This window comes from Nylanderia fulva, unplaced genomic scaffold, assembly GCF_048542155.1.
Source record: "Nylanderia fulva isolate GAGA-0341 unplaced genomic scaffold, ASM4854215v1 Scaffold170, whole genome shotgun sequence".
NCBI lineage: Eukaryota > Metazoa > Arthropoda > Insecta > Hymenoptera > Formicidae > Nylanderia > Nylanderia fulva.
The window spans coordinates 144,180-253,472 of record NW_028189946.1 but is presented as its reverse complement, the minus strand read 5'-3'; the positions used below and the strand labels follow the sequence as shown (position 1 = coordinate 253,472).

The following is a 109,293-nucleotide window of genomic DNA, read 5'->3' as shown; positions in this document are numbered from 1 at the left end:
CATAGGCGGAACACCTATCGGAATAAATTGCGGAGTCTGCAACTTCCGACTTACCCTCACGCGAATCGGTGATTTGTGCGAGCTTTGTCAGTTTACGTACGAAGATTACTTACGCAACCCCAACGACGTTTCGCATAGAGCAATCGACGAAGCTATCTTTATTACAGTAGAGTCACAGGTAGGTCCCTCGCAATAATCCGATCACCTCAGTTCCAGCGCGAATAACCTCAGATCGCGGGTATCCCCGGGGAGAATCGCATAGATTCGCGTACCCGTAATAGCGATCGTGTCTCGTGGAAAAAGCCGAGCTCTGCATTCAAATTTTCGCAGCCGCGACCCCACGAGACGTAACACGAGCAACTCTTCTCAACTCCTCAGCGATATCGCTAGCGCAGATCACGGCCTAGTTTGCGATAAAATGCTTCAAACAGATGACCATCTTAAAATTCTCGGCATCCGGTGGAATCCGTCCTCTGACGCCTTTCAATTTAACGTTACACTTCCGCATTCCGAGCAGACTACCAAACGGTCGATCCTTTCAACTATCGCGAGATTGTTCGATCCGTTGGGGTGGAGTACTCCGGTTACTGTTGTCGCGAAGATTTTCCTTCAGAAACTCTGGCTGCTCAAAATCGGATGGGACGACGTGCTTTCCGCTGACATTCTCGATCGCTGGGACTCCATTCGCTCATCTCTTGCCGCTCTGCACGGTCTTCAATTGGACCGCTGGATCCAACGCGGTGCAGATAGCGTCAGATGCGACTTACACGGTTTCGCAGACGCATCTTCGCACGCTTACGCTGCCGCCGTGTATATTCGAATAGTTTCGTTATCCGATGAAATAACAGTACGATTGTTAATCGGAAAATCAAAAGTCGCGCCGATAAAAACATTAAGTATTCCACAGCTGGAACTCGCCGCTGCCGTGTTACTCGCGAAACTAATCGATTTTGTCAAATCATCCCTGCATCTCCCTGCAGATTCTTGCCACTGTTAGATCGATTCCACGGTAGTTCTCGCGTGGGTGGCGCAACATCCATCAAAGTGGAAGACGTTCGTCGCGAATCGCGTCTCTGAAATACAATCTAGACTCCCAAACGCGCAATGGAGACACGTCCCCACTGATCACAATGCCGCGGATTGCGCGTCACGCGGTATACCCGGTGAGAATTTTACCTCTCACACACTCTGGTGGCGGGGACCTGCATGGTTACATTTTTCTGAATCCGAATGGCCGGCGCCATTCGATTCGTCTCTTTCGACGACCACGATGGAGCGAAAAGAAAACGCGGCGTCTCATCTCGTGTCGCGACGAAAACCATGGGACCTTGCCGCACGGTACTCTTCGTGGCCGCGTTTAATTCGTGTCACCGCCTACATCATGAGATTCATCTCAAAGCTTAAAAGGCACTTGGTGCCGCGCGACACATGCGACGAAGGCTCCCGGTCAATTTCCGCGCTCGAATGTAGAAAAGCACGAGACTTTTGGTTGTCGCAAATTCAATCAGATTTATTCGCGCGGGAAAAGGAATCTTTGTTGCAGCAACGTTCGATTCCAGCGAAGAGTGCATTGTTGTCTTTAACGCCATTTCTCGGCGAAGACAAACTAATCCGTGTTGGCGGGCGGCTGTCGCGTGCCCCCATGCGGTTCTCCGAAAAACATCCTATAATCTTAGCTGCACATCCTCTTGTGAACCTCCTCGTGCAGCACGTGCATTTAAGATCTCTTCACGCGGGGCCTCAATTAACTCTAGCTACTCTTCGTCGAGAGTACTGGATATTGCGTGCTCGAAATATCGTCAAAGCTGTCGTTTTCCGCTGCGTAGTATGCACGCGTGAAAAGGCCGCTACTCCCAATCAATTGATGGGAAACTTGCTTTTGGTGCGCGTTTCTCCTCCTGCGCGCGCGTTTATTCATTGTGGTCTCGATTATGCTGGTCCCGTTTTAATCAGATCAATGTCGGGACGCGGTGTCGCTTCCCGCAAAGCCTACATCTCCATCTTCGTCTGTATGGCCACGCGAGCCATACATTTAGAATTAGTCGAGAGGTATTTCACTCCAGCCTTCTTAGGCGCTTTTTCAAGATTCTGCTCCCGACGTGGCCTGCCTGAATCAGTCTACTCTGATAATGGAACCACGTTTGTAGGCGCCGATCGCGAATTGGCCGCATCATTTCGAGCCGCGCTGCGCGATCCAAATTTTCAAAATAGTGCCGCTTCCGACGGGGTGTCATGGCATTTTATGCCTCCATCCGCGCCTCACTTCGGCGGACTATGGGAGGCCGGGGTTCGCAGTGTCAAGTATCACCTTCGCAGAATCGTCGGTTCGCACACTCTTACGTTCGAAGAGTTCACAACGATTCTCTGCAACATTGAGGCCTGCCTAAACTCGCGCCCTATCGCGCCTCTCACCGATTCCGTCGACGATTGCGATTCTCTGACGCCCAGTCATTTCTTGATCGGGTCCGCGATTACGATCGCGCCTGAACCCTCTGTACTGCACCTAGCTGAGAACCGCTTGACGCGCTGGCAACTTGTTCGCCAGCTCACAGAACGTTTCTGGAAAATCTGGCAGCAGGACTACGTCAATACCTTGCAACAACGCGTCAAATGGAAGCAAGTTTCGAAAAACGGAATTCGCGTCGGGTCGCTGGTCCTGTTACGCAATTCTCTTCTTCCGTCTTGTAAATGGGACTTAGCTCGCGTCATCCGATGTCGCCCGGGTCCAGACGGTTTGATTCGCGTCGCGACGGTGAAAACCGCGACTTCCGAATATACTCGGCCTATTGTCAAATTATGCTTACTTCCGATAGATGTCGAAAGCCTGGACAACTTTACGTAATTAAGTTCAGACTCCAGATATCGCTTCTAACTCATTCTGTAAAACGACATACCGAACGCTTCACCAATCGCCTTTTTTTTTTGTTGTTCAATTCATTTCGAAACGATGGTTTCGAGGCGGGCGGTATGTTTAGGCACGACTAAAAACAATAATTAGAAGGTTATCGATCAGCTTGTTAAACCTTCAAATTTAAAAATACCAAGGAGCTTATGTCAATGTTTTCGCTCCTCGGTTCGCATTCACCGATGTTTGCGTCCATTTAGACACGTGTCATTCGGCTGATGCGTGATTTTGGTTCCCCTTCTCAGTCGAGAAAATCAGGAAGTTTCGCCGTACGTGGCGATTCTCGCATTATTCTGTAAGGAGCTGTTGAGCGAGAACATGCTCTCAAGTAATATAATATTTTTCAAAAGTTAAACGAGTCACAGTTACTCCGCCTTCAGTATCTCCTCGCCACTGCTTCCTTGGTTCCTACCTCGCGCTCTTTCGGAGCGGTCCCGGCTATTCATTAACGTTCACATTAAAACTATAATAAGTTAAAAAAAAAAAAAAAAGAGAAGAAAAAACCTTCGAAGTGTGAACAGTGCCTTTTGCAAGTTATTCCACATCTGCGAATAGATTTGACTTAACTAGTAGCTTTATCACAGAACAAGAATAGTTATTCGAATCGCAAACAGCTATAATGCATCGATAACAGTGCCACTCAATAGATGTTCGTATAGTTTCCGCTTAAAATCTACTTTTAATTCTGTTTCTCGTATTTCCGGTGTCAGACTATTCCATAATTTAGAAGCAATTGAGGTAAAAAAGCGCGCCCAGATCTCCGTCCTGCACTTAGGCCGCAAAAGAAGTCCATCCGGAGCTCTTTGTTGCTCTCGATGCTGTAGCCGACTTAAAAGTGAATCTATTATATAGCAGATTGAGCAAGTGCTTGAGATAGTAACACCCAGATATTTAACACAGGTGGAAAGTTGTATTGCAGCTCCATCAATACTTATGTCAGGTAGTTGGTCATATTCGATTGCATTAATGTATTTGGCGATACCAAAAATGATGGCTTGTGTTTTTGCAGAGTTTAAAATCAGTCCGTTTTGATGCGCCCATTGTGCGATGGATTCAATATCCTCAATGACTTCTCGGATGCCATTTCGCAGATTTGCTGGTTCACAGTGCAAATATATCTGTAGATTATCTGCATAGAAATTATATTTACAATGATGCAGAGCTTTGCAGATATTGGACACATACAATGTAAACAACAACGGACCCAAAACAGAATCCTGCGGAATTTCATTCCTGATGTACGTCAAAGATGAAGCAGTGCTTTCAGACCAATCATAAACTGTTTGGGTTCTATCTTGTAGATACGATGCCGTCCATCACAGTACAGCATTAGAGTACCAAATTTTGCAGTTTTCCTATAAGAACATCAGATGTACTCTGTCAAAGACCTTAAAAAAATCAAAGAAAATTAAAACAGTCACCTTTCTGCAATCCGCAGCACACCGCAAATCATCGAGCAATCTGATCAAGCAGGTTTAAGTTGACGAATTCCGCCTGTAAGCAAACTGACACGTATCCAACAAGTCACCTTCTGTCAAATATTCAATTAATTGATCTGACACGATTCTCTCCAACACCTTAGAAAGAAATGGCAGAATCGAGATCGGCCTGTAGTGCTGCGCTTCCATCGGTTGTCTGATCTTAGGGATTGGTGTAATCATTGCTAATTTCCAGATGATTGGCACAGTTCCATGTATGAGCGAATAATTGTATATATTTTCAATGACAGGCATAATGTACGGCAACGTCATATTTATGAGCTTAGATGAGATCTTGTACGCCAATGGTATTTGACTTTATTTTCGCAAGAGACTTCCACACTACATCCGGGGTGACATATTTAAAAAAGAATTTTCTGTTATCAAAATTTTTACACAACGTATGTGAAGTGCCAACTCTACTAGCGTCTCTTCAGCAGATGATATGCCTGTCTTTGCAAAAAATTTGTTTAATTTATCCGCAGAACAAGCTAGCTTTCTGTTCTGATCCTTCGCCTTTATTAAGCCTAGGTGTCTTAATTTATTTCAAGTTGTTGATGGTTTGATGGACTAAAGATGGTTAGATAGTAGTTACTTTTAGCAGTTCGAATTTGCCTCTGCACGTTGTTTTTTAGAGTCTTGAATCTGTCGTAACTTGCAATATTCCTGTTCCTCCTTCAGATTCTCCTTATAACATTTCTTTCGCGTATACTGCTTCGTATTTCATTTGTGAACCACGGAGCTGGAAGATTAGTAAAATAAATTTATTTTAAAGGAGCATTTCTATTCAGACAGTCCAGAAGTCTATCATTTAATATTTGAACTTTGTGTTCTATGCATTTAGATGTCATTAGTTCAGTCCAGTCACTCTCAGATATCTCTGCAAAAAAGTCATGCTTCTGGAAGTTTCTGAAATCTCTACACAGGACCAATCTCTTAGAACGTCGTTCAACTTTGATGTTGTAGATTACATTGATTTGATCATGCGCAGATAGAAACGGTACAGCCATTTTATTGTAATTAATAAGTTTGTCCGCATCATCAATTATGCACAGATCCAAGAAGGTACTTGAGTTTTTCAGATGGTATGTGGATCTGTATGGTACCAAGTACATGCCCGCAGAGGTTACGAAATTTGAATTTGTGCACTGTCGTGTGTATCTATGTTCATATCCGCGGTAAAATTACCAAAGATTAATGCCTATATTTTGTCTGTAGATCCAGGAAGGCATCCAAGAATTCATTTAGGTACCCGCAGTTAGGTGGCCGGTAGACCACGGTTATAAGTAAACTGCATGCATTTTGAAAAGTAATCTCTGCCATTAAGAATTCAGGTTTTCAGAGTTGTGTATCTACGGTGACTGTTTTAATACAATCATCCTGATCGAGTTTAGAATATAAAAAGCCACACCACCCTGCCTTCCAACTCTGTCATTCCTTACCAGATAGTACTCAGATAGATAGTCTGCTGTCAGGAATTTTCGTATTGAGCCAGGTCTCCGACAAACATATGACGTGGTATTCCGAATTAATGAAATGCAAACAAAATTCATCAAAATGCGCCATTAACGATTGACGAGTTAACATGACATACTTTTAACCTGTCATATCCTGAAATTGTGCTAACCATAATTTACATTCTTGATTTTATCCTTGAGAATAGGGCATCTTGTAGTGTCCGGAGCAAAAGTGGGCTCTGTCATTGGGATGTCCCCTGGAAAACCGAGTGCAATTGCAGCAGAGCAATTGCTGTCCTCCTTTGTTGCAATCCTTCATCTCATGTGGCCCCGAACAAAGACCACAAATCACAGACAATTTACAGTCTCTTGCTATATGCCTAAATATCATGCACCTGTAGCATTGCAGGACTCTGATGTAATCGGCAAAATTACACGCCAAATATCTCAAATAAGTTTGTCCGTTTTAAGCAGCCGTTTCCGCATTTCCGGCGTCACCACGATAATACAGCTGGTGTATCGCTTGCTGTTTTTTGCTTGATAGAAATCTATTATTTTCAGATGATTTTTGTTGCAATTATTTAAATTTTGTGCAATTAAATCTTTTTTTTATTTCTTCTATAGTCATATCTGCCGGCACCCCGTGTACAATCAATCTTGGACTGACCTTAGCACTTTCCATGACTTTAAGTTCCGCACGTATGAGGTCCGGATGTGCGCTGATCTTTCCAAGATCCGATGAAACAGCCTCTATTCTAATGCCACTGTTCCGTGCATTAGTAATCTTATCTACCTTTAAGACACAGTCGGAAGGTCTCAGCAATCTGCATACAGTCTCTTTGGTGGCTTGTGACGACGCAAATTTTCTTATATTATCCTTATCAGGCACTATTACAAAAGACGTGGCTGCAAAGATATCATACGTAGATTTGCGTAATATATGGACTCTCGACACATCACTTACCACTGAGCTCATTAGAGCATTGTCCTGCGCTTTCTATGACTTTCGCATTTATATTTCGAAATTACCTAAAACATCTCTAAAAGCATTTTTGATTACATCGGTTCTTTCAGCCGCTCTCTCTTCCAGTAAGTTAGTAAGCATTCCGGTAACTTCAAAGAATGCTTCCTTACAGTAGCAAAAAGCAGATTTAATCTGGTTTCTTTTTTCAGCTGTCTCATTGCATGTCAGTAAAATTTTTACGATTGCATCATTATGCTCATTTATTAAAATTTTTAAGGCATTAATTTTAGACAACTGTAAATTTCCTTTTGATACGCTCCTGTCACTTCCACCCGACAAAGACAACTGTGAAGGTCGCTTACTCATTACACGTCCCCCCGCACCGTCAACAGACGAAACGCTATTCTGCCGTTTGTTATTGTTGTCATTTTGCTTTGACATGACAAGAGTCTAAATGTCATCATCAATGTAAAAATAACCGTTAACAGCTCGGCGTATGCCTCCGTTAATATTCACAAAAGTGCAGTTTTCTCAGTTCACCACGTTACAGTCAGTCATACAACAGTCTCACCGCATTCCCGACTCTCGCCACTCGCGAGGAACGTATAACTTAGCGCAAGAACTACGATTATTTAAGTAAATATTACATTATACAGAGGAGCGATCTATACGTCTCATGAGCATCTCTAGAAGAGAGAGAGAGAGATAGAGAGAGAGAGAGAGATGTGAAAGATGCATTACAGATGCATCAACGCCGCGTTGCGATTGTATAGCACGCAATAATTTGCTCGAATTTGGCGCCGTAATTCGCGTTAAACCGACGTGCGCAAATCGTGCATAAGCGCGCTCCCGCCACTTAGCGCTTGAGAGCACCGCGCGCGTGAAATTTGCTGCCGCTTGTAAGCGTACAGATTATCGTTCCGCTGACAAATAAATCGATGATAACAAACGGTTTCGTCCTCCGACTTTCAAGAGGGTTCTATATCTTTACGTAACGAAATCACAAATACGGTGATTTTATTTCGGAACCTTCTCGAAGGTCGGCATGATAAAACCGTTTGTTCAGCGCCAAAACTACCACTCGTCTTGTCGACATTTGCGCGCACAGGCCGAGACCCTTTTTTGCTTTTATCAGAATTTTTGCATTGTCCATACTTTACATGCACAATTGATTCCTTGTTCTTGCTTCTTGAAACCGCTGCACTGATAGTTGTCGCACTAGAATTGCATTGCGCATGCAATTTGTATATACTGCACATTTCTTGTAAATACAGTGACGTTTGTGGTGTGTAAATCTTCTGTTTTTGTGTCGTGGTCTTGCCTCCTTGTCACACGCGTCCACGCATTGCAACCTCGCTCCCCGTAGCCGCGAGATTGCACATTAAACTTATATAAAAAATAGATTTTAAAAATAAATTAAACCAATATAACAATAACAAATTTAAACTTGATGTATATTTTAACAATGTTATATAATAAGGAGAAGAGTTTGTAGTACGAGTAGTAATAGTAAAAACTTTATTGTCCCTTTAGGGTTACAATTTAAAACAATACAATTATACACATACAAAACAATCTTCCACAATGTTTTATCCTTAATCTATTTATCCTTAACCTAACTTATCACTAACTTAATATTATCTTAATCTAACTATTCTAGGAGGTTGAACTTCCGCTCCAGGTTGTCCGTTGTCCAGGCCCTCACTCCTTGGCTTTCGCCCAACCTCATACACACACACACACACACACACACACACACACACACACACACACACGTCTTAAGATTTCCGTTTTTCTTGCTCTTTTCTTCTGCATATTATCTCTTCCCTCCTTTTTCCCTCAAGCCATTTACTCCCTTATTCTTCCTTATCCTTACTTTAATCTACTTCTTCCCTCTCCTCTCCTCTTCTTTCTCTTCTCTTCTACCTCTCTCATCCATCCTTCCGCTTCTCCTTTTTCTCCCAATATCTCCCTCACAACCTCCTGCCAACTCTCTCTTCCCTCACTCTTCCTCCCACATTTCTCCCACACATGTTCCCACGACTTTTCCTCTTCCCACCACATACCTGCATTTTCTCTTCTCCTCTTCCTCCCAATATCTACTTTCTAACATCTCGTTTCCTAGTCTAAATCTCGCTACTCTTCTCCATCTACTCACCCTCCAATCCTTTTTTAAATATTCTGGCACTCTTTTCCCTCTAACCTGTTTATACCATTTATTATATACTGACCTTCCTATTCTCTCCTCCCTCTCCTTTCTCTGTTCCTTCCAATCCTTCTTTAATAATTCCCCAAACCATCCCTCTTCCTCCCCTCTCTTCTCTTCTACTTCCTCTATTCTCTTTCTTCTTTTTTTGAAGTATTCTTCTCTTTCCCTTTTTTATTCTGATCTCACCTTCCCTTCCTTTGCCCTTTCTCTCATTTTCTCCCAACATCTTGTCAATTTACTTCTTCTTCCTTCCTCTATTCTTTTCACAAAATTCCACGCTCTCTTCCCTGCTCTTATCCTCAATTTCTCTCTTTGCAGCTCTTCTCTTACCATATATCCCAGAGTCCTTTCACCCCCAATGTCCACCTCAAGTATCTTTCCTCCAACCTTTCTATTCCTTTTCTTTCTTTCTACCCCCATATCTCCACCCCATAGCTCATCACCGTTTATACCAACTTGTCAAATAACTATAATCTTCTCCCCCAATCTTTTCCAAACCTTCTTTTCTCTATTCCCCATCCATACCTGTCCCATAATCGCTGCCGCTCTCCTCATCCTTTCTTTCACCTGTCCTTCTTGTCTTCCATTCCTCTGCAGTCTAGATACGTATCCTAAATACGTAAATTCCTTCATCTCCTCCATTTTCCCCCTTCCATCTACACTGCCTTTTCTTCCACCTTTCTCTCCCTTTCCTAAACCTCATTATCTTCGTCATCTTTGCATTCAGTTCTAGCCTATTTTGATCCAAATATTCCTCCAATCTTTTTATCATACTTCTCAGTTCTTTTTCCTGCTCTGCCAATAAAACCATATCATCCGCGTACGCTAATGTATATATTCTCTCCTTGCCTATCCTTACTCCGCCTTTCCTCATCTTCCCCATTCTTTCCTCCAAATCTGCTATCAAAATATTGAACAAAATCGGACTCAATGGGCAGCCCTGCCTCACTCCTTTTTTAATCAAAAATTTCTTTTTTATTTCCTCCCTTACCTTTATCCTACAACTCGTCTCCTTCAGCACTTCCTTTACCTTTCTTCTTAGTCCTTTCTTTATCTCCCTCCCTCTCTTTCTTTCTCTCTCTTTGCGCATTTACTCGCTAAACAGGTCAACTTGCAATCTTGAGTACCCATGAGGCGATGCCTCTAGTTCCTCTCTGACATGCTTTGCTAGTTCTCATCTTCGGTATTCTTTAATACCGGCCTATTTGTTTAACTATACTCTCCGGTATTTATATGTAAGCATTGTTCAATGATTTTGCATTTTGTCAAGACTAATGTTAATGCTATACACTATCTTAGAGTCTGTTAATTTTTTAGGCATTGCATATGTTGCTACTGTATGATAATTGTTATTGCTTTGTTTTATAATTTTTTACTGATTTATTTGAAATATCTTATGTTAACTGTCTATCTGCTCTGTACTGATTCTTTAACGCTTGAGGGGATTTATCCCAGAGCGTATAATAAATAACGCTTCTCTCTCTCTCTCTCTCTCTCTCTCTCTTGCTCTGTCTCTCTCTCTCTCATTGCTTCCATTAATTTCCCCATATCCACCGAATTAAATGCTGTCTTCAGATTCACGAACATAGCTGTCATCCTTCATTTTTTTCTCTCCAGATGTCTATTAATCACGTAATTCAATATGTAAATATTGTCCATACTTTCTTCCTTAACCTTTCTGCTAGTACCATCGTATATAGTTTATACATCGTCGGCATCAGCGTCACTCCTCTGTAGTCCTCCACCTTCTTTCCTCTCCTTTTCTTCACTATCGGTACTATTACTCTTTCCTTCCATCTCTCCGGCCATTTCTCACCTCTCCAAATCTTGTTGCAAAACTCCAGCGTCTACTCCTCCAAGTTTCTTTCTCCATACTTTCATATCTCATACGGAATCTCATCTGTCCTTGCCGCTTTTCCTTCTTTCAGTTTCTTTTTTGCTTCTTTCAGTTCCTCTCTCTCTATTTCTTCCTTCTCTTCTTCTATTTTCCTTCCTTCCTCCTCTCTCTCTTTCCTTATCACCTTCTCCTCAACCCCTTCTAATAGCTTCGTAAAATATCTCCTCCACTCTCTCATCTCAATCTTCTTATTTATTCTTTTCTTTCCTCTCCTCTCTCTATTTACTATTTCCCACACTTCCGCTTCTCTTTTCACTTCCGCTGCCTTCTCATCTCTCATTTTCTTCTTTTTTCTTTTTTTCACACATCTTGTATTTTCCTCTTTTTTTCTGTATTCCTTACCTTCTTCTCCTTCCCTTCTCTATCTTCTTAGTTCTCTCCTTTCCGCCCTTTTCTTCTCTCTACATTCCTTATCCCACCATCCTCTCTTCTCTTCCTTCCTTTCCTTAACTCCTTTTCCGTTGTTCTCATTACTTCCTTTAGTTTTTCCTCTACTCTCTCCCATTCTTTTTCTGTCTCTTCTTCTTTTACTCCCATCTCTCCTACTTTTGCCTCAAATATCCTGCGTTCTTCTTTATTTCATATTCCCCTTCTTATCCCTCCCTATTGCTTTCTCCTCTTTCCCCCTCCCTCCTTCTTTTTATCTCTACCTTTACTAAATGATGATCTGAGTCCACTTTATCCCCTATCTTTAATCCTCTCACCTTTTCTCCGCTGTCCTCGTTACCTAATACATAGTCTATTACCGTGTTCCCTCTTCCTCCTGTAAACGTCCATTCTCCCTCTTCGTCTTTTTTTGTACCTATTGTAACGGTACGGATTTTGGTTAGCCTTGGACGGCTTGCCGGAACCAGGATTCGGGAGCGGAAGGCCAAATTTGCGTACACGGTTTTAACGTTACAAATGGTTTATTCAATTACTATTTACACTATGTACATACTTAACCTAGAAGACGGGCACACTGTTATTCACACGGACTTATTACTAACGCGCGGATGGACAAACAACCCTTCGGTCGCGAAGCCGCGGGCGGCGGCGCGGTGCGCTGCGGGAGAGCCGAATGCCGGGTACCCCCAGGCAGCGAAAGGGTCAAACCCACCTCCGTCGGCCGGACACAGGAAACTGAATGCCGGGCATTCCTAGGCAGCGAAGGGGTTAAACCCGCCTCCGTCGGTCGTAACAAAAGGAAACCGAACGCCGGGCACTCCCAGGCAGCGAAGGGGTTAAACCCGCCTCCGTCGGTCGTAGCAGAAGGAAACCGAACGCCGGGCACTTCCAGGCAGCGAAGGGGTTAAACCCGCCTTCGTCGGTCGTAGCAAAAAGAAACCGAACGCCGGGCACTCCCAAGCAGCAAAGGGGTTAAACCCGCCTTCGTCGGTCGTACACAGGAACGTCGAACGCCGGGAACTCCCAGGCAGCAAAGAGGGTACTTCCGTCTCCGTCGACTGTCGTAGGATCAGGTCTGGGAGCCTCGGGAACATTCAGAGGCCTGGTGCCAGGGTTAGGATCTGGGACAAGACTGGTGCCGGCTCTTCGGACGAGCCGGCTTATATACCGGTGCTGTTCCCCCCACGCGTTTTCTTGCGTGCGGCGGGCATCCCTCCGGAGGGGATGGATCACGCGCTCGGCGAATGGTCGGCTCGGCGCGTCGGGCGACTGTCAGGCCCGGCGCAATTAGTGACGATCCCTAATGGGTCGTCACACTATTTAATATACTCCAACCTCATTCTCCTATAAATTCTAGTAGTTTTCCTTTACCTGTCTTCCCTCTTAGCTTTTTTTCTTTTCCTCCCCTCTGCGTTAATTACACTGTTCTTCGACCTTCTTCTATTTTCTCATGCCTCCTCCTCTTCTAGTTTCTCTTTTCCTGTCATTCTTCTCCCTTCTTTTTCTGTCCTCGCGTTACAATCCCCTTCTATTATCGCGTATACGCCTTCCTTCTTTTCCATCTACTGCTCCATCTTCTTACTCGCTTTCTCCATCCCTTCTCTTATATAAACTCCTACTATCTTCCACCTCTTCCCCCCCTACCTTTACTCTTCCTATCATAAAACCCTCCTTATCCGTCTCCATCTCTTTTTCCTCCCTTTTCTGCTATTTCCTTCCTTATACCCATAATCATGCTTCCCATCGCTCTTCCTCTCTTGTTCTTCCTACTCGCCCCTTGTACTCCCCATCTATATCCTTTTGACAGAATTGCTTTAACCTTCTTCCAATCTTTCTCCTCCACCCATGTCTCTGACATCACTATCACATCTCACTCCTTTAATCTTTTCCAAAACTCCTTATTCTTGTTCCCTAACCTTGCTACATTCCAAAGAACCTCTTTCTATCCTCTATTTTTCTTCTCTCTCTTTCTCACTCTTTCTTCCTCTATATTCGTTGTTTTCTTCCTTCTCTCTTCTTTACCTGTCTCCTTTTTTCTTATTGTGACGACCCATTAGGGGTCGCCACTAATTGCGCCGGGCCTGACATCCGTCCGACGCGCCGAGCCGACCATCCGCCGGGCGCGTGATCCATCCCCTCCGGAGGGATGCCCGCCGCACGCGGGGAAACGCGTGGGGGGAACAGCACCGGTATATAAGCCGGCTCGTCCGAAGAGCCGGCACCAGTCCTGTCCCAGATCCTAACCCTAGCACCAGGCCTCTGGGTGTTCCCGAGGCTTCCTAGACCAGATCCTGCGACAGTCGACGGAGACGGGAGTACCCTCTTCGCTGCCTGGGAGTTCCCAGCGTTCGACGTTCCTTCTACTTCGACCGACGGAGGTGGGTTTAACCCCTTCGCTGCCTGGGAGTGCCCGGCGTTCGGTTTCCTTCCGCTTCGACCGACGGAGGTGGGTTTAACCCCTTCGCTGCCTGGGAGTGCCCGGCGTTCGGTTTCCTTCCGCTTCGACCAACGGAGGTGGGTTTAACCCCTTCGCTGCCTGGGAGTGCCCGGCGTTCAGTTTCCTTCCGCTTCGACCGACGGAGGTGGGTTTAACCCCTTCGCTGCCTGGGAGTGCCCGGCGTTCGGTCTCCTGTGTCCGGCCGACGGGGGTGGGTTTGACCCCTCCGCTGCCTGGGGGTACCCGGCATTCGGCTCTTTCGCAGCGCACCGCGCCGCCGCCGCGGCTTCGCGACCGAAGGTTTGTCCGTCCGCGCGTTAGTAATAAGTCCGTGTAAATAACAGGGTGTCCGTCTTCTAGGTTAAGTATGTACATAGTGTAAATAGTGATTGAATAAACGAGTTGTGACTTTGAAACCGTGTACGCAAGTTTGGCCTTCCGATTCCGAATCCTGGTTCCGACGAGCCGTCCGAGGCTAACCGAAATCCGTACCGTTACATTTCCTCTTATATTTCCTCTTTCGTCTTTTAGTGCCTCCTTTTCCTCATCCCAACATCATCATTTTTTTCCAATTTTTATCCTGCCATTTCCTATCCATGTCCTTTCTCTTCTTCTCTCCTCTCTCTTTGCTATCTCTCTTAGTTTCCTTCTCGTCTCCCTTTCTCTCCACGTTAGATCCATGTCAATCTTCTTCTTTCTATCTCTTAGCTTTTTTTTCTTTTCCATTACCTCCCATTTTTGCTCCTCTTTCTCCAGCTCTACCACTACCATCTCTCTTTCCTCTTTTCTACCCTCTTCTATTTTAAAATTAAGATTTAGAAAGACAGGGCCAACTATAACGAGCATATTAAATTAGTGAGAGATGTAATGTCTACACATAATTGATTTATTTCTTAGTAGATACAATGATAATAAAAATATAAAACGTTTCGGCTGTTACCTCAGCCTTCTTCAGTAAATATAAAAACAATAAAAATTCTTTTAAGAAAAATTATGACATATTACGCATTAGAGTCTATTTTTTAATGAACATTTTGGTTTAATAAGTCAATGAATTTAAATTGGGTTACGCTTATAACATTTATTAAATTAGATATTTTTTCTAATCAGCTAACCATTTTTTAGTTAAGATGGTAAACTTTTTGATTATGTCAAAAAACATGTAAACGAGTTCCCTGTTGTTAGTAGAACAGGTTGACGGCCCATTCCATGTCATCAATTCTTTTGAACATTAGTTAAAATTATCGTCAGAACCGCTTGATATGAGAATTGAAAACAATTAAATGTTATCCAGCATCAAAAAGTTAGTCCCCATTATCAAAGATATTTCCGAGTAAGTTCGTCATTGCAGTATATTTCACCGTGATTGTCTAAGTATATTTTTATTTTTTTAGTATATTAATTTATATTAATAAGTTATTTTTTTATGTGAAAGATCTTAATTGTGTTTAGAATTGCTTACTTAAATTGATGAGTAGTCAAGATTCCGCCAAGTTGATGTGTTCACTATACAAAGTCACAGTATGATGTGTCGAGTTCAAACTGTGACTCCTATTATTATTATTATTTATTTATTAGATAATTCTTCTAGAATGTCAAAATATGACTCGTCAAGCATATCGGTATCTTTTTTTAAGTTTAGACCGTTTTTTTGTTCCTTTATATGGATCATTTCAGAAACATTTCTCTTCTGGAAATTAGATTCGGAATCTAAATCTCTTCTATTTTCCTTATTTTTACTATCTTAACCTTTGCTTCTATCTCCATCATCAATTTCTCAACCCCCTCTCTTCTTTTTTTTTACTTCCAATTCTTTTATAACTATATTCTTTCTCTTTTCCTCTTTTCCCTTATCTCCCATTTCCTTTCTATCTCCCCAACTCTTCACCATATTTCTCTCTATCGTGCTTCCCTCCTCTCTCTTCCCTTTTCTCCCTTTCTCCCTCTTCTTCAGCTCCTCCACCCTCTTCTTCAGTCCTTCTATGTTCTCTCTTAGCTCCCTTTTCTCCTTTCTCCATCTTTCCATCTGCTCTCTGTAGTCTCTTCGTAATTCTTTTATCTCCTTTCTTATCCTCTCTCTTTGTTTCTTTATTTCCTTCTTTACATTTCTTATCATTTCTTTCATCTCTTTCACTTCCTGCCACATATTCCTAATCATTTTCTTTATTTCCTCTCTCCCCTTCCTCATCCCCTTCTTTCTCCGGAGACCTCATTATTATATTGCTTCTCTTGAATGCCTCTATTCTCTCCTCACCTCCTTTTTCCTCTAGATCCCTTTTCTTCTTTTTTAGTAACTCCTCTATATTTCCTAAGCTACCGCTTTTTTCCTTTCCTTTCTTATTCTTCGCCCCTACTCCCTCACCTTCTATACTTCCATCTTTCTTTTCACTAAACATCTTTCTAAATTCTTATCTTTTTCCTTATCTATAAATCTCTTACTTCTCTGTTTTCCCTTCTCTCTCCTGATTCCTCTCTATATTCTTCCTACTTTTTGTTTCTGCGCGCCACTAGCTTCTCCCTAGTGACTCTCTCTAGTGACTCTTTCCTAACGTCTACCTCTCTCTGTATCTTCTATATTCCCTGCCCAAACTATCTGCTGACACCCGTCTCTCTAACTCTCTCTTCCTCTCTATTTATCTTTATCTGATTTCTCTCACTGCACTCTCACTTTCTTACTCTCTCTTCTCTCTCTCTCTCTCTCTCTCTCTCTCTCTCTCTCTCTCTCTCTCTTCACATTATCTTCTTCTCTCTCTCTTTACTCTAACCCTTCTAAATTTCCCTCAACTTACACACTTACTCTTCACGTGTACACTATAACGGCACCGGAAACGGAAGTCCTCGAGAAGAGTTTGTAGATATACGGTATATAAACTTTATACAAAATATGAGTATTGTATATATATCAAGAATATTTATGTTTAAATAGATGCTAAATCAAATGACTATCCCATCGGGTGGCTTGTAGATCTTTAACGAATATTCTGCTTTTTGTTTTAAATAAACCAAGCATTATTATAAAGGAATAAGCAAGTCTGAATCCCCCTCTTCCTCCCGAATCCTGGAACCGGCGAGCCGATCCGCGGCGTCGGGAAAGGTGAACCGTTACAAATTTTGGCAATACAAAACCTTCCGTAAACTATAGTAGGTCCCGCGCAATTTCCCCTGAGATCGATCACGCTGGCCGTCCTCCGCACGATGTCACAAAGATCGAAAGGATACTCGAGTAATCGTATACGCGAGAAAGAATACGCTATTTCTCATGCGTGACTATAGACAGTTTTATATTCTCAGATTGATAAACTCTAACAGACGAGAGACGACACAATAACTACGAGACGAGACTTTAATTCTAACATCGGTATAAAGAAATCGCGGTGACTGTCGGCGTATCCGCGGGAGAGAGAGCCTCTCTTAATATGCGCGCGGGAGAGAACACGCGGTCGGCCGGACGCCGGGACAAAATTCTACGCGTAATATTTCGGAATTTTCTCTCAATCTCTCAAAACGACGAAGACTACTAATGATTAACCGGCCGCGGGCGTGACACGAGTCTCTCCCGAACAACCGACGCGAAAGTTAGCGGCTTTACAAGAATAGGGCCGTTCGTCTCACAGGTAGCTGCGTGTTCTTCGATGCTTCGGCATCCGCAATCCGGGACTTCTGCTCTCGGCCACGTTCCGCCAGACAGTGACGAGCGAGAGGCCTTTTTTTTTTTACGACGGGAATGTGCTAAACACATATCCTCCACTTCGGGGGAAGCTTCGGATTATGTGGGGATGGTTAACGCCCAATGGCTGAAGGCCCTCTCCCGACCCACTAAACCCGTCGGTGATCTCTTTCTGGCATTGTTGTGGATACCCTGGGAATCGCTCTTCGCATGCACGGAGGGTACCCACCGCCCGGCACACCAATTCAAGGTGTGCCTCCTCCTTCGACCTGACCCTGAAGGGGCCAGATCGGGTAGAGAAGAGTGGGGATCACCACCACTCCTCTCCCCCTCCGTGGGGAGCCGCGTGCAATGAGTTCAAGGGCCCCCGCCCTTGAAACTCTGCAGCTCTTCCGACCCCCCGATCTGCCACTCCCTCCTTCACCCATGAGGGTTTAGGAATCGGTGGCAGACCCGAGGGCCTCCTCCCGGAGACCCCCTCCGAAGAGGGAGCCTCCTTAGCAGGAAGGGAGAGGATCTGGTTGTGCAACAACCGTTGTCCCCTCCGTCCCGCCTCCTCTGTGTTGCCTCGAGGGTTGAGCTCTCTCCGCTCCTGAGAGGGGTTTGGATTCGGCTGCAACCTCCGAGGCCCTCCTGCCAAGATGATCTCGCCCTAGAGCGAAGTCATCTTCCTCTTCGGTTGGGATGGAAGAAAAAACAGTCAGCAAGCTGATCTTTATTTTTCCTCCCACCCCATCCTTCTCCCATACTTCTCCCTCTATTCTGCCTCTCTCATTCCTGCATGCGAGCCGCATAGGCTCTGCGTCTGGCTCCTCCCCTTCTTCTCCTGCATGGATCCGCTTCAGGGTCGTTCTCTCTCGCCCTATCTGCTTCCTCCTTCCTGGTCAGCACCTCCTCGCAAAAGGAGGCTACTGCCCTCCATTTTTCCTTGGAGTCCAACATCTCTCCAATCATTGCCGGTAACGATAAATCCTGCCCGATCACGTCCCTAAGCTCCTTTCTCTGCTCTTCCCAAGCCGGACACCACTCCACAGTGTGCTGCGCAGTGTCCACTCTTTCAGTGCAGTGGTGACACGCTGTCGTCGCCTCCTTTCTCGCTCTGTGGTGCAGATACTCACCGAAACAACCGTGTCCGGTGAGCATCTGCACCACTCTGTATAATAGTCCTCCGTGTCTCCGATCCATCCATTCTTCTAGCACTGGCTGGACTGCTTCAACTGCTCTAAGGCCCGCTCTTGGGTGACGCAGCTTCTCTTTCCATTCCTGCACCGCTCTTTGCCGGGCCTTTCTTCTTTGTGCATCCTTTACCCTTGGTGTCATCACTAGACCTCTATCCCCTAGATCTCTTTTCTTTTCATAAAGCGTTTTATACGCTTTTGCCATGATTGTCCAAGGGATAGTTCCGGCCAGTGCACACGCTGCCTCGTCCGAAATGGTACGGTAGCCTCTTATTACTCTTATGGCCAGCCTCCTTTGCAGTCCAGCTAAGAGCTTTTCACTGCTAACCATAAGATCTCCACTCCACACTGGGGCCCCGTACAGTGCCATCGACCCCACTACTCCCACATACAGGCGGCGAATCCTCTCTCTGGGCCCTCCTATGTTCGGAAGCAGCCTCTCAATTGCATTAACTGCTTTCCTAATTCGCGGGGCCAGCCTGCAAAAATGTTCCCTCCAATTCCACCTACTGTCAAGCGTTAGGCCCAGATACTTCATACTGGACCCCAGCTCGATCCTAGTACCTTCCACCTCTATATGTGGTTGGGGCGGCTTGCCTTTTCTGGGTCCTGTAAAATATACAGCCTCTGTTTTATTCAGTGCCACCTTCAACCCTAACATTCTTATTCTGTTGATTGCTATAGCCACCCCAATCTTCGCTCTTCTCGCAGCCTCTTCCCAGGATTCTCCCCTGGCAATGACCAAGGTATCGTCCGCGTAACAGACTAGGTGTACACCAGTGACGAGAGCTCCTCGCAGCACCCAGTCGTATCCTAGGTTCCACAGGAGTGGTCCTAAGACCAACCCCTGTGGAACCCCCCGATTCACTTCTTCCCTGTATCTCTTGCGATATTTTCCTGTGTACACAATGCTTCTGTCTTTCAGATAGTCGTGTATTACTCCCTGCAAATATAAAGGTATCTGGTGATACTCTAGTGCCTCTTTAATACACTTCCAGGGTAGGGAGTTGAACGCGTTTGAGATGTCCAGACTCACCGCAATCACTACCCCACCCCGGGCCACCTCTTCCTGTACTCTCTGCTTGACTTCGCTGATCGCATCCACAGTGGATCTGGCTTCTCGGAAACCGTATTGGCATTCCGCCAAGTCCAGTCCCGTTTCCGCCAGATGTGTCTTGAGTCGGAAAGCCACTATCCTCTCGAATAGTTTTCCCGCCTCATCAAGGAGACAGATTGGGCGATATGACGACAGAGCGCCTTCTGGTTTACCTTCCTTTTTAATAAGGACCAGTCCGGCCTCCTTCCATGCAGTTGGGAATTTTTCCATCCTGAGGCAGTTCGTAAACAGCTTCGCCATCCTGCTACCCAGTTCCTTCAAGGCAATTGCCCATACCCTCCCTGGGATCCCGTCCGGGCCCGGCGCCGTGTTCTTCTCTTTCATCTTTTTAACGGCATCTGTCATTTCCCTAGGTGATACCTCCAGGTCCTCATTCCAGTCATTATTGTCCGGATTCTCCTGTAAGCCCTGAAGTCTTCTCCTCCTTACTCTTTCCTCTTTTGGAAAAAGGGTCTTAATTACGTCCTTCAGTGCTTGTGGCTGTAGCCCTTCGGTTATTGGTGCTCCTCCCGACCGCAGTTTGTTCCTAACTATGAGGTAAGGTCTTCCTCACGGATCTTTGTCGAGGTCTTTCAGGAGCTCCACCCAAGCCCCGCTCTTTGCTTTTCTTATAGCAAAACGCAGGGTTTTTCTGGCCTGCAGGTATTCATCCAACAGCCTGGTTTCGTTCTCCCTTCCAAGCTGTCTACGTCAACAATGTGTGTACTGGTGCCTCGCTCTCAGGCATGTCGCTCGGAGCTTGGCTAATTCTTGCGACCACCAGTACACTCCGCCCTTTCTTGGGGAAGCTGTGAGCCTCGGCATCGCCGCATCGCATACCTCCGTCATAGCTCCTCGGAACCATTCCGCTTCCTGGTTGGCATCCCACTCTTCTTCAGTGGGCTCATCCTCCCATGCTTTAGCCACTGCTGCTGCAGTGGCCGTGTCCGCATCCAGTTTCTTCAGTGCCCACCTGGGGACAGGTGGGTCATTTCCTCTTCTTGATTTCCTGGGATCATTATCTAGGGATGGATCAGAGACCTCCATTCTGATATAACGATGATCAGATAAAGTCTCCGATCCCACCATGACTCTCCACCCCTTAATTAATCTGGCTGCCCGTGTAGTGCCAAGAGTTACATCGACAATTGACCCCCCGTTGTGCCGCACGCAGGTGTACTCCGTACCCCTGTTTTGTATCAGGAGATCGTTCTCTTCACACCATTCCAGGAGCATGGCTCCCCTCGCATCCGTTGCCGGGGATCCCCAGTCTGTTGCCTTTGCGTTTAGGTCGCCCGCAACTATAATTGGGATTGGCCAGTGTTGATTGATGACTCTCGTAAGTTCATCTAAAAATCCCTCGAATTGATCTAGTGGTTTATTGGGGGAAAAGTATACCCCAACCACTATTAATTCGCCCCATCGGACCACAGCATATCCCTTTCCGCAGCTTATCGTAGAAAAGGGCATCGCGTCTCTCCCCCCTTTCCCTATGATTGCTACCAATCCGTCCACGTCACCCTTCCAGTCACTTCTATTAGAGGGGACGTAGTACGGCTCGGCAACTATCGCTAAATGTATGTCCCACTCCGCCATTGTTTGCTTTAGGAGGTCTTGAGCTCCGGCGGAGTGATTGACATTTGTTTGTAGAATTCTACATATATCCCGCTTCATGATTGGGCCTTGTTTCAGGCTCTTCCTGGCCCGTCTCCATTGCCTCTTCGCGCACCAAGGCCACTTTTTTTGGAGCAGCAGCCTTAGGGTCGAGTGCAGCTCTGCTGTTCCCCGCATCCTTGGGACGAGCGAGAGGCCTGCCGGGATCACGCCGATAAGAATTTGGGCATTTTCCACCCGTGGCGCTCCTTATCCCTATTCGCTCGATGCTAATTTCTCTCGCCGTTCCTCTGTTCTCCCGCCTCGAGTTCCGCTGTTCCTCTATACACCTCGTCGGGAAGAATCCTACGAGCGCGCCTCTTTGCTGTTCCTCCAAAAATCCGCCAGATCGATTTATTGATCGATTGCGAATTTTTGTATATCCGGATAGGTTAAGACTCGAGGTAGAGTATCTTCCGCGTCTTTTGTTTCCGGGGCTCTCTTGCCTCTCGCAAAAGAGTGGCCATCCCTGTCTCTTGCCGGAATCTCTGCGGAAGAAGGAGTATTTTATGGCGGTATCCAGGTTCTTAAAGAGAGGAGCAATTAAAAAAATCTGTGTGTGAACAATATTTACCGGGCGTGATCCGGACGTGGTGGCCTCTGCTCGGTCCAAAATTGTCCTCTCCGTCCTCTCACCCTCTCCCTCTTTTTTTACTTCTCTGGTTGAGACATGTACCCTATGTAAAGTCGCTCGCCAAAACGCAAAAATCGCTAAAAAAAATATAAATAAAAGTAATACGCAAGGCGCATCCTCCGACGCGGAAGAAAACGCAAAAATTATTTTTTAGGTGCTCTCTCTCTCTCTCAAAAGTTGGCGAGAGAGCAAAGGTTCCCGAATTTCCCGCCTTCCCGGCCGGGCCTTCGGCCCTTGTGACGAACAAAAAAAATGTCACGTCACAATGTATATATGTATATATGTATGTATATGTATATATGTATATGTATATATGTATATGTATATATGTATATGTTCGAGATTCGAACGTTTAAAAAACCTGCAGGATTAAGAGCATTAAAACATCATTGCGTTAAATTTCATGCAGCCGTTTCATCCCCTTGCAACATGCATCATGCATAATTTTAAATTAACATTATTTAAAATAACGCTCGGCCGCACTGGTGTACGTATACGTACCCCGCGCCTGCGAAAAGAAAGCGCTTACGTCGACTCATCGATAATTGTAAACACCGCGGTCGCGCGAGAGGAGATACATTTTAGTCCCGTTAACAACAAAAAAATTATTTTTTTAAAAGTAAATAATTACACAAAACGCTCTTTCGACCTCAGCCGAACGATAGAATAAAGAGAATTATTCTCGACTATTCTAGAAACACGGGCCTATAAAAACCTCCTCTCTCGTGATCGCCGCGCACTTTTCCGATTGTTCGTCGCGTCAAGAGTGTGTTTCTACTGTACAAAAAAGATCGCTTGTCTTTTTCGTTTTACCACGTTTAATTACCGTTGCTTGCGGAACATTTAATTATTAATTACCGACTCGGCTATTTCTTTTGGATTCTCCTAATCAGTTATCTTTTTGTAAATTCTGTGCGGTTTCAGTACTTGTATTTTTCTTTGTTTTAGTTTCAAATATAGTTATATTAAACGATACGTGTGTGTCGAATGTAGTGCCTCGCCGTCTTCTCGCTTCCGACATCCTTATCCTGCCTCCCGTCGCGCACATTATTTTTGGTCCTTCAAGCCGGATCCTCCAGAACCTCCTGTAAATCCGGTGCCACGGAAGCGTAGAGTTTTTCAGTGTAGGTGACCAGTGCATCTGAAAAATAAGACAGTGTCAGAGATGGCAGACACGGCAACTATAATTACCAACGCCACCGCGCAATATGGCAAGATCTCGCGCGCATACGATAACCTTCGGAAGCTCGGCGAGGCCAACATCACACTCGGCGCGGTGGAAGCCCGGCTTCTAAATTTCGACAAACTGTGGGAGAAGTTCGATGCGATAAATGATATCTTGGCTGAGCGTGTAGACGAAATAAAACATGACTATGCTAAACAGGACATACCTTCACTCGGCGAAGAGTCTTACCTAGTGAACAAGGGCCTGATGTTGGAGATGCGGCGTACTCTCCAGAAAAAGGAACGCGCCGCTGCTTCTGCTACTTCAGAGACATCAACATCGGCGCCTCGCACCACGCTACCTCGAATCCAGCTGCCGACCTTTACGGGAAGATACGAGGATTGGCCGGCCTTCCGAGACCTCTTCGTCTCCCTCATCGGCCAGGATAAGACGACGAAGCCTGTAGAAAAAATGCACTACTTGAAGAGCTGTGTCAAGGGCGAAGCAGATCTTCTCATCAGAGACCTCAGTTCTACCGAAGCCAATTATGAACGAGCCTGGCAAACTCTAAGCGACTACTACGAAAACAAGCGCTTACTAACCCGCTCTTATTTAACAAATTTTTTAAGCCTGCCAAAGATGAAGGGAGAATCCGCTGCTGAGCTTAGGAAGATATTCCACGGCATCAAGACTACGGTCAGCTCGCTGACGAGCATCGACCGGCCAGTAGGGAGTACTGAAGATCTTTTTGTGCACCTCGATAGTCGCTCTCGCCGCGAGTGGGAGACCTCCATCAGTGAAACGAACGAGCCTCCGCAATACGCTCTGCTAGAGCGTTTCCTTGAGCGACGTCTTCACACTCTGGAGTCGTTACCCTCGACAAAGATCGACGTCTCGCCCAACAAAGCCAGCGGGAGTCAGTCGAGGTCGACTCGTACCCACCATGCTCGTAAGCAGGACTTAAAGGAGCTCAAGGGAAACACCAAAGGACGCTGTTCAGCCTGCCAGGGTGACCACTTTGTGATGCTGTGCGACACCTATAAGAAAATGACGGCCTCAGAGCGCAAGCAGCACGTCGAAGGTAACGACTTGTGCGGAAACTGTCTTGGCCGACACAAGATCAAGGAGTGCGCCTCCAAGAAGAACTGCTCTGCGTGCAATGACCGGCATCATACCTCACTCCATGATGCCTACCGCTCATCGGAGACCGTCAAAACGTCGCACGTCAACAAGGGACCGGTTCCGACGCCTGTAGCGGTACTTTTGGCCACGGCGCGCGTTCGCGTATGCGATCGCTATGGTTCCTGGCAGTCAGTTCGCGCCCTCGTCGACCAAGGCTCGGAGTCCTCCATTGTATCGGAAAGGCTCACCCAACGCTTGAGGCTAGCGCGGAGCCCCGCTTCGGTTTCAGTTTATGGAGTCGGCGGGAAAAAAACAGGCGTCTCAAAGGGTAAAGTGGTACTCACCCTCCAGTCTCTTAGTGGCTGCCCTTCCATCCGTCAACGCTCTGGTGCTGCCAAAGCTGACCATCTACGCCGGCGGCTACAACGGCGGCGGGCAAAACTGGTCTCATCTTCAGGGTCTGGAACTCGCGGACCCTGATTACCGCTCAGCTGATCCGGTTGACATCCTTCTTGGCGCGGACGTTTACGGTTCAATTCTCTGTCAGGGCCTAAAAAAGGAAATCGACATGAACCAATAGCTCAACAAACTACGCTCGGCTGGATACTGTCAGGCGTTGTTGGTGAGACGACTACCGGACATCACGTTCACACTCACCAATGTCGAATTGAAGACGACGTTTCTATCTTGGTGCGTCGCATCTGGGAGCAGGAGGAGCTTCAACGGCCTTCACAACTCTTTTCCAAAGCTGACCAGGAGTGCGAGGATCACTTCCTGCGACATCACACTCGTACAGCCAACGGTCGATATGTGGTGAGACTGCCGACGATCGAACCTCTGCCTGACCTCTCAGCCACTCGACGCGCCGCCAGTCGGGCCCTGCAACACGTCAGCAAAAAACTAGAACGAGAAAGTACCTTCCGCAGCATGTACGTAGATTTCATGGAGCAATACTTGGACCTCAACCATATGAAGCCGGCTCCCCTGTCGACTACTGGATCTCTACAGCGAACCTGCTACCTTCCTCACCACGGGGTCCTGCGCGAAAGCAGTGCCTCTACTAAGTTGAGAGTGGTCTTCAACGGTTCGAGCTCCTTGGCCAACGGCGACTGCCTGAACCGATTTCTGATGACGGGACCCAACCTGCTTCCCGCCCTAGCTGACATCCTACTACGGTGGAGAAGGCACCGGTACGTCTTTGCTACCGACATTGAAAAAATGTACTGGCAAATCCTGGTGCATGCCGATGATCAGAGCCTGCAAAGAATATTATGGAGGAAGGACTCAGAGACCGAGATCAAAGAATATTGGCTGACTACTGTAACTTACGGCTTAGCCTGCGCCCCATATTTGGCCATCCGCACGCTGCACCAGCTCGCCGTGGACAAAGGCGATCGTCATCCTGAGGGAGCCGCGGTCCTCCGCTCCGACGTCTACATGGACGACATCCTGTCTGGAGCTTCTACCCTCCAGGAAGCCAAGGAAATCCTCCGACAGCTTGTTCTGGTCTGCAAGGCGGGAGGCTTCCCTCTGAAAAAATGGTCAGCTAATCACCCTCAGTTACTGTCGACATTACCTACCGAAGACTGCCTCCAGCAAGAGGCAAGATGGTGGTTGCCTGGGGAAAGTCATGCCACCCTGGGATTACGGTGGCAACCTTGCGACGACCTCTTCTCCTTCGCCACCAGCCAACCAACGCTGTCCACGATCACAAAGCGGTCAGTCTTATCGTTGACAGCGAAGCTGTTTGATCCGCTCGGTTGGCTGTCTCCTACGACTGTTCTCGCCAAGACTCTAATCCAGTCTACTTGGTTGCTCGGCATCGACTGGGACACTCCTCTTCCGGACGACTATGAGAAGGCCTGGTTACGCTTCCGAGCTCCCCCAACTGGAGAGACTGCACGTTCCTCGATGGCTGGGCGGAGGATCGACTGACTGCCGCCTGGAAGTCCACGGATTCGCTGACGCCTCAGTCCGTGCCTACGCCGCTGTGGTGTACCTAAAAACCGAGAAGAACGGGGAGTATGGAGTTACGCTGATTGCTGCCAAGACGAAAGTTGCTCCGCTGAAACAAATCTCCTTACCTCGGCTCAAATTATCAGCCGCAACTCTTCTGGTCCGCCTCGTTTAGCAAACGCTGCCTCTCATCGGAGCTGAAAAGGCGCCTCTTCACCTCTGGTCAGACTCCACGGTGGTTCTCGGCTGGATCCGTGGACATCCTTCTTCCTGGGTCACATTCGTTGCCAACCGGGTCAGCGAAATTCAGACGACGCTCCCCGACGCCCTTTGGCATCATGTCCTTGGACGCGAAAACCCAGCCGACTGCGCCTCTCGAGGCATCTTCCCTGGAGAGCTTGAGGCGCATCCGCTTTGGTGGCAGGGACCCTCTTGGCTGAAAACGGAGAGCGGCCCTTGGACTGTCTTCGGAGATGATCCCAGCAACGTCGAGCTACCCGAGCGTCGAGCCCGTTCGCACGCTGCCGTCTTGGACAAGCGAGGAGACGAACCGGAGCTGCTACTCCGATACTCTTCCCTGCAGCGACTCCTTTGCATCACCGCCTGGTGTCTCCGGTGGCTACGAAAACGCCGACGGCAGCCCATCCTTCTCAACCGCGACGGCGGGGTAGACGCTGAAGAACTTCATGACGCGCTGATCCACTGGATACGGGTCGTTCAAGCTGCAAATTTCAAGGATGAGTTAAAATCGTTGCGAGGACTGACATCACTGCCCAACCGAAGCTCACTCAATAAGCTCAGCCCGTTCGTGGACGATTCGGGCGTTATTCGCGTCGGAGGGCGTCTACGACATTCTCAAATGTCTTTTGAGGCTACCCATCCAATCATCCTACCGAGTTCGTCGCAAGTTACTCACCTCGTCATCGATGAACATCACCGACGATCGTTGCATGGGGGCACCCAGCTGACCCTGTGTTCCATCTGTCAAGAATTCTGGATTCCTCGTGGACGATCCCTCGTCAAAAACCACATTCACCGCTGCGTTAGATGCCTGCGATGGCGGTCGGCTACAGCACAGCCTCTCATGGGTGACTTGCCTGCACCCCGAGTGACACCAGGAAGACCGTTCCTCCATACTGGCGTCGACTACGCCGGACCCGTCTGGCTGCGAAGTTCCAAAGGCCGCGGGCAAAAATCTTCTAAAGCCTTCATTGTCGTCTTCATCTGTTTAGGTTCCAGGGCCGTCCATCTTGATGTCGCCTCGGACTACTCGGCCGACGCTTTCCTGGCATCCTTGCGTTGATTCATCGCTCCGCGAGGTGTATGTCACACGCTATACAGCGACTGTGGGACCACCTTCATAGGCGCCGACACTCAACTCCGAGACTTATTCTCCGCTACAAACCCTGAAGGACGTCGCGTCGCCTCCTTCGCTGCCCAGGAGCAAATCCAGTGGCGGTTCAACCCGCTGGCTGCGCCCAACTTCGGTGGTATCTGGGAAGCGGCAGTCAAGTCAATGAAGCACCATCTTCGCAGAGTGATAGGAGAAGCCACACTCACCTACGAGGAGATGGCCACTCTCCTCTCCCAGGTCGAGGCTTGCCTCAACTCTCGGCCGCTGCAACCGCTGACCGACGACCCGGAGGACTTCAGTGCGCTGACACCCGGGCATTTCCTCATCGGCTCCGCGCTCTCCGCCGTCCCCGAACCGTCGCTGACCGAGGAATCGTCGTCGCGCCTCTCCCGGTGGCAGCTTCTACAACAGATGAAAGATCATTTCTGGTCCCGATGGTCTCGCGAATATCTACACACGCTGGCTCATCGGCCGAAATGGTTCAAGATAAACCGGGAAGCTCGCGTCGGTCGACTCTGTTTAATACGTCACGAAATGACCGCGCCAACGAGGTGGTCTCTAGCACGCATCACCAAATTGCACTCCGGAGCCGACGGACACGTTCGCGTCGTCGAGGTCCGCACCGCCACCACTGTCTTGACGCGACCCGTTAGCAAACTCGTTTTTCTTCCCGACGCTGACGATCTGTCACCTAAAACCACAAGCGATTAGTAAACTCATCAACACTGCAATTGCACCGTTCCAAACTACCTCACTTCAATCATAACTACCTTCTACTCACTACTCCACTCATTTCATCGCTGCAATCTTATTATCACTTAACTATTCGTTTCAGTATGTAATCACGGTTAATATCACAATCGAAATTGTCGCGTATTCCTCAATGCGTTCACCGATATACGTCTATCCTCGGCGCTCGAAAATAAACAGCTGTTCGATTCAGCATTTCTTGAGCGAAATCCGTCAGAGCACGTGCGCTCCACGTGCCCGTCACTCGCGAGAGCGTGAATAGGCTCGCGCCCCCACTTCCACGCTATTATTATTGCAGGTATACTCCTGCAAGGCGGCCGGAATGTTCGAGATTCGAACATTTAAAAAACCTGCAGGATTAAGAGCATTAAAACATCATTGCGTTAAATTTCATGCAGCCGTTTCATCCCCATGCAACATGCATCATGCATAATTTTAAATTAACGTTATTTAAAATAGCGCTCGGCCGCACTGGTATACGTATACGTACCCCGCGCCTGCGAAAAGAAAGCGCTTACGTCGACTCATCGATAATTGTAAACACCGCGGTCGCGCGAGAGGAGATACATTTTAGTCCCGTTAACAACAAAAAGATTATTCTTCTAAAAGTAAATAATTACACAAAACGCTCTTTCGACCTCAGCCGAACGATAGAATAAAGAGAATTATTCTCGACTATTCTAGAAACACGGGCCTATAAAAACCTCCTCTCTCGTGATCGCCGCGCTCTTTTCCGATTGCTCGTCGCGTCAAGAGTGTGTTTCTACTGTACGAAAAAAGATCGCTTGTCTTTTTCGTTTTACCACGTTTAATTACCGTTGCTTGCGGAACATTTAATTATTAATTACCGACTCGGCTATTTCTTTTGGATTCTCCTAATCAGTTATCTTTTTGTAAATTCTGTGCGGTTTCAGTACTTGTATTTTTCTTTGTTTTAGTTTCAAATATAGTTATATTAAACGATACGTGTGTGTCGAATGTAGTGCCTCGCCGTCTTCTCGCTTCCGACATCCTTATCCTGCCTCCCGTCGCGCACAGTATATGTATATATGTATATGTATATATGTATATGTATATATGTGTAGCATTCATCATCCACACCTTTCATTTACACTCTACACTTTTATTACACCTTACACTTTTCACTGCACTTTTACACTTTTTACATCTTTATACATTTGTAATAACTTCAATTCATTAATATACATAATGTTAATTTTTAAGAAAAATCAATATTTCCATAACAACACATTCATTCATTTATTTGTTACATATTAATTCTTTTTGTTCTTTTGCTTTATACTTTCAATGAATAAACATTACTTTTTCAAAGATCTGGTGAATTTATTTATAAGTCGCTACATATGTATATGTATATATGTATATGTATATATGTATATGTATATATGTATATGTATATATGTATATGTATATATGTATATGTATATATGTATATGTATATATGTATATGTATATATGTATACGTATATATGTATATGTATAGATGTATATGTATATATGTATATGTATATATGTATATGTATATATGTATATGTATATATGTATATGTATATATTTATATTAGATGAGGCCTTTATTATAACTCCTATAAGTTATATAATACTTGATTAATTGGTGTATTAATTTATCTACTATCTTTTTTTTTTTTTTTTTTTTGCGATCGGCGCAAGGCGGAGGAATGCATTGACGCATACCACAGTGGGGCCGTCCCCACCGGGTTATGTGGGACTCACCTATGCCCGGGGTACTAGTTACCCCGGTACTGAGGCACCTCGCCCTGGTTAGTTTCCCACGTAACCGAGCCATCGAAATGGCCCGACTGCCGTAGGGATCCCAACCAAGGCAACAGCCTCAGCTAGTCCTACCCACTAAACCTCCGCCCGTACACAGAAGCTAACCTTCGCCTCTGTGTAACAGTTGGATCCGCAAGAACTGTTGTGCACATTACCTTTGCGGACCCAACCCAGGTGCGTTTTCACGCATCTTCCTTCTTCTTCTTCCTCTTACTGGTCCTTGATCATTCTCCTCTCTTCTCTCTCTCCCCCTCCCCCCCCACCAGACTCGCGTTGCGAGGAGGCGGGGGGAAGAGAGGGGGAGAGAGAGGTCTCCTTACTTGTACTTTATAGTACGTCATCCGTCCAAACATACATACATACACACTCGGTCCAGAGTCAACAGACGACCCCCCGTTCGTGTGCCTCTCTATTCTCATGTGCATACTAGTGGATAACTTATCGTATGCACATAGATACATATACTCCTATACGAAGCATACACGTGCACGCGAGCATCCCTTGTATATATACATTCAATTCATACTTACACATACTTACATTCATTTATACCTATTTACATACACATACACACACACACACACGCACTCATACGTTCTCACACCCATACATTCTCCCTTACTCATACACACACACACACACACACGTACGCATATCCGTATACGCTCCGTCCTAACTGGTCTTTCTAACCAGTTACCTCTCTGTGTCTGATGGTTACGAGTCTTCGTCCGTAGCCATGTCTTCTCCGTTGTCCGTTGTGGGAGCAGACAGAATCTCTCGAGCCTGTCTTTCCCGTTCGATGTCCTCTTTCCGGAGCATGACCTTGTCTGCAAACGCGGAGAAAGCCCCCCAGGCTTCTTTGCTAGTGCTGATGGCCTGCACCACTGATGTTAACGATAGATCTAGACCTATTATTTTCGTTAAGTCTTCTCTTTCCTCTTTCCACGCCTCACATTTCTGTAACGTGTGTTCGGAGGTATCTATGTAGTTCCCACTGCAGTGTGTACACCTTGGGGAGTCCACCTTGCCGATTAGTTGGACGTAAGAAGCGAAGCATCCATGACCCGTCAACAGCTGTGTGATGTGGAAGGTCAGCCCACCGTGTTTCCTCTCCAGCCAGTGTGCCCAATTGGGAAGGATGGCGTCTCTAGTGCGCTTGCCCGCTATAAGCGGTCTGCTCGCATACATTTTCCACTGCCTTTCAGTTAGTAGTGCTTCCTCCTCTCGAATCTCGCTGCACTCTTGGATAGAGCACTCTCCTCTCTCTTTAGCCTCCATACATCTAGTGTACACTCTCTTGCGCATTGCTACCAGAAGATGTAGGGGTGGAGTCCTCGCCAACAGATATGATGCATCCAGAGAGACCGTGCGGTATGCCGATATGGTCCTGGTGTTGGTGACCTTCATCAATCTGTCTAACTTCTCTTTACTTCTCCTAGAGGAGGTAAGAGCGTCGCTCCAGATAGGTGCCGCGTATAGGATGATCGACAGGATTACATTGGCGTATAACCTACGCTTCTTCTCTCCGGGCCCTCTCAGATTGGGCATTATTCTACACAAGGCCCTCATTGTTTTGCCTACCTTCTCCTCTATATACTCGAAGTGGCTACGGAAGTTCAATCTGCTGTCCAGGATGACCCCCAGGTACTTCATGTGCGGCTTCGGTGTTATCTTCTCTCCTCCAACTGTGACAGATGGTGGTGGATCGACGTGTTGTTTGTGTCTCCGGCCATAGAAGAGTACTACCTCCGTCTTGTGAACAGAGACAGTAAGACCCAGCTTCTTGATTCTATTCAGGACTAAGTTGACTTGCAAATTAGCTCTTGCGACCGCGTTGTTAACGGTTTCTGCCGTAGCAAGTATGAGGGTGTCATCCGCATAGCAAATTGTATGACACCCCATTTCCGAGCCCTTCTGCAGGATGTCGTCATAGCCGATGTTCCACAGTGTAGGCCCGAGTACGGAACCCTGCGGGACACCAGCCAGCATAGGTTTCTTCACCGTCCTTCCGTCTTGGTCCAAGCATTCAATGTATCTATTGTATAGATACGCGTCTATAGTCCTTCTTAGGTATTCTGGGACTTGTTTCTGTCTCAGTCCTTCTCTGATGGCCGAGAACGGTAGCGAGTTGAAGGCATTTGCGATGTCTATACTGACAGCAATTACCACCCCGCCTTCCTCCGTCGTATCACGTATAATGCTTTGAACCCTATGGAGAGCGTCGCATGTGGATCTCCCTTCTCGGAAACCGTATTGGTTGTCCGAGAGTTGCAGCCTAGGATTGTTGTTCATCCATTCGTTGATGCGATTGACTATCACCCTCTCCAGTAGTTTGCCAACTTCATTTAGGAGACAGATTGGCCTTACTTTAGGGATTATGTTATCCTCTGTGGTGTTGCCTTTAGGGATAAGGACCAACTTGGCCGTCTTCCACTCGTTCGGGAACACTCCTTCCTTTAGGCATCTGTTGTAGCACTCCACCAGCTTAGCCAACATCTCTGGAGGAAACTTGCCGAAGATACTTATTTTCAGACCATCAGGGCCGGGGGCGGTGTTGTTGCCTTTTTTATCCCTGATTATCTTCCAGACTTCCAGGTATGTGATGGACCACTCTTCCTCCCACTGCCATTCTTCCCAGTGGAGAGCAGGGTCGAATACTCTCCCCTGCGGAAACAGAGTATCTAGCATAAGGTCCAGGATCTCTCTGTCGACTGTCTCGGTAAGACTGGGTGTAGCGCTCCTTAGACGGCTCATCACCAGCTTGTAAGGCCTTCCCCAGGGGTCATCATCAATCGTCCTGATCAGCTCTCCCCACGCAGTAGATTTGGCTTTGTTTATTTCTCGCCTGAGCGAGCGTCTAGCCGTGTTGTACGCCGATCGAAGTTCCTCGACAGTTTCGCGGGGCCTTTTCCTCTCTTTAGCATGCGTCCATGCTCTGCGTGCCTGTAGTGAAGCTTTCCTTGCCTCGTTGATCTCGGAGTTCCACCAATACATCTGTTCCTTAGGTGGGCGGGGGCCTGTTCTCGTGGTAGCTGCGTCGCAGGCCTTATATACCGTGCGTTTGAGCCATTTCGCGTATTTGGTGGCGGATATGCTTTCTTCCGATGGGGCCGTTTCTGCGTTCCACACCAGAGATGCCTGGAAACAGATCCACATCGAGCTTCTTCCAGTTCCACTTCGGATACTTAGTTTGGGTCTTGTTTCTCCTATTCAGTCCAGCGCCTGTCCGACCAACATACATGGAGATGTATTCATGATCCGACAGCGACTCGATTTCCGACATCACACGCCAATCATGTATACGGGTTACAATATCGCTTGTAACCCAGGACAGATCGATGATAGAGCTCCCCTGGGGTCGCACGCATGTGGGAGCATTGCCTGTGTTGGTCAAACACAGGTTATACTCCGCGGCCCATTCCTCTACGTACTCTCCTCGCTGATCCGTACGTGTTGACCCCCATAATCTAGACTTTGAGTTAAAGTCTCCGCATATTATTGTCCTGCCGGGTAGGTTTATCAGGGCAACTCCGATCTCGTCTAGGAAGGTCTGGAAATCCTGGATTGGGACGTTGGGGGAGATGTAGCACGAGATGACGTTGTACTCTCCCATCGTGGCCACCACAAAGTCTCTTGCCCTGTATACAAGTCTGCAAGCCTGGATGCTTCCGCCTGGACACCATCGAATCGCAGCAAGTTTATTGGTACTGCTGTGCCAATAAGGATTATCCGGGATGGTCCTTGGTTCCGTAACAGCACAGATTGTCGCTCGAAGTTCTAGGGCGTGCTGCTCAAATAGATGCTGGGCTTGCCAGCAGTTCGCCAAGTTGCATTGGATGATCCTATGCATTTTCCGTGATCATTTCTTCGGCCTTCCGACCCGGTTTTCCTCTCTTAACTGTGGTGAAGTCTGCCTTACATTGCGTGGAGCCTACACGATGACGCGAGTCCTTGCCCTGTTCCTTGCATAGCACACACGCCGGTGGATTAACACAAGCCAACGCAGAGTGGCCTTCTTCTCCGCACCTGTAGCAGTTCTTGCTCCTATCGTTAGGTGACGTGCAGTTAGCTTTTAGATGTCCATGACCCCAGCAGCGGAAGCATTGAAGAGGCCTGGCCTTCAGCAACTCAATCTTCGCGATTGTCCATCCTACCTTTATTTTCCCCGTTTGGGAAGCCTTGATGGCCGCACCTAGGGGACATTGGGCCCAGGCCTGTGAATAGACCGTTGGTCATTGGTCTGATCGCGCCCACTTTCACCTCATCCGGTTTACAGCCGCCCTCTACGCTTACGATGTCCGCAATTTCTGCTGGAACTACGGAGTCGTCCAGGCCAATGAGACGGACATCTCCCTTGATGACCGGTCTAGTCACCACTGCTGCTTCGCCCAAGGTATTGCAGACTTGCTTCCTCAGTTCTTCCGCTTTGGTTGCTCTATCCGGGCCTGGGACCTCGATAATAACGCCTCCATTGGCAGTGTGCCTCACCGATGTCTTACTTATGCCTAGCTCAGGCAGCAAGATCTTTTCTCTTGACTCCCGAAGTGCGGTAGCATACGAGAAACCTTCCTTTACACCCTTAATAGCGACCGCCGCGGTGCGGGGAGGGCGACGTCTTTTTTTTCCAGAGGGGGGGTTAACCTTAGCAGGATTGTCCTTTGCAATTGGTTGTTTCCTCGCTTTTTCCTTGGGTTCCCCTTTATTGGGGTGCTTCTCATCTTGTTGTATGGCTGCCTTGCGCTGTTTCTTCCTCTGATTTTTGGAGATCACCGCCGTCCATTCCATCTTTTCTTCATCCCTCTGCGGAGCAGTTGCTGTTGGAGGTAATGGAGGAAACTCTACTGAACTCAGGGGGAGAGTTATTTGGACATTCCCGATCACTCGAGGGATCCCTCGTGATGGACTCGGTGCTCGGGATGTGTTCTGATTTCCCCTTGATGCCTGTCGGAGTTCTCTCCTTCTGGAAGTAAGTTCAACTATTTGCCGAGATAGTTCAGCATCCAGATTGCTATCATGTGCTTGTAGCGACCGCAATCTACTCTTCTCTACTGCTGGAATGGGTTTTGAGATACCTTGGAGCGGTGGTCTCATAATCATTTCTGCAGCTGTTGGATTGGTTTGAGCGCTATCCTCTACTTCACTTTTATGTCGGGATTGAGATCTCGGTGCCTTCTTCTTCTGGGTAGCTTCCATCGGGGAAGTAGCCTTGTCGACACGTTGGATATCGAACGTTAACGCATTAGTTAAGTCTTGGACCTTCCTCTTAAGGTCCTCGATATCTCTCTTCATTTTGGCAGACTCTCGTTTTGTGGTTGTGAGTTCTGCCAGTAATTCTGCATTTCGCCTTCTTAAATAGGCAGGATCACCAGTATCTTCTAGCTTCTCCGCTAGAAGTCTAATCGTCTCCTTGACGATTTCCACCCTTCGACGAATCTGCCCGCTCAATGCACCCTGATAACTACTGCGTACTCTGATGGTGTCTATATTCTCTAGCCACTCAACAGCCGCCACGCTAGCATCATTGACCGTCATAATACCCATCTCCTCCGCCGTGTGAAGCGGGCGGAGGAGTTGATCGATCGTGGGCTCATCGGATCTGCGTTTGCGGGCTACCTTCTTTGTTGGAGGCTTCTTCGAGCTTGTCTCAGTGTCTACTTCCGAGCACGACTGAGTCAGTTGCTCCGAATCAGTCGTTACCATCACTTGACTTGGCTGAGATAACTGAGGCTGAGGCTGAGGTTGTTGTTGTTGCCTATCTTCCGCCTGAGATCTCGTTTTCCTTATGGAAGTCTTTTCATTATCTGTGACAATGCACTTAGATTTACTCTTCCGAGACTTCCTCCGTACTTGCGGTGTAGGGTCTTCTTCCTCTGTGCTCACATCACCAACAAGTCTACGCTTTCCAAGTAAGGCATTGGAAAAATCCATAAGATTAGCAGCAGATGAAGATGCTGTCGCAGATGTTCCTTCTATTGCCACCTCGTTTAATTTAGAGGTATCCTTCTTCAATGTTGATGGGATTTCGGTTTCTGATTGAATATCCCATCCCGTACCTTCCTTTGGCCACTGTACGGAGAATAAACTCGTTTGGCTGTCCTCGTCCAAAGCCAATGATTCCGACATCAAAGTCGCATTAGACGTCTCCTTCGGGACAGGTGAGGGACTGACCCTCCAATCCTCCAAGATTGCCGCAATGCTTTGGCTGTTCTGTGAAATGGTACGTTCAGCCACTTCTCTTCCTATTTGATCGGCTAGGTTATTCAGAACCTTTTCGCCAAAGTTCCTCTCAAAGGTTCGGTGGAATTCTTGATTGGGCGATTCCACCCTTTCATGATCCCCCTCCTGTTCCGTTGCCTGTGATGCATTTGTGCCCTGTACACTTGCAGTCACTTCCGTCATATCCCGAATATTCGCCGGTCTTGTTTCCTCCTCATCACGCCTCTCAGCACTAGTTGCCGATGGCACCCCCTGTTTTTTTGTACCTTGTTCGTTTTTATTTATTTGATCAGTCATTTCTGTTCAATCCCGTTGTTCGCAAGGGCTCCATTGACCGGCGTATCTCCCTCCCGCCGAGGGACAACCCGAAACATGACCGGCATCGCCCCCCGACGGGGCTCTCGGTACTCCAAGAGAGTCAACTTATATCTCGGGGCGGGGGGGATACCGCACCCCCGCCACAGGATTCCGGCCCCTTACTTGCCTAAGCTTTCGGGGGTCTCTCGCCTCCGACCACGAGAGCACCCTTGCGAATGGCGCCACCCAGGGGGCCCCACGGACGGTTGGGGTAAGGACGCCGCTCCCCGTCCACACCTTGCCCGCCGTGGCGACCAGCACGTCCCCCCATCGGAGTGTCCGGTGGAGGAGACATCACCTCTCCCGGTCGGCCGGTTCGGAACGGGAAACGGTCCCGACCGGCCGGGAGTATCTACTCTCGTCGCTGAGCCCCGCCCCGGAATAAGTCCAGGCGGCCTCAGCGGCAGGCCCGCGCAGCACCCTCCGGGCAATGCCCCTCGGGTGATTGCGCATGGCTCCGCACCCGACCCGAGCTCGGAATATGTCCGAGTGGCCCGGGTGCGGGAACCATCCAGAGACGCTGGGACGGAGGCCCAGGCTACTCAGCCTGGGAGTCCCGAACAGCAGTGTTGTTAGACTGGCCCGCTTTTCTCGCGCATGCGCGGCCATGTCGTCTGCTAGGCTAGTATTAACAGGCACGTATCTAGACGACTGTCTGCAGAGGAGTGATATGGGCGCGAAAGTTTTGGCTCAACGTACAACGGAGGATTACAACTTTTATTTTTTATTGTTTATTATCTACGACGCAATATTTATTTTCTTTTAAATTTAAATATTAATATAAAAATTTAATTTTCATATTTATAAAATAATTTTACTTTGTATTTTAATAAATGTACCTTTGTTTTTGAATACTGGTAAGGTTTTTGTCAGTTTCCCTTACCCTTGCAACAAATGTTGGTATTCCATAATTTTCCTGCCAAATAAAATTTTTTAGTTTGTTATATATCTTGTTTAAAGTTATTTTTATATCCCTCCGTCTTGTTTATCTTTTATTTATAAAAATTTACAAAATTATAAAATTATAAACTTAGAACGTTATACGGGTGATTAACGGTACACCTTTTTACATATGGAGTTACTTCACTGATACTACGTTCGCCGCGCATGCGCGAGAAAAGCGGGCCCGTCTAACAACACTGCCGAACAGCGCTCTCCGGATCCTCTTTGTCTCCGGGCCCCGCCTCGGAATATGTCCGAGCGGCCCCTGAGACCAACCGACACAGCCCCCTCCGGGCAAAGCCCCTTGGGACAACCCTCCGGGCAAAGCCCCTCGGGTGACTGTGTCGGTCCCTCCGCCGGCGTGACCCCCTCCGGGCAATGCCCCTCGGGAAACCTTCCGGGCAAAGCCCCTCGGGTGATCACGCGCGGCTCGCACACCTCCCCACCTCGGCGGCCCCCACCGCCAAAAGAACCCACCCCAGACCCCGGGGGAGACTCCCCCAGAAAACCCCAGAAAAATCCCCCCCAGAGCAAAAGGCGAGAACCCCGGGCGGCAGAAGCCGCCTACCCGGTAGGCTTACCGGGCCACAGAGCATGGTGGGAGGGGAAGCGCCGAAGCGCCGTGCAATCCCCTCTCCTAACGGTGCCATGCCACCGGGCGTTTGAATTCCGGGTCGCCATCCCTTACCACATACAAGCCGAAGCTCTAACGGGGAAGTGGGCCCCGTCTCTCCGGGGGGTGGAGTTCTTCCACCGCCCGAAGAGAGCCCCCACAAACGAAGGGCGTGCCCCCCAGGCCGGGGGCAGTGTACCTCGTAAGGTACTGGTCGCTGTTGGCACCCCTTGCAAGACTATCTTCTTGCAAAGGGTGAGCCCCTTCGCCACGGCAAGGCCGCGACCCACGAAGGGGAATTTATCTACTATCTATAGCCACCGCATTTTTAGGATATGTTCTTCCCTAAGGCCAAATATCTTTTTGAGGTGCAACTGTAATTACAAATTTAGTATCTATTATTCCCTATAATGGTAATTTAATAGTTCAATAAATTTTAGGGGGATTTTCTATTAATAATGCTACTTTAAATCGATTTTATTCCCTTTATTTTATTCTTCCATTTATCATTATAATAATAGTATTAATTCATTTAATTTTTCTTCATCTAACAGGCTCATCAAATCCATTAGGGACAAATATAAATTTAAATAAAATTCCTTTCCATATTTACTTTACCTCAAAAGATATTTACGGATTTATATTTTTTATTTTTATATTTTTTTATTAATTTAGAAACACCTTATATTTTTAGTGACCCCGACAATTTCCTTCCAGCTAATCCTATAGTAACTCGAATTTATATTCAACCTGAATGATATTTTTTATTTGCATACGCCATTCCCCGATCCATTCCAAATAAATTAGGAGGAATAATTGCATTGTTATCATCAATTATTATCTTATATTTTTTATCTTTAATTTCCATAAAATTTATTTTATTATTATTTTATCCCTTAAATCAATATTTATTTTGAATTTTTATAAATATTTTTATTTTTTTAACATGAGCAGGAGCTGAAGAAATTGAAATACCTTTTACCCTTATTAGTCAAATTTTATCATTTTGTTACTTTCTTTACTTCATTTTATTATCTTTTATAATAAAAATTTAAGATTTATTAATTTTTTAAAAATAAATTAATTAAAATTTATCTCCCGTCTCTTCTTAAATAAAATTATATATAACTCCCTATTGAATTGAATTGAAAGTTTATTCCGGGTTCCCTCAGGATTTCCGGGGCGTTTTTAAGAGTGCGCTAAACCCTTTACATCCTTCTTTTTCTCTTCTCTCCATACAATTCCATACAATACAATTTTATTTATATACAAATATATTCTTTTCTCTCCCCTCTTTCTTGCCTCCTTCCTTCCTCTTTCCGCTTCTGGACTTCCATCGACAGTTATGCTCTTCTCATCCTTCCTCTTCTTGTCCTCTCCTCTCTCTTGTTCCTCCTCCATCCCCTTCTTCCGGCTATCTCTGCCTCTGTCCCAGTCCTCCGCTCTCTTTGTCTTGTCTCTCTCGTCACCTTTAACATACAAACCAATTAAAATTTCTATTTGCTCGTGTATTGTATTTTTTTTAATCATCCACAATGTCACAAAATTGGAATAATTTATAACTTAGTAGATAGATGTTTGCTATTATCACACTTACAATTTTTAAAAAAAACTTAGAGGTAGTTATTAACATACTGATAAGCAACGGTTACCCCCTGGATCTTATTTTTAATAAAATCAATCATCGAATAGGATACCTCATTGCTAAAAAAAAGCATTACGAAAAGACAAACAAACATAGAAAGAACAGAAAGTACAATAAAAAAATTAAAAACTAGAAAATTATTTGTTATTTCATATATAAATAGGATCTCTGAAATGATTGTCTTCTCAGTAGTGATATAAGGCGGGTTCTAACGCAGGTCCTCTGAGCGGGGTGCGGGGCGAGGGGATATCTTGAGGACGCAAGGGATGACGTCATGCGGGGCGGGGGTTTATGACTGTCCGAAAACCGAGCACTTCAAAATCCATAAAACTTATTTTTTTGGACATTTTATTGTTCTGACATACAAAAGGAAATTGAGATTTTAACGCCAACGTTGCGACAAACTGTCAAAATGTTATTTATAGGCGGTACGAGTGTAACAGCGCTGACGTTCGGCAGCTTTGTATCCTCGCGGAAAATCTCCCATAAACGGGAGAGAAACAACTTCCTTATTTTTTTTTAATTGCGACACTTTGGTGCCAACGTTTGGCTGCTCGAATTTGTAAACAATTAAATAGGTAGAGGCCGATTTCATCACTATGACAGTCCTTTGTAAAGATTTTTTAAACTTATGGAGAGCGGGTCCACGATGTCATAAGGTCTACGATATTTGCAGAGTGAAGAAGTGTCTACCTATGATATTTGCGGAGTGAAGAAGTGTCTACCTATGATATTTGCGGAGTGAAAAAGTGTCTTAAATGGAGAGAGAACCTGAAATTATTATTGTCCCAGATGAGAAAGATGTAATTTGTTCGCGAACGCGCTGCGTGAACAAAGGATCGCGCTGCACAAAGGCTGAGTCACTTTTTTGTAAAACAAAGACTTTAATAATATCACACACGTATTGACAAAATACTATAACAACTTATTACAAAACCTTAATTATCTTTACAGTGAAATCGGAATCAAAAATCAAAGTGCGGAATAGCGGCGGTCGTCAACGAATTTTGCGGTTTATCTGATAAGCGGTTTGCGATATGTTTTCACGACGGAAAAGCGATAAAGCAAGCAAGCGGGGTGAGAGCTCCTCATTTATAATTTCCGGAGCGGAGCCCACCTTCGTGTGACGCGCCAATAATTTTGCGTCTTTTTAAAGTTGCGCGAGGTGACCTGAGCGTATTACGCGTAATTGGCCGCTGTCAAATTTGACAGAACAACGGCTGTTAGAAAGCATGCGCGAGCTGGCAATCACGATGATTATTGGCGAAACGAGGCGCCCGTGAGAAGCCGCGCATGCTCAAGAAAATATAATTATTCGGCGGAACGGTTGCGACACCGTTAATTGTTTATATTTCGAGCGTGTTTTTATACGACAGGATAATTTGTGTCGCGATATGTTTTCCAGAAAAAAACATATAAAAAACGATATGCCTGTTGACTTGCGATCGGAAGCGAATATTCTAGAATATTCCATTTAAAAATATAATATTTTATTACACAAGTAGTTTTCTATTATGCGTTTCAAACATTCCCGCCCGCCTTGTCGCACAGTGACAACATATTGTGGTATTTCGGTCGCGGAATCGCAAGTCGATAGTGATCGATGGTGGGGCATGCGCGCCGGCGCGGCGAGGTTCACGTGATGATCGCGTGTAAAGTGAATCGATCAGCTGAGCCGCGGAAACACGTGGTGATCACGTGTTGCGAATCGATCAGCTGAAACGGCGAAAGTATGTGGCAGATGTGAACGGCGAGTGACCGATGCAGTGAGCGGTGAAAACGAGACAAGTGTTATAGTGAGGTGGTGAGTGAAATGAGTGAAGCGTGACAGTTGATATGGTGCATGACGTGATGATCGTGTAGTGAGTGATGCTATGCGTCAACGTGCGGTGTAGGAACGTCGTTCACGCCCGGAAGAAACACGAGCTTGACGAGTGGGCGCACGAGCTCGGACGTGGCCGTTCGGATCGTCACTACGCGTGTAACTCCATCGTCCCCGGGATGCAAACGCGATATGCGAGCGAGGGGCCATCGGTTCGGGGGGGTGATCTCGGAGCGAACGAGGCAGAGATCGCCGACGTGGGGTGCAGGTGCATCCTTGAGCCACTTGGTGCGTGGGGCGAGTCCGTGCATGTATTCGGATGACCATCGCTGCCAGAAGTGATCCCTCATCCGCTGCAGATGACGCCAACGTGACAAGGTGGACACCGTCTGCTCTGTCAATGACGGTTCTGACAAGGCGAGGAGCGGTGTCCCGATGAGGAAGTGACCGGGGGTCAGCGCCGAAACGTCCTCTGGATCATCTGAGAGTGCCAAAATGCGGGGCCGCTGGCGGGTTGAAGTGCCAGCGGATTCCTTGAGCGGTGGCGGCAAGGATGACACTTTGACCTTCGGCTGTCGCTGCGTTGAAGAGACCTCGCAGCGTCCGATCTGCTCCGATGAAAGTCGTGCCACAGTCGCTGTAGATCTCAGCCCACAGGCCCCTGCGGGAGACGAAGCGGCGCAGAGCGGCGATGAAGGCCTCCGAGGTGTAGTCTGAGACGACTTCTAAGTGAACGGCCTTTGACCAGAAGCAGACGAAGACTGCGATGTACCCCTTGTGCGCACGGTGTCCACGCCCCTTGCTGGTCCGGAGGAGGATTGGTCCCGCGTAGTCCAAGCCGGTGCTGAGGAACGGTCGAGTTGGCGTTACTCGCTCCCGAGGAAGGTTACCCATCGGAGGCTGTGGTGTGGCGGCGCGCCATCGAGTGCAGGTTATGCATCGGTGTAGCTGCTGTTTGACGGTAGTCCTTCCTCGAGGCACCCAGAAGCGCAGGCGGAGCAGGCCGAGAGTCAGTTGCACACCTCCGTGCAGCGTCCGTCGGTGGCAGGAATCGATCACCAGCCGAGTCAACCATGATGCCGCCGGGATGATCATTGGATGTTTCTCGTCGAGTGGTAGCTGAGCATGTTTGAGACGTCCTCCGACGCGCAGCACGCCTTGATCATCGAGGACCGGACTCAACATCGCTAGGTGGCTTCGTGGTGGGCTAGTGCGTCCAGCAGAAGCCGCAGCTACGTCCGTAGGAAAGTGGAGCGCCTGCACCACTCGCAGCCATCGAAATAAGGCGACGTCCAGCTCGTCCGGATGCAATAGACGGCCAGGTATGGCGTCACGTCTCGCCTTATTGAGCCATCGCCGACACCATGCCGTAACCCGCAGCAGCCTGTGCAGCGTTGGAAATCGGAGGAGGAGGTCAGGTTCTGCCGAGACCGGTGCCTTGATTACCAGACCGGTGGCTCGCTGCTCCGGGAGGTCATCCTCTGGGACGTCGATGTTTGAACCCGGCCATGCAGTCTCGTCTCCTGAGAGCCAGGTAGGTCCTGTCCACCACAACTCATGATTGATTAATTCAGCAGGAGTAACACCGCGCGATGCGCAATCTGCAGGATTCTCTCGTCCAGCGACGTGTCTCCATTGAGCGTCTGGAAGCAGGGTCTGGATCTGAGATACTCGGTTGGCGACGAAGGTTTTCCAACGAGTGCTGTGTCCGCGGATCCAATGAAGTGTGACCCTTGAATCTGACCACAGATGCACCGGCGTCGTTGTCAAACCGAGAGTAGCGCGCACGTGGAGCATGAGCGTGGTAAGTAGAGCTGCTGCACAGAGTTCCAAGCGAGGTAACGACACCTGCTTGACAGGCGCGACCTTCGATTTTGCCATCAATAGGTTGATTGACGTTTTTTCTGTTGCAGCGTTGCGGATGTACACCACGGCGGCGTATCCTTGCTCTGAAGCGTCGGCAAACCCATGGAGCTGCAGTTGCGAATGGTCGTCCCCGGTGTTGAGCCAGCGAGTTACACGAATGTTTTCCAATAGAGGAAGCTGATCCAACAACTGCCTCCAGCGGTGTGCGTCCTGATCAGGCAGCGGAGAGTCCCAATCCAGCCGTTGAAGCCACGTCGTCTGGATCAGGATTTTGGCTCTGATGACGACAGGCGCGAGCCAACCCATCGGATCAAAGAGCCGAGCCGTTTCGGCTAGAACTCGTCGCTTTGTGAGATCAGTGACTGGACGTGGACGAATTGAGAAGGAGAACCAATCGCCTTGAGGATGCCATCGGAGGCCCAGGGTAGCGTGACTCTCTTCTTCCCATGAGTGCGGCCCACGTTGCAGCTGATGTTCTGGTGGAATTCCTGTGAGCACCTGAGGATCGTTGGCGGCCCACTTTCTCAAAGGAAATCCGCCCGCCGTGCAAAGACTCCGTAGTTCCTGCTGAAGGTCGATAGCATCTTCCAAGCTATCGGCGCCGGTGACCACGTCGTCGACGTAGCAGTCGTGTCGCAGTGCCTTGACTCCGCGTGGATATCGTGCCTCTTCGTCTGCTGCGAGTTGATGAAGAGTCCTGATGGCGAGGAAGGGTGCACACGCTAGCCCATAGGTCACGGTCCTCAGCTCGTACTCGTGGACGTCGTCAGAGCTGTTGTGGCGCCACAGGATAGTTTGCAGGCGACAGTCCTCCGGATGCACGAGGATTTGTCGGTACATTTTCTCGATGTCCGTGACGAGCACGAACCGATGCCAACGCCAACGAAGTAGGACGTCAGCGAGTGCTGGCAAGAGATTGGCTCCAGTGAGGAGGTGTGCGTTCAGCGACTCTCCGGACCGTGTGCGCTGGGAGCCGTTGAACACGACCCTGAGCTTCGTGGTCGTGCTTGACTCCTTGAGGACCCCGTGATGCGGTAAGTAACACCTGGGGCTGCCAGTTGTTGTAATTGTGCTAACCTTCTCCATATGTTGTAGGTTCCCGTATTCCTCCATGAAGTCTAGATAGAGGTCACCGAAACGACGATCTCGTGCTCCTTTCCGCTCCATGGCATCCAGTAGGCGTTCAGCAGGTCGACGAGTCTCGCTGAGCGATGTCGGCGGCGGTGAAGTAAATGGCAGCCTCACCATGTATCGTCCACTGGACGTGCGTGTGACCGTGCGCACGTAGATGTCCTCGCATCTGGCTTCATCGGCGGTAAGCGGTGTCCCAGCCACTGGCTCGTGTTCCTGCTCCCAGAAGCGTCGAACCATGTCAGCGAGGTCGTGGTCTGCGGTGCACTGGAACGTGCTGCGATGTCCTTCGGTTGCTGCTGCATCGTAGCCCCCGTACAGGATCCATCCTAAGCTCGTCTGTTGGGCGATCGGCATCCGTGATCCGCCCTTGCGAAGACCTTCCTCGAGGATCAATGCGTAAACTTCTGCTCCAAGAAGTAACTCCGCAGGATCGTCGTCCAGAAAGCGCGGGTCGGCCAGTCGAAGTCCTTGGATGTGAGGCCAGCTACGATCTTCGCGTTGAGAGGTGCCTTGCTGCAATGAGATGCGAGGCAGCACAAAAGCAACCACGCGGAGCTCGACATTGGTCACGTCAGATGTGATGTCTAGCGTGACCTTGCCACGCGCTGATCCAGAGCGAGTCCCTCCGATGCCAAAGATGGACAGATCTGTTGAAGCTCGAGGCAGCCGAAGACGCTGAGCCAGTGCCTCAGAGATGATGGACACCTCGGAGCACTGGTCTATCAAGACTCGAACCTCGTGTGGTGATCCGTAGCGATCAGCGATCTTGACGCAAGCGGTTGCGAGGAGGACGGCCTTGTGTGTTTCAGTTTGCCGTGCCGTGGCCAGTGTGGTGGCAAGTGAAGTGGCCTCAGCAGATGGTGTTGATGTGGCTGCCCCGTGCAGCATGGTGTGGTGTCGCGCGTTGCACGTGAGGCAGTTCCTTTTTGACTGACACCGTGCTAGGAAATGATTGCCTAGGCAGTTGAAGCACAGTCGGTTGGCCTCCACGAACGTTTTCCGCTCAACCGCGGTCTTGGCCTTGAAGCCCTTGCACGTCATCAGTGTATGGTTTTCACGGCACAGTACACACTGAGGTGAATCTGTGCCTTGGTGCTTCGTGACGTGCGCTTTGACGAATCGTGATGTCTCTCCAGATCCCTTTGTGACACTCCTCGGTCGTGCGGCGTTGAGTGTCAAGATCCGTCGACTAATGAAGTCGAGAAGTGCCTCGTTCCGTGGTGGTTCGGTGGGGTCTGAAGTGGTTGACTCCCATTCGAGACGAGTGCGTGCGTCGAACAATTCGACGACCATGTGGTTGAACAGATCCATCCCGTGCGAGTTGATAGGACGTCCGATGCTCTCCTGTGCGTTGACTGCGGCGGTGACAGCGTTGTGAATGCGGCTCAGCTCCTCGGCGGTATCTCCCTTCATCTTTGGCACGGCGGTAAACGTGGCAAAGTTGGAGCGGATCAACTCTCTTTTGTTATTGTAGTGCTTGTCCAAGATTGCCCAAGCGCGATCGTAGTTGTCACTCGTGACAGGTAGTGACTTTATCAACTTTTCAGCCGGACCTGTCAGACACGAGCGGAGGTGATGAAGGCGCTCAATGTTCGAGATTGAATTGCTGCTCACGACTGACAGGAAGAGATCGCGAAAGGATGGCCAGTCAGCGTAGGCGCCAGAGAACGGCGGCAACTTGATGCGCGGCAGCGAAGACTTTGATGCGACGTCGACGGATGGAGACACGTTCGGCTTCCGAAAATGTTCGGTATAACTATCTAAAGTACTGCGTTGTGCAACGTACAGATTTTCCGTATCGCCATGTAACTCCGACTTGTAGTAATCGCTCTCGCAAAATTTTTCTTTCAGAGCCGCTCGAATGAGATCATGCTGTGTCTCGAATTTCGTCCACAGCTGATCTAAGATTCTGGTGCGTGTGGATACGGCACTGGCGGTGATGTTGGTGGTGCCCAGCTTCTTCAAATATTCCACGGAACGTGAAATGCGGACCTGGATCTCACGTTGACAGTCGATCAACGTGTTCACATCCATGGTGAACTAAGAGCGCCCACGAACTACACGAAGTCACGTTCACAAACTTGCGGGTGCCGGCGAGAAGTATCCGGCTCGAAGGACCAGAAATATGTTCGCGAACGCGCTGCGTGAACAAAGGATCGCGCTGCACAAAGGCTGAGTCACTTTTTTGTAAAACAAAGACTTTAATAATATCACACACGTATTGACAAAATACTACAACAACTTATTACAAAACCTTAATTATCTTTACAGTGAAATCGGAATCAAAAATCAAAGTGCGGAATAGCGGCGGTCGTCAACGAATTTTGCGGTTTATCTGATAAGCGGTTTGCGATATGTTTTCACGACGGAAAAGCGATAAAGCTGGCAAGCGGGGTGAGAGCTCCTCATTTATAATTTCCGGAGCGGAGCCCACCTTCGTGTGACGCGCCAATAATTTTGCGTCTTTTTAAAGTTGCGCGAGGTGACCTGAGCGTATTACGCGTAATTGGCCGCTGTCAAATTTGACAGAACAACGGCTGTTAGAAAGCATGCGCGAGCTGGCAATCACGATGATTATTGGCGAAACGAGGCGCCCGTGAGAAGCCGCGCATGCTCAAGAAAATATAATTATTCGGCGGAACGGTTGCGACACCGTTAATTGTTTATATTTCGAGCGTGTTTTTATACGACAGGATAATTTGTGTCGCGATATGTTTTCCAGAAAAAAACATATAAAAAACGATATGCCTGTTGACTTGCGATCGGAAGCGAATATTCTAGAATATTCCATTTAAAAATATAATATTTTATTACACAAGTAGTTTTCTATTATGCGTTTCAAACATAATTATAATAGATGACAAAGATATGGAAGTAGACAATGAAGAAGCGATTGAAGAAGTGATGGAAAGTAAAATGGACGAATCATTATCATCAGCATCATCAATTTTGGCAGATTCGAACTTTAACAGTTTAAGTAGTTGCCACAGTCGTTATAAGAAGAAAAAGATACGGATTTTGAGAAAGCAAAAAATTCGTGCAATTGACGATCTCTATGTAAAGTGTAGTGTTTCTTTTTATTTTCAAAACAATGTTGGTGAAAAATTTTGCACGGATTGTTTTCTCCGAGTAAACGATCTGTTTTCACGTGCTCGTGCTGTGCGTGATCACATGACAGGACCTTGCGGTTTACTGACAGGGGATAAATGCTACAATTGTGGAGTGTATCTGTACCAAACTGTATTGTGGAGTCTGTGACCTATTTGTGAACAATAAAATATTAAACTTTCAAAGACTGGAACGTTTAAAGTGAGGATGGCGACTCGGGAAAAATCGAAAAACATTTATGTGACTTCGACCATTTAATATTTAAGAAATCGCGAACTCGGTGTTAAAAAATCACATACAAGAGATGTTGCCAATTTCCTGGAAATTCACGAAGACAGAAGAATGACTGATGATTTATCTAAATGCACCAGATCGTCTAAACGACACAAACGAGTCGCATGTTTTCAGCGTCACTATAAAAATTGTCTCGATTATTTTAATGTAGATAACTTTTATTTTGGTAGAAGGGATATGCCTTCACCATCGACATCATGTAAATCGCAATCATCGGAATATGATACAGATTCAGACCAAGAAATTGAAGAATCAGATACGAAGAAACCGAGATTGTAAGTATTAATTAAAAGAAAAAAATTCATAAAACTTAATATTGTTTTTCTATGTTATGCAGGAGTCCCGTCCGGCTGTCATAATACTCGTTACCACCGTTGGCGCCTCAACACCGCTCACAAGTGCCGTCACCACCGCTCCACCGCACCGTCACCCCTCACTGATTTTTTTTATATATTATCTATTTATATTTGTATGGTTGTATCGATTTTATCTTTTTATGTATTCTTATTCATTTATTATATATGTGTAGCCATATATTTTTTTATATTTTTTATACTTTACATTTTTATACCTTTATTATATTCTTATATTCATTAAATTTTCAAATTTAAACATACACACACACACACACTTTTTGTAAATACATGCACACACATTTTATAAATAAAAAACATTTTTAACATTAAAAAATTGTCATTTAAAAAAAAACCTCTCTCCCTTCCCAATAAGAAAATATTATAATAAAAAAAATAGTTAAAAAATATTAGTAAAAAAATTTTATAAAATATATTTAAAAAATTATCTTGCCGCATCATCTCTCTCTCTCCTTTGCATGCGCCTCAAGCTATCTCTTTCTCTCATGTACCTAGCTGCACCATCTTCTTCCTTGGCATGCATCTCGAGCTATCTCTTTCTTACGTGTCTACACCATGACATCTCTCCTTCTAAACGTTAGCTCTCGCAGTCCCTAGCTTCACGATTCCCTTGCTCGCGTGACGTCATCCCCCGCCAGGGCTACACAACTATTAGGATATGTATAAGAGTTGGGACCGTTTAAGGGTAAGAGAAAAATGGAGAATGGAAATGCGTGTGAAGAAATTACACCATAATATAGACTTACAAAACTTTATTTTTCTTGATACAAAGTTTTGCTCGTATATTGTAAATACAATTAGTGATAGATAAAAAGGCTAACTTATCGAGCAATTATTAGAATTGTTCTGTCAAATAAAATTTATTTCATGTATAAACTAAACATAAAACATTATGTGAAAGCTACAAACATTCTATACTCAAACTTAAGCAAAAATTACAATTATTATAAAATAAATGTTTCAACCGCACGCGATCTTCTTCAGTATTATATTATAGTAATTATTAAAAAATGCAAAATCATACAAAAATTCTACATAATATCGAAAATTAATGTTCTTCAATAAGAGTCGAGAATTTATGAGCAGTTAAAACGTGTTTCAATCCGTCATATCCAACAAATGTTCGCCTTGATATGATCTTTGATTTTAATCAAATCTCGAAAAGTTTCATCGTTAATATGCGAGAAATTAATACGTAATTACTTAATCAAAGAATGTGCGTGTTTACCATATGATCTAATACCTATGTTTAAACCGTTAATGTCCTATTTGTCTTATTATTATAAGTTATTACTCAGCGAGTCTTATTTTGATATTTTGGATAAATTAGCAAACAACAAATAATAATAAGACAAATAGAGCATTAACGGTTTAAACATAGGTATTAGATCATATATAAACACGCACATTCTTCGATTAAGTAGAGTTTGAAATAAGATGTCTTTTTATATTATTGGTCTTGTCTTGTGTCATCTTCAATAACTTTTTCAAAAAACACGTGGTTAAAATTGTCAGAAAGAACAATGTCAAGTAAGCATATTGCTCATTGTTAAGGATATATATTTTAATTTTTGACATACGTTAATCGTCAATTTTTTTATTAATCGCAGCGTCTACGGAACGTATTAATTTCTCGCATATTAACGATAAAACTTTTCGAGATTTGGTAAAATCAAAGATCATATCAAGGCGAACATTTGTTGGATGTGACGGATTGAAACACGCTTTGACCGCTCATAAATTCTCGACTCTTATTAAAGAACTAACATTAATTTTCGATATTATGTGGAATTTTTGTATGATTTTGCATTTTTTAATAATTACTGTAATATAATACTGAAGAAGACCGCGTGCAGTTGAAATGTTTATTTTATAATAATTGTAATTTTCGCTTAAGTTTGAGTATAGAATGTTTGTAGGTTTTACATAATGTTTTATGTTTAGTTTATACATTGAACAAATTTTATTTGACAGAACAACTCTAATAATTGCTCTAATAAGTTGGCCTTTTTATTTATCACTAGTTTTATTTTTCTTATATATTTATTATACATATTTTTTCTTGTGTATTATGGATTAAAAAACTAAAGTTACCAGCTCGCAATTAATAAGTTGATGCTTGTTGAAGGCATCGCTAGCGCGTATTACATTTGCTAATTCTTTAAGATTCGTTACAGTAGACGCGATTTTGGAGAGTTGTGTATACTTGATATCGATTGTTCCAGTAAGTCTAGCCAGTCGATGGAATGTTATATCGATGCATGGATCGAGATTGAACATACGTTGTAACGTCGATTCGATCATCATTATATTACATTTGCAGATTCGAAACTTACGAGTTTGGTGTCGTTAATCGTGTGAAATCGCACTGTTAGTGGTCCAACATTTATCAGGAGACGCGGTAGTGTCTCCGGCCATGTTCAAACCCTAAAAGACCTTAAAAAAGACACTACAAGTCTCTTATTTTGCACCATCAAAGTCCATCTTTTAGGGGTGTAGAACTACTAAAATATAAAAAATTTTGAATTGCACGTAATATAACCTGAAAGGCGGCATCGCCACGAGTAATTTGAGCCAAGAAGGAATAAAATCGGTCAAGCCGTTCTGGAGATACAAGCGGTCAAAAAGTGACGTTTTTCATGAAAAATGAAGTAACGTCGTCTTCTTCTTCTTCTCTGTCCGCGTCCGCTGACGTCATCAGGATTATATATATATATATATATATATATATATATATATATATATAATATATATATAAATCTCTTCTCACTTTTCACTCACACCTCCCTCAACTTCCACCCACCCCTTTCCCTCCCACATCCCGCTCCCCCACCCCACTCCTACCCCTCTTTCGCCCTAACTCACCCTCTTTCGTCCTATTTTTTCAGTTTTTTCGTTCTCTCTCACCCTCTGTTGTCCTCTTTCACCCTCTTTCGTCCTCTTTCACCTTTTTTCGTCCTCTTTCACCATCTTTCGCCTCTTTTGTCCTCTTTCGTCCTCTTTCACCCTCTTTCGTCCTCTTTCACCATCTTTCGTCCTACCTCACTCTCTTTCGTCCTCTCTCACCCTCTTTCACCCTCTTTCGTCCTCTATCACCCCCTTTCGTCCTCTCTCACTCTCTTTCGTCCTCTTTCACCCTCTTTCGCCCTCTTTCACCCTCTTTCGTCCTCTTTCACCCTCTTTCATTCTCTCTCACCCTCTTTCACCCTCTTTCGTCCTCTTTCACCCCCTTTCGTCCTCTTTCACTTTTTTTCGTCCTCTTTCACCCTCTTTCGTCCTCTCACCCTCTTTCGTCCTCTTTCACCCTCTTTCGTCCTACCTCACCCTCTTTCGTCCTCTCTCACCCTCTTTCACCCTCTTTGTCCTCTTTCACCCCCTTTCGTCCTCTTTCACCCTCTTTCGCCCTCTTTCGTCCTCTCACCCTCTTTCGTCCTACCTCACCCTCTTTCGTCCTCTCTCACCCTCTTTCACCCTCTTTCGTCTTCTTTCACCCTCTTTCGCCCTTTTTCACCCTCTTTCGTCCTCTTTCACCCTCTTTTATTCTCTCTCACCCTCTTTCATTCCCTCTCACCCTCTTTCACCCTCTTTCGTCCTCTTTCACTCTCTTTCGTCCTCTCTAACCCTCTTTCATTCTTTCTCACCCTCTTTCGCCCTCTCTCACCCTCTTTCGTCCTCTTTTACTCTCCTTTGTCCTCTCTCACTTTCTTTCATTCTCTCTCACCTTCTTTTGACCTCTCTCATCCTCTTTCGTCCTCTTTCACTCTCCTTTGTCCTCTCTCACTCTTTCATTCTCTCTCACCCTCTTTCACCCTCTTTCGTCCTCTTTCACCCTCTTTCGTCCTCTTTCGTCCTCTTTCGCCCTCTTTCACCCAATTTTGTCCTCTTTCACCCTCTTTCGCTCATCTCGTCTTCTCTTACCCTCATTCGTCCTCTCTCACCCTATCTCCAAAAAATCATAAAAATGAAAAGGTCAAACCATGTTCAAAAGAAGGTCCTCAAAAATTTAAACCTAGTCTATACAATGAAAAATAATTACTCGTAATTCCAGAGTTCCAATTTGTTAATATCGAATAATGTATTTGTTTCAAGTAATGGCAGTAAAGTTAAATACATACCTATGTATATGCAGTTTTTGCTGTTAAATGTACTTGAACGAAAAAAATAATTAAATGATTTAAATATAGCACATTTTAAATCAAGAAACTTATACTATAATCGAACTCTGTTTAGAAAGAATGTTTGTTTTAATCACAATCACAATACCATTTTCTATTATTTCTCTTATTATTATCAATAATGTTATTCACCAAATAATTATAGTATCAATAATGTTTTGCGATTTATTTAACAATTCATAATATATAAAAAAACTGTTAATCTCGGCTCGAATTATTGTGTTACAATAAAAATAAAATCTCGACGGCAATCGGAGCCTGTGCGGACGACATGCACAAAATTAATAAATTAAAATGAGATCTCAAATCAAACTCATTTATTAAATTCTAAACGTTTCGACCCACTTCGGGTCTTCTTCAGTAGCTGCAAAATACAAAGAAACAAAAATAAAAGATAATCGGTACAAACAGAAAATTATAAAACTCGTATACATACAATCCGCAAATAAATTAAATATCATTCTCCTCCCTATTCAAACCGTCCGGCCGTCGGAGTGTCTCCCTAACGGTGACCATCGTCAGGAAGGAAACAGAGCAGTGACTCCCTTACCAACACTAATCAACATAGTATAAATTAAACGTAGAAAAATCCACAAGAATTAAAAATTAAAAACCGGGAAGAACACTCACCCCGACAGTAAAAACAGAGAGAAGACGATGCTACACGTGACACATCACTCTAACGACTGTGCGGTATTCTACCTCGACACAGTCAATACATATATACGCAAAAAACAAATATAAAAATAAAATATGAAAATAAAAATAAAAACAACTAAAACTTATCGGCACTCATGTCAAAGGTCTAATAAAAAAACCCGGCCATGTATAATCACAAAGCTAGATTTTGGTAAATTTTTCTATTAACAGATCAAAATTTTTGTTTAATTTATCATTGTCGCTATGTAAATTTAAACTATTCCTCTGACGTTTTATGTGGATCATTTCGGATATCAAACGTTTACCTAAAAAGGCTCCTCGTCTAAGACTTTTACATCCTCCCAATTAAATTCATGGTTCAATAATCTATGTTCCGATATGACTGATAATTGTGACGCGTTTCTTTTTATGTTGTTGCGATGTTCTTTCATCCTAGTTTTCAACAATCTACCCGTCTGCCCTACGTACGACGCATCACAATCCATACAATCAATTTTATAAACTACATTGTTATGGAGTTCCCTTGGTAACTTATCCTTGTGTACTTTGAATAATGTATGTTATCAACAGACTTTTGGCACGCCTATGGGTTCCCCCCTCTCACCGATCATTGCGGATATCACGTTGCAAGATTTGGAGAGTAGAGCGATTGCTGCGATTCCAATGCATTTCTATTTTATTTTAGATATGTTGACGATATCGCGTTGGCGGCCCCACCCTCCATGCTTAAAATTGTTTTAAACACTTTCAATTCTTTCCATCCTAGATTGCAGTTCACCATGGAGGAGGGGGTTGACAACCGATTGAATTTTTTAGACGTCACCATTATTATAAATGATGGGAGCATTGAGTTTGATTTGTTTTATAAGCCAACGTATTCAGGTAGATATTTAAATTTTGAATCGCAGCATCCTCTCTGTCATAAGAAAGGCACCATTATCAGCCTCATAGATAGAGTTTTTTGGCTATCTCATCCGAAATTCCATAAAGGTAACTTTGAGTCTATGATTGGAGTTCTTTTGTCTAATAATTATCCTCTCAATTTGATATTTCAAACATTACAAGCGCGGTTAAAAAAGTTGTTCTTCCGCTACAATAATAAGTTGCATAACAATAGTGCAAATATATGCAATGACGGACTTCCGTTTCCGGTTGCGTGTGAGAAGGTTGAGGTGCTGTCAGTGTGTGTATTTGAGTGGAATATTAGAGGTGTGAGGAAGAGAAAGGGGGAGAGAGAGTGAGAGAGTGAGAAGCTGGAGGTGGCGAATGCAAAGGGAGTGCAGGCAGGTGGGGTGAGAAGGGAATAGAGCGGTGAGAAGGAAGAGAAGTGATGCAGGTAGAGTGAGTTGGCAGTTTGGAAGATAGATCAGGGGCACAAGGGGAGAGGAAGGTACTAGGAAAGAAGAGTGCAGGTGTAAAAGGAGAGGAGAGATAGGGGATAGGTGTAGGTGCGGGGAAAGTCTCTAGTGACAGAGGAACCAGTCGAGGATATAGGGAAAGTCACTAGCAGAGGAGAAAGTAACTGAAATAGGGTATAGGAAAAGTCACTAGGCATAGAGCAAAGGAAATATAGATGGAAAGAAAAGAAATAGAGGAGATAGAAAGATTAAAGAAGTCGGAGAAATGGGAGAAAAGAGGGAGCACAGGGACGGCAGAGGAGGTTTTGAAAAGGAAAAGGGAGGAATTAGAGGAAGTAGGATTGAGAAAGGAGAGAGAGGAAAAAGGGGATTTGGAGTGGGCGTTCAGGAGAAGTAAAAAGGTGATAAGGTCGCCAGAGGTTGAAAGGAGGGAGGAGGCAGGAGGGATAGGGGAGATATTGAAAGAGATGGGGAGGGAATGGAAGGAGGAGATAATTCAGGAGATGAGAGAGATAAGAAGAGAAATTAGAGAAGAGATTAAGGAGGGAGTAAGAGGGCAGGAGGAATTAAGGGAGGAGGTAAGGGGGCTAAAAAAGAAAATGGAGAAGAGGGAGAAAAGGTGGGAGAGAGAAAGGGAGGAATTTATGGAAAAGATTAAGGGAGATGGGGAAGAAAATGGAAGAATTAGAGATAGGAAAAAAGGGGGAGAGAGAGAAAGGGGAGAAGGGAAAGGAGATTGAGGAGATGGATGATAGGATTAAGAGAATGGAATGGAAATGGGAGAGAAAGGAAAGAGAAGAAAAGAGAAAGAATGTGATAATAAAAGGAATTAAGGGAGGAGAAGGGAGGGTGAAAGGGGAGGTGGAGAAATTATTGAAAGAGATAGGGGTAGGGGGGCAGGTAGAGAAAGTGAGAAGAATAGGGGAAGGGAGAAGGGACGGGACAAGTATAGCATTAGTAAGGGTGGGAGAGATGGAGGTTAAAAGGGAGATAATGGAAAAGAAAAGGAGGTTGAGAGGAAGGAAGGAGAGGATTGAAGAGGATCTAACGTGGAAAGAAAGAAGGATGATGTGGAGATTAGGAGAGTTGGCGAGAGGGAAAGAAAGAGAGGGAAGGAGGGCATGGGTAAGGTATGGGAGAATTTGGATGAGAGGTAAATGGTGGAGATGGGACGAGGTGAAAGAGGAACTAAAGGAGGAAAGAGCAGGGGATGAGAGAAGGGAAGAGAGGAGAAAGGAGGGAATAGAAGGAAAGGGGATGGAAATAATACAGAGGACGGGAAAGGAGGGGAGGAAAAGAGTGGGGAAGGAAGGGTAAAAAAGAGAAAGAGAAAGAGGAGGGAAGTGGGAGGTAAAGGGCAAGGGAGAGGAGGGGAGAAAGGAAAGGAGGAAGGAGAAGAGGAGGAAGGATGGAAGGTGGCATTCTGGAATGTGACGGGATTAAGAAATAAGGACGCGGACTTCTGGGAAGCGGTAGGAGAATGGGATGTAATGTTTTTTCTAGAGACATGGATAGATGAAAAAGGGTGGGAAAGGATAAAAGGGAGGATGCCGGGAGGATATAAATGGGAGGTGCAATATGCGAGGAGGAAGAGTAAAAAAGGAAGGGCTATGGGTGGAATTATAGTGGGGGTGAGAAAAGGGGTAGGAATAGAAGGAAAATGTAAGGCGGATAAAGAGGGAATGGTGGAGGTGGTGATAGGAAAAGGAGGGGAGAGATGGAGGTTGGTGGGAGTGTACATAAATGGGGAGATGGAGAAGAAGCTAGGGGAGATGAATGAGTGGATGGAGGAGGAGGGAGACAGAGTAAGAACGATAATAGAGAGGGATTTTAATGCAAGAACGGGAAATTTAGGAGAAAGAGTGGAGATAGGAGAGGAGGAAGGAGGGGAAGGGAAGGGAAGAAAATCAAGAGATACAAAAGTAAATGGGGAAGGGAGAAGGTTGGTAAAGAAGTTGGAGAAAAAGGGGTGGGCGATAATGAATGGAGGAATAGCAGGGGATGAGGAAGGGGGGTGGACGTATATGGGGCCGAATGGGAAATCGGTAATAGATTACATAATAGGTAATGAGGAGGTAAGAGAGGAAATCAGGAAGAGATAGGTGAAAAGGTGGACTCGGATCACATGCCGTTAATAGTGTGGTTTGAAGGGAAAGGAGGAGGAGGGGAAAGAAAAGGAAAAAAGAGGAGGAGATGGAACTGGACGGAAGAGGGGAAGGAGGAATTTAGGGAGAAGATAGAGGAAATTGAAGCAGAGGAATGAACAAGAAAAGGAGGGTGTAGAGGGGGAGTGGGAGGAGAAGAAAAAGAAGATACAGGAAGTGTTAGATAAGGGGAATGAGAGAGAAGGAAAGGAGAAAAAAGAAAAAAGGAGAGGGTGGTTTGATAGGGAGTGTAGAAGAGAAAAGGGGGAGGTGGCAAAGGTGTTAAAAAGGTGGAGGAGGATAGGGGGGAAAGGAGAAAAATACAGGAAAAGATAAAAGGAGTATGAGAGATTATGTAGAAAGAAGAAGGAGGAGGAGAATGAGGAGTGGACGAAGAAAGCAATGGAAGCGAGGACGGAGGGGCAGGTTTGGGAGGTGGTTAGGAGGGAAAGGGGAAAAGGAAAAGGAGGAATGGGTGAGGGGATTGAGATGGAAGAATGGAACAGATATTTTAGAGATCTATTAGGAGGGGTAGAGTCGAGAGTGATAATGGGAGGAAGTAAGATGGAGAAGGAGAGAGGAGAAGATCAGATAGAAAAGGGAGAAATTAGGAGGGCGATAGGTAAGATAAAGGAAAGAAAGGCGGTGGGGGTGGATGGGATTCCGGGAGAAGTGTGGAAATTTGGAGGAGAGGGAATAGAGAAGTGGGTATGGGAGTTATGCAATAGGATATGGAAGGGGGAGGGGTGGATAAGGGAGTGGAGTGAGGGGCTGGTGGTGCCAATCTTGAAGAGGGGTGAGGGAAAGGAGGTTTCGGAGTACAGGGGGGTAACTCTGACACCGTCGTTATACAAAGTATATGCGACGGTGTTGGCAGAGAGATTGAAGGGAGAGATAGAAGAAAAAGGGATGTTACCACCGTATCAAACGGGGTTCAGGAAAGGGATGAGAACGGTGGACAATATTTATGTACTAAATTATCTAATAAACAGACAAATAAGTAGGAAAGGAAAGCAAATGGTACTACTGTTTGTGGACCTGAGAGCAGCGTTTGATTCGGTGGACAGAGTGAAGCTGATGGCGGCGTTAAGAGGGAGGGGAGTGAAGGAAGAGACGGTGAGGAGGTGCGAGGAAGTGCTAGGAGAGATAGGGTTCAGGGTTAAAATAAGGAAGGAGGTGGGTGAGAAGTTTTGGACGGGGAGGGGGGTGAGACAGGGATGCCCACTGAGCCCACTTTTGTTTAACATGTTGATGGCGGACTTGGAGGAGGAAATGGAGAAAGGGAGATGGGGGGGGTGTGAGATTAGGAGAGGGCAAGGTCTATACGTTAGCGTACGCGGATGACGTGGTGCTGTTGGCAGAAGATGAGGGGGGGATGAGGTGTATGATGTTAGGGAGATATCTGGAGGGGAAGGGACTGGAATTGAATGAGAAGAAGTCGAAGGTGATGAGATGCAGGAAAGGGGGAGGGAGGTTAAAAAAGGCTAGTTGGTTTTGAAAGGGAAAAAAATTAGAGGAGGTAAAAGAGTACAAGTACTTAGGATATGTGATTCAAAGGAATGGGGGGCAAGAGGGACAGGTAAGGGACAGAATAAAAAGAGGGGCAGCAATTATGGGACAGGTATGGGGAATAGGTAAGAGGAGATTTGGGAATAACTGGGGGAGGAGGTTGTGGCTCTTTGATGCGTTAGTATAGACGGTTTTAGGATACGGGGTGGAAATATGGGGATGGGAAGAGAGAGAGGGATTGGAAAGGATACAAGAAAGGTATCTGAGATGGATGTTAGGAGTGGATTGGGGAACGCCTGGATATATGGTAAGGGAGGAATTGCAAAGGGAAAAGATAAGGACAAGGATGGAAAGAAGAGCGTGGGGATATGAGAGAAGGCTAGAGGAGGGTAAGGGAGGATGGTTGGCGAGAATATGTTTGGGGGAGATTAAAGAAAGGGCAAAGAAAGGAGGGGAATTGTCAGGATGGGAGAGAGAAAGGAGGGAATTTTTTTAGGGTAAGGGGATGGTATTAAGGGAGATAGAGGAAAGAAGAGAAAAGGGGGAGTTCAGATGGGAAGAAGTTGAGGAATGGGAAAGAAAGGAACAGAGGGAGGAGAGGGTAGGAAAAATGATAAAATCGGAATATAATAGTGGTACAAACAGATTAAAGGGGAGGAGATTCCGGGCTATTTGAAGAAAGGGTGGGCGGAAGGTAAATGGAGGAGGATGGCAAGGTATAGACTGGGGAATGAAATGAAGGGAAATAGGTATTGGGAAAAGGAGGAGGATAGGAAGTGCAGGATATGTGGGAGAGGGTTAGAGACGTGGGAGCATGTGTGGGAGGAATGTATGGATTGGGGAAGGGAAGAGAGCTGGCAGGAAATGGTAAAGGAGATATTAGGAGAAGAGGGAGAAGGGGAAATATGGTTAAAAAGGTTAGAGGAAGCAAGAGGGAAAGGGGAAGGGGAGAAGGAGAAGGAGAAAAAAGGAGGACAGGGGGATGAGAGAGGATAGGAGATGAGGGGAGAGAGAGAGGGGGGAAGTGAGTGTGAGAGTGAGTGTGAGAGAGAGAGAGGGAGGGAGAGGAAAGGAATGGAAAAATAACGGTAACCGGAAGCGGAGGTCCAACATAGGCTAAGTAGAATGTAAGATTGCGTAGGTTAAGTTAATTTAGGATAAGAAAGGTTAGGGAAAGGCGGACGTGTGTGTGTGTGTAGGTAGGGCAGAAATGCGAGAAAAGAGGAAAAAGGCGGCGAAGAGGAGAGGCGTGGCGAAAAATATGTAAATATGTAATTAGGTTAAGTTATAGGTATAAGTTTAGGTTAAGGAAAAGAAAGGAATAAAGGTTTGGGAACGCTCCTTTAAAAAAAAAGCGCCTTGTAATCCCCAATTGGGGCGGCAATAAATATATCTATCTATCTATCTATCTATCTAAATATATGCAATGACAAGATCCTTACGCAGAAAAAAGTTTCGTACTTTAATATTCCGTATAAAAAAACTATTAATCTCGGCTCGAATTATTGTGTTACAATAAAAATAAAATCTCGACGGCAATCGGAGCCTATGCGGATGACATGCACAAAATTAATAAATTAAAATGAGATCTCAAGTCAAACTCATTTATTAAATTCTAAACGTTTCGACCCACTTCGGGTCTTCTTCAGTAGCTGCAAAATACAAAGAAACAAAAATAGAAGATAATCGGTACAATCAGAAAATTATAAAACTCGTATACATACAATCCGCAAATAAATTAAATATCATTCTCCTCCCTATTCAAACCGTCCGGCCGTCGGAGTGTCTCCCTAACGGTGACCATCGTCAGGAAGGAAGCGGAGCAGTGACTCCCTTACCAACACTAATCAACATGGTATAAATTAAACGTAGAACAATTCACAAGAATTAAAAATTAAGAACCGGGAAGAACACTCACCCCGACAGCAAAAACAGAGAGAAGACGATGCTACACGTGACACATCACTCTAACGACTGTGCGGTATTCTACCTCGACACAGTCGATACATATATACGCAAAAAACAAATATAAAAATAAAATATGAAAATAAAAATAAAAATAAAAACAACTAAACTAATCGGCACTCATATCAAAAGTCTAACAAAAAAACCCGGCTATGTAAAATCACAAAGCTAGATTTTGGTAAATTTTTCTATTAACAGATCAAGATTCTCGTTTAATTTATCAGTGTCGCTATGTAAATTTAAACTATTCCTCTGACGTTTTATGTGGATCATTTCGGATATCAAACGTTTACCTAAAAAAGACTCCTCGTCTAAGACTTTTACATCCTCCCAATTAAATTCATGGTTCAATAATCTATGTTCCGATATGACTGATAATTGTGACGCGTTTCTTTTTATGTTGTTGCGATGTTCTTTCATCCTAGAATTCAACAATCTACCCGTCTGCCCTACGACGCATCACAATCCATACAATCAATTTTATAAACTACATTATTATGGAGTTCTCTTGGTAACTTATCTTTGTGTACTTTAATGAATTTACGGAGACTGTTAATTGCTGTATATGATGGAATGACATCCAAATCACGTGTAATGTCCTCGATTCTCTTCGATACATTATTAATATACGGAATATTAAAGTACGAAACTTTTTTCTGCGTTAGAATCTTGTCATTGCATACATTTGCTCTATTGTTATGCAACTTATTATTATAGCGGAAGAACAACTTTTTTAACCGCGCTTGTAATGTGTGAAATATCAAATTGAGAGGATAATTATTAGACAAAAGAACTCCAATCATAGACTCAAAGTTAACTTTATGGAATTTCGGATGAGATAGCCAAAAAACTCTATCTATGAGGCTGATAATGGTGCCTTTTTTATGACAGAGAGGATGCTGCGATTCAAAATTTAAATATCTACCTGAATACGTCGGCTTATGAAACAATTTTAATATTCCGTATATTAATAATGTATCGAAGAGAATTGAGGACATTACACGTGATTTGGATGTCATTCCATTCTATACAGCAATTAAAAGTCTCCGTAAATTCATCAAAGTACACAAGGATAAGTTACCAAGGAAACTCCATAACAATGTAGTTTATAAAATTGATTGTATGGATTGTGATGCGTCGTACGTAGGGCAGACGGGTAGATTGTTGAAAACTAGGATGAAAGAACATCGCAACAACATAAAAAGAAACGCGTCACAATTATCAGTCATATCGGAACATAGATTATTGAACCATGAATTTAATTGGGAGGATGTAAAAGTCTTAGACGAGGAGCCTTTTTTAGGTAAACGTTTAATATCCGAAATGATCCACATAAAACGTCAGAGGAATAGTTTAAATTTACATAGCGACACTGATAAATTAAACGAGAATTTTGATCTGTTAATAGAAAAATTTACCAAAATCTAGCTTTGTGATTATACATGGCCGGGTTTTTTTATTAGACCTTTGACATGAGTGCCGATAAGTTTTAGTTGTTTTTATTTTTATTTTCATATTTTATTTTTATATTTGTTTTTTGCGTATATATGTATTGACTGTGTCGAGGTAGAATACCGCACAGTCGTTAGAGTGATGTGTCACGTGTAGCATCGTCTTCTCTCTGTTTTTACTGTCGGGGTGAGTGTTCTTCCCGGTTTTTAATTTTTAATTCTTGTGGATTTTTCTACGTTTAATTTATACTATGTTGATTAATGTTGGTAAGGGAGTCACTGCTCTGTTTCCTTCCTGACGATGGTCACCGTTAGGGAGACACTCCGACGGCCGGACGGTTTGAATAGGGAGGAGAATGATATTTAATTTATTTGCGGATTGTATGTATACGAGTTTTATAATTTTCTGTTTGTACCGATTATCTTTTATTTTTGTTTCTTTGTATTTTGCAGCTACTGAAGAAGACCCGAAGTGGGTCGAAACGTTTAGAATTTAATAAATGAGTTTGATTTGAGATCTCATTTTAATTTATTAATTTTGTGCATGTCGTCCGCACAGGCTCCGATTGCCGTCGAGATTTTATTTTTATTGTAATTCATAATATGTTAGGGTTATAAAGTTTTATCTATAAGGTTTTTTATTAAATAAAATGAAGAATGTATATATATGTATATTTATTTATGTATTATTATCATATATTATTATCATATATATTATCATTGTATCACGAGTTGCACATTCTCGTTCGAGGTATACCCAAGAAATCTAAAGTGGTTTGAAAAAATTTGGTAGATATTAATAAAGTGTATAAAGCTTTACAATGGTTGAAAGAAAATAATCTTCATTACTCGAAAATTCGTCTTCCGGCGTCATCTGATGATCTATTAAATGATAAATAAAGTTGCAGGAAACAGAATATCGGATTGTCGATGACGAAAGCGACAATGACGAAATAAATGAGGTGGTTGAGAAATTACCAGCATTGAATTTGTACAATGTACAGGAAAACAAAAATAATAATGATCAAATCGTTTTAAAACGTAGGGCTTTCCTCACACAAATCACTGAAGATTCGGATATTAACGATCAGTATACAATATACTCAATACACGCGAAAAGAATCGATAACGAATCTGCATTGAAGCTTTATCAAATGATGAAAATTGAAGATTTTCCAATGGATAATCGTTATAAATATCTGGATGTCATGTGTTTCCCTGATTTATACCCTGATGGTGTCAATGGACAACGAGAAGATAGAAACTTTGAATTGCCGGAATATTTATTTATTAGAACACGATTGATGTCGAAACATAGTAGATTCAGGTTGAATCTGCAGTATCTGTTTTTCCTTCTCAATGATGCTAACTACCGACAGTTGAAAAGTGGTATCTATTATACGATGATGGTTACTAACCCACGAGAGAGATACACTGCTGGTAGATACTTGAACGAATTGAAAGGTTACGAATTAGAATTGAATTTAATGAGTATTTTTGCAAAATTGAGAAATACGGATCAATTTTGACGACAACCGTCCAATAATGTAAAATGCATGACTTTGCATTACGGTCCAGCGATGTGGTTTTTGACTTTGAGTCCAGTATTGAGATGCTCCAGTATTAGGAAAATCGCCGGATGAAGAAGTTGCTACGTTTATTCGAAAATACGTAACGTGTGAAATTCCAGATGAAAATGTTTTGCCAACGTTGTACGATACGGTAATAAGTGATCAGAATCATAAACATAACTCGTATTGCATGCGTACGAAAAAAACGGAAACTAATATATACAGAAAGTGTCGGTTCGATTTTCCTCGGCCAGTTACTGAGAATTTCGTTTTAAGAGACGTTATCACTTCGATAGTCAGTAGAAAAAATTTACGCAGTAAGAGCAGATTGTACGATCTTCCTCGCAAAGAGTCGGAAAGGTTTATAAATGATTATAATCCGGCTATCAAATTAGCCTGGGAGGGAAATATGGACATACAATTTATTGGAAAAAAAATCAGAGTTTTTAAACTCATATTTAACAAAATACACGACAAAGTCGGAAAAATGCAATACAGACTTTGAAGTGATAGATTCGAATAAGTCCTTGGCATCGAAACTGTGGAATTTTGCAATGCGTTCATTAAATAACAGAGAATGCGGTGCTTTAGAAGCTGCGGATACACTATTAGGGAATCCCTTGTTGGTATGGATAATGATACCATGGTCAAATGGATCGATGTTAATGAGGTAAGAAATAGAAAAGTTAAAACATTTAATGAAATTAAAGCTCTCGATGAAAATTCTACGAATATTTACTGTTCGTCACTCATCGATGATTACTATCCAAATAGACCTCAGGAATTAGAATCATTGAATTTGTACGATTTTGCCAGATTCTGGGAAATTACGAAACAGATGCCAAATAATGACGAAGTCAAGTGTTACAAACTGGCATCGGGTTTATTTTTAAAAAAACGAAAAAAGGGTTATTTAATTAACCATTATCGATTTAATATAAAAACTGAGCCCGAAAAATACTTTTACTCGCTGCTTCTTCTGTTCAAACCATGGAAAGATTTGAGTGAACTCAAAGGTACATTCGAGACTTACACGGATGCCTTTAAGAATTCAGAGTCTGTTTTAACGAAGGTAATGAAATATCACGAAAGGCTCGAAGAAATACAGAAAGCTTTTGAGAACGTTGCTGAATTAATTGAGAAGCGCGAAAATGATCTGAAAACAGCAGACAGAGACAAATCCGATGACGATGAACTGGATTGTAATCCGATAGAAGCTGACGACGCGATGAAAGATCTGGAAAATTTTGGTAAGATTGACGATTGATTTATCGCAAATGATGTCGCAATTGAACAAAGACCAGAAAAGAGTCTTTGATGGAGTATGTCAAGTTTTACAAGATAAGAATCAGATTCTGCGACTGTACGTAAGTGGCGAGGGTGGTACAGGGAAAAGTTTTCTAATTGAAACGATTAAACATTGGATCAGAATAAATTTGGAAAAAACGACTTCCATATCTGCTCCCACGGGTATCGCAGCATTCAATATCGATGGCTTGACACAATTCATAGAATGTTTCAACTACCCGTTAGTCATGAATCTACACCAAAATATACGCAATTGTCAGACATGGTCTTGAAAACTTTGAGAAACAAATTTAAGAATGTCGAATTATTTATAATCGATGAAGTATCCATGATTTCAAATGTGACACTTATGTTTATCAATCTACGATTATGTGAAATCTTTGATACGACAGATACAGATGATGGTTTCTTTGGCAGAAAACACATTCTCCTGTTTGGGGACTTGTTGCAGTTTCCTCCTGTAAAAGGACAATTTTTGTTTGTTAAAATGTCTCGATCAGAGATTCAGAAGTATTTAGGTACCATGGGTGGATGTGATTTGTGGAGATTGTTCGAGTACGACGAACTTTTGATTAATATGCGACAAAAATGCGACAATACATATCGTGATATACTTTCTAGAATACGAATAGAGAGGTTTAGTAACGGATTCTGACATCAATGTTCTTCAGTCTAGAAAAATCAATTTTAAAGAAAGTAGTTGCGACGAAAGATTGAATGAACTTTGCACTTATATGAATCAATTACCGATTGATACAATTTGTTTATTGCCCACGTGTTCTTCGTGCAAGGTTTTGAACACAGCAATGCTCAATAAAATCGACAGCGATAAAATTCTACTGATAGCAGAAGATGATGTCGACTGTGCTCCAGCAATGAAAAAAAGATGCATAAAATTTTGGAAGACAAAGATGATAAAGTGTCTAAAACAGCTGGCATTGAAAGAGTAATAGCGATTAAAATTGGCGCTAAAGTGATGATTTGACGAAACATTGACGTAACTTTGGGACTTGTCAATGGAACGATAGGCAATGTAGTTGCAGTTAATCGCTCTGCTGACGGCAATTGTATTGATTCCATCAAAATAGTTATTTCGGATAACAAAGAAATCGCAATAACAAAAGTAGATATTAAATTTGAAGTATTCCACAAATTAGTGGTACATTAGAAACAATTTCCATTGTCTCTCAGTTATGGAATAACTATACACAAAAGTCAAGGAATTACATGTAACAATGCAATGATGGATTTAGGAACGACTGTATTCAGTGATGGTCAAGCCTATGTAGGTTTGTCACGAGTAAGTAAATTGGAAGGCCTACATTTGATAAATTTCAATCCAGCATCAGTTAAAGCAAACTCGAGAGCCATTGTAGAATATAATTGACTGAGATCTATATATTTAAATCTGAACTGCTACAAATCAATCCGTCCGAGAAAAAGGTTGTGAAAATGTACGATCGTCCGCGATGGGCTATCCCTAATATCATTGATAATATGCAGAATTATGATTGTGAGGAACCAGAAAGTATAGTTACGTGGAAAATATATGGCCTTTGCAATAACGATGCTGTTTCGTGTTACGCTAATGTAATATTACAATGTGCGTTTCATTGCGTACGTATTAGGCAACAAATACTGAAAAATAAAGCATCGAATGCATTGACTGATGCTATCTGCGCGTATGGTGAACGTAAATATTGCAACATTCAAGCGGTTAAAAGATCTGTCGGAAAACGCTTCGAAGAACGAACACAACAAGATGTTTCAGAATTTTTTACGGCTCTAATGTCGACGTATTCCGACATCAATGATGTATTAGAACTCGAATTAAAGCACGTAACATGTTGCTCGAATGTCAAATGTAATTACAATGTAACTAAGCTGGAAAGCAGTAGTTTGCTAATATTACCTATACATTCGACATTAAAAAGGAAAAAAGGTGTCACTCTACAAAGTGTAATTAATGTAGAATTTTCTAAATGGGAAACGATAAACGGCAATTGTAACGAATGTAAGGGTACCGTGTTGAAAAGGAAAACCGTAATCGAATCAACTTTATCCGTCGTAGTAATACAGCTCAATTTATATACTTTTGTAAACGGTGCTTCTAAAAAAATTATCAACAATCGGATTAACGCCGTGCCGACGAGTAATATCACGATTAAAGAAAAAAAGTACAAGGTAATAAACGCTATATTTCACGAAGGTGAAGAAATGAATCGTGGTCACTACACGTGTATGTTGAGAGCTGACACAAAATCGGAATGGTATTACTTTAATGATATGGAAGTGTTCAAGAAAAAATGGCCAAAAGGAGCACAAGGGGCATACATATTGTTCTTAGAACAGATTAAATAATGGCGCTGTATAAAGGCTGCCGTAAGCGCCGAAATGAAACATCGGCTGCTCTGGCGCTGTATAAAAGTTGCCGTAAGCGCCAAAATAAAATATCGGCTGCTCTGGCGCTTTATAAAAGCTGCTGTAAGCGCTGCGTTAAAACGAGTGCAATAAGTTTCTAATTTGACCTAGGCTTCATGACATTTCAAAAAGTATCATCCAGAAAAAAATTATCAGACAGAAATATGTATGTCGTGTTAAAATCGGAGAGACGAAGAAAAATATATGGTTGCGTTCTCACGAGAATGGGCGATGGAGGGGCCCATTCTTTATTTTCAATATTCATACAAGAATATAAATTCATTCTGTTGCAATTAAAATTAATGTGCAATGTATCGTTAAAAGTTATTACAATTATACAAACATTTACATATATGATTAAATAAAATATATATGTATACTATAATATAATTATATATTTTATATATGTACATATATACCATATATTTCAATTATTTTGAACTGTATTGCATAAATTGTTACTTATACAAAGTTATGTGATAAGAATCGAAAATACATATATTTGTGATACTTGAATTACTAGAATGCTGCTCTATATACCTGTACTTTAAAAAGTAACTGATATTCTAAAAAAATCATAAAAATGAAAAGGTCAGGCCATGTTCAAAAGAAGGTACTCAAAAATTTAAACCTTTCAAAATTTAAACGATCTAATAATAAATTATCACGAAAAGTAACTGATATGTTATTCAAGGTGCCAGTTCAAAGTGAACGTACGTAAAGTGTATATTATCTAAATTTAGTAATAATATATTACCATGAAAAGTAACTGTGATATTTTATTCAAGGTGCAAGTTTACATTGAACATACATACATATAAGTAAAACTGATTACAATTTGATTCTAGAAAATAAGTGCGATATGTTATTCTTAGTGCACAAAATATAATAGTCGTTTATAGAGATTTGATTTGAAATTCATACTAGCCCGTACAATGAAAAATAATTGCTCGTAATTTCAGAGTACCAATTTGTTAATGACTCAGAAAAATAACATGGCGGCCTGCTCTCAAAAAACTATGATGTTTTTCGATGTCCATTTAGAAATAATGTCGAAGCTCTTACAGAATAATTACTATAACATTTGAAGTACGAAAAGTAATTACATTAGAAGAAGATTAGATTAGAATAAGGATTCAACGTATTTTTAAAAGCTCTACACACAACGAAGTGAATATACAAAACTATATACAAATACCTTTTTCTTCTGTGTTTCTAAAGAAAATTGTAAGTCAAATGAAACCTTGCTATTCAAAACCTATTTTTCATGATCGCAAGACACTATTTTCTATTTAAAAGACGTCTGCTAAAATTTTAATAAATAGATATTATTTATGATAGAAATGAAGAATTTGTGCTTTACAGTATATGGATAGTACATGGTTATTTCAAACACTGAACCGATGCATACAACAAAACTTTTCTCTGTCTATTCAATAAATTACTGATAATGTTAAATCCCAATCACATATGCCACCTTGCCTAGGTTAATGATGGTCATTAACGGGAAATTTTACTAAAGAAAGATTGGAGATTTTTAATTTATACAATTTTCACAACTCTTATTTCAATTATTTATTCTATCCATCGAAAGTTTTTTGAGAGCAGGCCGCCATGTTATTTTTCTGAGTCATTAACAAATTGGTACTCTGGAATTACGAGCAATTATTTTTCATTGTACGGGCTAGTATGAATTTCAAATCAAATCTCTATAAACGACTATTATATTTTGTGCACTAAGAATAACATATCGCACTTATTTTCTAGAATCAAATTGTAATCAGTTTTACTTATATGTATGTATTGTATGTTCAATGTGAACTTGCACCTTGAATAAAATATCACAGTTACTTTTCATGGTAATATATTATTACTAAATTTAGATAATATACACTTTACGTATGTTCACTTTGAACTGGCACCTTGAATAACATATCAGTTACTTTTCGTGATAATTTATTATTAGATCGTTTAAATTTTTGAGTACCTTCTTTTGAACATGGCCTGACCTTTTCATTTTATGATTTTTTTAGGATAAAATTATATACATTTTTAGTGGAATCGTTCCGAAAAATATTGTGACGCTGCTCGTAAAGTCCCTTCCAAGTCTCGATTGATAGTATCAATTGTTTTCCCCGATGATCTCCTATGACGATTTCCACGTAACTCAGTGGACCCGCGTTGATACCAATTTCGAGGAATTTGAATTCCGTGGCTGTCAATGCGTATCGTCTTCCTAGTATACGAGCCGCATGACTCTCCTGCAAAATGCTGTAGAAAAATGAAATTAATATTTAGAAAATAAAAACAATTCTAATAAAAGCAATTTGTAATAATATAAAAAATAGAAGTGTATAATACATAATAGAAAAAAGTTAAACTTACTCGTCACATTTGTTCTCAAGCGATGAAGTTTCAGCACGACTCGGCACGTAATAATTCATGCGACTGCCGCTGCAGCTTCTTTTGTTGAAGTACATTTTTCTATGTTCCGAAAATGTGAACTATTGGTTTGAATGGTTAACGTGAAACTAATCGTACAAAAAAATTTAAAATATATACTTATTTTTTTCAAAAACAGTGAGGATAAATGTGGTGGGAGTAAATGTGATGGGAGAGTTTTTGGGAGTATTTCTAGCGCTTTGAAATTTAAGAGAAGAGAGAGAGACATCACTCGGACAACATTAAAGATTCAATAAAAAATTTAGAATATATTGATTTCCCAAAGATAGTAGGGGTAAATGTGGTAAGGCCCCCTCCTTACCCCCCCTGGTAAATGTAATGGGGAGATTGCGTCTAGCGCTCTGAGATTTAGGAAAAGAGAGAGACATCGCTCGGTTAAAAAGAATTCTTAGAAACAAAAAAGAATGGGAAAGGTAAATAAGAAATAAAATTTTTTTAATATGTTTACATATTTTATTTTTTCAAATATTCTTTCTGGCGTTGTGACCATCAGTTAAATATTTTGAATACATTCTGTAATGCGCAATTTTTAACATGTTTTTCACATTGCATAGTGTTTTTAACATCTAGATTGTTTAGAGACTTAATGTTGTCGTAATCTGCATCCAAGATCTCAATTATAAAACCGTTTCTTTCATCATCCATTATATCGGCTAGCCATTTTCGCTTTTCAAGTCCTTTTACGTATACGATAGAGGATTCTTCTTCATCTTCTTGTAATTTTTTATTTATTCCAACGATAGCTGCAGTAATCAAGCGCTGAGCCATGCTGTATGGAACGTTTCCATCTTCCCATTGTAAGCCATGATGGTGTTGAATCAACCATGAGACTTGACGCCTCTCCGATTTTATGAGTAAACTCCATGGTACAGGGCATGCGAAGAAATATTGTGATAAAATAAATCCTCTTTTCAGGATTGCCGCTTTCTTTACAATAAACTGTTTATTGAGGATAAATCCTTGCAGATCGACAAATGTTGGTACAGACATGACGAGGTCTCTCTCTCTCTCTCTTTGATGCGACTCAGTCGAGAGAAATGACGAAACTCTACAGCCATCTCACATCACTTTGATTATGTATCCTCTTCCCCTCTCTAAACAGTTGTTTGTGTAAACATTTTTAGGTGATTTTGCGCACAACGTTGGTCAACGGATTGTACTGGATCACACAATCGTGTATAATGAGGCAGTACGCAGTGGTATTATTAGGTACGTTGTTCTTACACTCAAATTCCAATCTCACATCCACTGTTCCGCTCTTGATCGGTTTGTTTTGTCAAGAACAGTCAATAATCACAAGCGGACCGTTTTGTAAAAACCGTGTGACGGTGAGATTAAGCTCAAGGTATTCGTATCCGTAATAGTTCTTGCAGAAACGTGTGTAGATGTCGCACAGAATTGACCATCTGTTTTTATCAAAATCCAGATTCATGTCGTCGTACGGATAACTTTCCGAGTTCAGAAAGAATTTCACGTTGGTTAATTTGCAGTCGTCGAATCGACTGATATCCTCGGACATGACATTTTTCCGGCCTGTCTGCAGAGCAAAAATAACATATCGTGGCTTCTCCAGTTGAGTTGCAGTCTTAATGGCCCACGAATGCTTGGTTGTAAGCTGCAACAGTGGAAACTCATACAGATCCCACAAGCAAAAACCCATGCTGAGATAACGTCCGCTTTCCAGAGCGCGCAGCATCGACAGCTTGTTGATCTCGCTCAACAACACATGTGGCATTCGCCATTGTATTTTAAATAAGTTGATTACAGGAACCAACGCCGAATTTCCAAACAGACAATTGTTGTCGTTGCGCGATTGTAAGATCAATTCGTGACGCGCATTAATCACTACCCGTTTGTAGTCATTACAAAATTTTAATAACATGTAGAGCGGTACGCAGAAATTGAAGTGTCCATTCGCAGAAATCGGATCACTCCAGGCGGCGTTACTCATAACCATGCTTCTATCGAATGATATCGTTACATAGTTTTTGAGTAAACTTGTTATTCCTACATTTCTGTTGCGATCAATTTCCACACCATCGAGTTCATATCGAATCTCATCAAACATGAATGCGATGCAATTATTTCCCAGTGTCACATTGGATCCCTCAATTGGATGGTTTATCTTTAGTTGAACGGGCAACCCCCTCGGTTGCGGCCGAATCCTAACTCCCAAGGGAGCGGAGGGAGCCGCAGCCGGGGGGACCAAGGGAAGGGGTCGCTTGCCTGCGGGGTCGGGCTTTGCTCGGCTCCGCGGGGTGCGACCTCTCCCCTCACGGACGTAGATGCGGCGGAAAGGCCCCCCCCCCACCGGGAACCGTAAGGCACCGGTGGGGGGGCATCAACGCCGTACAGGGTCCCCTTCCCTTTCAGGGAAGGGTCTCCCTGGTGAGAGCCTCCAGGGTGACTGCCGAATCCCCATTCCCTTTGGGAGGGGGAGGCAGCACCACTCTGGAAGCGGGGGTGGCGGCTCGAGCGGGATACTCGAGCCGCGACCCCGCCCCCCAAACTCTTTGGGAGAGCACGGCGTGGGACCGGTGTCGCCCTGTGCCGCAACCGCGGTGGAACCGCACAGTCATTGACTGTGCGGTCGGGGAGGGGTCTCGGCCGCAAGGTCAAGGCAGCTCCCCGGAGACGGCTTGGCGGGGGGGCGGCGAGACGGCATGGGATACCAGCATCCTCGCCGTCCCCTATCCAACGCCCAGGAAGGACACCCGCTGGGGTTTTAGTACGGTAGGTCTTGGGCTCCCTGGTCGAACCATTCGTGGCTCGACCAAGGAGAACAAGGAGTCCCACATAACCCGCACCTCTATCCGGAGGTGCGCGGTATCATGACGGTTTCCCCAGCGTCACAAAAAAAAATGGTTTATCTTCAGTTCTCCCTCGATATATATGAAACTCTCGTATGGCAATGTATACAAATCCTGTTGTTGTATGGGTATTCTTATCTCATCACTATGTCCAAACGTTGTGTTGGCAAATGGGTTGTATGTGTGAGTCTCGATCTTGACGATGTGATCGTCAAAGATTGACTCGTCCCCGATGTTGAGGATGTCTATCATCGTTTAAATGTTTCGTACCACGAATCCCAAAGATTGTAAAAACGCAATGTTTGATGCGTTCAGTTTCTTCTTCTTATCGCAACCAGTTGATTAAATATTAAAGTCGACGTTGTCGTTACTGGCTTCGTAAAGATTGTGTTATCCCTCGCGTCTTTGTTCAACACAAGCATCTCATATGCCGCACACGTACGTTATTGCTGTCGCCGTCGTACGTGCAATCTAATGGTGATTTCTTCTCTTCGAAAATCGAGTAATCGCCCGTTCTGATCGATAACGCGTAACGTTAAATCCGTAATGCTCCGTACAATGATCGGAAGATAAATGATGTGCGCCGGTGTTTCCAATATCTTATATTCTGGTAAAAATTCATGTATCGTGTGAACGAGTTTGCCGTTACTGTACGCACCCGCGGTCACATTACCTTCTACGCGAATAATGTTCACGTTGATAATGTTAATCGGCATGTCCGACTCATACTATTTTCGCGGCTGCAGTATACGGTTTGAAAATCCTAGCAGCGATCCAATATTGTTAGGCTTTCTAAAATGTATTTTGTAAACGCATTTGATCTCGCTCCTCATTGTATTGTAATTAGCGCGTAACACTCGGCCATTTTCCATCTTCAAAGTCATCGTCGTTAGTATGTTTTTTATCGTCGACACGAATTGCGTGTAGCGGACGTTTCCGTGAAACTGTATGTTTCAAAAACTCGTGTATCGCTTGCAACTCATACGATCCCTCAGAAATCGTAATTTTTGCGTCGTCTTTGCCAATATAAAATTTATTATTCAAGGAATTTACATTTAATATCGTGTGATAACTCTAAAAATCCGCTAGGCCGAGCTCATATTCACCATCGCTCAAATCTACGGTGGGAAAGAAGTTTACCGCGAGAACACTACTCCTCCCAGTCAGCGTGAATGTCATAGACATGTTGACAAAACTATTCAACAAATATTGAGTTAAATAGTGCAATGTCCGTCTTTAAATGTACATGAGTCAACCTTTCGGAGAAACTGCAAGCACAATTGTCCACAGTTGTTTTGATTGTAAGTTTGATAGAAAGTGCGATTGTACTCTTTCTTTATCACATTTAAATGTCGCATCAATTCCTTGGGTGGTCGGAAATTACCAAAACTGTCAAAATATATAGCGCGATTCCCTCTCTTTGCATACGCTACCCAATGAGTACCCGATCCTTCAGCGTTATCCAATTTTACGATGCCGCTCTCGCTTCGATATATACCTCCGATCAGTAATAAATCACGCATAAAAACACCTCTAAAATACGGAATGCGCATACGTTTTGCCAGTTGCACATTGGTAGTTACGCCTTGCGGCATTTTTAGCGTCTTTTTGACGTTTTTTTTTCCCTTTCTTTCTCGTTAAGGCTTCTCGTCCGTATTTGTATAGCGCGAGATACAATCCGTGACCTTCCATGGCGCAATTGTGACGTAGCATCTCTTGCAACTGACGTTGTGCAACTTTTCTATCATTCACCATCTTTGCTACGCCAGCTGTTCCACCGATCAAGGATCCGAGCGCGCCCAACACTGGTAGAATCGGCAATACACCGCCGCGTTTCGCTACCGGAAGTATGCGTTTCTTTGTCCTCGTTCTCGTCTTCAGATCTATACCAAACTTCGTTTTGGCCTTCATCGCTGCTCAGACAGCTGTGGCGGCGGCTCTTTTACCAAAAGTTGAATCTCTCGCAACGATGCGAGTTTGCGCTTTTTGGGCGAGTATCTTATCTGCCGCGTGTCTCTCGGTGAGATTGTTGCTCCGAGAGTACGCTATATCGTGTTCACGGCACGCCGCGTCCAATTGGTTGATACCTCGATCGCTTCTGGCTAATCGTTTTTGTAGTCGCGTGCCCGGGCCGTAAAACTGATAGCCTGGAATATGGAATTCGATCGGAAGTGCGTTTATCGCGTGATTTAATAGACCTCCACCTATTTTCGTTGACATTCGCAGCAATCCTTTATCATAGGCGTTGGACCGTTAATGTGCGTTTCCTGCCACGGTTGATTGTAATGTTCAAGACAGCGTCAATAAGTCTGAATCTTCAAATCCGCTTTTATATGTTCTAAAAGTTTGTCTCATAAACGTAATACGTAATAACCAAAATTATGCAGTAAAACAATCTTAGGAATAAACTTCAACTGCTCAACAGTAAGCTCGAGAATATCGTAAGCACTTGATAACAGAACAAACATTTTTTCGTTACTGAGCACTTTGTGGTTCCGCGCAGCTATAAATAGGCAGGAGTTTGATTCAAATCAGAAGTTGAAGAATGAAATTCGTGCAACAACCTTTCGCGATACGCGTGACAAATTACGACGTCAGATTACACTCAATGAAGAACAACGTGGAGATGCATAAACACGGTACTCGTTGGGGTCATCCCAGTGCACGTAATCAACCTTACTGTCGGTTAGCGTCATAGCGCGAGGCATTCCCCTGCCAGATTTTGGGTAGTCCGATTCAATCCGTGTCAACGGTGCGATTATATATTTGTATTTGTCCCCCTTGCTACTCTTCACACGACCTTGCGCATCAAAATTGCGTTTATGCACGTTTGTCGCCAATAATATGTGCTTGTATTTTTACAAATTGTTCTCTTGGTAAACAGTCTTCTCTTGAAGATCAACTCGTACAATCCTGGCGTTCCAATGTACCGCGTGTCGCCTATGATTATATTGTCATCTTTATCAATCGCGAATTTCTTGTTTCCGATGCGTATTTCATTCTCGCCAAAATAGACTCCATTTACATTATCAATCTTTTTTTTTATCAGCACCGAGGAGAGCGTCCATGTACTCTTGTCCTAATAGCCCCAAATCCTTTCGCATCTATTGTTGGCCTTTCGACAATTTTAACCAGTTTCAAAGGGTTTTTTGGACGGGTTACGCGTGGTTTCGAAAACATTTTCGTCTACGAATGTTTTGGGTATCACAGGTTGTGCGCTTTTCGGTGTAAAAATTATCGGCAGTAAAGCGTCCAATGGCTTCGAAATATCTTGCAGAATATCTCGCTGTGCATTTAATTCTCTTCTCTTTTCGGTGTTTCCTCCTCCTCCTCCTCCTTTTTCTCCTCCTCCTCCCTTTCTTTATATCGCTTGATGGTTTTATGTTTTCTCTTTTTCGATGTCTCCCCCTCATACCGCGTCTCGATCTTCACACCGCCGTCGTCAGTGTTTGGCTCATTTTTCACCAAAATTGTTGCATTGTCGGCAATCTTTTGTAGCGGTTCAATAATAGGTTTAAAGTGAGTCTTGACTGCGATATCGTCATTGATCTGACCGGTTTTCAAAGCACGATGTTTTTTGCGGATCGATTCGCTTGTTTTTGCAATCTCCTTTGCTATCTTTTCACGTTCGCGAATATTATTAGCCATGTCAGCAGAGTAAGAACTTCCCTAGAGTAAACGTTTTAATCTTTTTCAACAGAATACGGGCATTGATTAACTGCTTTGTGGTATCGCAAACACGTTAAATCTTTTTCTATATTGCCCATTTATAAGCAAGCTATCCTTGTCTATCTTGAAATCCATACTTTTGTTGCCAACAAATATGACATAATTTACTGAAATCCTCGTTTGACATGTCGGTATTCACGTGATCGTTGTATACGTGTTTCAAGTTAGTACCATCCTGTTTAAACAAAATTAGCAGGTTCGCGTTGTCGCGTATAAGATGTTTCGGTATTCTTGCGTATGTCTAACAAAGATAGAAGCAGTCGACGTACGAGTGGCGTCCCATTGAAAAGTATTCTTTTATAGTATTTTGCTTATCGCACGCAACATCATCAAAAAAAAAAATCGAGTTTGGACATGCTTTGCTCAGTAGAATGACGTCGCTATTATTGGAGAATGTAAAGTAGCCGATTTCGTCAATCGACGTCAACAAATTCTCCAAATATCAATATTTTGGCTGTTGCAGTGATTTTGAGTACACGTATACGTTTTCAAAGCGGACACCATGCAACCTTTCTATCAAACTAATCAACACATTAGTTTTATTGCAATTCGAGGGGCCGCAAACGATCGCGCGTATAATATTTGGTAGCATCGTACCGAGCTAGTGAATCGCCTACGATTGCTCGACGCTTCGCGCCAAGCCGGCAACAACGCGCACGACAACGAGATTTTGTCGATCATCGAGAAACTTCAAAGCGGGCATTATTATAAATTAAACAGAGTCCCGACTAACTAATCAGTCCATCACTCGCATCAAAATGTCTATCAATAAATTGGGATTATTTAAACCAAGAAATGACGAAACCGGCACAAGTGGTCCTTGGCATAGATTAGTGAAAAGTTACGTGCATGAAAACGCTCTATGTCGCGTCGTTACGGACTATGACGCAAGATCGCGCAAGATTCGCCGTGTAGCGCAACCTTTCTTTTTTTTTTTTTACATAAAGCTGACACCGATGCCGCCAACAAACTATATGTGGAATCTTGTATTAAAAGATTGATGATCCAACAAAAAAAGTCAGATGAAAAGCTGGCTGCGTTGGAGAAGGATGTACGAGCGTTGGAGACTGTGATAAAAGAGCTTCTGCGTGCGCCAAACACTACCTCAGAAACAGACATCTAATGAGCGGTTGGCTCAGAAACGTTTATCACACAAACGGCATATAGATAAACAAAGGATTATCAGTGTTTTACTAATCTACAATGAGCAGCGACGGTAGTTACGTGACCGCTGAAACCTGCAGTGAAAAGTCTAGCAGTGAACGGCGTATCGGCTGCTGCGAACGAAGCTACGTACAACTCACTAAGGGTTGCAAACGAGGCTACGAACAAGTACTTAAAAACTGCGATCGCCTCAGGTACGGCTGCGAACGGGCCAGGGCAGGCTTTGAACGAGTCAGAAACGACTTGGAACGAGGCTGCAATCGAGTCAGGAACGATTTTCGAAACTGTCAAGGGCGTGAGTGAACGGCTAGCTAACCCGAAAGAACGAAAATCTAACCTGAAAAAACGAGGCAAGAACGCGAATGAACGAGAATCTAACCCAAAACAACGAGAATTTAACTCAAAAAAACAAGAATCTAACCCGAAAGAACAAGAATCTAACCCGAAAGAACAAGGCAAGAACGCAATAGAACGAGAATTTGACCCGAAAGAACGAGGCAAAAACGCAAAAGAACCAAAATGAATAGTGAAAAGAACAACAAACAACATAGTTTGGAGAGACGGCAGTTGGTAAACGAGTTGCATGCTCCAGCAAGAAAAAATTTCCCTCGAAGACATGTCATAGTGCGGGGATACGATGATCTGTGGCAAGCCGACATTGTCGAGATGCATCCGTACTCCCGTTTCAACAGAGGTTATCACTACATACTCACCGTCATCGATGTGTTGAGCAAGTATGCGTGAGCTGTACCACTCAAGAGTAAAGAAGAAAGCCAGACAGCTGACGCAATCGCCGAGATAATTCGAGATAGCAAGAGATGCTCGAAAAACATGCAAATTAATAACGAAAAGGAATTTTACAACGCCGATGTGCAACGGCTTATAATAAACATGACATTAATCACTATTCTACATATTCGGTATTGAAGGCATCGCTCGTCGAGCGATTTAATCGCACGCTAAAGAACGATATGTGGAAAATGTTTACGCTGAATGGCACTTACAAGTGGATCAACATGCTGCCGCGCCTCGTATTGGATTACAACGCACGCAAGCATCGAACGATTGGTATGCGACCTGCCGACGTTACTCCCGCGATCGCTGAAAGACTTTTGGCTACCGTGTACAATCATGTAAAAATCGCGGATCCGGCAAAGTTCAAAGTAGGTGATCAGGTACGCGTCAGCAGGTACAAACAATTTTTCGAGAAGGGATACACGCCAAATTGGACAACCGAGATGTTTAAGATTGTTAAAATGCAGCATACTAATCCCGTAACAAATCTACTCGAAGATTATCGCAAGACATCTATCGCTGGAGCGTTTTACGAGCACGAGCTGCATCGCGCAAATTATGCGGATGTGTACCTCGTGGAGAAAATACTGCGCAGGAGGGGTGACGAGGTTTACGTGAAATGGTTGGAATTCGACAGTTCGCACAACTCTTGAATACATAAAAACAATGTTATTTAATGTATTTTATTCAATCATTGTATAACATAATATATATTGTATAACATATATGAAATATATGAAATATATAACAAAATATATATAATTTCCATTAATACGTCCTTACAATATAATTTATTATTTAATGTGCATCATATTTTATTCAATTATTTCATTTTATAACATAATATATATTGTATACCATATATAAAATATATAACAAAAATTATATAATTCTCATTAATACATCCTTACAATATAATATAAATATAATATAAATATAATATAAATATAATATAAATATAATATAAATATAATAAATATATCATTTATTTACAACGGTATTCGATAATGTCCCCACGGCAAGGTGTCGACCGAATGAGGTACGACATACCGCTTGTCGTCGTAAGGACTTAGAGCAATTTTTGTTTCGCTGATGGTATACACTTTATGCAATTTCGATCTTATACATGACTGCTGACGCGTCATTTCAATTTCTTCATTAAGACAGCGCGTATAATTGTCGAATGTTATACTACGCGCTATAACGTTACTTTTGACGCCTTTTGTCTTTTTAGTGTCCTGTTTACCGTCCACCTGCAAAGCATACATTTTTGCTCTAAGCCCGACGAATTCGGTCATTATCGCGCCGTTATTCTCATCTTTCATCAGACCCGGCATCTTTTTATTCGCGAGCGGTATACCGTACGCATTATTCGCAGCGTAATCGCTGGTATCGAATCAAGCGATATCGCGTTTCAAATTTTTATAGACATCCTGGCATTTAATTTGATATATTAAACTGTCCGTGTTGGTATACATTACTTTACAATTGTCACGATAGAGCGGTGACATGTATTCGTGGTGAAATTCATAAAGACATACTTTAGATATGTCGAGTATGCACATGCCGACGTAGATTGGTTTGTAGAATTGAACTTCGAGTTTGCGTAATTCTATGGCAACTAATTTTTTCGAAAATATGATTGTACTATGAAAATTTGGTTTCGCGATCATTGCCTCCGCACCGTACCGTCCGTCTCATTTTGTTAATAATTTTACATCCATATGATTGCGCACATTTTCCATCGTCTTGCCGAATACCGCATTATTTATCAATTTGTATAAATTTTTTTCAAAATCGTTTTTCGCTTGTGTTTTAAACTGTGTGTAGAGTTCGATGTATTTTTGAAGCTACGCTGACTGCGTGAATTGTAGTATGCGGTATATTTTTGTTATGCGTAGCTCGTGGCGCGTGCACTGCTGCAGATTACGATAGTGTATTACGTAGCGCTTCTTATCGTAAAGCGTTGCGAGGAGTTTATACTCCCGCGTGCCGGGCGGCTTATCGCGCGTCGGGCAAAACGGTAGGTCAATGTGTGCGTCATGAAGATGCTGCGGATACTCTAAATCTACTTCGAGAACATAACCTATAGGCGACTCGAACGCGATAGATGATATATCAAAATTCGATACATCGTCGACCCACTGAAAATTGGCATACGGCAATGGTTGACACATTGCCCATCCGTACAAATTATTTACATCAAAATACATGAGGTAAGATGAGGGTTTCGATGAATCGTACGATTGCATGTACTTGTTATTAGCCTGTGCGTATTGACCTGAACATTGACTAAGGCCGCCGCGTATACCTCGTTCGACAAACATTACCATGTCAATATCTGTTAATATTTACAATTAACTGTTAATAATTACAATTTTATATTTGTATGTTTTAACATGGCGTCCCATGTATATCCGGGGAGAGTATAATAATACGTGGGATCAAGTCCATAACTTTTTATACAACTGTCGCAAAATTTTTCAAATATATCGGCCAATAACAAGACATCAATTTTTAAATATAAATCGTTATATTCGCCGCGTTCGAAGGGAGAATTGGCTCCAGACGGTCTCGGCGTGCGCGTAATCACTCTCGGATACTGTGTCGCCGGTTAGGGAACTGTAAAATAAGTCGCGCGGCGGTAAACATGTGTCTTGTAATCTGTCCACGCAGACTATGTATTCGTACGGAAAGACGCCCTTCCGTGTCAATAAATTGAACGTATCTGTCGATAAATTTTGATATTCCGAACGTAAAATTTTTAGTTTATCTTTATCCAAAAATGATGCTAATTTGTCAAGACTAGCGCTGAGAAACTTATACGAATCGATAAACCGTAATTTAATATAATTTTTCGAATTATTGTCTTGCGTCAATCTAACAGTTTTTGAGAATGATATATATTTTTTCTTCGTTATTGGCAGTAATTCGATTTCTTCTTCGAACGCTGTGGTCCTCGATAATGAAATGCGCACCTGATAAATTATGAAAGACTATAAAAATACAAAATGATTCTTTGTAATTTAAGTTACAATTTGAGTGCGCGGGACCTCTGTACTGCTCGCGATCGCGGACGCGTGTATCGTCTTCGTCAAACGGTTTTTCACAAATGTGACGATGCGTCGCGGTGCGAAATTTTAATCACTCGTCAGGCGTTAAATTTACCATGGGGACATTGGTTGTTAAAATATGTTTTACGCGGATTGCTAAATTTTTAAGCTGTTTGGCGAACCACGCGACGCAACCGACACTACGGCGGGAATTGTACGCTGACAACAAACTGTCGTATGAACACTGTACGTAATACGCGATGCTGAACACTTGATGGTGTTGATAATTTTTGGCATCTTCGGTCTTTACTAAAACACTTGAGGTCGGCGTACACCACAAACGGAAGCCGCTCCTTCCTCGTGTAGTTGTTGAAGCTGAGCCACTTGTCATTGTCGCTCGGCAACCGGATAGCGCAGTCGTTCAGTTTCCCGCAATCTTCCGTATGCGCCTGCAATTTATCCGCCGCTCCGAAATAGTGTAAACATCTGAAAATAATAAAAATTTTAATTAAAATTATTATTAATATAATTTACGTGTAATAAATATATACTTACCGATCGCATATATACCTTTTACATTTCTTTTTGCTCATTGTCAGTTGCGAGCTCACGAGGCGAGACAGATTCTTTATGCATGTGAAATGTTCGGCGCTGTTTTCGTCTTCCACGTATAGCAGATTGACGTGTCTGTCTTTCTTTTTTTCCGAAAGACATAGCGGGACGATGTTCTCGTTGTCGATGATGTACACGGAGATGTCGTTTGCAAGTTTAAATTTTTTAATTTGATTCACAGTCACTGGAAACTCAATGTTTTGGAGATTCAGCACTGTGGTGTAATGCGAATAGGAGGATTCTCGTTCCACATGTCTTTCAGCGGGGTACAGAGCGGCCACCACTGACCATGCGAAACATGCATTGTCCGCTGATAGCACATTAACCACCACTCTTTTTGCCATAATTTTTCGTGGTAATGTGATACGGCATCCCGCGCGCATAGAATTATACTTATTTAAATTCACTGTCAAATCGATTATCCGCAACAATGCCCAGGCGCTATTGCGTTCCTGGAACTCTTCTAGCGATGCTAGCGTGAGCTCGATAACGCGATGCTCGTACCACTCGCGTACATCAGACGCGCGAAAGAGTTCAAAGTTTCTCGTGTTGATACTTTTATTGACGCGCTTGTCACCTGATACAAATTCGCCGTTGAAAACAGTGTTCACTTTCACACTGATGTGTCTCTGCAGCACATTCTCCACGTTTTCGACTACAATGTCTGCGGCATTTTCCAAAAATTGACGCGGTTCGATATAGTCTGCGTTAATTACTGCACCGGTCAGTATACGGCTATCGAACGCCGTATCGATTTCGCGCCAAACGAGTCTTTGCACGTTATTGCCGCCACTGATTTCAGGCGTAGATCAACTACCGCCGCCACTGAATCCAGGCATGGATTTACCGACATACCGTCTCTGCAAGTGCACCTTTGCACTCTCGTATCGCGCTATTCTCGCTACTAGAGATTGCCTTTGTCCAATCGAGATACGCGGACGCTTGACACGGCTGCGTTCTTCTAGCTCTTCGCACTCTTGCAGCCATCCAAAATATTTACCCAAGGTGGCGATTTGGCGGAAACGCTCCAACAGGTCGCGCTCAACATTCTCCGCGTTCTCCATTTTTTATTGCAAAAACAATTCACTCACTATGCTCACTACTATGATCGCTAGTGGTCACCGTACTATGGCCCGGCAGCGGCATCGGTTTTCATTATATATCCCGATCTCTTTGTTCTTCAACAATTGTTAATTCGCAAGAAATATTTGCGATATCTACTCGCTGATAATTTTCCGAAATACATAGATAAAGTCGCCCGTTACCTTTCTGGTGTCAATTTCACCCCGTCGCAAGCGGTGAAAACACGTCACAACCAGCGAAGACATGTCGCGAGGTCGCAGGCAGCGACTTGTTCGCCCCCCCCAAACTTTTCCCGCTGATATTTCTTAGAAATATACAGATAACGTATAGATTACATATCAACCCCCTTGATTGTCGGCGCTCACCAAGCGGCAGCCCTTCTTAGAATTTGATTAACCAGAATTTTTACCTTATCTTGTAATAGATATCTGAATGTCGGCGCTCACCAAAGAATCGGCGGCAGCTTTTTTGTTATTAATAATTCGTAGAATTTGATTAACCAGAATTTTTACTTTATTTTGTAATAGATATCTGAATGTCGGCGCTTACCAAAGAATCGGCGGCAGCTCTTTTGTTATTAATTATTCGTAGAATTTGATTAACCAGAATTTTTACCTTATTTTGTAATAGATGCCTGAATGTCGGCTCTCACCAAAGAATCGGCGGCAGCTCTTTTGTTATTAATAATTCGTAGAATTTGATTAACCAGAATTTTTATCTTATCTTACAAGCTTATCTTACAAGCTTATCTTACAAAGATGCCGCTTATCTTGTAATAAATATCTTACAAAGATGCCGCTTATCTTGTGATAGATATCTTACAAACTTATCTTATCTTGTAATAGATTTTGCTGGAATGTTTATCTTTTGTTTATAAACATATCAGGTAATCTAAGCCCTTTATCAGGTAATATGAGCTCTTTATCAGGCAACCTGAGCTGATAAGATAAGCTTATCTGCTGATAAGACCCCCTCCTCCGCGTGACGTCACCCCCCTTACCCCCGATTCCCCCCTGCCCCTCACCCCCCCCATTGCCCTTGGGTTAGAACCCGTCTAGTATACCTACTGAGCAGGGAGGTGATCCTTTGATGATAACTGTCGAAGGGGCAAGAGATGGAGATCTTGGATGATCCCCCCCGTGGACCGCCACCTTGTCGTGGTGGGGGGGCTCACCCTTCGCAAGAGGATACTCTTGCGAGGGGTGCCAAGAGCGGTCTGTACCTCTTGTAGGGGTACACATGGCCTGGTGAGGTCATAGGGTCTCGGCCCGCCACCCTTGGAAGGCCACCAAGTAAAAAAAACCAAAAACCAAACATGATGGAACGGCGAAACGAAAAAACCGTTACCGGCCCAGGCAGGTCGGATATGCCAGGGCCCGGCGGGGAGGGGGGTATTGTCCCGGCCCCCACCCCGTCGTCATCGCACGACGGGCATGGAGCAGAGGGAGGGGGTCCTGTGATTCTGATGGAGACGAAATCACAGGACTTCGACTACGCGGGCGAGGCGGCTCTGTGGTACGACGAAGCGGGATCCAAAATGTCCACCGCGGAGCTCTTCCGTAGGGCCATCCAATCATGGAAGGCCATGAAGACGGAGGCGAAAAATTTCGTTGGATCGATCCGCGAGGACCTAGAGGAGGGGGGTGTGGAGTTGGTGGAGGAGTCGGCGAGGGGCCACACCGACTCTGCCACGACCTGGGCGCAGAAGCTCGTGTGGATTGCTTCAGAATTCACACGACGCGAGTGCGCACGGGAAGAGGAGAGGAAGGCAAGGAGTGTTGCCGCGGCCCCTGGTGGCGGAAAAGAACTTCGCGACCAGGGGACCATGACGAAGGGGACGAGGAGAAAGGAGGCGCAAAAGGAGGGGGCTCTTATGCTGGGGGAGTTGGGGGCCAGACTCGGGGAAATATCCTCGAGGCTGGCAAACAACTCGGACCGGCTGAGCCTGATAGAGCGGCGCCTCAGGGAGGTAGAATCCGGCCGAGCGAGGAAGACCCGGGGGGCTCGGAGGGTTCGCGAGTAGAGGGGGAGGCGGGGACGTTGGAGGCGGACGTCTCCGCAATGGAGATGGGGACTGGGGGGTCCAGTGGAGAGGAGGAGAAAGGGGGGAGCACCACCGCCACCACTAACGGTGAGTGGGTCGCGGTGGTGAAGGGGGCCAGGAGGAGGAGTGGAAGGGGGGGGAGAGATGGAGAGAGAGAAGGAGGAGTTGAGGTCGCAGGAGGCGGCAAGAGGGGAGGAGTGGTTGGCGGCGGAGTGACCGCCGCCAATGTCATGGGTGCGCCGAGGTGCTACCGGTGCCTGTGTGTAGGTCACACGTGGCGCCGGTGCACCTCGGCTGTGGACAGGGGTAGCCGCTGCTACCGCTGCGGCTCCCCTGGCCACAAGGAGATGGGGTGCCTGTCCGGCCTTAGATGTCCGCTTTGCGCGGACTTCCGACGGCCGGCCAGGCACCGACTAGGAGGACCGGGATGCCTAATGGCACCTCCGGTGGAATCAAGGGGGGAAGGCGTGCCGTCCCGCTCCCCTCCGTCGCGGGGGGTCGTGCCCACGGGTGCGGCCGTCTGCGGCGGGGGGGCTCGTCACTTGCCGACGTCTAAAATAGACGCCGGATGAGGGTGTCGGGGGGGACATGGGGGCGCCTAGGCGCTCCCCTTCCCCCCCACACACCCTCCGGGAGGGAGGGGCCCCACCGGTCACGGGTGAACTCTAACCCCTAACGGGGTGGAGGGATGCCGCGGCCGGGGGGGTCGGGAACGAGGGAGGGCCACGTGTCCCTGGCGGGCGGGCATGCCCTCCCGTCCGGGTCGCCTGGGCCCCTCTCAAGGACGAGACGTGACGTGTGGGGCCCTCTCACCGGGAGCCATTAGGCACCGGTGGGAGGGCAACACCGTCCACGGAAGGGGGTTCCTCTCCTTCTGAGAGGAACCTCCTGATGAGGGCCCTTTAGTGGACCGCCGAACTGGACCACCCTCTTGGGGGTCCGGGGGTTGCAACTCTGGGGGGGCGAGGGGCGATGGCTCGAGCGGGAGCTCTCGAGCCATGGCTCCGCCCTTCAAACTTTTTGAGAGGGCGCGGCGTGGGGTCGATGTTGCCCTGCGCCGCAACCGCGAGGTACCCGTACAATGACGGGGGGAGGGTGCCGCGGAAGGCGACACCCTCCCAAGGAGGGATATGGCGGGGGGGGCGGCCAGTCGGCATGGGATATCAGCATCCTGGCCGTCCCTTACACAACGCCCGTGAAGGACATCCTCTGGGGTTTTAGTGCGGTAGGTCCTGTCCCGGCTCACCGGCCCGCTAATTCCGACTCACCGGCCCGCTACGGCGGACCGGCCAGACGGGGCAGGGAGTCCCACATAACCCCCGCCTCTACCCGGAGGCGGAGGGTACCATGAGGTTTCCCCAGAGACAACAAAAAAAAAAGATCTTGGATGATCAGGGAGTTCGGAAGAGGAAGGGGAAAGATTTCGCAGGTTTCCGCGGTCTCTGCAGGAAAACGAAGAGAAAAGCTTCGCGGGGTTTCAGGAAAGGAATTAGGGAAGCAGTAGGATATGTAAGAATATTGTATTCGAAAATTATAGTTAGCTATCTGATAATCTATGTAAGTCTGACGCTCTCTAATTCAGGTTCCTAATTTCTCCCTAAGCGCTCGGTGAACCTGGGTGGAATCGATTACGGGAGCCTCTGCCACTACTCGAGTCACTTCTTGCCTCGATTCCGTCGACTTCGCGCGTGCCTTACTGCTCGCGAAACTTGATTTTTTGAAATGTCTACTACAAATATGAACAACTAAAGATTTTTGAAAATATTCGCGTAGTTAAATAAATTCCCGAGAGAAAAAAATCTATATATATTTATCCCTATATGCGCCTTAAGGTGAGAGGGGAAAAAGGGAAGTTGAAAAATACCACGAATCTCTCCGTTAGTGCGAGAAATCAACTATGATTTTTGAGGGAGGTAAAGAAAACCACGAATCTCTCCGCTAGTGCGGAAAATCCACTATGATTATTGAGGGAGATAAAGAAAACAACGAATCTCTCTGCTAGTGCAAGAAATTCACTATGATTCTTGAGGGAGGTAAAGAAAACCACGAATCTCTCCGCTAATGCGGGAAATCCACTATAATTTTCAAAGGGTAAAGAGGATAAGGAGAAAGAGACGCTCTTGAAAAAAAACTTATATAGAAAAAGAATATCTTTAAAATAAAATTTAGTATATAAAAAGGCTAACTAAGAATATCTTTGTTTGGAATCCGGGAATTATTTACAAGAAACAAAGTAATAGTAATTATCTCGTAGTGACTCACTACTTATTAAGCGCGTTGATTCTAATGTAGCTTCGAAAGATTGGCGGTTGGCTGCAGGTGATGGCTCTGTGGCACTCTGAAGGCACTGACACTTATTGCGCACAAGTACAAAAAGCACTAATAATACTGACTGCCGGAGAAAAAGATAGTAATGCTCCGTGGCACAGTTCGCATTTATGTCCCGTTCTTGGTTCACACCCTCCGTTTTTTTCTCTTAATAAGATCCTGCGAATAGGAATCCATAAACGCAGTTTTGGATATTTTTACTTTCCCTTTTCATGGGGTGAGTTCCAAGGATCGACGAATTAAAAGTTTTATTACCAGGATCCTCGAATCGGTGTTTGTTTCTAAAAAACGGAGATATCTCGAAATTAGGTATCGCCGGCGGTGTTTGTTCTTAGATTTTTTCGGCGTGCATTGAGATGTTCGGCGGTTATTAGTGATATTCTTTTGTCGACGGGACTGCCGATTTATGACTTATTTGGCAAAGATTGACGGGTGTGTTCTTCCTCTAATCTTATTTTCTTGAGGAAAATTTACTTTCGATGCGTTATTGCCGTCGTGTTCTCACGATTTGTACACGAGAATTTCCGCTTTGGTCGGCGCGTCTTATTTACTAATTTTATAGATACATAAATATATATTTATTTTTTCTCGCTTTTATTGTGTGCCTCGGGTAAGGCACAAGAGGTTGCGCCAAATTAGGATAAAGATCCGGGGCGTCAGGGCTTGTATTGGGTTAATTAAATAAATGCACTTCACTTCTTCATTATTAAAGAACTTTTATTTTAATTAACCACTTGACGTTTTCAACAATGTTACACTTGTACGTTACGTATATCAGTTTAGCGGCACTATTTAACTATGACTTCGTGAATCGCGCGCGCGACTACGATAAAATGTTATAGATCGCACGCGGTTAGTGAGGTTACTCTAAATTAACGACTGGAGAGCGACTGCCGGGCGCGTCTTCTGCTCTGTTTTTATAGTATCGTTTTTTGGAAGTTCCTTGATCGGAAGGGGTGCCTGGCAACGGATCCCCTTGGTCAAGAACTTAAGTGCAAGTGAAGTAAATTCTAAGTCCTTCCGCTTTGTTTGCACATTGGGCAATTTAGGTTCCACGTGTATCTCGCAGCGTATGCATTTTTACGCAGTCAGTGCCCGTCGTCAAGCGGATGTAATATGAGTAATTATTTCTTAATAGTTATATTTTTTAGGGATATAACACTTTCGCCCTGTTTTCATATCTTAACAATTTATAATATTTGTTAGACTTGCGATTTCATCATACGTGCTGCTCGGATTAATATTTCCTACAATTATTATTTATCTAAAAACAAACTACGTTCCGGTTGTGAGAAAAAAATAAATCGTGGAGTCTACAGGACGTAACATCCCCCGCCTTAGACAAATATTGAAAGTGTAAAAACGTAACATTTGCAAGAATGCAATAAAATTCGATTCTTTTCTTTTGTGACTTAATAATATTTTTTTCTGTAAAGTCGCATGTAATTCTTTATGATTAGACGCGCTTTTTCGATTTGTTTATCATTATAAGAAGTTTTAATATAAAATAAAATTATTTATTTTTATATACAGGGTGTCCCATAAATAACGGACAAATATTGAACTACCCTAATAACTCTTCAGTATTAAAGTTTCAAGAAAAATGACATGAATAAAAGTTGTAAGAATTTAAGTAAGCTACCTTAGGATAACCTTGATCTCCATTTTCAAGATCATTTGAAGGTCAACTCATGTTTTTTAAATGGAAATCTCTATTTCTGACCCCAGATTCTAAAAGAGCGGAAAATTTTACATTTAAATATGTATCTATAAAGTTAAGGATGCCGAGATGACGGCAAGTGAGAAGGTGTGGTGTGAGAGTGCTCCAAAAATAGTTAAATAATATGAGGCGAAAAAGAAGAAAGAAATTATGTGGGAGTGAGGAAAGAAGATCAGAATGAAGGAAAGGAAGGAAAGAAGAAAAAGGAGGTAAGCAGAGGATAAGTGACGGAAAGCATTGAATAGGAGGACAAGCGGTAGATTGGTAGACACGTGGAGACAGATTCACATAGGAGCAGGAAACATACGGAGAAGGACGGGAGAAGGAAGAAAACGAAAGGAAAGAAAAGGAGGAAGAAAAAGGAAGAAATGAAGGAAGGAACAGAAGAAGAAAATAGAAAAGCAAGAAAGAAATAGAGATTGTGAAGGGAATGGCTGTGGAACAGTCGTACATGTGGCAGATGTCACGGGAGAACGCACGGCCAGAAATAAAGAGAGAAGGAGGAAGAGAAAGAAAAAGAAGCTGAATAGGAGAGGAAAAGGAGAAAAAGAACAGAAATAAGAATAAAGGTAAGAAAAAGCAAAAGGAGAGAATAAAAATTGGGTGTGAAAAAAAAGGAACAAAGGAGGAAAAAGGAGAGAGTCGATAAGACAGGAAGGATAAAACGGTAAGGAAGGAAACAGAATAGTAGTGACAGGCGAGAGTGGGAGACAGAGATGGCGCAAGGGAGAGCAGGAAGAACACGTGAGAGGAAGGAAGTTGCGCGCGCACTGTCACGCATGATACGCACGCAAGTACGCACATGGTGAGGTTAAGAAAAGGTAAAAGTATAGGAGTAAAGAATTATTCAAGAGACAGAAGTGAGAAAGGTTGAACAAAAGGAGAAGTAAGAAGTGTGGAAGAAAAAGAAAGAGAGGAGAGGAAAAGAGGAAACGATAGAAGAGGGAAGAAGACGTGAAAAGGACAAAAAGGAGAGAATAGGTGATCAGGTATAGAGAAGAGAGAGGAAGAGACAAGTGGGTCAAAGAAAGGAAGAGATAGACCAAGAGTGCAATAAAGAAAGGTGAAGGAAAAAGTGAAAGAAAGAGAAGAATGGAGTGGAGCAGTGCAAGCGGGTGCAAGGAAGAATTGAGGGAGTTGAAGAGTAAGATAGATAGAGTGGAAAGGATGGTGGAGGAGATAGTGAGGTGGATGAGAGAGAGAGAGAGAGAGAGTAAGGAGAGAGAAAAGGAAAGAGACAAGGAGACTGAAAGAGGAGAGAGAGAAGGAGTCCCAGACGGAAACAGAGAAAGAAGCGGAAGAGAGGAACAAAGGAGGATTGCAGAAGAGGAAAGGAAACGGGAAAGGAAGAAGATTGGAAGAACAAGGTAAGCCAGAAGAAAGAGGAGAAGACTGGTGGAAAATAGTAAAGAAGAAAGAGGATAAGGAACAGAGGAGAAAAAAAGAGCAAGGAAAGAAGACAACGGAGAAGAAAGAAGAAGAAGAAAAGACAAGAGGAAAGGCAGAGCAGAATAAAGGAAAAGATGAAAAGGAGGTGGGGAGAAAAAGGATGGAGGAAAAAGAAAGGGAAGACAGGAGAAGTAAAAAGAAGAATAAATGGAAAAGGGGAGAAAAGATGTGGAGAAAAATGAAGGAAAGAAAAAGAAGGAGTAGAGAGAGAGAGAGAGGGGAGGGAGAAGAGAAAGAAAATAGAAAGAAGAGCGGAGGAAATGGAAAGAAGATGGAGGAGGAGAAAAAACGTCACATGGAAAGGACTGAACGGAGAGGATCAGGAGAAGAGGAGGATACTGTTGGAGAGGATGACGGAAGTGGTGTTGGATAGGAAAGTAGATATAGCAGAATCATGGGAGGTGAGAGAAGATAATGGGAAAATGATAGTGATGGTGGAAATGGAGAACAAAGAAAATAAGAGGGAACTATTGGAGAATGGAAGAATGATGTGAAGGAAATGGAAGATAGGAATTAAAGAGGATCTGACAAGAGAGGAAAGGAGAATTTGGTGGATGATATTGGAGAAAGGGAGGAAAGAAAGCTAGAGGGAATGAGACAATGGTTAGTGGTAAAGATTGTGGATAAAGGGAGAGGAATGGAAATGGAATAAGGAGGAACAGAGGTTAGAGAGGAAAAGGGAATAGAAAGAGGATGGGGAAAAGAAAAACAGAGGTTAGAGAAATTAGAGAGGATAGGGAGTAAAAGAAAATGGAGCAAGGGGGAGAAGAGGTTAGAGAGGAAAAGAGGTAAAAGGAAGGAGAAGGCAAGAGAAAAGGGGTAGGGAGAAAGGGACTCAGATATATTGTAAGGTCGCAAAATGGCTAGGCGAGAAAAGAGAGGATGAGCATATTTGTTATGGGGAAAGGTGAGAGGGGAAGGAGAAATCAGGTATTGTTTGTTTAAGGTAGAGAGAAAGAATAAGGACAAGGAGAGCAGAAAACCGGAACCGGGACAGAGACAGAGACTGCGGTGAGAAGAGGACAGACAAGAAGTAACAAGGGAGAGGAGAGGACAAAAGATGAAAAGATGTGTAGAGACTAACGGCAGAGGGAAGTCCAGAAGCAGAAGGAGGAGAGAGGGAGAGGAGAGATGAGAAGAGGGGGAGAGAAGGAAAGGGGAGGGGGGGGAAAGGGAGGAGAGGAAGAGAGAAAAGGAAGGAGAAGGGAAAGAGGGACGGACGACGAGGACGACGACGACGACGACGACGACGACGAGCACGACCACGACCACGACCACGACCACGACCACGACCACGACCACGACGACGACCACGACCACGACCACGACCACCACGACCACCACGACCACCACGACCACGACCACCACGACCACCACGACCACCACGACCACCACGACCACGACCACGACCACCACGACCACCACGACCACCACGACCACCACGACCACGACCACGACCACCACGACCACCACGACCACCACGACCACGACCACGACCACCACGAGCACCACGACCACCACGACCACCACGACCACCACGACCACGACCACGACCACGACGACCACCACGACCACCACGACGACCACGACCACGAGCACCACGACCACCACGACCACCACGACGACCACGACCACGACCCACGACCACGACCACCACCACGACCACGACCACCACCACGACCACCACCACCACCACGACCACGACAACGACCACCACCACGACCACGACCACGACCACCACCACGACCACCAGCACCACCACGACCACGACCACCACACGACCACCACCACGACCACCACGACCACCACGACCACCACGACCACCACGACCACCACGACCACACGACCACCACGACCACCACTGACCACCACGACCACGACGACCACCACGACCACCACGACCACCACGACCACCACGACCACCACGACCACGACCACGACCACGACCACGAACACGACCACGACCACGACCACCACCACGACCACCACCACGACCACCACCCACCACCACGACCACCACCACGACCACGACCACCACCACGACCACCACCACCACTACCACTACCACTACCACCACCACTACCACTACCACTACCACCACCACTACCACCATCACCACCACTACCACTACCACCACCACTACCACCACCACTACCACCACCACTACCACTACCACTACCACTACCACTACCACTACCACTACCACTACCACTACCACTACCACTACCACTACTACTACTACTACTACTATGTATCTATGAAGTTAAAATGAACTGTGGGGTCATTTGAAGATCAAATAATTATTTGACCTTGGAGAGCACCGTGCAGTAATAGAATATGTTGCCAATGTTTACTTAATCGAATAAAATATTAGGTAACTATTGCCTGCGTAGTAGACTGGATTTTTGGACCCCAAATCCAGCCATTGAAGGCAAGATCGTAATGATCTAGCCACTGAAGACAAGATCGTAATAATCCAGCCACTGAAAGCAAGATCGTAATAATCCAGTCACTTCGCCCTTTAATGTAAAAATATATTCATCAGGAAATATTATATTGTAAGAAAAATCCTGGTCCTTGTCGTGCAAATTCATCATTAAATCACAAAATTCTATTTGACAATCGGGATCGTTTTCATTGAGTTCCTGAACTAACAATGTGAATTTTATATAGTTAAAATTTGATTTACTTCAAGATTCTATAAACGGACGCTCGAGTGTTTCCATGCTGTTTAGCTGCGTTGCGAATAGAAAGGTGAAGATTTTCTACAAATGCTTGTGCAACCTCCATCTGACTCTCTTCATTTGTTTTAGGCCTTGATTTAGGCCCCCAGATCTTTAGCGATCTTTTACTCCACCAGTAGTTTCATTTTGCTGCACATTTCGAATGATTGTAAATTTGGAAGTTAACGATTGATCATTATTTCGGAACATTTGATTAAATATTGTTCGAGTTTGCGAGTAAGAACATTGAAGGTTAGTCCAACTTCGTATCATTAATAGTATTAATTGTTCCTGCTCACTAAGTCGTACATACGTCATAGTTTAGAGAAAATTGTCTAAATATAAAAAATACTTAGAAAATTTACAAAAAGTATTGTTTAATTTGAGAGAAACTTTTTTAATAATAAAATGCTCTGTAGAAGAAATATGTAGTTGCATCAGAACAACGTCGTGTGAGTATAGTCAATTTCATTTATAATATTTTATTAACAACATAAGTGTAAACCTCTATTTTCCAACATTAATTCATACTACAATTTTGATTTTGACACGAAATTTATACTGCTTTGGATTTTTTCTAGTCACACTTAACGAAATATCTAGAACCTCGTTTTTTATTTATTGATTTATTAAACGTGGACTAGATAGGTAACACTAGCACTAAAAGCTCATAGGAGAAGTAGTAGAATCGGCTGATTAGATCGGCATTCAAACCAAACTCTACATGTTCTTTCCGATGGAGTTTTGACACCTTATACTTTGGATAATAAACAATGCGTTTCTGCTGCGGTTTTCTTGAGGTCAAAGTAGTAAAGAAGCACATGTTGGAAGAACAACTCATTGCGGTTCATTTTCAATTAATTTAAAAATTTCTTTGGCGTCGATAAATCTAACCAGTGAGAACTGAATCACTTCCAGCAATGTCTAAATTACAAAAAACATGTAACTTTATCGTCGAAACTCGCCAGAGTTCTAGCCGACATTTTTTAATAGCAAGCCGCAGGAATTAAGTTTATCAAAGGGTATCTGAACGTAAATTTTTCTACTCTTTTAAAATCCGAAGTCAAAAATAGAGGTTTTCATTTAAAAAAGATGAGTTGACCTTTAAATGACCTTGAAAATGGAGATCAAGGTCAAAGTCAAGGTCATTCTAAGGTAGGTTACTTAAATTCCTACAACTTGTATTGAGGTCACTTTTGTTGAAACTTCAATACTAAAGAGTTATTAGGGTAGTCCGTTACTTTTGGGACACCCTGTATATCTTCTTAATTGTAAAAAGAAGGAACGAGAGAAGGCAACCTCCAAAATCCCTTCTTTCTTGTCTTTTGTCCTTCTTTTACATTTTTTTATATTTTTTAATTTTATCTCTTCTTTCAAAGACCCATTTTCCTTCTTTTCTTTTCCTTTTGTTATTACCGGAAATCGCCGCGGCCGTGTTGTCATCGTCTTTCAATATACGGTTTATACGGTCAAATAATTGTAGTATCGGGACTTCTCCATAACGCATAAATGGATGATGTGGAGAAGGTTGGGCAGAGAGCCTAGGTAGCTCAATGGTTAAAGCAGTCGCCCGGCAAGCGGAAGGTTCCGGGTTTGAGTCTAGTCACCCGAAAGCCCGATCCTTTTAACGGATCCTACATAACCCCTCCCTCCCTCCCTCTTTCTCTCTCTCTTTCTCTCTCCTTCTCTCCCTCTCTCTCCTTCTCCCTCTCTCTCCTTCTCCCTCTCTCTCCTTCTCCCTCTCTCTCCTTCTCCCTCTCTTTCCCTCTGTCTCTCCCTCCCTTCTTTCCTCCCTTACCCTCTCTTTCTTTCCCTCCCTTCCTTTTCCCCCCTCTCTCTCTCTCTGTCTCTTTGCAAAAGCATTCAAACGAAATGGGATTACATTTCAAAAAATTATTCTATCTTTAATTTATACATAATGTTTTGTAACAATGCATCCCTCATCGTTCCTAACTGCATGTCAGAAGGCTGCGCCCGGCGAACACCGGCCGGGCAATGCAGCAGGCGCATACGCGTCACCCTAATCTTTTACATAATAGTCGCGAAAGCGACTTTTAATTCGAACGGCACGTACGGTAGATACGCGCACTATAGCTGCGCGTATACATGTACCTACGGCACAGACGAAAGATACGCATACACGAACAGCCGAAACCACCTGACAACAGACGAGGACAACCGAATCACATCGGCGGCAAAAGTCCCGTTATATTCTAGGTATAAATAGGGTCGGAAGATAGAACAGAGAAAATTATAATTCCTAATTCCGACCGATCCCGATCGACGGTACGGCATATATGGAAATCTGGGGTCGAACATACTCGGTTTCTGTTGCAAACCTCGCAACATTTCTATGCTGCTGAGTTGCAGTAGATCGGTGCATCCCTCTACCTGCAGGCTAACGGTGGCACGTGGCCTGCCCGCGAACGGTACCGAGATTCTCGCACGCGCGATCCTCATATACGCGCCGCCTACTTGCTTTCATCGCGAAACCGTCTTTGTTGCGTGGGGGCTCGTCATCGGGCGAAAACGCGCCCCTTACCCGTACGCGTTACACCCCACCGGTTTCTTGTACTTGCGAAGTTCCGATACTCCCGAAAAGTGGCCGCGTGGCCATCTCGCGTGCGCTTCCCACCTGCGCCAAAACACCGATAAGATCCCGCCTTGACACCTGTCAAAATTAGAATCGTACCGTCAGAAGAAATGCGCCTAGACACCGGAATCGCTGCCGCCCTCAATATTTTTTAGTAACGTCATATTTTATTCACGATCTGATTATATCACTAATTGTATTATGTACTAGCGGACCGTATATATGTTTATTATCTCCGCGGTATATTGCTGACTGTACTAGCCGCGGGCCGTTTATTTGTCGTATGTACGCGCATTTTGATTATATTGCGGCTTGTATTATGTATTTTCCGCGGACCGTTGTATGTATCTTGTACTCGCGTTCTAATTATATCGTTGCTTGCATATTTTTCGCGAACCATTTATATTTCTTTTGTATGAATGTTTTGGCTTATCGTATATGAATAAAGACTATTTGTCTCAGGATTTACAATAATTACCGCGGTGTTCTGTCGACCCTTTTTCGAGTCCTGATCCCGACTGAGCAGTCCGACACTCGCGAAAAGCGGTTAGTTTATTTTTTAACTTTATAATTTGCAAGTATAACTTCTCCTCTTCTAATCCTTTGTTGCTTGTAATATTATTTCAGTGTAATTATATATATAATTTCAGTGTATTCACTTGAAAAGGACCACAACCATATGGTTGAAACGTTGTGAAGTTTCAATAAATTAATATTTAGCTATTTCTGATCAACTAATTTTGAATTCTCATAAAAATTTTATATGTTTTGTATTATTCGCTACAAATGTCAAAGAAAGAACAATTTCTTAAAACGTCCTATCTTCAATATCTCGAATGTAAGGCATATAATACTTATTTTTGTAAGCTTTAATCTCATACAATATATGCACTAACAAATTTCCATGATTATTAAAAACATTCGAAACAGTTTATTTTATTTTTAGGTGAACTCTTTTTTTGTGGAATGTTTCATATATTTAGTATATCCAATTGAATATACAATAAATATTATTTAATAAATTGAAGGGTTTATTAAATAATTTAAAAAATTAATAAAAAATAAATGTTATAAAAATTAGGAGCATAATATTGTTATAGCTTAATATTTTTGTTTCAAGAATAAAGAAAAAATATAAAAGCAATTACTTGTAGACGACTTCTACATTATATATGTATATATTGTCACGTACCGACAAATTTTCATCGCTCTCGGTTAGATTTATCTTAACTCAAACTAACATCTGATACGCGGGATCGCTAGAATTTGCTTATCGTCACGTATTGACAAATTTTCATCGCTCTCAGCTGGACCTATCCTAAACTAACATCCGGTATGCAGGATCGCCAGAGTTGTTTATAAACCTTATAAACAAACCTTATAAACAAAATCTTATAAACAAACCGAGATAAGGGGCCTCCCTCCTTCAAAATTCACAGATGGAGGTGGTAAAATTTCGAGTATAAATAAGGCTAGAAAAACGCTGTGCATCGCAGTTGAAATCTTAACAAAACCTTTGTCGTAACTATAGTTCTCCGCGAACTTCGACTGTCATCCTTCGTTTCCTTATTCTTACGACTAATCCAGTACTTTAGACTTATAATTTTGTAACCACTCATAGAATAAAAGGTAATTGATAATACCACAATAAGTTCAGTTATTTGGCATCTGATCCGAGTAAAATTTACATATAACGTAGGACATCTCCGAGAGCGGGGAACGGCCTTTTCGCTGACAAAGAGTGTAGCGAATTGGTAACCGGCGCTGCCGAAGAGTGTAGCGCCTACGAACACTGCTCTTGGTGTATGAAATTATTTACTATAACTCTCCAATCGAGCTTACCCCTTTCGCTGCCGAAGAGCGTAGCGGATCGGACTGGTCGCTGCCTTGCGTAGCGACTTTAAATTCATTTTGGGAGCTTCCGTCGTATTTAACATTCTCATGAAGAAAAGGGCAGGTAAACGAGTACAGCTCAAACGGCTCAGATACCAGATAAAACAAGCGATTGATTTGCGACAAGATTTCTTTCACCTTTCGCAAAAACTCCAACATTTAGAAGCAAACACCCAAATCGACAAACCTCCTACTATTCCTTACCAACTAACTCCTATTAACGTCGAGCCTGACTATCCCGACTATCGCCGCATTAACAAAACCGATCCGCGTTATAAAGTTTATAAACTAAGATTCCTGTTCGGGACTGAAAACTAAATACACACAACCCGTCCAACTCCCGGGTAAAGTATTTGAATATATTGACCCAAAAACGGACGAACGAAAACGTAACAATATGTATAATTAATTAACAAGAGAATCTCGCAAACTCGAAAATTCTGATCTTAATGAAACTTTTCATATATGTAGAGGGGGTAAACAGATAAATTTAAAAATTTTCAGTTGGGGCCCAAAAACGATTCTAAGGGGTGAAACCATAGATAAAGCGGTTTTTCGGTTTTTTCTATATATTTCAAAAGTTACTAGAAATATCAAAAAATGTATACAAAAGTTTTAGGGCAAAAAGGGCTTTATTCAATGACATTAATAAAATAAATTTTTTTTCTTGAAGTTTCTTGAAAAATAATTAAGAAATTTTTTTCTAAAATTTTATTAATCTAGTTAAATAGAGGTGGTTTTATTATAAAACTTTTGTATAAAACATTTTTTGATATCTCCAATAATTTTCGAGATATATAGAAAAAATCGATAATCCGTTCTATTGTACATATAATATATATGAGGGATAATTTCACTCTAGAATTATTTTCAGGCCGGAACTAAAAATTTTTTAATTTATTTATCTATATATCTACGTATTGTGGTCGCATGTATAAGTTAAAAAATTAATTTAAGAAAACCCTACATCACCTTAATCCACACAATTAAATAAATTAAATAGTTAATGATTAATAGTTTTATTTTAATTCGTTATTTGAATTTAATTATTATAATTTTATTTATATGTACATTATAAGAACATTATTTTAATTTATCATTTATTTGAATATATTTTTGTAAACCAAGCCAATGCTTATCTTAAAACATATTTTTTCCGTTCTTAAATTTACGAAAAATCACTTAATATAAAAAATTGCGCATTATGTTCTGTAATTAGACAAAATAAAAAATAAAATAATATTCATTTTTTTATTCACAGAAAATAATACTATTTTAGAAACTATAATATTTAATAAAACTATAATATGTAAGGTTTTTTTAAATTAATTTTTTAACTTATACATGCATACACAATACGTAGATACATAGATAAATAAATTAAAAAATTTTTAATTCCGGCCTGAAAATAATTCTAGAGTGAAATTATCCCTCGTATATATATGTACAATAGAATGGTTTATCGGTTTTTTCTATATATCTCGAAAATTATTGGAGATGTCAAAAAATGTTTTATACAAAAGTTTTATAGTAAAAACATCTCTATTTAACTAGATTAATAAAATTTTAGAAAAAAAAATTATTTTAAAGATTTTTCAAGAAATTTCAAGAAAAAAAAATTTTTTTAATTTTATTAATGTCATTGAATAGAACATTTTTGCCATAAAACTTTTGTATACAACATTTTTTGATATTTCCAGTAATTTTCGAAATATATAGAAAAAACCGATAAACCGCTCTATCTATAAGGGATGATTTCACCCCTTAAAATTGTTTTTGGGCCCCAACTGAAAATTTCTAAATTCATCTGTTTACCCCCTCTACATATGTGGAAAGTTTCATTAAGATCAGAATTTTCGGATTCGCGAGGTTCTCTTGTAAGAATTATTAATTATGAAATTTAATTTGTAACGTATACCGCTTCCCCGGTACGGCCGGATTCGCTCGGTCGAGATCAGGGTTCGGTGAAACACAAAAAACGTGATCGTCAAGTACAGAAAAAAATAACAGTTTATTCAATATCGATTGTTCTTAGTTACAAACAAAGAGAAAAAAGAATTGTGTAGGCTTGCAGGGATATTAATATGGTATAAAGCAGATTCTTTTTATTTGGTAAAGAAAAGAACAAAAAAAAAAAATTATTTATTGCACCGAATCTAGTACTCTAACATGATCAATACAAAATAACAAAGAAATAAAAAATATACGTAAGCGCTATTATAAACTCCCTATACGCTTTAACAAAATCTCATACTAATACTCTCGATCGTAGTCCGCTCATTCGTCTCGCGATCTCAATTTTCCTCTCTTCTCGTAACGCTTGCTCACACTCGACAAAACAGATTAAGACCGTCGCTTATCGCTCTGCGAACCGTTACCTGCTCTCCTATCTATTTTTCGCAAGTCATTCTAATTCGGCAGCGCCCCTGCCTAATCGTTGATTTCGGATAACTATATCTGAGGACTCTTTCGAAGAATCGATAAAACCTACCTGCCTTATCGATCTTCTAAAGTGCAATTTCAGGATATCTCTAGTTGCCGCTTACAGCTTCGGCCATTCTGACACTTAATAGTTCGTCCCGAACTATTATTATTATATTTTTTTTTTTTTTCATTATATTCATTCTTCGCTTTGTTCGGTCACTTTAATCGCAATTTTCGCCTATCTTTATCCATGGTTTAATTTTGTCTGCCGACAGAATCGTATTGAGCGGCTTTTGCGTGAGATTATAACCAGGGATATCGCATCCTTCNAATCGGTTGTTCCTCAGAATTTTTTTAATTTGATAGGGCCCTTTATATTTTGCCGCTAATTTCTGATTAGACCCAGGTTTGTGTTGTAGAATCCTAATCATTACAAAATCTCCCTCCTTATATTTATTTGGTTTTTTGTGACTCGCATCATATCTAGCTTTATTATATTCTTGCACCGCTCGATTAACCAGTTTAGCAGTGTCTCTCAATTCTTCTCGTTCCTGCTCTATATTCCGGTCTATGTTACTACTAAATTATTAATAAATTCTCGGAGCTCTTTATCGGTGGTGTTTCGCTGATCGTATCCTAAAAGTAATCTACTCGGGGTAGTATTAACTGATTTATGGAAAGTATTATTTATTATAAATTGAGCTCGACCTAATCTATTAGCCCAGTCGGCCGGGTTATCAATTAATTTGGCTAGGGTGGATTTTAAGAATCTATTCACACGTTCGACCGCGCCATTCGCCCAGGGCGAAGCCACTGCCGTCATTGAATGTTTGATATTGTTTTCATTTATGAATTTTGCAAAACTATTCGCTGAAAAAGCTGCTCCTCTATCGTTAATTATTTTTTCCGGGGCGCCAAACAAATGTAATAGAGTCTGCATGTGCAAGATGACTTGCTCAGATGTCGTCGACACACAGGGGAATAACCATACGAACTTTGTATATGCATCGACAACTACCAAAATATACTTATATTTCTTCGAGGTTTCCTCTAATGGCCCAAAATGATCGAGGTGAAGCGTATGAAACGGTACGGGGGTCATCTCTACTAATTCCATTGCCCCTTCGCGTTTCCCGGCAGCTAGCGAATTACTTAAACATTTAACGCAATTATCAATATATTGTCGCACCCTAATTTTCATTCCGGCAAACCAATAATTTTTTACTATTCCATGGATGGTTTTATCGATTCCAACATGCCCTAATTCGTCATGGTGAATTCGAATTATATTATTTACCATATTATCCGGTATTACAAATAACTGGCGCTCTTGATATTTTCTAAATATTAAACCATCAATTAATACAAAATATTTATTTTCTTTAAATTCTAGCTCTGTTACCAACTCTTTTAGTTTAATGTCCGCCAATTGTTTGTAGAGAACCTCATCTTCTATCGTAATATTATTTATTAACATTACTTGGCGACTTAAGCTGTCCACATGTATCATACGGTTAGAGATACGATGTGTTAATTCAAATTGATAGTTTTGGAGAAATATGCTCCATCTTGCTATTCGCGGATTTATATTAATTTTTTTCATGGCTAGCACAAGAGAGTTGCAATCTGTGACTATTTTAAATTTAATTCCCTGCAGATACATGTGAAATCGCTCGACCGCTTTAACAATGGCTAATGTTTCGAGTTCGAAACTATGATAATTTTTTTCATTATCGTTAGTCGCCTTGCTATAGTACGCGATCGGTCCGAAACATCCATCACTTTGTTTCTGTAACAGAATTGCTCCTAAACCGTGGCTGCTCGCATCGGTATGCAGCTCTGTTTCGGCCGATGGATTATATACGCGTAAGGTCGGCGGGGAGGTCAATTCTTGTTTCAGGCACTCGAATGCCTCTTTACATTGAGCATCGAATATATACGGGGTATCTTTTCTGACTAGAGCATGTAACGGCCGAGCTTTTATTGCAAAATCTTTAATAAATTTCCTAAAGTAACTGCATAATCCAAGAAATCTTTGAATTTCTTTTACATTACGTGGCTGTGGATATTCTAGAATAGCTGAAATGTGCCTTTTGCATAATGTAATTCCGTTCTGTGAGACTAAATAACCCAAATACTCTATTTTGCGTTTAAGAAAAAAGCATTTAAATATATTCAACTCCAAACCATATTTTTTAAGGGTAATTAAAACTTCCTGCAAAATAGTTAAATTTTCTTCGGCAGAATCGGTGCCTATCAATAAATCATCTATATAGACTAAAATTTTTCCCGCTCGAATCATGTCTTGAAATATATGTAAAATTCGTTTTTGAAACTCTGCGGGAGCCTCTGAATATCCAAACGGTAGTTTTATATATTCGTACTGTCCGTTATGCGTTGCGAAAGCAAAATATTTGGTCAAGTCGGCGTGTATCGGAATCTGATGGAAACCGTCCTTCAGGTCTAATTTTGAAAAATATTTCTTACCGTACAAAGAGTCTAACTGATCGTCAATAATCGGGAATGGATATTTTTGTTGGTGAATTCTCTGATTTAGAGGTCGGAGATCCACGCACATACGTTTTTTCCCATCTCGTTTCGGAATTAATAAAACCCGCGCGCAATAGGGTGATATACTCGGCTTGATTATCTTTCGATTTAATAAATCGTCGATTATATTGTCTAGATCTTGTTTTTCATTGACCGACATCCGACGCGGCGCGTAACGAAATAATGAATCATCTTTCAAATAAACTTTAGCACAAAAATCATCTTTTACCATTTTCATCTCTAGATTATCCACATAACTAAAAATATTAAACAATCTTTCTTTTATTGCAAGAGGTAAGTCCGCATCTAGTTTTTCATTTATCTCATCTTGTACACAGCGCTTCTCCGTAACATCAATCGCAAAAATTGAATGTACACATTCTTCTTTATCGATCTCAAAAGTATAGCTTCCATTTCGATAAATTAACGTTAGATCAGCTTTTTGGAAAAATTGTCTACCTAAAAGCAAATCGTATTTCATCGTTCCGTCCTCTACTACCAAAAAATCTAAATTAAACCAATTTTCCAGACCGTTTAATTTTATTTTATCGAAACTTTTTCCCAGTACTTTAATTAATGAGTCATTAACTCCTTTAAGTTTTACATTTTGATTTACCGTATTTAACGCTTTCAATCCGTACAGTTTTTTAAACATTGATTCTCTCATTAAGTTTACGTAACTTCCAGTGTCTATTAGCGCATTTGTTTCTGAATTCGAAAAAAAAACTGATTACCTCGGTACAGGCGTTGTCCTTTGCATTTGACGGAAATTCACTCACATAAATAGTAGTAGCTGAAGACCCTGACACCAAGTCTGACGCCTGATCCTCTCCTTCTCTCCCGCTCTCCTGCTGGTCAATCACGTGACTCGTTCGTGTTTTCGTCGTCGCCGACCTTTTCGGGCATCCTGGGCTGATGTGACCTTTTTCCCCACAGGTGAAACAAACAGGCTTTTTTACTGTACAGTCCTTGGCAAAGTGTCCTGGCTGTTTGCAATTAAAACAATTTTTTGACGAATTGTCTGTTGAGTCAGCGTTTTTCTTCCCATGACGATGTCCTCCCAAGTGACCTCCAGATCGAACGTTAAAAGGTACTTTAGTTAGCGTCGAATCCTCCGTGATTCTTCTAACGTGATCTATGAAATCCGGCACGTTGGTTACCCAGGTGCTTAGCACAAGCTTTCTGGTTGTCGGATCCTTCACTCCGTCGGCCAACAGCTCTATTTTCTCTTTCTCTGATAACGAAAGATGCTGCATCAGATTTAGTTTTTCCTCCGCATAGTCTACGAATTTTTGCTTGTACATGTTCCACGTCTTTTGTCCTATTTTCGCAAGGGTTGTCGTGTAGGATTCTTTGACTTCAAGATGTCTACGGATTTGAAATTTGAAATCCTCCCACGTTGCCACTGACTCCATCGCTTGTCGATTGTACCATTCGTGGGCACGATTTTTTAGTTGAGAGACCGCCGCAAGCACGATAACGTCGTCTGTTAGCCTGTACATTCTAGCCGCACACATTATCCGGTCTAGCCACTTGACTATATTTTCATTGTCTTTTCCCGAGAATGTGGGAATCAGCTTTGTGGCAAATTTAATTTGCTGCCAATTGATTGCCGACACATTAATCTCCGTTGAAAAGCCCCTCTCTCTTAAAACGGCAGGCGAACCTCTCGTTTCCTCCGACGCTTGCTGTCTCTCCTCCATGATCTGCACCACTGCTTACACTACCTCTTGGATATTTATTGGAGAATATCTTGTGATTGGTGCACTCACCGTCGGCCTTATTATATTTGAACTTGTCTGCGAGCTTCCGCTCCTCATCATTGACAGTCCCGCAGTCGGCTGCTCTTCTATTCTTACGCTCGTCGCTTTTCCGTTTTGATCCAGAAGATTCGGCGTACCTTCTCCTCTCTCACTTCCGGTTTCTGATAGCTGGTCCATGTCTTGGGCTGACGGCCACCCGTATCGTATACAATGGTCTAAGATTCTATCGAGTATAGCCAAACGCTTCCCACTTATATTCACTTTTAATCGGGCACCTAACGAGCGCAGTTGATTTATCGTTAATTGTTCTATATATGCGCGATCCATCAAAGACTTCCAGTACTGCTAACAGCCGGTCTCTTTTCCACGTGGCCACTCTCCTTTTGCCACGTCAGCGTTGCTCTCTCACTATCGCGCTCTCTTTCCAATACTCTGCTCTTCGCTAATTTTTAACAAAAGACTTATCCCACTTCTGATATGATATATTATATATATATCTATCCCAGCTCAGCTGTAGGCTTGCAGGGATATTAATATGGTATAAAGCAGATTCTTTTTATTTGGTAAAAAAAAGAACAAAAAAAAAAATTATTTATTGCACCGAATCTAGTACTCTAACATGATCAATACAAAATAACAAAGAAATAAAAAATATACGTAAGCGCTATTATAAACTCCCTATACGCTTTAACAAAATCTCATACTAATACTCTCGATCGTAGCCCGCTCATTCGTCTCGCGATCTCAATTTTCCTCTCTTCTCGTAACGCTTGCTCACACTCGACAAAACAGATTAAGACCGTCGCTTATCGCTCTGCGAACCGTTACCTGCTCTCCTATCTATTTTTCGCAAGTCATTCTAATTCGGCAGCGCCCCTGCCTAATCGTTGATTTCGGATAACTATATCTGAGGACTCTTTCGAAGAATCGATAAAACTTACCTGCCTTATCGATCTTCTAAAGTGCAATTTCAGGATATCTCTAGTTGCCGCTTACAATTGTTACTTTCGGTGTATTCCATGTGTGAAGTAACACTTCTTTTTTTCTCTTTGTTTGTAACTAAGAACAATCGGTTCTTAGTTACAAACGAAGAGAAAAAAAGAATTGTTACTTTCGGTTTATTCCATGTGTTCGTGCTTATTTAACAAAGGAGAAGAAAAGAAAAAAACAATTAAAATGTGTCATCATCGGTCGTGAACGTACATAAAAGTAGTTGACCGGAAATGGTTAACTTACTTTGCATAACAGAAATAATACAAAGTAACTTAATGCTTTGATAGCACGTTTATAAAAACAAAGCAAAAGAAGCGCTCGTGCGCTTCTCGAGAACGCGTTTCGCCGAAACAAAACAAAAAAATGCAACATATAAAGTAATACGTTTGCCGGTACATGGAGCCGCTGGTCTAGCAAGTGTTACGGTCTTTCTAACGCGGTGAAACAATTGTCCTTATTCGCGGTTCTTTCTTTATCTTTCTAACAGATCGTGTGGATCGGTATTTATCTCGGCTATACTTAAATCGCCGAGCCTCGGATTTAAAGGGCCAATCGGAGAATTCGCGCGGGTAGGCGGCGGTGGTGCGGAGCGGGGCGCAACGGGCCGCGCGTCGCGTGTTTTTCTCGCGTGACAATAAGTATCAGTCATTTCTCTTTATTTTTGCAGTGTCTAATTACTTGAGCGTTGAAGAAGAGAGTCACGTCTTTCAGGACAAAAAAGGGAAAGCTACCGGGAACTTCCCGTCAAAGGAACGCCTTATCTCCGGGACTGTGCTGGTGCTTTGCGGTGGAGGGACGTCGGGTGCCTTCAAAAATCAAGAATTTCTGATTAAGAACCAGGTACCCCCGATCGCCGTGGTCTTGGCCCGAGAGAGAGTTTTTGATAGGTTCTGGGATATCAGATTCTTCGAGGATGCTTTTAAGAGCAGGTCGGGAATCGGAGTGTTTTCTCGTAAGATTTTCGGCTCTTCTAAACGGCCCCGGGGCTGGGCGGTCGTGTTCTCGGAAACTTTCGGGCGCGCTCGTGAGACTTCGGAAGAGTTTCGTCGCTCGGCGCAGCATGGTTGGCAGACCGCGCGTTGATCGGAACGACGGTAACGACCGTTTGTTTTATTTAAATAAAATGAGATATGGCGCATTGCGCCTGCTGCACTGTCCGGCCGGTGTTCGTCGGACGCAGCTGCAGTGGAGATGTTTAACCGTGCAAGAGTGTTTGTTGCAAATTTAATAATTTTAATTTTGATTAAATAATGTTTTATTGCATATATGTATATGCATATACATATAAAAATTTGAATAATCTATCGTATTGTCCGTAATGTACATTGGAATAAACATGCGCAGCTAATAAAACATATATATACATATGTTTTACATATACACATATGTATTAATATAAATCCATTACTCTATAAGGCGGTCCGATAAGTACTTAGCCTTACCGCCCGATGGTGCCAGTATCGTAAGAGAGATTTACTATCGTGTAGTACATTCTCGTAGACGGCTACTGTCAAAATTTCAGCCAAATCGGACTCGTACTTTTGTTTTGACCGCGTGTGGAAGCGGGCGTGTCCGTGAATTTTAGAAAAATGGAAAAAGAGCAATATCGGTCGGTGATTCGATTCTTGTTTTTGGAAGGAAAATCGCGCAGCGAAATCAAAGAGCGCTTGGATGCTGTGTACGATGACTCTTCTCCTTCGATGGCGACCGTCAAAAATTGGTTTAACGAGTTTCAACGTGGTCGCACGTCGGTTTTTGATGAGCCACGCCCAGGTGCCCCGAAAATGGCTACCACGGAGGATAACGTGACAAAAATCCACGATCTCGTATTGGCAGACCGCCGATTGAAGGTGCGCGAGATAGCTGAAACAGTAGGCATCTCAAAAGATCGCGTGGGTCATATCCTGTATGAAAGTTTGGGCATGAGAAAGCTGTCGGCGCGATGGGTGCCGCGTTTGCTCACTCCGGACAACAAGCGCAACCGTGAGACAACTTCAGAGCAGTGTTTGACGCTGTTTAAGCGCAATTCGAAGGAGTTTCTGCGTCGTTTTGTGACCGTCGACGAAACATGGATCCACTGGTACACACCAGAGACCAAGGAACAGTCGAAATAGTGGACTTCACCCGGCGAACGTGCTCCGAAGAAGGCGAAGACTGTCCTATCGGCCGGAAAGATGATGGTCACCGTTTTCTAGGATTCACAAGATGTGATCTACATCGACTACCTGGAAAAAGGCAAAACGGTCACAGGGCTTTACTATGCCGAATTATTGGGCCGATTCGACGCCGAATTGCAGAAAAAACGGCCTCATTTGGCGAAGAACAAAGTGCTCTTCCACCATGACAACGCACCGGCTCAAACCTCCGCCGTCGCCACGGCCAAATTAGTCGAATTGCACTACGAACTGCTGCCCCATCCACCGTATTCTCCAGATTTGGCCCCGTGCGACTTTTTTTTGTTTCCAAACTTGAAAAAGTCACTCGCCGGGCATAAATTTGAGTCGAATGAGGAGGTCATCGCCGCCACAGAGGCCTACTTTGCAGACCTAGAGAAAACGTATTTTTCAGATGGATTAAAGAAGTTGGAGCATCGCTGGGTCAAGTGTATCGAGCTAAAAGGAGACTATGTTGAGAAATAAGTTGCCACTTTTCCAAAATTTTCGTTTTCTTTTGTAGGCTAAGTACTTATCGGACCGCCCTATACATATGTATTAATATAAATCCATTACTCTATAATTTTTGTGGAGAACTTACATATAGATCTACAATCATGGATCGTGGCTCACGGACATGCACCAATCGGTCGTTTTACCGTGGCAGCGAAAAATAGATCTAGCTATGTAGTTTCGCTGGCTCAATTATGGATCTAATTAGCGCCACTGTATCAGCTAGGAAAGCCATCTCACGAAAAACGGCAGCGCGGCCCCACTCAGATTTCCCTCTGCTTAAGATGTACATAAATGTACAGAATGCATGCAGTATTCTTTCATTTATCGCTATGCGACGCGCGACGAGTTATCTATCTCGCATTTAAGATTTAGTCATGATAATTATATATAGCAAAAAACGAACACCTAGATTAGTGATAGATGTTGTCCATTTAGCAACACAAGTCAACACAAATATCATTCTATCTTTATCTCATAGAATGTAAAATAAAGATTTCCAATCTCCATGATGGATGTCTATTGAACATCCATTAGATATTTTTTGTGTGAGTATCATGTACAAACATACCCACACGGGTCCATTGTCACCAATTATTGCGGATTTAGTGATGCAGAATCTGGAAGACACAGTTTTTAATTCATTAAATATTAATTGTACGTTCTACTTCCGATATGTGAATGATATATTATTAGCTACATCCACTAATAACATAACTCAAATTGTTAATAGTTCTAATAATTATCATGACAGAATAAAATTCACGATGGAACATGAGGTAAACTGTAGTTTAAGTTTTTTAAATTTATTAACTAAAATAATGAACAATAGGATATACCTAGATTGGCACAAAAAAAAAATCTTGTCAGGAAAAATACTTTTATTCTATTCTAACCATTTACACCATTGCCATAAAATTGAAGTAATTTATAATTTAGTAGATAGATGTCTTTTTACAATCACACTCACACTTTTTTAACAAAAATTTAGAATTAACCATTAATATATTATTAAACAACGGTTATCCTCTGGATCTCATTTTCAACAAGATTAATCGTAGGGTGGGACATCTTATTTCCAAAAAAAGCATCATAAATAAACAAATAAACATTGGACAAACACATAATGTAGGAAAAGAAGCAATAACAAAAAATTATTCGTCATCCCGTATATCAACAAAATCTCGGAAATGATTAAAAATCCTGATCTTTTAGTGGGCTACAGATGTCTTAAAAAATTGAATAAAATTATTAAGACATAAAAAGACAAAAACGCACATTCCTTACATTCAAATGTAATGTACAAAATTTGTTGCAACGAATACAATGCATCATATTTAGGCAAAACAAAGAGACAGTTACATACTCGGATAAAAGAACAT

General features: G+C 43.3%; 7 protein-coding genes and 1 pseudogene across 7 annotated transcripts; 3 read left to right on the top strand and 5 right to left on the bottom strand.

The window, feature by feature from the left end:
- Positions 1–418: 418 nt before the first annotated feature.
- On the top strand, positions 419–997 carry LOC146723745 (uncharacterized). The gene has a single exon (XM_085481283.1). It carries the CDS (start codon positions 419–421, stop codon positions 995–997), a length of 579 nt encoding a protein of 192 aa, XP_085337409.1.
- A 645-nt stretch (positions 998–1,642) lies between these two features.
- On the top strand, positions 1,643–2,842 carry LOC114936741 (uncharacterized). The gene has a single exon (XM_029310034.1). The coding sequence runs from the start codon at positions 1,643–1,645 to the stop codon at positions 2,840–2,842; it is 1,200 nt and encodes a 399-aa protein (XP_029165867.1).
- A 17,544-nt stretch (positions 2,843–20,386) lies between these two features.
- On the bottom strand, positions 20,387–21,466 carry LOC146723744 (uncharacterized). The gene has a single exon (XM_085481282.1). It carries the CDS (start codon positions 21,464–21,466, stop codon positions 20,387–20,389), a length of 1,080 nt encoding a protein of 359 aa, XP_085337408.1.
- A 1,661-nt stretch (positions 21,467–23,127) lies between these two features.
- LOC146723743 (uncharacterized) lies at positions 23,128–28,270 on the top strand. Its single transcript, XM_085481281.1, has 5 exons — positions 23,128–24,480; positions 24,539–24,779; positions 24,830–26,163; positions 26,381–27,503; positions 27,570–28,270. The coding sequence occupies exons 1-5, from the start codon at positions 23,128–23,130 to the stop codon at positions 28,268–28,270; spliced, it is 4,752 nt and encodes a 1,583-aa protein (XP_085337407.1).
- Positions 28,271–33,169: 4,899 nt separating this feature from the next.
- Positions 33,170–33,973, bottom strand: LOC146723742 (uncharacterized). Its single transcript, XM_085481280.1, has one exon. It carries the CDS (start codon positions 33,971–33,973, stop codon positions 33,170–33,172), a length of 804 nt encoding a protein of 267 aa, XP_085337406.1.
- An 8,222-nt stretch (positions 33,974–42,195) lies between these two features.
- LOC146723741 (uncharacterized) lies at positions 42,196–46,752 on the bottom strand. Its single transcript, XM_085481277.1, has one exon. The coding sequence runs from the start codon at positions 46,750–46,752 to the stop codon at positions 42,196–42,198; it is 4,557 nt and encodes a 1,518-aa protein (XP_085337403.1).
- A 3,818-nt stretch (positions 46,753–50,570) lies between these two features.
- On the bottom strand, positions 50,571–69,536 carry LOC146723740 (uncharacterized; annotated as a pseudogene).
- Positions 69,537–70,795: 1,259 nt separating this feature from the next.
- Positions 70,796–71,476, bottom strand: LOC146723739 (uncharacterized). Its single transcript, XM_085481276.1, has one exon. The coding sequence runs from the start codon at positions 71,474–71,476 to the stop codon at positions 70,796–70,798; it is 681 nt and encodes a 226-aa protein (XP_085337402.1).
- Between the last annotated feature and the right edge of the window lie 37,817 nt (positions 71,477–109,293).

Bases quoted from the DNA above. Each gene is read 5' to 3' on its own strand.
- LOC146723741 (XM_085481277.1), bottom strand. From the start codon at position 46,752: ATGGATGTGAACACGTTGATCGACTGTCAACGTGAGATCCAGGTCCGC.
- LOC146723744 (XM_085481282.1), bottom strand. From the start codon at position 21,466: ATGCGGGGAACAGCAGAGCTGCACTCGACCCTAAGGCTGCTGCTCCAA.
- LOC146723745 (XM_085481283.1), top strand. From the start codon at position 419: ATGCTTCAAACAGATGACCATCTTAAAATTCTCGGCATCCGGTGGAAT.
- LOC146723742 (XM_085481280.1), bottom strand. From the start codon at position 33,973: ATGCATAGGATCATCCAATGCAACTTGGCGAACTGCTGGCAAGCCCAG.
- LOC146723743 (XM_085481281.1), top strand. From the start codon at position 23,128: ATGGCAGACACGGCAACTATAATTACCAACGCCACCGCGCAATATGGC. The intron at 24,481-24,538 runs GTATCGGAAAGG...CTTCGGTTTCAG, and splicing joins AAGGCTCGGAGTCCTCCATT to TTTATGGAGTCGGCGGGAAA. The intron at 26,164-26,380 runs GCTGGGCGGAGG...CGCCTCGTTTAG, and splicing joins AGACTGCACGTTCCTCGATG to CAAACGCTGCCTCTCATCGG.
- LOC114936741 (XM_029310034.1), top strand. From the start codon at position 1,643: ATGCGGTTCTCCGAAAAACATCCTATAATCTTAGCTGCACATCCTCTT.
- LOC146723739 (XM_085481276.1), bottom strand. From the start codon at position 71,476: ATGGTTATGAGTAACGCCGCCTGGAGTGATCCGATTTCTGCGAATGGA.